The sequence below is a fragment of the Hyaena hyaena genome, unplaced genomic scaffold (assembly GCF_003009895.1).
Source record: "Hyaena hyaena isolate Hyena2069 unplaced genomic scaffold, ASM300989v1 scaffold_392, whole genome shotgun sequence".
NCBI classification, from domain to species: Eukaryota; Metazoa; Chordata; class Mammalia; order Carnivora; family Hyaenidae; genus Hyaena; species Hyaena hyaena.
Genome location: NW_024081017.1, coordinates 1,262,525 through 1,399,983, shown reverse-complemented (window position 1 = coordinate 1,399,983; position 137,459 = coordinate 1,262,525). Strand labels below are relative to the sequence as shown.

The 137,459-nt window shown below is 55.5% G+C and overlaps 5 protein-coding genes across 7 annotated transcripts in view; 3 read left to right on the top strand and 2 right to left on the bottom strand.

Moving 5' to 3' along the window:
- The first annotated feature begins 16,344 nt into the window (after positions 1-16,344).
- Positions 16,345-58,814, top strand: DOCK6 (dedicator of cytokinesis 6). Of its 2 annotated transcripts, XM_039250982.1 has the most exons (50): positions 16,345-16,408; positions 22,515-22,602; positions 23,165-23,340; positions 23,614-23,682; positions 23,899-24,028; positions 25,142-25,354; positions 27,806-27,891; positions 29,668-29,734; positions 29,836-29,985; positions 31,116-31,196; positions 31,307-31,460; positions 31,624-31,751; positions 31,867-31,960; positions 32,346-32,508; positions 35,568-35,685; positions 35,770-35,840; positions 36,035-36,173; positions 36,260-36,361; positions 37,022-37,108; positions 37,513-37,744; positions 38,014-38,175; positions 38,892-39,055; positions 39,566-39,670; positions 41,597-41,689; positions 41,917-42,012; positions 42,624-42,764; positions 45,924-46,037; positions 46,124-46,294; positions 46,649-46,788; positions 46,877-47,046; positions 49,000-49,160; positions 49,312-49,494; positions 49,830-49,956; positions 50,245-50,329; positions 50,429-50,525; positions 50,658-50,792; positions 51,083-51,235; positions 51,394-51,552; positions 51,692-51,792; positions 52,858-53,050; positions 53,140-53,283; positions 54,806-54,937; positions 55,031-55,045; positions 56,361-56,486; positions 56,584-56,673; positions 56,906-57,142; positions 57,528-57,671; positions 57,755-57,861; positions 58,122-58,283; positions 58,587-58,814. In XM_039250982.1, exons 1-50 carry the CDS (start codon positions 16,365-16,367, stop codon positions 58,627-58,629), a joined length of 6,342 nt encoding a protein of 2,113 aa, XP_039106913.1. In that variant the 5' UTR covers positions 16,345-16,364; the 3' UTR covers positions 58,630-58,814. The 2 variants fall into 2 exon arrangements, with proteins under 2 accessions (XP_039106913.1, XP_039106914.1); XM_039250983.1 differs by lacking the exon at positions 41,597-41,689.
- ANGPTL8 (angiopoietin like 8) lies at positions 32,614-34,305 on the bottom strand. Its single transcript, XM_039250984.1, has 4 exons — positions 33,999-34,305; positions 33,627-33,788; positions 32,988-33,097; positions 32,614-32,883 (listed from the first exon to the last, which is right to left on the bottom strand). The coding sequence occupies exons 1-4, from the start codon at positions 34,293-34,295 to the stop codon at positions 32,856-32,858; spliced, it is 597 nt and encodes a 198-aa protein (XP_039106915.1). The 5' UTR covers positions 34,296-34,305; the 3' UTR covers positions 32,614-32,855.
- A 2,185-nt stretch (positions 58,815-60,999) lies between the features above and the next one.
- On the top strand, positions 61,000-85,250 carry KANK2 (KN motif and ankyrin repeat domains 2). 2 transcript variants are annotated; one of them, XM_039251018.1, is made up of 12 exons: positions 61,000-61,213; positions 62,162-62,276; positions 62,720-63,934; positions 74,479-74,646; positions 74,746-74,848; positions 75,803-76,042; positions 76,513-76,600; positions 77,138-77,357; positions 78,247-78,389; positions 80,723-80,923; positions 81,010-81,099; positions 83,129-85,250. In XM_039251018.1, exons 2-12 carry the CDS (start codon positions 62,240-62,242, stop codon positions 83,180-83,182), a joined length of 2,559 nt encoding a protein of 852 aa, XP_039106949.1. In that variant the 5' UTR covers positions 61,000-61,213; positions 62,162-62,239; the 3' UTR covers positions 83,183-85,250. The 2 variants fall into 2 exon arrangements, with proteins under 2 accessions (XP_039106949.1, XP_039106947.1); XM_039251016.1 differs by having other exon boundaries at positions 80,636-80,923.
- Positions 85,251-93,034: 7,784 nt separating this feature from the next.
- On the top strand, positions 93,035-99,841 carry SPC24 (SPC24 component of NDC80 kinetochore complex). Its single transcript, XM_039251004.1, has 5 exons — positions 93,035-93,216; positions 97,391-97,535; positions 97,680-97,784; positions 97,910-97,986; positions 99,642-99,841. Exons 1-5 carry the CDS (start codon positions 93,057-93,059, stop codon positions 99,746-99,748), a joined length of 594 nt encoding a protein of 197 aa, XP_039106935.1. The 5' UTR covers positions 93,035-93,056; the 3' UTR covers positions 99,749-99,841.
- A 7,111-nt stretch (positions 99,842-106,952) lies between these two features.
- Positions 106,953-137,459, bottom strand: part of LDLR (low density lipoprotein receptor) — a 32,016-nt gene continuing 1,509 nt past the window's right edge. The window contains exons 2-18 of the mRNA XM_039251020.1: positions 132,168-132,290; positions 131,595-131,717; positions 129,929-130,315; positions 125,724-125,846; positions 124,170-124,292; positions 122,840-122,959; positions 122,314-122,439; positions 120,009-120,180; positions 119,675-119,899; positions 116,957-117,075; positions 116,610-116,749; positions 114,048-114,189; positions 113,790-113,942; positions 113,094-113,276; positions 110,357-110,434; positions 109,196-109,353; positions 106,953-108,640 (exon numbers count right to left, since the gene is read on the bottom strand). Coding sequence (XP_039106951.1) covers positions 108,605-108,640; positions 109,196-109,353; positions 110,357-110,434; positions 113,094-113,276; positions 113,790-113,942; positions 114,048-114,189; positions 116,610-116,749; positions 116,957-117,075; positions 119,675-119,899; positions 120,009-120,180; positions 122,314-122,439; positions 122,840-122,959; positions 124,170-124,292; positions 125,724-125,846; positions 129,929-130,315; positions 131,595-131,717; positions 132,168-132,290 — 2,531 coding nt within the window. The 3' untranslated portion in view covers positions 106,953-108,604. The remainder of the gene's footprint in view (positions 108,641-109,195; positions 109,354-110,356; positions 110,435-113,093; positions 113,277-113,789; positions 113,943-114,047; positions 114,190-116,609; positions 116,750-116,956; positions 117,076-119,674; positions 119,900-120,008; positions 120,181-122,313; positions 122,440-122,839; positions 122,960-124,169; positions 124,293-125,723; positions 125,847-129,928; positions 130,316-131,594; positions 131,718-132,167; positions 132,291-137,459) is intronic.

Below are 137,459 nucleotides of genomic sequence, written 5' to 3'. Positions count from 1 at the left end.
GCAGACATAGAGGCAACAAGAGTTGCCTTGAGCTCTTGTGCCCTTGATCGCTGGGCGTTTCTCAAGGATGAGAGACCCACGGCGGGCATTTCAGAGCAAAACTTATGCACTTGGGCATGGAGGGCTCCCCCCCCCTCCTGCAGCCCCTAGGCTACATTGTCTCCCTGCCCCCACCCTGTCCAGGTCCATGCTACTCCACCCGGTGTCCTCATTATCCGGCGCGGGCCCGGGCATGTGTGTGTGTGTGTGTGTGTGTGTGTGTGTGTGTGACCGGGTCCTGCAGGACTCAGGGCTTTCAGAATCTTCTGTGACCACCTCCCCCACCCCTCCAAAGGGCTCAGCTCAAAGGGAGAAAATACGTTACATCTGAATTAATTTAACAAAGGGTTGTCAAATTGTCTGCTTTTTGGAATATGTGGATCTAAAGACGTTCATGTAGGAGTGACTGCGTCCTCGCCGGACTCTAGATCACGTGCACGGACAGGAGTGGGTCCTTTCATGACTTTCGCTGAAAGGTCATTTGAAATATGGGGCCTAAGAGCCAGGGGCTGACGGCCTTAGAGCAGGGACGCAAAGGAGGGTGAGAAAATGGGGATGCAAGGGAGGGTAGCGGGGGGCGGGGGGGGATGTAGGCACGCACATGCGGGCGTGAAAATGTGGGCAAAAGCGGACAGGAAAGTGCTGGCGCAAAGGAGGAAGGGAGGGGTGTGGCACGGAGAACGGGAGATGAAAGACAAGTAAGGGCAGGGAGGATGGAGGCAGAGTGGAGGCAGGAGAGCGGCCCCGGCGGCGGCTGGAGGAAAGCAGGACCCAACGCCTGGGGAGTGAGGCACCTCCTCCGAGGCCCCGCCCCAGCGGCAGTCCCGCCCCCCCAATCCCCGCCCCCGCAGCAGCCCCGCCCCGGGGACCCCGCCGGGACCAGCCTCGGGTCTCGGCCTCTCGCGCCCCCTGGCGGTCGTCAGCGGAAGGACGGCCCTCCACGAGTCCCCGCCTCTAGTCGCCCAGCCGGCCACAGCCAAGGGTGCCTCGGTCCCCCAGAGCCGCCGCTCGGTCCGCCAGCGGGAGGAAACGGAGTGTGTGTGTGACACACCCTCCAAGTCCCCTCACCGACGCCCACTGAATTGATGCGAAGAGACAGAACTGTGCAGGCGTCCGGAGAATTACAAATGTCAGACATTTGGCCAAAAAAACCCCCCCAAACCCAAAAAAGCAAAAAACCGGGGAACTAGTACAATCTATTAGTAGTAGTTCAAAGGTTCTAGAAAACACTGAAAAGCCGCTCTTGAAGGGGAGCTACAGAGCCATTAGGAAGACATTTAAATATAACTGTAGAAATAGAGCAGCTACTCCAATTTTGGTTCATAACAGAGCTTAGGGTGTGTTAAGATAGTCATGGTTCATTTGTCTCCTGCTTTGTCTCTCTTTTTTTTTTTTTCTTAATGTTTGTTTTTGAGAGAGGGAGCAGACGTGAGGGGAAGAGAGAGGGAGACAGCGGATCCAAAGCCGGCCCCGAGCTGAGAGCAGAAAGCCCCATGTGGGTCTCGAACTCACAAACCGTGAGATCATGACCTGAGCCGAAGTCGGACGCTTAACCGACTGAGCCCCCCAGGGGCCCCGAAAATCTTTTTTTAAATGAGGAAATACAGGGGCAATTGGATGGTTCATTCGGTTAAGCGTCGGACTTTGGCTCAGGTCAGGATCTCACTGTTCTCTCTAGGCTGTCAGCTTGGGATCCTCTGTTCCCCTCTCTCCCTGCCCCTGCCCCGCCCCCTCCCTGCCCCTGCTCACGCTCATGTGCACTCCTGCGCGCGCGCACCCGTGCTCCTTCTCTATCAAAATTAAATAAACATTTTTGTAAATAAGAAAATAGGGGGGTGCCTGGGTGGTTCAGTCTGTTGGGCGTCAGACTTCGGCTCAGGTCATGATCTCACATTTTGTGGGTTCGAGCCCCTGTCCGGCTCTGTGCTGACAGCTAGCTCAGAGCCTGGAGCCTGTCTCAGATTCTGGGTCTCCCTCTCTCTCTGATCCTCCCCTGCTCATGCTGTCTCTCTCTCTCACTCAGGAAAAAAAAAAAATTAAAAAAAATTTAAATGAGAAAATAGTGGCGGCTGGGTGGCTCAGTCTGTTAAGCGTCCACTTCGGCTCAGGTCATGATCTCACGGTTCGTGGGTTCGAGCCCCGCGTCGGGCTATGTGCTGACAGCTCAGAGCCTGGAGCCTGTTTCAGATTCTGTGCCTCCCTCTCTCTCTGCCCCTCCCCCACTCACTTTCATGTGTGTACTCTCTCTCTCTCTCTCTCTCAAAAGTAAACAAACATTACAAAAAAGAACATGGAAATCTCTTCTCTGCTATTTATTCACGGGGGCGGGGGGAGGCAGGGTTGTTTTGAGATAAGTGAAATAATAAATCCCCATTTTACAGATGGATAAACTGAGGCACGAAAATTAAAACAGCTGGCTGATGTCACAGATAGAAAGTGATGAAAATCAGAATTTGACCCTGGGGTCACAGTCTTAATCACCACATAGATGTTCTGGTGATTTCAGGACACTCATCCTTCCCTTTGCCCCTGAGGACAGACATACAGTATTTTCTATGTTAAAATACGGAATCCATCACAGGGTTCAGTGGTGTGGAAAGATTATCTATCCCAGCAACATGGCAAAGAGGATACAGCAGATTCTAAAATTGTGTATTCAGAGGGGGCTCCTGGGTGTCTTATTCAGCATCCGACTTCAGCTCAGGTCACGATCTCATGATTCATGAGTTCAAGCCCCGCATCAGGTTCTGTGCCCGTGCTTTGTGTCTCTCAAAAATAAATACACATTAAAAAAAATTAAAGTCGTGTCTTCAGAAAAATCCCAACTTTTGAAAAAGCCTAGCAAATAAATACCTGTTCTGTAGAGAAAAATAACCAGAATGAAAGCCATAAAATCACCAGTGTCGGTGAGCTTTTGAGTGACTTTTTTTGTTCTTATGTCGTGTTTTCCTGGAAACGTTTTCAAACATTTATAATGTTTGAATTATAATGTCTTTTATAATGTTATAGAATTTATAATGTCTATAATGAGCATGTATTCCTTCGGCATGCGGGTGGGCAAATAGTTTCAAGAAAATGGAGGGAGGTTGCACTTGTAAAAGGGGGCCCCAAGGGACCCCAGGACAGGGGTCCAGGCTGAAGACAGGTCCCATCTCCCAGAAGGACCCCTGCCTTCTAGAACGGCTCTCTCGCCATCTCAGTGGACGTTGGTTGCTGAGTCTGGTGTTGACCTCATCTTTGCCCACGGGAGTGAGAGAGAATTTGCAGACACAAATCCAGCCCTGGCCCTAAACTTAGCCATGATCTCAGGGGTCACGGAGAACCATCCCACCCAGCACTGGAATTTCCTCTGCAAGTTGCATGCGGCTGTTTTCTGTTGTTCTCTTGTAGAAGATCTGAAAGCTTGGTGTATACTCTTGGAGCCCTTGCTCTGTGCCGGTGCTTAATAAATGGCCTGTGGAGTAGGTGCTGCTGTTCTGAGCATTGGACTTGACAATCCAGAGGCCCCGTTGGGGGAGCCGTGTGCTAAGATCTGAGGGCTGCCTTCTGAGTCCAAAGTCAGGCCTTCTCTCTGACCAGTGGCATGTGCCCACTTGCTAATTCATCCTCCTTTCGGAATGTGAGCATCCATTGAGCGCCTGGTGTATGCCAACGGCTGTACCAAACAAAACAGGCGTGGTCCCTGCCATCATGAACTTGGATACTTGAGGGACCCAGATGTATAAACAGGGAAGTACAATGCTGGAGCTGGCTTCTTTCAGAGAACATGAGTTAACAGGGATCTCACTACCTGACAGGGCAACCCAGTCCCGGGCTGGTGGATCTCCGCTTGAACCCCTTATTCCTTGCCTGCGGCCGCCCATTTGGAAGTCTAGCCTCGTATCTGCACTGCGGGCTCCTTCTCTGGGGCCCGGCTTCTGGAGTCTGTCGGGAGCAGGATCTGACCCTTCATCCTTGGCCCTTCCAGCACCCGAAAACCATCCGGGCATCACCTGACGCCTTTTAGAAGTTTGATGTGGGTGGAGGTAGCAGCACGCTTCTCCAGGAGAAACAAACTCAAGTCTGATCACAGTGCCTCACAAAAGTAGGCTGTGCTCTGCTTCGGATTCTGTGTCTTCCTCTCTCTCAAAAATAAATAAAATATTTAAAAAAAAAAAAAGTAGGCTGTGCTATGATTGCACCGATATGAAGTACCTAGAATAGGCAAGATTTTAGAGGCAGTTTATTGACTTAAAATTTTTTTAATGTTTTATTAATTTCTGAGAGAGAGAGAGAGACAGCGTGAGCAGGGGAGGGTCAGAGAGAGAGGGAGACACAGAATCGGAAACAGGCTCCAAGGCTCTGAGCTGTCAGCACAGAACCCAATGCGGGGCTCGAACCCACGAACCATGAGATCGTGACCTGAGCCAAAGTCAGATGTTTAACCGGCTGAGCCACCCAGGTGACCCAGTTTATTGGTTTTTTGAGAGAGAGAGAGACAGAGTGTGAGTGGGGAAGGGTCAGAGAGAGAGGGAGACACAGAATTCGAAACAGGCTCCAGGCTTTGAGCTGTCAGCACAGAGCCCGACACGGGGCTCGAACCCATGAGACATGACATCATGACCTGAGCTAAAGTCAGTCACTTAACCGACTGAGCCACCCAGGGGCCCCGAAAAGTTTTGGATATAGGGGTACGGTGGCACGGCATTGTGAATGTAATCGATGCTGCCAAATAGCACACTTAAAATTAGTTAAAATGGCCAATGTGAGGGGCATCTGGGTGGTTCAGCTGGTTGGGTGTCTGACTCTTGATTTTGGCTCTGGTCATGATCTCACAGTTCACGGGTTTGAGCCCCAAGTCAGGCTCTATGCTGACAGTGCAGAGCCTGCTTGGGATTCTCTCTCTCCCTCTCTCTGTCCTTCCTTCCACTCACACTCTCTGTCTCTCTTCTTCTTTCAAAAATAAATAAATAAACTTTTTAAAAAAGCCCAGTTTTATTATATATATTACTACAATTTTATTTTTCTTATTTTTTTATTTTTTATTTTTTTAAATGTTTTATTTATTTCTAGGAGAGAGAGAGAGAGAGAGAGACAGAGACAGAGCGAGCAGGGGAGGGCCAGAGAGAGAGGGAGTCACAGACTGAAACAGGCTCCAGGCTCTGAGCTGGCAGTCAGCACAGAGCCCGACGCGGGGCTCAAACCCACGAACCGCGAGATCATGACCTAAGCGAAAGTCGGACGCTTAACCGACTAAGCCACCCAGGCGCCCCTACAATTTTATTTTTTTAATGTTTGTTTATTTTTGAGAGAGAGTATGGGGAGGGGCAGAGAAAGAGGGAGACATAGAATTGAAAGCAGACTCTAGGCTCTGAGCTGTCAGCACAGAGCCTGACGCCAGCCAGAACCCAAACCGCAAGATCATGACCTGAGCCGAAGTCGGCCGACTAACCGACTGAGCTACCCAGGTGCCCCGATTTTACTACAATTTTAAAGGAGCATTTAAAAAAGTAACCAAAGGGCACCTGGGTGGCTCAGTCGTTAAGCATCCAACTTGGGCTCAGGTCATGATCTATGGTTTGTGAGTTTGCGTCCCACATTGGATGAGCATGAGCCCTGCTTGGGTGAGTCTGCTTCTTTCTCTCTCCCTCCCTCCCTCTCTCTCTTTCTCTGCCCCCTGCTCACTTGAGCCACCCCCCTCAAAAAAAAAAAAAAAAGTAACCCATGCTTAGAGTAAATCACACAAACATTGTAAAACTTGGTTGCAACCTAGAAAGAATCCCTGTTCATCACATATTCCTCTAGGTTTTCCTACCTCATATTAACCCTTTGTAACTTATTCTTTTAAACAGTCTGGTGCTCTCGATGCCCCATCCCACAAGTGCAAGCTTTCTTGTCTGCTTTGTTCAGTGCTCGGTACACGGTAGGAGCTCAAAAAAACCCCACTGACTCTTCACTCCCGGGTCCGCGAAGTGGGAAGATCCACTTGCAATCTGGAGATCTGGTTCTGCCCCTCACTGGCTGTGGGGCCCTGATCCACTGCTTGGCCTCGGGATACCTGAGCCTTATCTGCAAAATAGGCTCAAGGCGCGTCTCCACTGGAGGCTGTGGAGAGACTTCCTCCTTCCCTGCTGGCGGGAACACGGCTTGGGGAAGCCACTTGGGCAAGCAGTCAAAGAGCTCAGCACAGAATTACCATAGGAGCCCTCGGCACAGGCGTCTGGGGGGTGGGGGAGTGGAAACACACGTCTGCACAAGTACTTGTACTTGACTGTTCAAGGCAGCAATACCCACCATCGCCAAAAGACGGAAACAGCCCAAATGTCCTCCTCCATGGATAAAAGTACAGGTAACATTGCAGTAGACGAATAAACGGAACATTATTCAGCCGCGGTATGGAATGAGGCTCAGACACACGTGCAACGCAGATGAATCTAGAAAACATCACGCTAAGTGCAAGGACACAGGCAGGGAAGACCGTATGTTACACGGTTCTAGATGAACACGGGTCCAGAATAGTGGGCCAGCGGGTGCTTAGGGATCAGGGGGCTGGGGACCCAGGATGGGGGAATGGCAGCTGATGGGTGCAGGGTGTGTTTTTTAAGGTGATGACAATGTTTGATCACTGACTACAGGGAAGATTGCATGCATCTGTGAATATATGAAAAACCATTGAATTGTATACTGTATTATTTTTTAAAGTTATTTTATTTTTTTTTACTTATTTCTAGGAGAGAGAGAGAGAGACAGCGTGAGCAGGGGAGGGTCAGAGAGAGAGACACACACAGACTCTGAAACAGGCTCCAGGCTCTGAGCTGGCAGTCAGCACAGAGCCTGACGCGGGGCTCGAACCCACGAACCGTGAGATCATGACCTAAGCGAAAGTTGGACGCTTAACCGACTAAGCCACCCAGGCGCCCCAAAGTTATTTTACAGAGGTAGAGAGAATCTTAACTAGACTTAATGCTCAGCGCAGAGCCCGATGTGGGACTCGATCCCATGACCCTGGGATCACGACCCGAGCCGAAATCAAGAGCTGGATGCTCAACAGACTGAGCCACCCAGGCACCCCTTGAATTGTATGCTTTATTTATTCACTTATTTATGAGAGATGGGGGGTGGGGGGGCAAGTGAGTGAGGGGCAGAGAGGGAGAGGGAGAAGCAGGGCTCACCCGAAGTACGGCTCCTGTTTTTACCCGAAGTGGGCCTCATGTTCACCCAAAGTGGGGCTCAAACTCATCCGATGTGGGACTTGAACTCATGAACCATGAGATCATGACCTGAGCCGAAGTCAGATGCTTAACAACTAAGCCACCCAGGCGCCCCGAATTGTATACTTTAAATGGGCGTCGTATAGTATGTGAGTTATACCTCAATTATATCTCAACAGCTATTTTTATTTATTTTTACTTTTTTAAACGTTTATTTACTCGTTTTGAGAGAGAGAGAGATAATGAAAGTGTAAGAGAGGGAGAGAGAGAGAGAATCCCAAGCAGGCTCTTCAGACATCCCTCAATATCTATCTAAAAAAAATTTTTTTTTTTAATTTTTTTAATGTTTTATTTGTTTCTAGGAGAGAGAGAGAGACAGCGTGAACAGGGGAGGGTCAGAGAGAGAGAGACACACAGACTCTGAAACAGGCTCCAGGCTCTGAGCTGGCAGTCAGCACAGAGCCCGACGCGGGGCTCGAACCCACGAACCGCGAGATCATGACCTCTAAGCGAAAGTCGGACGCCCAACCGACTAAGCCACCCAGGCGCCCCTATTTAAAATTTTTTTTAATGTTTATTTATTTTTGAGAGAGAGAAAGAGCATGAGTGGGGGAGGGGGAGAGAGAGAGAGGGAGACAGAATCCAAAGCAGGCTCCAGGCTCTGAGCACAGAGCGGGGCTCGAACTCACGAACTGCGAGATCGTAACCTGAGCCGAAGTCGGACGCTTAACCGACTGAGCCACCTCAGTATCTATTTTTAAAAGATAATAATGGGGGCGCCTGGGTGGCTTAGTTGGTTAAGCGTCCGACTTTCGCTTAGGTCATGATCTCGCGGTTCATGGGTTCGAGCCCCGCGTCGGGCTCTGTGCTAACTGCCAACTCAGAGCCTGGAGTCTGTTTCAGTCTGTGACTCCCTCTCTCTCTGACCCTCCCCTGCTCACGCTGTCTTTCTCTCTCTCTCCTAGAAATAAATAAAACATTAAAAAAAAAATTTTAAAGATAATAATGGTATTTGCTCCAGAGCTGGGAGTGAGGAGGCTGAGGTGCGCTGTCCCCCCCCCTCCCGCGGAAATAAATCTCAAAGATCAATGAGGGAGGAGATTTCCCAAGGAGCCTGCAACTCAGCCCAGCCCTACACCAGTAACCACACCAGTAACCATTTCCTTTGTGGCCGCGAAGCAATGTGCTGCGACCTTACTTTGTGGCCTGAAACTGCAAAGGAGGTTCCTGTGGTCCCTCCCACAGCAGAAGCTTCTCCTGGGGGGGGGTGTCGGGGGGGGGCGGTTGGGGCAAACCCCGCGGCTTCTGTAGCGCTGTGGTCTGGCCCCGCCCACCTGCAGAGGACCCGCCCTCTCTCTGCATGGCTGGCGCCGCCCATTCATTCCAGTTGCTGGAGACTCCCGGCTCCCATGCCATCTTCTGTGCTCTGGGGCGCTTTTGTCTATATGACACCTTGTTTTAACTTAATGACCCCTTAATTTTTTTCAATGTTTTTTTATTCATTTTTGAGAGAGAAGAGAGAGACAGAGTATGAACGGGGGAGGGGCAGAGAGAGAGGGAGACACAGAGTTTGAAGCAGGCTCCAGGCTCTGAGCTCTCAGCACAGAGCCAGACACGGGACTCGAACTTGTGAACCGAGAGGTCATGACCTGAGCCACCCAGGTGCCCTTTAACTTAATTACCTCTTGAAAGACCCTATCTCCAAATACAACCCCATTCTGAGTTACTGGGGGGGGTGTTTCAACGTAGGAATTTGGGGCGACATAATTCAGTCTGTAAAGGGAAGTGAGACAGAAGGGAAGGCAGTCAGTAAGGGGGTTTAGGGTAGGCTAGCCCCACGGGGGGCTCAGTCCCACCAGGGATCCCCGGGAGATGGCATAGGACACGCCCCTCAGTCATCCCCTCTGCAGGTAAGGGAGCTGGGGTTCTTATCCCCCACTCCCACCGGCTGAGGGCTATTCCCAGGGGGTGTTCATTCTCAGACACTTCTCTCCTGTTCTGTGCAGCCTCCTGAGAAAACTCTGCGACGAAGGCATCTGGATGTTGGAGAAGCGCCTGCCAGAGTCTCAACGGCAAGGTCTACGTCAGCGGGGCCCCCTCCATCCCTCAACTGTCAATGTCACCTCCACAGGCAGGCTTTTTATGTACTCATCCAGCCCAGGCCCGTCTGATCCCTGAATCTGAGGGCTTGATCCTGTGCTAGAGCTGTCCTCAAGGTCACTGCGGGTGATAAAGGACTACTTCTCTAAGGCTCGCTTTCCTCGCCTGTAAAATGGGACCAGCGAGAGAATGACGCCGGGCTAGGTTCACAGCACAAGGGAGGACCAGGCCTGGAGCTGCAGGTGGGGGAGGGGGGTGGGGATGGGGGCGGATCCCAGGTTCACCCTGCCATTTGCTGCAGGGCTTATAGTCTACACCTCTTAAGTGGATAATCAAAATAAAGCACAAAGAGGGGCCCCTGGGTGGCTCGCTTGATTAAGCGTCTGACTTTGGCTCAGGTCATGATCTCATGGTTCGTGGGTTCGAGCCCCGCGTCGGGCTCTGTGCTGACAGCCAGCTCAGACGCTGGAGGCTATTTCGGAGTCTATGTCTCCCTCTCTCTCTGCCCCTCCCCTGCTCATCCTCTGTCTTTCTCTTCTCTCTCAAAAATAAATAAATGTTAAAAAAAATAAAAAAAAAACAAACAAAAAACACCCTCTGTACTCCCGTCAAATAAATGCCCCAGTTTCCTGAATGTCTTTCCTCTGGGCCGCTGCTAATGCTTTTCCCACTGCCTGGAAGGGTGTGCACCTGCCTGCCTGGAGCACAAGCCCTAAAGCCCCAGCGTAGAGGCCTGCTCCTCCCTGCCTGCTGGGTCAACCTCAGGGCTCCCTCAGTGCCTGGGAGTCCCCACGATGGCCTCGATTACTGGGTCGCCATCATCTTTCCTGCTGGCGGGCTCCAACACTCCCCAAGCCCCCGAAACTCCCTGGCTGCTGTCCCTTTGTGTCAGTCCCTCCCCCAGCCTCAGCCCCAGGCCAACACCAAAGGGATCCCGGTTCCCACACTCGAGTTATGTCTTTCTGAGAATGTTCTATAAATGGAATCATACAATATGTAGCCTTTTTGAGTCTGACCTCTTTCACTGCAGCATAAAGCATTTGAGCATTAAGCTTTGTGGCCTGTATCAATAGTTTGTTCCTTTCTGTTACTGAAGAATATTCCATTGTACTCATGGAAGCTAGTAGGTTTCCCATCACCCGCTGAAGGACAGTTGGGTTGTTTCCAGCTATTGGTGATTATGAATAAAGCTTTTACAAATAATAGGGCCGCCTGGGGGGCTCAGTGGGCTGGGCATCCAACTCAGCTCAGGTCATGATCTCACGGCTCATGAGTTCGAGCCCCTCATCGGGCTCTGTGCTGACAGCTCGGAGCCTGGAACCTGCTTCGGGCTCTGTGTCTGCCTCCCTCTCTACCCCTCCCTCGCTCGCACTCTGTCTCTCTCTCATGCTCAAAAATAAATAAGCATCAAAAATTTTTTAAAAAATTAAAAAAGGCTTTTAAGGCTTTTAAGAGAGACAAAGTGTAGGATTTGAACCCAAGTATGAGTGTCTAAACTCTTTTCCTTCACACAACTGCTTTCTTTTATTTAAACAAATTTTTAAAAATGTTTTATTTATTTCTGAGAGAGAGAGACAGCGTGAGCAGGGGAGGGTCAGAGAGAGAGGGAGACCCAGAATCCCAAGCAGGCTCCAGGCTCTGAGCTGTCAGCACACAGCCCAATGCGGGGCTCAAACCCACGAACCGTGAGATCCTGACCTGAGCCGAAGTGGGACACTTAACTGATGGAGCCACCCAGGCACTCCTGTCCTCTTCATTTTCTACATAAGGACTAGATTTTGCTGGAAATGATGGACTTGCTGAGTCCAAGCGTTCACAGGTTTGTACCTTTGAAACCTCCAGCCAATTTGTCCTCCACTAGATGTTGACCTAAAGACACCTCTGCCAGCGACGGATGTGAGAATTGGATCTTTCTGGAACAAACCATGGGGTGTCCCTGCAGTGCTCTGTGCCCCTCCATGGCTCCCCAGTACCTGAAGGGCTAGGCAGGGGCTCCCACTGGGAGGCCTTGAAATCCCGCCCCCTTCCCCCTTCCCCCCCACACAGGTGACCCTCTACTTCTTTCAATCTTTGCTTTGCTGGTCCCTTGGTCTGGGATTTCCTCCCTCCCTAACTTGGCCTGGTCAACACCTACTGGAACTTCAGGTCTCAGCATTGACATCACCTCTGTCCAGAAGTCCCCCATGCCTGGCATACAGCAGGCACTCAGTAAATGCTGCTGGAGTGAAAGAAGGAAGGAAGGAAGGAAGGAAGGAAGGAAGGAAGGAAGGAAGGAAGGGGGGGAAGGAAGGAGGGAAGGAAGAAGGGAAGGAAGGAGGGAAGGAAGGGAGGAAGGAAGGAAGGGGAAGGGAAGGGGGAGGGAAGGGGGAGGGAGGTGAAAAAGGGGAGGGGCAGGCTTTATGGAGCAGCAGGGGGTGGGGAGGGGGTTGTCTTTGGGCCACAGGGAGAATCATGGCTCCTTTCCGGGGGCGATGGGGAGCCAAAGCAGGCTCTGAGTCGGGGAAAGACATGCTGAAAAAAATCCTCTTATTTGCAGGGGTACCTTTTTGTGCCACGGGCCCTTATAAGTGGATGTTTGTAAGTTCATAAATCACACTTAGGATGGTGAAGGAAACCCATTACAAACCCACGACATGGGGATACAGGCATCAAAATCTATTTTAACTGCGACAGAATCTGGGCACCTTTCTTAACACATTGAAGAGCGAGGCCCGGGGCAGCTCTAATGAACATTAGCATTAGAAGCAGCGGGAGTGGGGCGCCTGGGGGGCTCAGTCGGTTAAGCATCTGACTTTGGCTCAGGTCACGATCTCACGGTTCATGGGTTTGAGTCCCATGTCAGGCTCTGTGCTGACAGCTCAGAGCCTGGAGCCTGTTTCAGATTCTGTGTCCCCCTCTCTCTCTGTGCCTTCTCGTTCATGCTCTCTCTCTCTTTCTCTAAAAAAAAAAGAAAGAAGCAGGGGGAGCATGGGTGAGGCAAGTTTCCCCCTCCCAGTTCACAGAGCTCCTGAATGCTATTTGCAAACCCCTTGGGTGTCTGGGGACCCTGGCGAAACTCCCCTGGATGTTGGGATGTAGTAAGAGCTCACAGAAAGGGAGCAAATGTGACAGGGGTGCCACTGAGAGGGACAGGAGTGATTTCTAGGGATGATGGACGAGCACCCAGACAGACCGGCATCGGCAGCGGGGCCATCTGTTCAAAGAAAAACAGGAAGACTGTACCCTGCCCCTCTGGCCTTTGTCTTTGTGACTTTAACTCCCAAAGGCAGGCCCGGAGCGCCTGAGTCGGCTTCCAACTTCCTTCCCCAGTTCCGGAAGCAGCGGGAAAAACAATCTGGCAAGGCGGCATCACCCCAGTTCCTGACAACACTTCAGGGGTCCTTGTCACACCCCGATAGGGTCAGCTCTGGGGGGTAACACCCCATTTCACAGATGAGGAAACTGAGGTCCAGAGAGGCCCCAGGTCATTCAGCCTGGGTGTGGCTAAGCTGGGCCTGGAATTCAGGTCTCTTTGGAGTCTAAGCCCTGCCTGTGGCCATTCCTACTCTGAGTTCACCACCTACCTCAGGACACCTATTCATTCATTCATTCATTCATTCATTCATCAAGTGATTCACCAAGTTGCCAAAACGCATCTGAAGAACCAGGGGAGAGATTTCCCTCAACATGACAGACCTGGGTTCAAGTTTTACAACTCAGACGTGTGCTTTTTGAGCTGGGTGGCTGCTCCTCTTGGCCTGGGTTTCCCGCACCTGGAGATGGATGACCTGCGTTGATGACACCCTCCCCCCCTTCCACCACCAGGAGTTAGCTGGAGCCTGCCCACAGCAGGCGCGTAGGAGATGCTTGTTGAACAGGGTCCTTTGCACCTCCTCCCAGCACCCGGCCTTACCTGCTTACAGCCCCCACTTCCCTCTCCTCGTGAAAAGAGCATTCCCTGCCTGGGGGCCATGGAGCCAGGGGCGGAGCAAGTGTCCTGAGCGCTGATCCTGCCATGGGCACCAGTGGGCAGTGGGTGCCCACTTCAACTTCCTTCTCCCTGCCCCCAGCACCCCTCACCCAGTTTGGGAAGCTGAGACATTGATCCCCGCCCCCCCGCCGTCCCCCACCATCAGGCTGGCTTCACCCACCACCCTGATGGCGAAAAGGGTAGGCCCTAGGGGACAGGGAGGCATCAGGGTCCTCTGGCCCCTGGACCCTTGCACCACTCTGCCTCATCCATTCCCTTATTGAACACCTACTATACGCACAGCCCTACGCTAGGCACTGGGGGACACAGCAATGAATAAAGCAGAGAAAAAATCATCCTCGTGAAGCTGACATGTGAGTGGGAGAGATGGCCGCCGTGGAATCAGGCAGCTACAACTGAGGGTGATCTGGGCTGTGATGGGGGACCCCGGGGGTTGGAGGCAGGGGGTCCCAGAGGACCCCCTGAGCCAGCTTGGGCAGGGAAAGGGGGTGGCCAAGGAAGGCTTCCAAGAAGCATGAGATCTAAGAATGAATAGAAGTGAGACGTTCGCTCGGGTGAAGAGCAGGGGACACTGTGTGCCAGGGAGGGGGTACACCCGTGCAGAGCCGCCTCCCACCCCACACAGAGAGAGAGGCAAGAACACTATGATGCCACACGGACTCAAACAGCGAGGTCCTGGAATAACCACTGAGCAGCACGTTAGGGGAAGGGAGGAGAAAGAGACTAGAAAGAGATATTCACAGCGTGCCAACGACGTGCCGGGTGGTGGGGACCTCTTGGAGACCGATGACCGGCCACTTAGACGCTGTGGGGAGGCACAAGCAGCTGTAGGTGGCAGAGAGGTCCAAGCTGAGATTGAAGGGATTAAGAAGGGGTGAGGCGGATGAGTGAGTGGAACAGTATTCTAGGTAGTGGGAACAGCAGGGGACACCGGATCTTCAGGACCTTCAGCTCCACTCCATCACTCTGGGGGTTCAGCCACTTGCACGCAGCCCAGCCGTCTCCCACCTGGACCAGGGCAGTCCCTCCTCCCAGGTACATGGGCGCCCCCCCTCCCCCATATCCTGCAGTCTGCAGCTCACTGCAGCCGGAGGAGGCCAAAGTCCCTGCCAAGCTTGGCCTCTGTTTGAGCAGCTGCCCGGGTCACCCTAGCCCCGCCTGGCTGAGTCAGGCCTGGCGTACCCTGGAAGGAACTGCCTGCCAATCAGGTCTGGTAGGCACCGGGCCGGCAGCAGGCTCCAGGCAGCCGGGGCAGGGCCTTTACCTGCAAGGGTCTTCGAAGCAGCCTTTCGACCCAGACAGGGCTTCGAATCACTGGGCTCACAGCCCCCACCGGCTTCCTTGCGACATCAATCACCTCCCGCAAGGGCCTGGGGCTCTGTGTGCTCCCCATGTCTGTGCCTGTGCTGAGCCTGGCCACAAGTTCTCATGGAGCAGATGAGGAAATGGAGATTCAGAGAGGTTGAGAGATTCACCCTGGGTCCCACAGCCTGGCCCGGGCTGGGGCTCTGTCGGTGTTTAGGAACAAACATTTCAGGGGCAGGCTCCCTGGGTAACAGATCTGGAATCACAGATCTGACGCTGACTCGCACCAGGTGAAACCGGGCAAGTGGCTCTGCCCCTCTGGGCCTCAGTTTTCTCATCTGTAAAAGGGTGGTGGGGACGGCACCCCTATGTGGGAAGGGGAATGGCAAGTGCAAAGTTGGAGCCACGCTCTAGTGTTCAGAGGCCATGGAGGAGGTGGGCAGCTGTCGTGGGGGAGCGGAGGGAGGTGCCAAGGGCGAATCATGCGCCGCCTCTCGTGGGCCTTGGGGAGGACTTTGACTTTGACCCTGAATGAGGTGGGAGCCATGGAGGATTCTAAGCAGAAGAGGGACCTGATCTGACTCTGGTGTTCCCAGGCTCCTCTGGACGCTGAAGGGAGAACTGACTGTAAGGGGTGAGGGCGGGAGCCGGAGACCAGGTATGAGGGGGTCTGGGCTGGAAAGGGGAGAAACCCGCCAATCTTTGCCCGCCTCCATGTTCCTTGTCCAGCCTGGCTCCCAGAAGCCCAAAGGCGAGGCCGGGACTTTAGCCCAGGAGGCTGCTGGTTGGGGTGAGGGTGACATGGGGTGGGGCCCGGCAGAGAGTGATGGGCGGGGTCACAACCGGCAGCTCCCAGGTCCAAGTGGCTGGACCACTCAGGCAAGTGTGTGGGCTGCTGACAGATACGCATGTCACATGCCAGGCTGGGAGCAGCCCTGCCGAGCCCTCATTAGCTGGGGGCTGAGTGGCAGGGAATGAGGGTCCCTCTCCAGTCCAAGCCTCCCTCCTCTGGGGGTCGGGGCGGGCTGGAGAATTCGCTAAGACGCTGCCCTAGGACTGGGAGAGGGACCTCTGGGGAGACGTTTGAGACCACAAGTAAACAAGACATCCCCACATCCTCCTTCCAGTAGAAGCAGCCGGGCCAGCCCAGCCACCTGGATCGGCTCACTCTGGCCCCAGTCACATCACCAAGCCCCTCAGAGCCCCGCCGGACCGCTCTGCTTCAATCACCCTGGACTGGAGCACATCCCACAGCGGCCTCGGAGACCCCTGCGATCACTCAGGCCTGGGCAAGCGTCTGAACACCTCCATGCCTCAGTTTACCCGTCTGTAAAATGGGGACACGATCGTCCCTTCTGAGCCTGTGAATTGCAGGGCTGTGCCCAGTAAATGCTTGAGACCATACTTATTCTGGATCATTGCGGCGATTGATCCGCGGGCAGAAGGAGCGTCCCCCGGACTCCGACACCCCCGGCCGCGGTCCCGGGGCCTCTCCTTCCCTGCGCCCTTGAGAGCCTCAGTTTCCCCAACTCAGCCCCCCTCCCCCCCACCCCCGGGCGCGGAGGCGCCTGGGGCCCCGGCGCCCCTCCGGCCGGCAGGGGCAGCACTGAGGCGCCGGGCACACCCGGAAGGGCCCCGCCTCCCGCCCCGGCCCCGCCCACAGCCCGGGCAGCCCAGAACCGGGAGGCGGCGGCGGCGGCGGCGGCGACCGCGGCCGGGACGGTGGCGGCGGTGGCGGCGGGGACGGTGCGCGCGGCGGCATGGCGGCCGCCGAGCGCCGCGCCTTCGCGCACAAGATCAACAGGTAGCGCGGCCGCCCGCACGTGTCCGAGCCCCGCCCCGGGGCGGCCCAGGTGCCCCCCATTCAAGCCCCTTCCGCCTTGGCCAGGTCCGGCCCAGCGCCGGGGGCGGCGGGAGGCGGGCAGGGCGGCGGGGGTCCCCCCTGGGGCGGCGGCGGGGCTGCGGGTGCGATGGCGGCTGTGCTGAGGTCCGCCCCGGGAGCCGGGTGGGACGCGTGGGGGCGTGGCCGGGGGGGCCTTCCTGGAGGAGGCGGCGGAGGGCAAGCGTGGGTCACCGGAGCCCTCCGAGTCTAGTCCTTCCCGGGTCTCCGAGCCCTAGGGCGTGGGAGAGGGAGGGGCCTTTGCGACCCACCCTCTTGCCTGGCGCCGGGTTGGGATGCTCCGGGCGCCGGGATTTGGGGACGGGGATGGTGCTCTCGGAGGCCTCTGAGGCCCCTCTGGAAGTTTCCCGTGCTCTTCCCCCACTGTCAGCGTCCCAGTGTCAGCGTCCCGTGCCCAGCTGTCTGGGGAGCAGGGGACAGCTGTGGATGCCCCCCCGCCCCCAGCCCTGCTTCAGGCTCTCCCAGCACCGGCTGGAAGCGCTGGAGATGGATGGGCGATTGAATGCAGGGAGTGGGGGCTGGGGACCGAACCAGCTGGTGGGCAGACGGGGGAGGGGACAGGCGCCAGGCGCTGGGGGATCCATTTCCGTGGCCACTGGAGATTGTGAGACAGTCTGCGAGGGGGGGAGGTCACACTAGGGCGCAACAGCTGCTCCCCCTCTTTGCCTCCATAGCCAGTCAGAGACTGCCCAGGGGTCCTCTCCACAGGGGACCTGTCTTGGCCACGCCCAAGTGAAAGGGCACCCTGTGGCTCCAGAGCTGGCCTGATGGAGACGCAAGAGAAGATCCCACCCTTGGGGACAGATACGGTGGGACAGATGGAGGAGTAGCTCAATAAAATAGATTATATGTTAATGATAAGTGCTGTGAGGACAAACCAGGCGGGAAAACGAGATGGAGAGGATGGGAGCCCTTTTAGATATGGGAGGCTGATCAGGAAGGCTGGGATGATAAGGGGACATTTGAGCAAAGATCTGAAGGTGAGGGAGGCATCCATGCCCAAACATGGAGGAGGAAATGCAATCCAAACACAGGGAAAGGCAAGTGCAAAGGCCCTGGGGCAGGAGCAGGCTTAGTGTATGTATATCATCTGAGGCTGGCAGCCAGTCTGGAGCTGAGTAAGGAAGGGGACAGCGGGAGCAGATCTTGCAGCGCTTTGTGGGTTGTGGCGAGGACTTTAACTTGTATGCCGAGTGAGATGGGGGTCATGAAGAGTTCTGAACACAGAGGTAACCAGGTGTCAGGAGCATAGTGGTCTGACAATTTTTATGTTCTGATATCTTTTTTTAAAAAAAAATTTTTTTTAATGTTTTATTTATTTTTAGGAGAGAGAGAGACAGCGTGAGCAGGGGAGGGTCAGAGAGAGAGGGAGTCACAGGCTGAAACAGGCTCCAGGCTCTGAGCTGGCAGTCAGCACAGAGCCCGACGCGGGGCTCGAACCCATGAACTGCGAGATCATGACCTAAGCGAAAGTTGGACGCTTAACCGACTAAGCCACCCAGGCGCCCCTGTTCTGATATCTTTATATCCCTGCATTGTCTTCTCTGTGCTGGCCTTTGGGATATCTGAACCCATTTCTTTGCCACTCAGTCTCTGTCCTTGGGTCCTGGCTTTTTCACTCAAATAAGTAAGAGAAGTCCTAGGTCCTGCCCTGGGGAACAGATACTGTAGAGCCCAGGGTAAGAAGAGCAGAGAATGATCCTGGGGCCCCAGTGAACCACAAGCAAATGACTCAAGTCTTCCAGGCATCCTCTGACAGGGTCTCTGTTGCAGCCCAGTGGACACCCAGGTCTAATGCTCAAGACCTGGACCTATATTCATCTATTCATGCATTCAGTCATTCATTCCACAATGCCATGTTAACCCAAATATTAAACAGTCCCCCAGTTTCCTAATGAATAGGTTCTAAGAAAAAAAGAAAAAAGAAAAGAAAAGAAAAGATTTTGGGGGAGATAACTTAAAACCACAAATTCTTTTTTTTCTTAATGTTTTATTTTTTTTTTTATTTTTAAAATATTTTTATTTATTTCTAGGAGAGAGAGAGAGAGACAATGTGAGCAGGGGAGGGTCAGGGAGAGGGAGACACAGACTCTGAAACAGGCTCCAGGCTCTGAGCTGGCAGTCAGCACAGAGCCCGACGCGGGGCTCGAACCCACGAACCGCGAGATCATGGCCTAAGCGAAAGTCGGACGCTTAACTGACTAAGCCACCCAGGCGCCCCTGTTTTATTTCTGACAGAGTGAGAGAGAGGGACAGTGTGAGCAGAGGAAGGTCAGAGAGGGAGGGAGACACAGAATCTGAAGCAGGCTCCAGGCTCTGAGCTGGCTGTCAGCACAGAGCCTGACGTGGGGCTCGAACCCATGAATCATGAGATCATGACTTGAGCTGAAGTTGGAGGCTTAACCAGCTAAGCCACCTAAGTGCCCCAGGCTCAGTGCAGAGCCCAACAGGGGGCTTGATCCCATGACCCTGAGCCGAAATCAAGAGTCGTACGCTTCACCCACCAGGCCAGCCGGGGACCCCGTAGGTCTAACTGTTGCAAGCGGGAATCACTGTCTTTACATCACTCTCGAGGGTCTCTCACAGGGACAGCTTGCAGCCCCCAAGTTCAGAAGAATCTCAGAAACCATACCTTTTCCTGCCCTCACCTCCCCACTTCTTCCAGACGTTTGGCAGGAGCACTTTCCTTCTGCCCCCAGCCTGTCTGACTTGGGACAGTTGGCATTTCTCACTTAAAGAAACAGTGACTTGTTAGAAGGCAACAGATAGGCATTGAAAATTCCACAGGCGTCTCTGGGATTTCACGGAAATGTCTCCCTCCCACTTGTGTCCCCAAACATATCTACAAACGTGAGCACATGCATCTATTGCTACTTTTTTTTTTACCTTTTCAAAAAATCACGATATTCGACATGCGTTGAGAAAAGTGCAAAATTTAAAAAGTAGTTATAAGTGGTGGGGGGTGGGGGTGAGGGCGCCTGTTGGGTGCAGTCACTGGAGCATGGGACTCTTGAGCTCAGAGCTGTGGGCTCAAGCCCCACGTTGGGGGTAGTTAACTTTAAAAAACAAAACAACAGCAAGAAAACAGTAAACGCCCAGGGAAGAAAGTCACTTGGGTTGAGGCAAGGTTGGCTTCCATCTCCTGGGCCACCCAGCCTCGCAGTCCCTCCTGATCTGCCCCAGTTCGGTCCCTCGGGGACCTCCCGTGCTGAGGGCAGCCCCTGTTCCTTCCTCATTTGCCTTACGGCACGGGTTGGCTTTGCCTGTTTAGTAGAATGTCCCAGAAACGGGATTGCGGGAGATGCCTAGTGCTGTGTGCCGCACGTCACCCGACACAGTGCCAAGCACCAGGGCTCATCTGTGCCGTTGTCCAGGATCGGGTCCCTCCTTTTCCGTTGCCGCATACTATTTCCCAGCCAGATCCTCTGTCGATGAACACGGGAGTCCGTCCTGACCGGGGCTGCCGTGGACGTTCTCCGCCGCTCGACTCCTCTGCGCCACCGAGAAACTGCTCGATTGGCAGATCTTCCGCTTTGCTTGATGATTACAGACAGTTTTCCAAAGGGGTTCCCCCAGCAGCAGATGAGAGTTCCTGTCGCTTCACATCCTTACTGGCAGGCAGATTCTGTGTCTTTAAAATGTTCTGGCCGCCCAGGAAGGCGAGGGGTGGGTATAAAGAGGAACACTGTGGTTTTATAAGGGATCCCTGTTCTTCCCTTGCCTTTTTTTTTTTTTAATTTGTAATGTGTATTTATTTATTTTTAATGTTTTATTTATTTCTGAGAGAGAGAGAGAGAAAGAGACAGCGTGAGCAGGGGAGGGTCAGAGAGAGAGGGAGACACAGAATCTGAAACAGGCTCCAGGCTCTGAGCTGTCAGCACAAAACCCGACGCGGGGCTCGAACCCACGAACCGTGAGATCATGACCTGAGCCGAAGTTGGACACTTAACCGACTGAGCCACCCAGGTGTCCCCCCTTGCTTTTTTTTAAATTGTTTTTTTCTTCTTTTTTAAGTTTTATTTATTTACTTTGAGAGGAAAGAGAGCCCAGAAAGAGAGGGAATTGGGGGTGACTCCCAGGCGTGAGTCCTGAGCACCCCACAGGGCGGGGCTGCCCTTAGTGAGACGGGAGGATGCTGGGAAGGTGGGTTATGGTCAAGCCGCCTGCACGACCCCCCGGTGGGCGTGCAAAGGAGCAGGCACAGAGTGGACTCAGGGGTCGGCATTGTTTGGATGGTGCCGAAAACTGGGGGCCGGAAGGGACCGCTGTGGGGGGTGAGTGTGGACACGGAAGGGGCAGGCTGAGCTCCCGTTCTTGGCCCTGCTCCCCAACACGGGCGGTGTGGAACGCCAGTGCTGGAGGGCACAGACTCTGGCCCATATCAGGGTTTGATTGTGGCCGTCTCCTGCGCTCCGCTCTGTGACGCCGAGTGCCTTACGACCCCTCTCGGAGCCTCACTCCCTTTTGGCCGAAAAAGCAGGGCCAGAAATTCCAGTTTCTCGGGCTCCTTTTGAGGCAACATGGTGACAGCAAGCCTTAAGTGAGCACTTACTGTGTGCCAAGCCCTTTGCTCAGAGCAGTTCAGTAAGGTATGGGTATTAGGGGGGCGCCTGGGTGGCTTAGTCGGTTAAGCGTCCGACTTTCGCTTAGGTCATGATCTCACAGTTCGTGGGTTCGAGCCCCGCGTCGGGCTCTGTGCTGATTGCAAGCTCAGAGCCTGGAGCCTGTTTCAGTCTGTGACTCCCTCTCTCTCTGACCCTCCCCTGCTCACGCTGTCTCTCTCTCTCTCTCTCTCTCTCTCTCTCTCCTAGAAATAAATAAAACATTAAAAAAAAAAAAGGTATGGGTATTAGGGCACCCAGGGGGGCTCAGTCGGTTGAGCGTCCAATTACAGCTCAGGTCAGGATCTTGCAGCTCACAAGTTCGAGCCCCACATCGGGCTCTGTGCTGACAGCTCGGAGCCTGGAGCCTGCTTCGGATTCTGTGTCTCCCTCTCTCTCTGTTCTTCCCCCGCTGTGCTCTCTCTCCGTCTCTCAAAAGTATATACGTAGATATTTGAAACATTTATTGAGTAGCTCCTCTGTGCGGGGCTATTGCTGGGACCTTTATGGGGACACATAGCCCTTCCCCTGGCTTCATAGAGACCCCGCAGAGACCTGGGTCTAGGAGCGCAGAGCCCAGCATTAGAGTCTTGCACCTGCTCTACGTTTTGCCTGGGATATTCTTCCCCAGGTAACTGTGTGGCTCTCTCTCCCTCCCCTCCCTCTAAGCTCAGTTGAAGGAATTGCGTGCCTGGGGGACCCCTCCCCCCCAGTCCCAGATTCCTGTGCTGGCCCCCTCCCCTGGGGGTCTTGCCTCTTCACCCTCATCCTCACTGACTGTGAAGGCCCGCACACATACAGGTGGCCCAGGAAGGCCCCTGCACGGACCTTGGTTACTGGGTGGGCCCTGCGAGTCCTGCTGGCCTCGTACACGTGCTGGGCCTGGTGTCCGACCCCCGAGAGTGAGGTGCGCGGTGCCCCCTGAATGCCACGCCCCCTGCTCGGCTCTGCACAGCAGCCCTGTGAGGTCACTTCAAGCACAGATGGATAAACTGAGGCTCAGAGGCAGGAGCATCTTGTCCAAAGCCCCATAGCAGGGGTGGGACGGGGCGCCCATTCTGGATGGGAGGCAGGGTGGGCGCTGGTCCCCCAGGTGAGGGAGCAGAGGCCGGGAACCAGGGGGCCAGCCAGCCAGGACCCCTGGTGGGTGCCAGGGATGAAGAAGGATCTGTGACCCTCCTGGCCTGTGCCCTGCGGGGAGCAATTCCATCCACGTGCTTAGTGGGGGTTGGGAGGGCCCCCACCCAGCTTGGGGGGAGCCTGGGACCCCTAGGCTGAGATCTGTGGATCCTGAGGTCTGTGGCCTGGGTTTTCTTCTTGGAGAAGGGATTTATTGGCCCAAAGTGGAGTTCTCCGGGCCTCACTGCCCAAGTGTTTGTGTCCCCAGCGGCCCCCTTCTGTCCCCGCAGGACGGTGGCTGCGGAGGTGCGGAAGCAGGTGTCCCGGGAGCGCAGTGGCTCTCCCCACTCCAGCAGACGCAGCAGCGGCTCCTTGGGGGTACGTGTTTGGGAGGGGACCTCCCTGCCAGGGCCCGCTCTCTGGCCGCCCGTGGGGGTCCTCTCTGCTGGGGCTTGGTCACACCCGGCCCTCCCACTAGTGCCCGGAAGGGCTGTCCCCACCCTCTTTCCCCGGGAGTGGGGAGGGCAGTCTCCTCGCTGCAGCCCCGTGGGTGGTCACCCTGATGTCGCCCCACGTCCTGCTGCCTGGACCACCCAGATGGGGACCGGGACTGGGAGGGGGTGGGGGATGGGAGGTACTTCCAGCTGCAGGGGAGAGGGAGGGAGCCTTAGGAATTGTCTGTCTTCGCGCAGCCCACATGCCTTTCCTTCCAGCAGAGCCCTGCCCCTCCAGGACCGGGTGTGACTTCCTGCTTGGAAAGAGGGGCGGGGCGGGGCCGTGCTGGGATGCGGGTAGAGTCTGAGGTCGCTGTCTCCCTAGGTCCTCATAGCTCCAACACTCTCCATGGCTCCCACTGCCCTCTTACCCGATCCCGAGCCCACACTCACCCCCAGTTCTCAGCCCCCAGGGCGGCGGCCACAGCTGCTTTGCTCCCACCCAGGTCCCACTGACTGAAGTCGTTGAGCCCCTGGACTTTGAGGATGTGCTCCTGAGCCGGCCCCCAGATGCTGAGCCTGGGCCCCTCCGGGACCTGGCCGAGTTCCCAGCGGATGACCTCGAGCTCCTGCTCCAGCCCCGCGAATGCCGGACCACGGAGCCTGGGATCCCCGAGGAAGGGTGTGTCCAGCCCCACAGCCTCCCCGTCTGGAACTCAGTTCTGCCTCCCTGGCCCCCCTCGGCACCCCCTTCCCACCAAGGTCCAGTGGCCCCAAGTTCAACTGCTTGAACTTGAACGCAGCTGGGCTGCGGGGCCTTGGCCAAGTTACCCTCCCTCTCTGAGCTTCCATGTCCACATCTCTGTAACAGGCAGAAGGGTAGGACCCACCTCAGGCCACTGGAAAGATGAACACCTTGTCCTGCCTCTGTTTACCCTGATTTTATTTTGTGCAGGAAGCTGGATGCCCAGGTGAGGGCGGCAGTGGAGATGTACACAGAGGATTGGATCATCGCCCATAGGAGGTGGGTCTGGCCCCGGGCAGGTGGGGTGGGGGCGGGGGTTGGGCAGCTCGGGGTAGAGGGGCAAGAAGCCAGGAGGTCGGAGCCCAGAAGAGCCCATTGGACCAGTCTTCCTGTTTATCCGCCCACTGTCCCTGTAAGGACAGCTGGACTTCTGGTGTATTGCAGGGTGGGTGTGCCCTTCCCCCCAGCTACCCACCCTGCCCTGCCTCCTCCCAGGTACCAGCACCTGAGCGCAGCCTACAGCCCTATCACCACGGAGACGCAGCGAGAGCGGCAAAAGGGCCTCACCCGCCAAGTCTTTGAGCAGGACACTTCTGGGGATGAGAAGTCCGGCCCAGAGGACTCGGTGAGGGAGCCCCGGGCAAGGGTCACCTCACGGGTATATGTTTGAGCTCCGGCCCCAGCTCTCAGTCACATGTGATGGAAAGTGATCCAAACAGCCTTGACTCCAAAAGGAAATGTATTAGGCCCGTGAAAGTTAAGGGTAATAATTATAAACATTTATTAAACGCCTAGTGTGTACCAAGTGCTTTATGCTGGTCCTCATCTTTCATCCTGTGAGGCAGGGCAACACCCGTTTTGCTGATAAGAAACCGAGGCCCAGGGCCCAGCTGGTTAAGCATCTGGCTTCGGCTCAGAGCGTGATCTCACGGTGTATGAGTTCGAGCCCCGCGTTGGGGCTCTGTGCTGACAGCCCAGAGCTGGGAGCCTGTTTCAGATTCTGTGTCTTCATCTCTCTCTCTGCCCCTTTCTCACTCACGCTCTGTTTCTCTCTCAAAAATAAATGTTTAAAAGAAAAAAAAGGCACAGCAACGTGATTAGGAGAACATCACCGGCCTCCTGGGTCTTGAAGCCTAAATTTTGTCAGCCAGCATTCACTGGCGCCTACTTTATCCCAACGAGAATCTTACCAAGAATTATTGTTATCATTCCCGTTGTTACTATTTTTAGATGTAGATGGGGAAACTGAGGGCCTTGGAGTTGGGTTCTGGGACACAGGGTCACAGAGCCGAGTGGGAATGTGAACCAGGGTAGCCTGGCTCTGGCCATAGCCAAGTGTAGGAGATGAGGGCAGGGCCCTGGGCCGGTGATCAAGGAAGACCCACTGGGAAGACCTCTCGCTCCCCTGACAACAGTGAGCAAAGCACCACGGAAAGCTCTCATTGGCCCAGCCCAGACACGGCCTTACTTTGCCACCAATCCCGGGACCCGCAGATACTGTGTTCTGATTGGCCTGATGAGTAGGTTTAGAAGTAGCGTTCCCCCAACAGCGGTAAAGGAGGGGCAGAAGGTTCTAGAAAGAGGCTTAGCAAAGCCTCAAAGTGACCCTTGTAGTGGTAACCCCACCCCTTGGCCCTCAGCTTTCCCATCCATAGATTGGGCATGAGGACAGTCTCCCTTGAGTGGGGTGAAGGTGCATCCAGCTGGCGCTCAGTGCTTGTGCATTCTCCACGGGCAGGATGACCCCCGGCACTCCTCAGGCTCCCCGGATGACACCCCTCGAAGCAGCGGGGCCTCCGGCATCTTCGACCTGAGGAATCTGGCTGCCGACTCACTGCTGCCCTCGCTGCTGGAGCGCACAGCCCCGGAAGACGTGGACCGACGGAACGAGGCCTTGCGGCGCCAGCACCGGCCCCGTGCCCTGCTGACCCTCTACCCGGCACCCGATGAGGTGGGTGCCCACAGGCCCTGAGGCCAACACCCATGAGACCGACCCTGTGTATTGTCCCACCAACACTCACTGGATGTCTATTGTATATTCTGTTTTTTAATTCAGTTCTTTTTATTGGATACCTACTACACGCCCTTATATTTATTCAGCCAGCACTTACTGGATACCTACCATGTACCACTATATTCATTCAACCAATACTTAACGTATGCCTCTCTATAGCCCTTTCTCTTTTTTTTAAAAAATTTTTTAAATGTTTTTATTTATTTCTAGGAGAGAGAGAGAGAGACAGCGTGAGCAGGGGAGGGTCAGAGAGAGAGGGAGTCATAGACTGAAACAGGCTCCAGGCTCTGAGCTGGCAGTCAGCACAGAGCCCGACGCGGGGCCCGAACCCACGAACCGCGAGATCATGACCTAAGCGAAAGTCGGACGCTTAACCGACTAAGCCACCCAGGCGCCCCATCTGTAGCCGTTTCTTTAATCAAACAATTGAATTGGGGCGCCTGGGGGCTCAGTCTGTTGAGTGTGCGACTCTTGGTTTTGGCTCAGGTCATGATCATGGGATGGAGCCTCATGTTTGGCTCTGTGCTGAGCATGGGGGCTGCATAAGATTCTGTCTCTCTCGTGGGCACTTGGCTCAGTCAAGTGTCCGACCTCTGCTCAGATCATGATCTCGTGGCCCATGCAGGGTTCAAGCCCTGCATCAGGCTCTGATGCTGACAGTTCAGAGCCTGGAGCCTGCTTTGGATTCTGTGCCTCCCCCTCTCTCTGCCCCTCCTCCAATCTCTCTCTCTCAAAAATAAAACATTAAAAGAATTTTTTTTTAATTTTTTTAATGTTTTATTTATTTCTAGGAGAGAGAGAGAGAGAAAGACAGCGTGAGCAGGGGAGGGTCAGAGAGAGAGGGAGTCACAGACTGAAACAGGCTCCAGGCTCTGAGCTGGCAGTCAGCACAGAGCCCGACGCGGGGCTCGAACCCATGAACTGCGAGATCATGACCTGAGTGAAAGTCGGACGCTTAACCGACTAAGCCACCCAGGCGCCCCTTAAAAGAATTTTTTTAAAGGCTCTCTCTCTTCCCCTATGCCATTCTCTCCTGCTCATGCTCTCTCTCAAGAATAATTAATATAAAAAACAATTTAATCAAACTGATATTTATTGAGCACCTACTATATATGACTATATTTATCCAACTAACATTTATCGGGCCCCTAGTGTGTACCATGTATTTTTATGCAGTGGCTTTTGTTTTATATATACTCTTATATTTATCCACCCAGCATTTATTGGGCACTTAATAAATATACTTCTCTGTTCAACTAATGTCAATTGTATACCTATTGTATAGTCCTTTATTTAAAAAAAAATTTGTTTAATGTTTACCCATTTTTGAGAGAGAGAGAGAGAGAGAGAGCCAGCAGATGGGGGTGCAGAAAGAGAGGGAGACACAGAATCTAAAATGGGCTCAAGGCTCTGAGCTGTTAGCACGGAGCCCGACGCAGGGCTCGAACTCATGAGCTGCAAGATCATGACCTGAGCCAAAGTCAGACACTCAACCGACTGAGCCACCCAGGCGCCTTTATAGTCCGTCCTTTATTTAATCAAAAAGCATTTAAGCAATTAATATGTCTCCATTACCCGTATTTATCCAATCAACTTTTTTTGTTTTTTTTTATTAAGTAATCTCTCTGCTCAACTCAGGGCTCGAACTCACCACCCTGAGACCAAGAGTTGCATCTCCACTGACCGAGCCAGCCAGTCGCCCCTGCCCAATCAACTTTTATTGGGAACCTAGTGTATACACCTATGTTTTCATTCAGCCACGTACCGAGTGCTTACTGTATACTCCTATGTTTATTCAACAGTATTTATTGGGAGCCTAGTATCTATCCGACGTGTGTCTAGTCAGTATTAATCTAGTGTTTCCTGTGTATGTTTGTGTTTATCCTACTAACTTTGAGTAGGTACCTACTGTATACTTCTGTATTTGCTTGACCCACATGTATGGCAAGTGCTGGAGGAATAGCCATGACTAGGTTAGACTCCGTCCCTGCCTTCAGAGGTCACAGGTGATGGAGGAGAGACCCTCCTGCCACGAAACTGCAATCCAGGTGCAGGGATGTCATGCTGAGTGGCCGGTAATTGGCCCTCACCCGATGCCCTGTGTCCCAGCCACGTGGCCCTTTGCAGTAAATAGGGCGTCGTGAGCACCCGGACCAGGTGCTTGCTCCGGCCTCAGGGGGTCAGGAAGTGGCAGCCAAGCCGTGGCCTGGACGATGCCAAGGAGGGGAGAGGAAGGGTATTCCGGCCTGGGGACGCGGGAGGTGTCCGCGCACAGAGACAGGAACTGAAAGGAAGTTAAGTCGGGCGGGGGGCAGAGCCGGCCGCGGGCCCCGCGTTGCCGGCGCTTCCTAACGGCCGGGCCCGGCTGCCCTCCCCGGTTCTTTGCAGGATGAGGCCGTGGAGCGCTGCAGCCGCCCCGAGCCGCCCCGCGAGCACTTTGGACAGAGGATCCTGGTCAAATGTCTGTCGCTGAAGTAAGTGTGCTGACCCAGGCGTCCCTCCAGACCCGCGAGGCCCCACGTGGGTTGTGGGGTGGGCGCACCCTTGGGGCCCCGCTCCTCAAGCCCCACATGCGGCCCCGCGACCCACGAGGTCGTCCGTGCGCTTTGACGTGGCAAACAAGACTTCCGTTTCTCGTTATTCAAAGCCACCTGGTCCTTTTTTTGTTTTTAATTTTTTTTAATGTTTTTTTATTTATTTCTGAGAGAGAGAGAGAGAGAGAGAGAGACAGCTGAGCAGGGGAGGGTCAGAGAGAGAGGGAGACACAGAATCTGAAACAGGCTCCAGGCTCTGAGCTGTCAGCACAGAGCCCGACGCGGGGCTCGAACCCACGAACCGTGAGATCATGACCTGAGCGAAAGTCGGACGCTTGACCGACTGAGCCACCCAGGTGCTCCAAAAGCCACTCAGTCCTTAAGCGCCAGCTCTGTGCCAGGCTGTGTTCTCAGCCCTGCACGTATATGACCCCTTGTCTTCACTACAACCTTGTGAGGTAGGTGCAGGCGGGGAAACTGAGGCACAGAGCGGGAGTCCCTGGACCTGAAGTCACGTGACTTAGGAGGCCCGAATCGGGTCCTCGCTCTGCCAGGACCCCGGCCGGAGGGGGCGCCGGGGACCCTGGACCTGGCCTCCAGCTGACCGAGGCCCCCTCCACATCAGCCCCCCGGGAAGCGGCCAGAAGTGCGTGGGAATGGAGCTGAACAGGATGTGGCCTTGGACCCGAGCCCAGCCCTGCCCCTCCCCACCCCGAGTTCCTGCCTGGATGGGGGCAGGAAAAGGAGGCCCGGGTCTGGCCTGAGGCCCGGGTGGGCCGCCCGTCCCAAGCATGAGGGCTGGGAATATCCAGTCATTCGACAATCACTACCGACTATGTCCCCGACCTGTGACCGTGGATGAGCACACAGGGCCCTCTAGGTGGGAGGACAGGGCGCACCCAAAGGCCGGGAGACGTTGGGGAATGAGGCCAAGAGGTGGGCGGGGCTGGGCCCTATAGGATTTTGTTTTCCCTGCATGCGGGAGCCTCACATTTTAAGTTGTTTTTTTATTTAATGTTTATTTTATTTTTAGAGAGAGAGAGAGAGACAGAGAGTGAGCAGGGAAGGGGCAGAGAGAGAGGGAGATACAGATTCTGAAACAGGCTCCAGGCTCCGAGCTGTCAGCACAGAGCCCAACGCGGGGCTCGAACCCATGAACCGTGAGATCATGACCTGAGCTGAAGTCGGACGCTTAACCGACTGAGCCCCCCAGGCACCCCTATAATTTTAAGTTTTAAGATACTTCCTTAGGACCCGCATGGTGAGTGGGGGCCAGAGGAGCAGAGTAAGATGGGCAGGTGGTTACAGGGACTGTGCAGGCGAGCAAAGATGGGTGCTCATCCCTGGGTGGCAGAGGGCACCCCAGAGGGTGGGGCACAGGGAGGTCCAGGAGTTGAGAATTTCTCGAGGCGGGGCACTCTGGTGGCAAAAGCTTCCTCCATCCCATCTGCGGAAGGGCCATATTTTCGGGGGAAAGGCTCTGTGTGAGTTATGGGTTGGGGGGGGCTTCATGCCTCAGTTTCCCCATTTGCAACATGGGACAGGCCTTTCCTCCAAGCCTGTAAGCAGCAATTCTTTGTGGCCCAATGGAAATTAGATGCCTCCCCCCCCCACGATGCACCAAGGCCGGACCGGATCTCAAGAGGGAGCGGGGTGTATGGATGGTGGGGGTATTAGGGCCCACAGACTCTGCCAGAGAGTCCCCGTTCACTGTAGGTTTGAAATCGAAATTGAGCCCATCTTTGGCATCTTGGCCCTGTATGATGTGCGGGAGAAAAAGAAGGTAGGAGCCCGTTTCTTCCCTTTCTTACCTCGACCCTCCTCCTTGGTGCATGGCAGTGGGCTTCCTGGAGGTGGTGGCCCAACTGCCGTTTGTGTCTGCAGATCTCAGAAAACTTCTACTTTGACCTGAACTCAGACTCCATGAAGGGGCTACTGCGGGCTCATGGCACCCATCCTGCCATCTCCACCCTGGCCCGCTCTGCTATCTTCTCCGTGACCTACCCCTCGCCCGATATCTTCCTGGTCATCAAGGTGCTCGCGGGGGCTGGGCCAGGGGGAGATAACGGTAAACGCAGTGTGGGTGCTGCTCTCATGGAGGAAGATGGACATGTCATCAAGAAGGGCGATGAGGGTGTTGTGGGGGAACACGGGCAGCTGGGCAAGGCCAGAAGAGCCTCCTCATACAACCCAAATGGGGAGAAATCACAGAGGGCTTCCGTGGAGAGGTGACTGCCAGGCCGAGACCCACGAGTGGGGCGGCCTGGGGAGAAACAGCATCCAGGCACATGCAGATGAACATTTGAAACTTTTTTTTTTTTTAATTTTTTTTTTAATGTTTTATTTATTTCTAGGAGAGAGAGAGAGAGAGAGACAGCGTGAGCAGGGGAGGGTCAGAGAGAGAGGGAGTCACAGACTGAAGCAGGCTCCAGGCTCTGAGCTGGCAGTCAGCACAGAGCCCGACGCGGGGCTTGAACCCACGAACTGCGAGATCATGATCTAAGCGAAAGTCGGACGCTTAACCGACTAAGCCACCCAGGCGCCCCTTGAAACTTTTTTTAAGTTGGGAGTTTGTTCAGTTTGTTAGGGGAAGAAAGACCTAGTTGGCACATTTGTGTGAGATTTTCTGTTGCTAGGAGCGATCTCAAATTTCCTTCCCCAAAACGTTCTCTTAGGTTACGCTAATGGGAATAACTGAGCACGTACAGGCAGGCACTGCTCATGGTCAGTCAGGGTTCCCAGGGGTTCACACCTTGAATCCTCACAGTCCCAGGAAGTGGGGGTTGCCAGGGTCCCCATTTTACAGATGGGGAAACTGAAGCACACAGTGGGTTAGGGACCTGCTCAGGCTCCCATAACCTCCAGGTGGTCCCAATTGGAGTCCAGCCATGCTTGGAGTGGCCTCTGTTTATACTAACAAAAGTATAAAAGTAGGGAAAATATGGAGACTTGGGTTTGGAGTGGGTTCAAAGGATGGGGAGGGGCGGCCGGCTGGGCAGGCCAGCTTCTATTGCTCAATCCCGAGGACAGTGGGAACCATGGGAGGTGTTGGAGCGCGAGCCCTAGCTGGATGGAGGGCCCAGGAGGGGTCCAGGTGATTGGGTGGGAATGGGGTGGGAGGCTGGGGTCCCGGCAGCACCTCACGGGCCCCGCTTGCCCCCCAGCTGGAGAAGGTGTTGCAGCAGGGGGACGTCAGCGAGTGCTGCGAGCCGTACATGGTGATGAAGGAGGCCGACACGGCCAAGGTAGGTGCGCGGAGGCTGAGCATGCCCGGGAAAGGTTTTCCGGGCAGGGGCACATCCTGGGTTCAGGGGCACTGAGCATGTGGGCGGTGTGTGTGGGGGTCTCCCCACAGAACAAAGAGAAGCTGGAGAAGCTGCGCCTGGCGGCCGAGCAGTTCTGCACCCGCCTGGGCCGCTACCGCATGCCCTTCGCCTGGACCGCCGTGCACTTGGCCAACATCGTGAGCAGCGCTGGGCAGACGGACCGCGACTCGGACTCCGAGGGCGGTGAGGAGGCGGGGCTGGCAGGCCAGGGGCGGGGCTACTGGGGAGCGGGAGGTGCGCCCTCTGCTGGCTCGACTTGGTACAACGTTGAGCCTCCGTGTCTCCCGGGGCCACCCCTCCTGTCTTTCATCTCGGCCGCCTCCATCACTGTCACCACTTCCCCTAGAGCGCCGACCCGCCTGGACTGACCGCCGCCGTCGGGGGCCCCAGGATCGTACGAGTAGTGGGGATGACACCTGCAGCTTCTCCGGATTCCGCCCAGCCACGCTAACCGTCACCAATTTCTTTAAGCAGGCAGGTGTCCTGGCCGTGGGGCCCGAGGGAGGAGTGCCCAGGCACAAACCCCTGTTACCCCGCTGTGGGCGCACAGGCCCCGGGGACCCAGTTTACGTGCGCCTGTCCTGTGCAGGAAGCCGAGCGGCTCAGTGACGAGGACCTCTTCAAGTTCCTGGCTGACATGCGACGCCCATCTTCTCTACTGCGGCGCCTGCGGCCCGTGACTGGTGCGTGGTCCACCTTCTGAGTGAGAGGTGTCACATTCACGCAGTCACTCAACAACCCCAAACTGAGGACCTGCTGTGCCAGACCCTGGGGACCTAGTGGTGACCATGATGATGGGAGTCATTGACAAGAAACATAATAAGACAGTGGGGCAAATGGGGGACATGGTGGCGGTGGGGACATGGGTCCCCAGGGCAGAGGTGATCAAATGTGGGGGCAAGATACAGCAATTGAGGGTGACCGATGGCCGTTGCACCTAAAGGACAGCCACTAGAGGGCATCATGGAGAAGTCAGAGCTCTGATCCTGAAGCCTGGTGAGGGTGGGGTGGGGCAGGGCGGGGCTGGGAGGCTCCCAGGCAGGTGCAGACCCCCCACTCCCTCCCCAGCCCAACTCAAGATCGACATCTCTCCGGCCCCTGAGAACCCACACTTCTGCCTCTCCCCGGAGCTGCTTCATGTCAAGCCCTACCCCGACCCCAGGGGCCGGCCCACCAAGGAGATCCTGGAGTTCCCGGCCCGGGAGGTCTATGCCCCACACACCAGCTACAGGTACGGCCTCCAGGGCCCAGCTGGGCACCTGAACGGGGGGCGGGGGGGACTCTTGCATCCTGCAAGGCAAGGTACCCTTTCTCCCAGATGCACAGACACGCAGAATGAGATACCACTACTCTGCTTTAATGGGGGGAGGGTACGCGTAACGGGTCACGTGTCCTGCCTCCACGGCTCTACGATGGGGCCGCGTCCTCTGCCTGTGTCCCCGCCCGTTCCGTCTCTGCTCCCTGGCCAGAAGCCCCCTGGCTGACTGTGGCGGACAGGCGGCTCCTTGTGCATGGTCCGCACGGGGCACGGAAGGGTCCCTCGGTGTGTGACTGGTCCTCAGTTGCACCCAGGCAGGCTCAGGCTGGAAGCGCCGCCGTGTGGAGTCTGGGAGGGCGATCCGGCTCAACCGAGGCCCAGGGGCCCCCACCCAGCTGCCCTGCGCCCCCGCTCTCGAGCTGTCCTGGGCGTCCCGCCCCCGCCAGGCTCACCTCTCCTGGATCTGGCGCAGCCGGTGCTGCTGTGCTGCTAACTCCTGCTGCTGTCGCTGCACGTGGCCTGTGAGGGCCCACATGACGTGGCTCTGCTCGTCAGCGTGGGCCTGTGCAGTCAGGACCGAAACCTCAGCTGGGGCCGCCTCACCCCCGTCCCCTGACCCCACCTGGCACTGTCCGCCCCTCGGCTGTCTCTGTGGGACGTAACCATTCACTGCTACTCTTTGACCTCCACTTCCCCGTCTGTTAAAGGGGGATGAGATAGGACTCGCTTCGTGGGATCGTTAAGAATATACTACGGATTATTCAAGGGCAGGGCTGGGTAGTTCCTGGGCGCTGCAGAAATAGAACCCAGTAACTCCAATCGTACACAGTCGTTGAGTAACTTCGTACCCACTGCTGAGTCTTTTATCTGTACGGAGTCCCTGGCTCCGCTTTGAAACATCAGCCGTCATGCTTGTTTGCAAATGGGGAAACGGAGGCATGGGAGGGGGCAGGAGTTTGGCCCAAGGTCAGATAGGTTGGAGGCGGTGGCAGTGGGAGACAGACCTGGGGATGACCCGGGGACTCAAGGTTCAGAAGCAAGTTCTGCCTGGGAAATCAGCCTCAACTCCACCGGGGCTGGGAGCCTCTTACCTTTAAGGCCTCAAATTCTTGTTGGGCATGACTCAGCCAGGCTCCCCTCAGCTGGACTTCTAGCCGCTGCATGCTCTCCCAGAGCGCCTGCTGTCCCCGGGCCGCCTCCCCTAGAGCCTGCGCTGTGGCCTCTGCTTGAAGCTTTAGGGCGTCTTCTTCCACCTGATCAATAAATAGGGGATGTTCGTAGAATGACCAGCTTATCTTCGTTTGCCTGGGATTTGCCTCATTTTAAGGAAGGGGTCCCTGTATTCCAGCGGGGCCTTGAGCAAAGGCTCTTGGACTCTTGGGCAAACCCAGACCGTCGGTTACTTTAGACAAGTCTGCCGCACACTCCTATCCACCCCGCAGTGCCCCACGTGCAGTGCCCACCTGCATCTCCAGTAGGCTTGTGCGGAGCTCCTGGGCTGCATCCCGGCCCCGGCTGACCTCCTGCCCCAGAAGCCCCAGTGCGTGGCCATAGAGGCCCACGCTGTGCCCAGCCTTTGTCAGCCGTGCCTCTGTGGCCCTGTATACGCTGTTGAGGGCCTGACCCAGCTGCAGGGTCCCGTGGAAGAGTAGGGTCAGCTCCTCATGTTGCGCTGGCTCCAGGCTCCCCACGGGGGCTGCAGAGGTGGGTCGGAGCCCGGTTGCCAGGACGCAGAGGAGGAACAGCGCGAGCATGGGCATGGCTGAGGCTCTGAGGGTGTGGCCACGGCGCCACCGCCACCACCTTTTATGCCCTGACAGCCCCTTAACCCGCGGTCAATCGTTAACCGGCCAGCTGTGCGCCCCGTGTTGCGCAAGGGGCTGGCGGTGGTGTGACCATTGCATCAGGCGAACGTCTGGCTAGGCCACGCTGAGATCACGCCGGCTGGGGCTTGGGGCCAGGTGTGGGCTGCGGGCACCGGGAGAGCACCAGCCCGGGCCCTGCTGGGGGAACTGTGGCTCTGAGCCTCAGTTTCTCCGCCTGTGGAAGGGATGACAATGTCCAGTGATAGGACAGCAGCAGCAGATCGCTGATGGTTTGCCCAGACGGGTTTTCAGCTGCCATTATGGTAGCTGGCTCCTCACTCCCCGCCCGTGGGCCTGTGGTGCTGGGGTCTGGGTTGGCCTGGTTGAAAGCTGGGGGTGGGGGGGGAGCGTAGGGTACAGGTGGTGGAGACTCTCCCAAGGCCACACAGCCTGGCTCCAGGACCCACGTGTGCCCCGGACCAATGCTAAGTGCCATTTTGCTCCCTGGTTGAATGTGGGCACGCGCCTCTTTTTCCTGCCTGTAAATGGGAGTGACGTTCATCCCCAGCTCTTCGGCTGCTTAGAGAAGTAAATGTGTTGTTTCACACTGAGCGCTTGGAACAGAGCTGGGCATGCGGCAGGCTCCACGTTAACGTCTGGCACGATCATTGTCACTGTCACGGTTTTATCACTGCTGGTATTTAAGCTGGGAGGCTCAGGGCCCCCATTATACAGACAGGGAATCAGAGGCCCAGAGGGAGGGTGGGGCTCGCACAGAGTTTTCCCTGGGGGAGAGAGAGGCAGAACTCTGCTGTTAGCCCAGCCCCACTTCTGATTCTGGCCTGTTTCTCCACCTGAGAGACAAGCCTCATAACCCCAGTGGCTTCTCCCGGGGGAAGGGCGGTCAGGCCTCTGAGCCCAGGGAGGGCCGGGTCGCCCAGGTGGCCACCTGGGCCACTTTTTGGAACTCTGAGCCTGAGCACCCAGCTGTCCCTGCTTGGCCCCTCCCCATGCCTCATAGTGCCCCCGAAGTCCCTCTGTGTTCTCGCCATCTGCACTGTCCCCCCATCTGTGCTCTGAGGGTGTCCGTCTGTCCCCCATGCTCTGCCAGTCGCATCTCCCGCCTGGTGCCCCAGCTGCATGGCCGCTGTCCCCCCGGGTCCCCGGCTGGGCTTGTGCCAGCAGCCCAGCATCTCCTGTCCCCCTGATGCCCCCCTGTCCCCACAGGAACCTGCTGTACGTGTACCCGCACAGCCTCAACTTCAGCAGCCGCCAGGGCTCCGTGCGCAACCTCACCGTGCGCGTGCAGTATATGGCGGGCGAGGACCCCGGCCAGGCCCTGCCGGTCAGTGGCCGGGCCTGGGGGAGGATGGCGGGGCATCGTGGGCAGGACGTCCCCGGTGGGCCCCTCATGTACACCCTCCCCCAGGTCATCTTTGGCAAGTCCAGCTGCAGCGAATTCACCCGGGAGGCCTTCACGCCGGTGGTCTACCACAACAAGTACGCGGGGGCGGGGGGCAGGGCAGAGGAGGGATGGGGGCCGAGGAGGGATGGGGCAGAGGAGGGGGGAAGCCACTTCCGGGAGAGCTAATGAGGGAACTGGAGGCGGGGGGCCAGGCGGCACGGGGATCGCACGCCCGGGAGGGGTGGGCAGGGCGAGGGGCTCGCAGTCCCCAGCGGAACCCCCCTGCCAGGTCCCCAGAGTTCTACGAGGAGTTCAAGCTGCGCCTTCCGGCCTGCGTGACCGAGAACCACCACCTGCTGTTCACCTTCTACCATGTCAGCTGCCAGCCCCGGCCGGGCACGGCCCTGGAGACGCCTGTGGGCTTTACGGTGAATTTCCCGGCCGCCCTCACCCCCGCGCCCCCACCCTGCTCGCCCCTGCGCGGCCCCGGAGCTGACCCCCGGCCTCCCCCCAGTGGATCCCGCTGCTGCAGCACGGCCGCCTGAGGACCGGCCCCTTCTGCCTCCCCGTGTCCGTGGACCAGCTCCCGCCCAGCTACTCCGTGCTCACTCCAGACGTACGTGCCCTGGTCCCTGCCCCACCGCCCCGAGCCTTGTCCCCCGATGACACTCCTGGGCTCCCCTCCCGTCTCGTGCCCTGCCTTCCTTCCCATCAGGCCCCTGGGGACACTTGTTGTCCTCTGTTACAACCTCCAGGGCCCCTCGTCACCCCCATTACTGCTCCATGTGTCCCTCTCTGTCCCCCACTTGCCTCTCACCGCCCCCCACCCCCTGGCCTTTGCACTCACTGTTCCCCATTGCCTTTCTGGCCTGGTTCCCCTTTAGCAATCCTGCGTCCCCTCTTGACCACGATCGCCCCAGTAGTGCTCCCAGGGCCCATCACCCCATTAATGCTGTCACCTTCCCACGTACCCTTGAGCCGTCATTAATGCTCTGCGGGCCTTAAGTCCTCTCGAGTGCCCTTTTCCCGATTCATTCCCTTCGATAACATTCCCCCCGGGCCTCCTTTCTCTGTTCCTCCGTTAGTGTCCTGGGCTTGCAGCCTCCCCAGGGAACCCCTACAGTGCCCCCTCCCATCTGCACCCCCCTGGGCTGGGCAGGGGGCCCAGCCGCTCCCCCAGGTGGGGCAGTGCTCCAGCCACAGTGTTGCAAAGGCTGCTCAGTGCGCTCAGTGTGGGAGGGCGGGCCGGTCCCCACCTGGCGCGTTCCTCCTGCAGGTGGCGCTGCCGGGCATGCGCTGGGTGGACGGTCACAAGGGCGTGTTCAGCGTGGAGCTCACTGCTGTGTCCTCTGTGCACCCCCAGGTAGGGGTTGGGGGGGACCCAGGAGCCCGGCCCTGGGGTTGAGCAACAGCTGCCGCTGACCAGGGAGGCCTGGCCTCGGGCCACGGATGGACGTGACTTCGGTCAACTAGGCCAGGCTCCCCAGGAAGCTGCTGACTCAGCCATGCTGGTGACCATCCCAGCTGGGGCCTTGGCCCTTCACGGGGTCTCTCTTCCCCACGTTTGTCCCGTCCTGCTTCTGCCGTCACCCTTCTTCTCTCCTCCCTCGAGCCAGTGCTCATCCCTTTCCTCCTTCATAGTCAGTCCATTGATCCCCAGCCTTGGTTTCCGGCCCGAGGAGCGCCCCCACCCCCGCCACCCCCAGGCCCTTCCCCAGCATGGAGCCCCGGCCCCTCCCTGCTCATCCCGGGCCCTCCCACCCCCAGGACCCTCACCTGGACAAGTTCTTCACGCTGGTGCATGTCCTGGAGGAGGGGGCCTTCCCGTTCCGCCTCAAGGACACGGTGCTGAGCGAGGGGACGGTGGAGCAGGAGCTGCGGGCCAGCCTCGCCGCGCTGCGCCTCGCCAGCCCCGAGCCGCTTGTTGCCTTCTCCCACCACGTGCTAGACAAGCTCGTGCGTCTGGTTGTGCGGCCTCCGATCATCGGCGGCCAGATCGGTGAGCGGCCGCAGCCTCAGCCCTCAGTTTCCCCATCTGGAAAAGGGCCCCTTGGTCCCCTGGTACTGGGTGACCCCCTATAGCTCACTTTCCTTTCTGGCCTCAGTGTTCCTCTCTGAAAAATGGCTCCCAACCCACCGGGCTCAGAGCAGGTCCGCTGTGACCCTTTGATGGCCTCACAACCCCTTGGAAAGGTGGGAGGTGAGAGGTTCCTTCTGGGAGGCGGGAGGCCCAGGGCTCTGGAACTTGACCTGTGCTCTGCCCGGCAGTGAACCTAGGGCGTGGGGCCTTCGAAGCAATGGCCCACGTGGTCAGCCTTGTGCACCGGAGCCTAGAGGCTGCCCAGGATGCCCGTGGCCACTGCCCGCTGCTGGCCGCCTATGTCCACTATGCCTTCCGCCTGCCGGGCACTGAGCCCAGCCTCCCAAGTGGTGAGTGCTGGTGGGAGGCCCTGGGGGGGTGGGAGCAGGAGACATCCAGGAGGAGAGCATCCCAGTCCCAGAGGGAACAGCATGTGCAAAGGCCCAGGGGCTGTGCAGGCCTTGGCAGGTTTGGGCAACTTGCAAAAGACGAGAGTTTTTGTTCACTCTTCCCCATACCCCCAGGGTCGTGGTCTCTATTGCTTGACCAGTGGTGGGTCATTCAGCCAGTCAACAAGCACCTTCAGTTGCTCAAAGCAGAGACTCAGATAGGCTGCCCGAGTTTGAATCCCAGCTCTGCCTCCTATAAACCCTGTGATCTTGGGCAAGTGACTTCACTTCTCCAGGGCTGTTTTCTATTTGTAAAACAAAGATAATAAGGGTAACCCCATCATGGGGCTGCCGGTAGTATTAAATGATACAGTGATCCATACAGTGTGCCCAGCACAGCACTCAGTAAAGTTGGGTTCTTTTCTGTTTGTGAAGTAATTAGTAATAACCACGAGCCCCTCTGGGCACTTACTACGCGCAGGCGCTGTTCTCAGGGTTTTTCAGTCTCCTTTAAATCACTACGAGGCAGCAGCCATTCTCATCCCCGTTTTACAGGGGAGGATCCTAGAGGCTCAGAGAAAGAAAGCGATGCCACCGAGGACAAGCTGATTGGGGAGGGGCACAGGGTCCTCCGGGCATCAGGGGCAGGGGGCTGACCACATTCCCTCCATCCTCAGGGGCCCCTCCCATGGCGGTACAGCCCGCCACGCTGGCCCGTGGCCCTGGCCGCCCCGCGAGCCTCTACCTGGCTCGCTCTAAGAGCATCAGCAGCAGCAACCCCGACCTGGCCGTGGCCCCTGGCTCTGTGGACGACGAGGTCTCCCGCATCCTGGCCAGCAAGGTAGGGTGCGGGGACCCCGGGATCTCTAGCCTCAGAGGCCACGGCTGCAAGGTGGGCGGGCGAGGGGTCTCAGTTTTGACAGAGGATGGAAAACACCAGGCCACAGCCTGGACGAACACTTGAGTCTGGAGCTGTGACTCAGGCTTTGCCCTGGGCCCCGAGGGTGACCTGAGGGTGACCCGAGGCTGGGCAGCTGGAGGTTGGCCTGGCTGAGAAAAGCAGCGTGTGCTTAGGGGAGCAGGTGCGTATGTGCGCGAACCCCGCGTGTGTGTATATGCCAGCGCGTATACTCACGTACCCCACGCACGCATGGGCACGGGGAGTGCATATATGCACACTGCACGCACGTATGTGCACAGGGAGCGTATGCGCGTGGCCCCCACACACGGACGTGCACACACATCTTCCGGGGTTGCGTGTATGGTCCGGGGCAGTGTTCGCGCTTGGTGTTTCATGCTGCTCTCTCGACCTTCTGCCCGTCGATTCCACCACCTACCCATGTATCTCCAGGGTATCGACCGCTCACACTCCTGGGTGAATTCTGCTTATGCTCCAGGAGGCAGCAAGGCTGTGCTGCGACGGGCACCCCCTTATTGCGGGGCCGACCCCAGACAGGTGCCCTCCCCATCTGCCCCTGCACGTGTGTGACCCCATCTCAGCATGAGCTCCTCCCACCTTCCTGGCTGTGGCCCACTAACCCAGGGGGGCTGCCCAAAAGAGGCGGCAGACCCCTCCTGCCTTTGCTTAGGGGCTGTAGAGTCAGTGTTGTGGGCGTCAAGGTTATCTGTATCTGAACCAGACGTTTGCTGCCATACCGACTACAGCCTCGGGCAGAGACAGAAGGGAAAGGGTGGTATGCAGATAGCATGCAAATGATATGCAAATCAAGCCACTATAACCTCACTGCCTTGCATGGCCTGTTTCTGTCCTTAATCCACTCTGTTCAGGAGGCTCCACTGTCCCCTTGGTGTGGCAGCCTGGATGATGCCAGAGGGCTGGGGCTGACCCTCTGGGCTCTCCCATCCTGTCCCCTCCCTGGGATCTGGTGTGGGGAGGGGCTGTGCCTCCAGGCAGACCTGGGTCCTCAGTACAGGCCTGCTCTGTCCCTGAGGCTCTGAGTTTGCAGACGCACATGTGGTAAAGACCCCAGGGAGTGTGCTGAGCTCAGTGGTTTTGAGCCTGGGAATAGTTGGGGCAGCACAGGCAGGATCTTCCTGGGCCAGCCTGGCCCCTGGGCCTTGGAGACAGACATCGATTGAACACAAACATGAGTCTCTAAGTCAGGGGTGAAAATGTAAAAAGAAACGAACAGAAACAGAGCCACCGGCTTCCTCTTTATGGTTGGGGGTGAGGGGGGGACCTCTCCAGGGAGGTGACATTTTTGCCGGGACCTGAAGGGTGAGACAGAGCCAGTCAGTGAAGGGGGGGTGTTCCCGGTGGAGGAAGAGGCACATGCAGACGTTGGGACCAATCCACCAGAGCCCCCTGGGCACTGAGAGGGGGCCACACAGGGACAGCTTCCTGCACACTTGACCCCAGACCTGGTTCCAGCTCCGTGCCCATCACCCAGGCAACCTGCACTGAAAGCAGGCGGGGGGCCGCTGTCAGCAGGGGACCTTGTGGACAGTCGTCTCCTGGGACTGCTGGAAATCTGGGTTCATGGGCCCTGCCAGACCCCCCAGCGTCTTTAACAGGGCCTCCCCCAGTGCCCTCAGTTCTCTGGGGCGTCACCTGGGCCTTGGAGACCATCTAGGAGGGGACAGGTGGTAGGAGGGTGCGCCCTCCAGGCAGGAGGTGACACTGAGGCTGGCCTTAGCAGGGGGTGGCCCATTTCGTGTGTTCTGAGGAGCCAGGGCCTTGCTGGGACTGTGGGAGTGGGGGGGTCGCTCGAGCGCCGAGGCCTGTGCAGGCTCCAGGGGTGAGGCCGGCTCCATCTCATTGCCAGCAGCCTCCCCTCCTGACCAGCGAAGGAGGAGGGGACAGTGGAGCATGGGTCCCCATCCCCGTTTCACAGATGGGGGCACTGAGGCCACGCAAGGCTGCAAGCAAGGCTCGAACAGGGCCAGGCCTGGAAGCCAGGGCTCTCGGCTGCTCTCGCTGCACCAGCCAGCACCTTCTCTCATCTCTGTCCTGTCTCTTTTCCTCTTCCGCCTCCTCTGTCCTCGCTTTGACCCCATGTCTATACTCCACTCCCCCGTCTACACCCTCTCCTGCACCGCGGTGCCCTTCTCTATCCACCCCCACCTCCCCGATTCCCTCCCATCCTCACCCGCCCTCCAATGACCGCACCCTCCCTCTTCCCCGTGTGCACCCACACCCCATTCCTCCGCCGCCTTCGTCCCTGCTGGGCGCGCCCTTCTCTGTCTTCATTATGCGTCTCTTCCCGTCCATCACCCACCATCATCGGTATTACCTCCGCTCTCCCATCCGTGCGCCCCCTCGGCCCGTCCACACGGACTCGCTGTCCCCGTCCATCCCGCCCACCGTCCCCCGTCCCTCGCCCCCCGGCCATCCCATCCTCTTCACCCCATCCCATCCTAGGCCATCGACTGCAGCTCTAGCCGAACTTCTTTCTACCTCGAGGGCTTCTCCTTGGCCCCACCAGCCGGCCAGCCGAGACCCACTGTGCAGAAGGTAGTGGGGGGGAGGGGACAGCGCTGGCCCCAGGGCTCCTGTCTGCCCCGAAGCCCAGCAGGGTCTAGAAGGCCCCGGGAACCGGCCTGTGCTCACGCCTTCTGCTCCCTGCCCTCCCGCGCAGTCTCTGGCTTCGCTAACCCCAAGCCCTCCGGCTGCATCCCCCCCCCCGTCACGCCCCCCCCCCGGGCCCCTCAGCTCTCTGTGACCCTTGCCCCTGCCCCCAGCTGCTCCACGAGGAGCTGGCCCTGCAGTGGGTGGTCAGCGGCAGCGCCGTGCGAGAGGCCGTCCTACAGCACGCCTGGTTCTTCTTCCAGCTCATGGTGAGACGCCCCCCCTCCCGCCGATGGACACCAGGGGCCGCCCTCTCCTCGGGGAGAGAAGCTCCCTGAGATTGCCCCTACGACCCCTGGGAGACGGTCCCAGAGACTCCCCCCCCCCCCAATGCAGAGAGATCAGAGACACTCAAGGGGATCTCTTCCTGGAGAGAGGCCCCCTGAAGCCCCTTGGGCAGAGAGAAGACTCCCCCCCCACCTTCCCTGTGAGACTGTAGAGCACTGAGAGACCCCTGCTTGTGATCAGAATTGAGACTCTGCCCCCAAACTCTTCCGAAGGCGCCTGGTGGGCCATCCAGCCCCACCCAGGTGGGCTCCCTCAAGCCCCACTCCCCAGGTCTTACCTTCTGGCCCGCCCACATGCTTCACCCCAGGAGACCAGCTTCAGCCCCTCCCTGCTCCCTCAGCCTCCCCAGCCCTGCCTGGGACCCACTCAAGCCCCGCCCACTGCGGCTCAAGCCCCGCCCAGGACCCCTTACGCCCACCTCTACCCCCCCTGCCTTGCTGCGAAAGCACCACTCACAGTCCCCCGAGCCCTACCCCCTTCTAGTGAGCCCCCCAGTCCCTCAAGCCCCTGCTCACTCTCGCACTGCCCCAAGGTGAAAAGCATGGCGCTGCACCTGCTTCTGGGCCAGCGGCTGGACATGCCCCGGAAGCTTCGCTTCCCTGGGCGCTTCCTGGACGACATCGCAGCCCTCGTGGGCTCTGTGGGCCTGGAAGTCATCACCCGGGTGTACAAGGTATGATGGAAAGGGCCTCAGTGGGAGGAGTCTGAGAGAGGACACCGAGCTGGCTGGGCGGGGAACCATGAACCCGTTTGCCAGATCAGTCTGTTTACTCAGCATCTATTTGTGCACACTAACTGTACAGCCCCGTGCTGGGTGCTAGAGACACAGCAGTGCACAAAACACACTCAAATTCATGTGGTCATGGAGCTGACATTTCGAGGAGACTTGAAGGAGGGGAAGGAGCGCTCTATGCCATGTCAGGGGAAAGGGGCCTTCCAGGCGGTAGAAACGGCAAGTGCAAGGGCCCTGAGGCCGGACCATGCCTGGGCTGTTAGAGGAGCAGTTAGGAGGTAAGTGTGGCTGGAGTAGAGTGAACAGCGCTGGGAATGGGGAATTGATGAGGGTGGGGAGACGATAGAACAGATCCATTAGCCCTTACCATAGGGCTGGGATACAGTAAGTGCTCAATAAATGGACATTGGTGTTCTCAGACCTTGATGATTGTCCAGGTCCTGGATCACTAATTCCAGTGTTCACAGGAGTTAGGCGGGCAATAATAACAATGATAATGTAGTAATATTGGGCATTTATTGTTTACTGTGTATCTTTTATTAAAAATTTTTTTAGTGTTTATTTTTGAGAGAGAGAGAGACAGCGTGAGAGAGGGAGGGGCAGAGAGAGAGAGAGAGAGAGACACAGCATCTGAAGCAGGCTCCAGGCTCCGAGCTGTCAGCACAGAGCCCGACATGGGGCTCGAACCAAAGAACCGTGAGATCATGACTTGAGCCCAAGTCAGATGCTTAACCGACTGAGCCCCCCAGGCGCCCCAGTGCTTACCATGTATCTTAAACACGTTAGATGGATCATATTAAATTCTCCCAGCCACCCCCAAGAAGTATTATCGCTATCTCTCCATTTTACTGATGGGGAAACTGAGGCAGAGAATGACTGGGTCACGACCCGATACCACACAACTGAGAAAGGGCAGAATGGGGATTTGAACCCAAGCCGCCATCTCCAGAGCCCACGCCCTCACCACCTGGGGAGAGTGAGGCTTATGGTGGACTAGAGGGCACGTACCCATTAGCTGTGGCCAGGACGCCTGATTTTTGAGGAGAGATGGGACTTCTGGATTTGAAAAGGAACTTTCCAGATTTTTGAAATGCTGGCCGAACCCAAGCCAGCCCTTGTGCAATCTCCCGCGACCTCTGGGCCGGTCTCAAAGTTCTCGACTTTGTTCCACTGGAGCCTTCCCAGGGGCTGATGCTCCCAGGGGCTGACTCAGGTTGTGAGGAAACATCCCTCGGAAAGGGCTGCAGGAAGAAGTACCCCGAGACGCAGCATTGTCACAGCTGCTGGTGAGGCATCTGCGATGGGCCCCAGTGGCTTCATGGCTTCCCTTGACGTTTTCTCAAGCACTGACTGTGTCAGGCTCAGCAGACAAGGAAGATACAGTTTCTGCCCACCTGTGGACTCAGAGATAAGGCAGGTTTCGTGTTTTGTTTCTCTGGGTTTCAGGGAACTGAGGGCCACTGAGGCTACCTTGTGAAGCCATGGAGTGGCCCATGAGCACGTGAGGGCAGAACAAGCATTAGCCAGGCCTCAAATCTATAGTAGCTTTCTTGGCTGTGCCTCACATCTGCCAGGCACACATCCTGCCACAGGGCCTTTGCACTTACTATGCCCTGGGCTCAGGATGCCTTTCTCCTCTTGGCTTTTTCTGGTCTTTGGGGCTTTCTCTCAAAACAGCACCCTGTTACATTTCCTTGAAAACACACGGGAGTATCTCCAAGTTTTTTCTTTATTGTCTACCTGCCAAACCCCCCCAAGACTGTGAGTCGGACAACCAGCAAGGACCATGTCTGTCTGGGTCACAGGACTTGGCACGTAGTAGATGCTCCCTGGATGCTTGTGATTGCTGGGAGTGTATCAGTTGGAGCAGAAGTTAATTTGCCCAGACATCATCACGAGCAGTTTCCATGTGACCAAAGCTGATTTCTGAGCAGGGGTGGCTTGCAGGGGGTTGCGCAGGGTGGGCGTGGCTGGCCGTTGTGTTTCAGCGCTGCGCCTGCCACATGAGGCGTGACTGGGAGTGGGAACAGGAGGAACAGAACTGCTTCCCAAACCCCTTTGGCCAGGATGTGGTCACATGGTCATTCCCAGCTACAAGGGAGGCTGGGAAATGTAGTCTTTACCCAGCCTTGAACTCTGGAGGACTCCAATACTCTGAGACGGGAGAGGATGTGGGGGGACGGAGCAGCCAGTTTCTGGCATCGATATGGTGTCATTGAAATCGACTGAAAGGAAAAATAACAGCGTTCTTTAAAACAAAAAATTTTTTTTAACATTTATATATTTTTGAGAGTGGGGGGTGTGGAGGGGCAGAGAGAGGGAGATGGGATCCCACGCAGGCTTCACCCTGTGATGTGTGGCTCAAACCCATGACAACTGTGGGATCATGACCTGAACGGAGATCGAGAGTCGGCCGCTTAAGTGACGGAGCCACCCAGGCGCCCCTCTTTCTTTAAGATGACTTTATTTTATATAGTTTATTATTTTTTTTTAACATTTATTCATTTTTGAGAGACAGGGCATGAGCCAGGGAGGGGCAGAGAGAGGAGGAGACACAGAATCTGAAGCAGGATCCAGGCTCTGAGCCATCAGCACAGAGCCCGACGCGGGGCTCGAACCCACAGACTTTGAGATTGTGACCTGAGCCGAAGTCAGAAGTTTAGCTGACTGAGCCACCTAGGTGCCCCTTTTCTATCTTATTTTTTAAAGTTTATTTACTTTTGAGGGAGAGAAGGGGGTAGAGAGAATCGACGTGGGGGGTTGAACTCACAAACTGTGAGATCAGGACCTGAGCTGACATCAAGAGTCAGACGCTTAACCAACGGAGCCACCCAGGCGTTCTGAAAACAGTGCTCTGAACAGAGCCCCGAGGCGTGTAGACACATAACCGTGGGGCTCGGAGGGAAGGGACAGCCAGAGAAGGACAACCAGGAGCCCGGGCGTATCTGGAGCCCAGAAACGTGCCAAGAAGCCCCAAGGCTGTGGGGCAGTGAGGCGGGTCCTGGAGGTCCCTGGTGGCCTCAGCGAGAGCCAGGCCCAGTGCGGAGCCTGAGGCTCAGTGGGACAGCGGGCGCGGGCTGACACACCCTATGCCCCCAGGACGCGGAGCTGGCCGAGCGCCTCAACGCCAGCCTGGCCTTCTTCCTCAGCGATCTGCTGTCCCTGGTGGACCGCGGCTTCGTCTTCAGCCTAGTCCGAGCCCACTACAAGCAGGTAGGGGGTGGGCCCAGTGGGGACACCACGGGGGGTGGGGGGTGGGCAGAGCAATGGAAAGGTCACGCCCCACCCTCTCCCTGCAGGTGGCCACGCGACTGCAGTCGGCCCCCAACCCAGCGTTGCTGCTGACCCTGCGCATGGACTTCACCCGCATCCTGTGCAGCCATGAGCACTACGTGACCCTCAACCTGCCCTGCTGCCCCTTGTCGCCCCCAGCCTCACCCTCGCCCTCCGTATCCTCCACTACCTCCCAGGTGCGCTGGCCTCTCTTCTGGCTCCTCCCCTTGACCTGTGACCCCTTGCCTGAACCCATCCCCTGTGGGTCCCTCCGACGTCCGCTTCACAGTGGGCCGCTGCCCGGGGAGTCTGACCCCTTGCCTCCGACCCTTCACCTCCGACCCCTCATTCTCGGCAATTCCCCCCAGAGGACCAGCCTCTCCTTTCTCACCCCTGAATCCTAATTCCCAGCCGGGGTTCCATGTGGTGTTTCCCAGCCCTCCGACTGCAAGTCACCTCACATGTGGGTAACTCTAGGCGCTCGCCTCTGACCCTTGATCCCTGGCCTCCTTCCTGCCGTCCCCGCTTTCTCCTCCTCCTTCCCTCTGCAGAGCTCCACCTTCTCCAGCCAGGCCCCCGACCCGAAGGTGACCAGCATGTTCGAGCTGAGTGGGCCATTCCGGCAGCAGCACTTTCTGGCTGGACTCCTGCTGACGGAGCTGGCACTGGCCCTGGACCCTGAGGCCGAGGGGTGAGCACGGGCCCCCTCTGGCCCCAGGGCTGGTGGAAGGGTCCAGGGGCCACGCCCACTCCATCCTGAGCTCCTCCCTCGCCAACAGGGCATCCCTGTTGCACAAGAAGGCCATCAGCGCCGTCCACAGCCTGCTCTGTGGCCATGACGCTGATCCCCGCTACACTGAGGCTACCGTGAAGGCCCGTGTGGCCGAGCTGTACCTACCGCTGCTGTCACTGGCACGGGACACGCTGCCACGGCTGCATGATTTTGCTGGTCAGTGGGCCGGGGCAGGATGGGGTTACCCGACCCCGGGGCTGGATGATCACACGAGCTCAGGTCAGGAAAGGCGGGGGCGCAGGGTTAGGGATAAACGCACGGGTGGAGGGGTCAGGAGACAGGGTTGAAGGGTGCTGTTGTGGGGCCCCAGGAAAGCCATCAGCCTCTCTGAGCCTGCTAAATGGGGACAGTGGTGGCATCAGACACTTCCTAGGGGTATGTGGAGCTTTGGGCAGCAGCATACTGGGACAGTCACCCCACTGTAAATGGGAGTAGTCTACCATGATATTCTAGAAAGAGAATACGAGGAGAGGAAGGTGGGGAGCCTCGGGAGGCTATTCCACGTTCACTGGAGGACCGTTACAGTTAGAAGCACAGACTTGGGATTTCTGGGTTGATCCCCCTTCCCATTTGGGGGAAATTCTCAGTCTTTATCTCTTGAATTTTTTTTTCCTGCCTCCTTTTCTCGCCTCTCTCCTTCTGGGACTCCAATTACACGTACGTTCGACCTTTTGATCGCATCACATGTGTCCACTGTGCTCTGTTCTGTTTTCCAATCTGTTTGCAGTTGGCAGACTTTTCTGCTCTCTTGTATTCGGGTTCACTGCTGATCTCTCCTCTGGCTGCGTCCAGTCTTCTGAGTTTTCAGATGTTATCATTTTCGGCTGTAAAATGTCCATTCGATTTTTTTTTTAATTCAATTCTCTATTGAAGTTTCTCAGCTTTGTAGCCACGTTTGTCTGTCTTTTCTGCCTCTTTATGGTTTAAAGTCTTCATTTGCTAACATTTGGGAGTTTGTGTGCCTCCTTCTGTTGTCGTTTTCTTTCTTATCAATCATATTTCCCAGCCTCTTCCTTTGTCTTGTAATTTGCTATTGTGTTATGGGCATTGTATGGAACGAAGCATCGTGATTGAGGCAATGTCATCTTTTCCCAGTGAGGGGCTCCTCTCCCCCTCTCTTACACAGATGGGGTAATGGGCTGATCACCTCCATTGGTCGGGAACCAAGCTAGATTAAGCTGGCCTGGAGTTTTAATTAAGCTCAGTTGATGTTCTAAGACTCTCCTGGGTGAGACCAGTTCTGTATTTATCGGCAGCTCCTGTCTGATAAAACTTTTTTTGAGGGGGATATGAGGGCTACTCTCTGAAGATCATAGAGTTTGGAACCAGACTATTTAGGTTAAGACCTAATTTACCTGCTGCGTGACCCCAGGCAGGTGACATAATCTCTCTGTGCCTGTTTCCTCATCCATAAAGTGGGGATGATAAGAGTATTTATGCTGTAGGGTTGTTTTGAAGATTAAAAGCTAATTTTTTTTTTAACATTTATTTTTGAGAGACAGCGCAAGCATGAGCGGGGGAGAGGCAGAGAGAAAGGGAGGCACAGAATATGAAGCAGGCTCCAGGCTCTGAGCTGTCAGCACAGAGCCTGATGCAGGGCTCAAACTCATGGGCCACAAGATCACGACCTGAGCTGAAGTCGGACGCTTAACTGACTGAGCCACCAAGCGCCCCAAGAGCTAATGTTTTCAAAGTACTTCACGATAGCATCTGGCACATAAGGGACTCTAAGTGCCAACTGATTCTGTAATAACAATGGCGGCATTTATTATTATTAATTCTTCTTCTTACTGCCATTGTTGCCATCATTGTCACCATCCTTGTAGTGAACATCCTTGTTTGTTATGTCTGTGGGCCAGGCCATATTCTACGTGTTAAGCATATAGGAGCAGCCAGAGCAGAGGGGGTTCAGGCCTCTGTGGATCTTACTAAGCAGTTGTACAAGCACAAAAAGTGAGCTCTGAGAATAGATGACGGGAGACCTCAGCCTGGTCTGGGGGCAGGGTATCAGGATGGCTTCCCTGAGGAGGTGAACTTTGAGCTAGACTATGAGACAGAGAGAGTACTTATCAAGGGCTCTTTCTTCTGTCCTCCTGCCCCTCCCCCCAGAGGGCCCAGGTCAACGGTCAAGACTGGCCTCGATGCTTGACTCGGACACGGATGGGGAAGGGGACATCGGAGGCACCATCAACCCCTCAGTGGCCATGGCCATCGCGGGTGGCCCCCTGGCCCCTGGCTCCCGGGCTAGCATCTCCCAGGGCCCAGTGGCAGTGAGTATGGCGCTGGTCCCCAGAGACACAATCCAACGTGGTCACAGAAGTTATGTAATGATATACTGACGGGATGGTCTTCATCTTAATTTGGAGGAAATGAAAATCAGCTCCGTCCCTTCTGAACACCCTCTCCCCTGCTTGGCCCCAGGCTTCTCGCTCAGGCTGTCCCCTCTCTGCCGAGTCCAGCCGGACCTTACTGGTGTGTGTCCTGTGGGTCCTGAAGAATGCTGAGCCGGCCCTCCTGCAGCGCTGGGCTGCTGACCTTGCCCTCCCTCAGCTGGGTCGTTTCTTGGACTTGCTATACCTTTGTCTGGCTGCCTTTGAGTACAAGGTATGGGAGTGAGGGTGGGGCTGGGGCCGGGCTCTATGAGGCAGCCTGAGTGGGATGTTGCAGGCGGGAGCGAAGGGGTGGACTGTCATGCACAGCTTCCTGCGGATTTGAGGATAAAGGGGTGGACTGTTTCTGGGCTGAGCCAAAGAGAAAGAGGGGAATTGCCTTTGTGAATAGACTTTGGAAGGTGCCAAGAACTTTCAGGAAAGGGGGGAACTGTGTCTCCAAGCACAGGATCCTGGAGGTCAGAAAGGACCCACTGAGTGGGACCAAGCAGCCCTGGTCCCACAGAAAAGGGCAGAGTCGGCCTTTGAATCCATCCTCTGTCCCCACAGGGGAAAAAGGCCTTTGAGCGCATCAACAGCCTCACATTCAAGAAGTCACTGGACATGAAGGCTCGTCTGGAGGAAGCCATCTTGGGCACCATCGGAGCCCGACAGGAGATGGTCCGACGGAGTCGTGGTGAGAGGGAAGCGAACCCGGGTGCACGTCCCCACCAGCTGCTCCCAGCCTTTGTCTGAGGGACGCCAGGAAGGGGCCTCAGTTTTCCCAGAAACACGCGCGTGCGTCATCCCCGGGCCCACGGGGGTCTGTGTTCCCTGTCTGCCCTCACGTGTCCTTCACGGCTGACTGTGTGTGCCCTTCACACGCGTGTGCGTCACGGCTTATCCCACGTGTGTAACTTAATGCCCAAGCGCGGCTCCTCACGGTCACGTGTCTTTGTTTCCGCACGTCTGCGAACGTGCACAGAGAGGAGCCCCTTTGGGACCCAGGAGAACGTCCGCTGGCGGAAGAGCGTCACACACTGGAGACAGACCTCGGACCGTGTGGACAAGTGGGTGTGGGCAGGAAGTAGTTTGCTGGGGTCACACCGGCTTCCGGGGAAACTGGTGTCCCTGGAGCTCAGCGCGCACCCCCGTCCCGTCCCCTCCAGGACCAAGGAAGAAATGGAACACGAGGCCTTGGTGGACGGGAACCTGGCGACCGAGGCCAGCCTGGTGGTCCTGGACACACTGGAGATCGTCGTGCAGGTGGGGCTTGAGCCAGCCTCTCCCTGGCCTCTGACCCCATCACCCTGCCTCGTGATCTCTGGCTCTAGAAGCCCTCTTTCCCCGACGCTGCAAGCTGCTCAGTCCCTAACGGCCGCATTTCTGACCCCTCAGACGGTCATGCTGTCAGAGGCCCGGGAGAGCATCTTAGGCGCAGTGCTCAAGGTGGTGCTGTACAGTCTGGGCAGTGCCCAGAGCGCCCTCTTCTTGCAGCATGGCCTGGCCACACAGCGAGCCCTGGTGTCCAAGGTAAGCCCCGCTCGACAGTCACGGTCGTCAGAGTCCTAGCCGCCGCCCGTTGAGCACCTACTATGCGCTCAGCAGCCCCGTGAGACAGACGCTCCTTAGCCATAGCTTACAGATGACGGAACTGAGGATCAGAGTGGCAAAGTCACTCACCCGGGGCCACACAGCAAGGGCTTCGCCCCAGGTCTGATTCCAGAGCCCACTGTGCTTGGCCACGGATGCCCCTGGGACTTTCCGTGCCACGACGGGGAGGGGCCAACCAGTGTCTGTCTTGCCTGGGGCGGGGGGGACAGTTCCCAGAGCTGCTGTTTGAAGAGGACACGGAGCTGTGCGCCGATCTCTGCCTGAGGCTCCTGCGGCACTGCGGCAGCCGCGTCAGCACCATCCGCACGCACGCCAGCGCCTCGCTCTACCTCCTCATGCGCCAGAACTTCGAGATCGGCAACGTGAGTGGGAGCGGCGGCCAGGGGGTTGTCAGCACAGTAGACACAGAGCAGGAGGGGAGACGGGTGATGTGGTCAGGTCACGCGGGCCTTGGGGGTGCGGGTCCGAGGCCTCACGGCTGTGCTCTTCCCCCCCATCCCCCCTCCCCGGCTCCCCGCAGAACTTTGCCCGCGTGAAGATGCAGGTGACCATGTCGCTGTCGTCCCTGGTGGGGACGACGCAGAGTTTCAGTGAAGAGCACCTGAGACGGTCGCTCAAGACCATCCTCACCTACGCTGAGGAGGACGTGGGGCTGCGGGACAGCACCTTCGCCGAGCAGGTGACCCCGCCGGCCCGCCACGCCCTCCTCAGCCTGTGCCTCCACCCCGCCTGCGTGCCCCCCCCCCCCCGCCCCGGCCCCACCAGCCTCGGTGATTTCTCCACGCCCTCACTGGCCCCTGGCCCCTCCCCGGCTGCAGGTCCAGGACCTGATGTTCAACCTGCACATGATCCTGACGGACACGGTGAAGATGAAAGAGCATCAGGAGGACCCGGAGATGCTCATTGATCTCATGTACAGGTGAGGCGGGCCGGGCGGGGCCTTCGGCCACTCTCAGGCATAGACAGCTGATGGGGGATAGGTGGTAACAGGGACAGGTGAGCGGGCAGGTAAGGCGAGGGCAGGTACGTGAATGCCACAAAGGGTGCCAGGTGAACACGCACTGGATGGCGACAGATGAGAATAAGGAGAAGTGAGGTGGCAGTTGGGAGAGACAGTGAGGGGGCAGCCGGTGATGACTGGTCAGGGAACCAGTGATTTGGCGGGGAGGGGTTTGGTTAGAAATTGGGGAGTGGGTGGGGTGCCTGGGCGGCTCAGTCGGTTAAGTGTCCAACTTCGGCTCAGGTCATGATATCGCGGTTTGCGGGTTTAAGCCCCACGTCGGGCTCTGTGCTGACAGCTCAGAGCCTGGAGCCTGCTTTGGATTCTTTGTCTTCTTCTCTCTCTGCCCCTCCCCCGCTTGCACTATGTCTCTGTCTGTCTCTCAAAAATGAATAAATAAGCCACCTGGGTGGCTTAGTCCGTTAAGCATTTGACTTTGGCTCGGGTCATGATCTCACAGTCCCTGGGTTCAGGCCCTGCGTTGGGCTCTGTGCTGAGAGCTCGGAGCCTGGAGCCTGCTTCAGATTCTGCGTCTCCCTCTCTCTCTCTGCTCCTCCCCCGCTCACTCTCTGTCTCTCTCTCAAAAATAAACATTAAAAAAATTTTTTTTAATTAAAAAAAAAGAAACTGGGGAGTGGGAGACGGGAAACGGGATGGAGACCGGGAAGGTGGGGGGCGGACAGGAGGGCTGTGACATGGGGCACAAGTAAGGGGAATGGGGGAGCAGGGGGCGTGGCTTCGGATCCCAGGTGAGGACATGGTCTGGTCAGTGGGATTCAAGAAGGACGCATGAGAAAAGAGATGAGCAGGTCGGTAGGTGAGGAGGCCCCACATTCACGAGGGTCCGGCCGAGGAGCTTGGCTGGTGAGAGGTGCAGATGGCTGGGGTAACAAGCAAAGTCGGGGCAGACAAGCGAGGGGCAGGCAGCGGGGAGAAGCCGAGTCCCGCCCCATCTCCTTACCCTGCCTCCCCCCTGCATGCTAGGATCGCCCGCGGCTACCAGGGCTCCCCCGACCTGCGCCTCACGTGGTTGCAGAACATGGCGGGGAAGCACGCGGAGCTGGGCAACCACGCGGAGGCCGCCCAGTGCATGGTGCACGCGGCCGCCCTGGTGGCCGAGTACCTGGCCCTCCTGGAGGACAGCCGCTACCTGCCCGTGGGCTGCGTCTCGTTCCAGGTGCGCTGCCCGGGGGACAGGTGGCGGGATGGAGGGGGGGCGGTGGCACCGTCGGGCGGCGCCGGGGCCTGACGCCGCCTCCACCGCAGAACATCTCGTCCAATGTGCTGGAGGAGTCGGCCATCTCCGACGACATCCTGTCGCCTGACGAGGAGGGCTTCTGTTCCGGGAAGCACTTCACGGAGCTGGGGCTGGTCGGGCTGCTGGAGCAGGCGGCGGCCTACTTCACCATGGTGAGGCCCGCGGGGGACCCCGCTGCTGGACACTCAGGGCGAAGCTGCTGCCCGGTCCCTCTCTGGGCAGAGGGGACAACCGGGCGCTTCACAAGCTCGTGTTACCTGCCACTCTTCCTGTAAGACCCTTAACATGAGGCCTGGGCGTCCTGAGCCTTCAGTACATTCAGCCGCTGTTATGTGTGTTATTACAGAAAATTTCAAGCACACCCAAAAGACAATTGGACCATCGCACCCGTACCCAGCACTCAAATCCAGCAACCACCCAGCATTTACTCTCGTTTCATCTCTTTGCCTCTAGTTTTTTTGTTTTGTTCTTTGTTTTTGTTGGAGTATTTTTTAAATTTTTTTTTTAATGTTTACTTTTTTTTTTTAATTTTTAATGTTTTATTTATTTCTGAGAGAGAGAGAGAGACAGCATGAGCAGGGGAGGGTCAGAGGGAGACACAGAATCTGAAACAGGCTCCAGGCTCTGAGCTGTCAGCACAGTGCCCGACGTGGGGCTCGAACCCACAAACTGTGAGATCATGACCTGAGCTGAAGTCAGACGCCCAACCGAGCCACCCAGGCGCCCCTAATGTTTACTTATTTTTGAGAAAGAGATTGCAAACAAGGGAGGGGCAGAGAGAGAGAAAGAGACAGAGACATAGAATCTGAAGCAGGCTCCAGGCTCTGAGCTGTCAGCACAGAGCCCGATGCAGGGCTCGAACCCACGGACCATGAGATCTTGCCCTGAGAGAATGTCTGATGCTTAACCCACCGAACCGCACAGGCACCCCTGTTCCAGGGGGTTTTCTGGCCTCTACAGGGCCGGCCGTGTCCCAGTGGCGATGTTAACCTGTTCCCCTGTCCCCCACGTTTCTGGGAACCGGTGATTAGGTCTGGAGCCCAGCTCAGATTCAGAGTTAGGTTTTCCGGTGAGATTTTTTTTTTTCCAGTGCTGCCAGACCCCCTGTGGGGCTTTCATCATTTTGTGAAAGGCTCAAACAAAAGCCTCCCCGGGAATAAACCAGACCTCTCACAGTTGGGCAGGAAACATCGCAGGGTGCCCGCTAGCTTCTTGCTGGCCCAGGCTCTGGGGGAGGGGCACTCAGGAGTGGCCATGACCACGTGTCAAGAGGTAGTTGGGTGTGAAGGTCTTGGGCAGGCCAGAAGGGCTGGTGTTCAGGTCCTGGCCCTGGGGAGCCATGTCTCTGAGTTTTAGTTTTCTCTTTGAGGAATTTAAGAAAAACAAAACAAAACAAAAAAACGGCTCCTCCCACCAATGAAGGAACATGGGTAAAGTGCAGATGTACACAGCACTCATAGTAAGCATGGCAGAGTGCACAGGGAAGGGTCTGTGGGGGCCAGGTGGAAAGACTGGTGTCCCACCTGGGGTGGGGTGGTCAGGGTGGCCTTCCAGGAGGAGGTGATCAAAGATGGAGCCCTGGAGGATGGGCAGTAGCACAGAGGGGGGGCTTTTCCGGGCAGGAGAGAAAACCAGGGAGGGTGCTGGGAATCCTGATGTGTCCCCACCCCCTAGGGCGGGCTCTATGAGGCAGTAAACGAGGTCTACAAGACCCTCATCCCCATCCTGGAAGCCCACCGAGACTACAAGAAGCTGGCTGCTGTGCATGGCAAACTGCAGGAGGCCTTCACCAAGATCATGCACCAGGTGGGTCAAGAAGCCCTCCCAGACCCTGCCCTTGGCCCCAGCTCCCACCCCCACCGCAGCTCAGCTAACTCTGACCCTTCTCTCTCCCCACAGAGCTCTGGCTGGGAGGTGAGTCAGCCCAGTGGCTGCCTGCCTCTGGGGCCCCCCATACAGGCTGGTCAGCAGTGGTCAGGGACCACCAGGGGGCGCTGGAGGAACATGGCCGCCTGGCCGCAGGGACTGGTGCTTGGTTGGGCGATGACGCACCCTCCACTTCTTCCCCCCTCCCCCCCCCCCGCTCCCCCTTTCCGTCCCCCAAGTCCCCCCCCCCGCCCTAGATCCCGAGGGCAGCCTGTGACTCACCCAGCTGGGACCTCTCCAGAGACACCCCTCCCTCGGGCAGGGCCAGCTTGGTCACTGCCTGTTAAGGGGGGGCCTCTGACTCCCTCCTTGTCTGTCTCTGTATTTCTCTTTGTCTCTGTCTCTTGGTCCCTTTCCCTGTCTCTCTGTCTCTTCCTGTCTTGATCAACACCCTTCTCTCAGTCTCTCCAGGTCTCTGTCTGTCTCCCCAGCCTTCCCCAGGATCTCTGCTCCCCGTTGCCATTTAGTGCTCCCCTTCTCCCGCCTCTCCCCCACTTGGGTCTATTTTTAGGCATCTCTTAGTTTGGGGAGAATTTTCTGGCCAAAGAAGGCAGGATCCCAGAGCCAAGATGGGAGGGCTGGGTGGGGGCCGGGCATGTCCCTTCCCTCCCCAGATCTCTGGTGTCTGCCCAAAGAATGGTACTCATGGGGCAGCATAAACTGGGACCCTGGAGCTTGGGGCCTCTTGCCTCTGACCTCTCCCATGACTTTGTCTCTCCCTTCCCTACCATTACCCTGTGCCCACCCCACCCTGCTCGGATCGGCCTTGGTGAGTGAACACGGAGTTACCCCCTTTCTTTCTGGTGGAGGGTAGTATATCTGGTGGTGGGAGGGCGCCCTGGAACAAGGAAGCCAGAGCCTCTGTCCCAGAGAGCTATGCATTCCCTTAGCCACTCAAGCATTTATTGAGCACCTGCTGTATACCCAGCCCTGTAGGCATTGAGGACACAGCTGTGCTCAACAGAGCCCTAGCAACAGAGCCCTAATCCTAATTTCATATTGAGATCCAGACTCGGAAAAAATGCTTGGGCGAGAGGGATAATCAGAAACTAGGGGCTTGTGTCACATGAGAACAAAGATTTGGGGGAGGCAGGAGATAAAGGCTGGGGGGAAAGAGTGAGGGTGTGGGCTGCTGGTGGTCATCTGGGACCATGCCCCAGGATTCTCAGGGTCCCCCCCCCAACTGTGCCTGTGACTTCATGTTCTTGGGGTCCCCCTGCCCATGCCCACCTCTTCTGCACGTGGGGCAAGGGAACCTCCAGAGGGGCCTCCCAGGCCACAGCTCCCCTTCTTACAGATGCAGCGTGTGTTCGGGACCTACTTCCGCGTGGGTTTCTATGGGGCGCGATTCGGCGACCTGGATGAGCAGGAGTTTGTGTATAAGGAGCCATCCATCACGAAGCTGGCTGAGATTTCACACCGGCTGGAGGCACGTCCCAGCGGTAGGGGGTAGATGGGCATGGGGCTGCCCTGGGGCGGAGTGGGGGCTGCCCCTCTGTGGCCCCGAGTCAGCCCCGTGTCCCCAGGAGTTCTACACGGAGAGGTTTGGGGAGGACGTGGTCGAGATTGTCAAAGATTCGAACCCCGTGGACAAGACCAAGCTTGACCCACAGAAGGTGAGGGCTCCTGACCATCCTAGGGTCTCCCGTGTTCAGGGAGACTCAAAGTACTATTTCCCGGGGACCCTCAAACCCTATTTCTCTGGCCGACTTCAGAGCTGCTCTCCCTTGGGGACCCCAAATCCTTTTCCTTGGGAGATCCCAGGGCTGGGCCCTGCAAGGAGGAAGGCAAGCCCCCAGGGCGTGTACTGGGGCTCTGGGAGCCTCATTCCGGAGCCCCGCGCCCCAGGCTTACATCCAGATCACTTACGTGGAGCCGCACTTCGACACCTACGAGCTCAAGGACCGCGTGACCTACTTCGACCGCAACTACGGGCTGCGCACCTTCCTGTTCTGCACGCCCTTCACGCCTGACGGGCGCGCGCACGGCGACCTTCCAGAGCAGCACAAGCGCAAGACGGTGCTCAGCACAGACCACGCCTTCCCCTACATCAAGACCCGAATCCGCGTGTGCCACCGGGAGGAGGTGGGTGGGTCCCCAGGGGGAAGGGAGATGCGGAGATCCAAGGTCAAGGGAAGCCCGGGGGACCCCCAGGCCCAGGCGGTGAGAGGACCCTAAGCTCCCACGGCGGAACACCAGTCTTCAGACTCCGACCTCTACTTCCAGCCCCAGGCAGCCTGAGGCCAGACCACCACCACACCAGTCCCCAGGGCCAGACACAGGCAGCTGAGACCAGAGCCCCCACCCTGTCACATGCAGGCCTGCAGAAGACCCCACACGCTGTTCCTTACACAGCCTCTCGGAACGCCCCTCCCCCCCGCCACCAGCAGGGGTCCAGGCTGCCCTGGGCGAGCTTGGGGCAGGACATCTTCAGGCCCCAGCCAGCGCCTGCCAATCCGCTTCCCCACAGACAGTGCTGACACCCGTGGAGGTGGCCATCGAGGACATGCAGAAGAAGACACGGGAGCTGGCCTTCGCCACCGAGCAGGACCCGCCCGACGCCAAGATGCTGCAGATGGTGCTGCAGGGCTCTGTGGGGCCCACTGTGAACCAGGTACTGGCCAGTGGGGCCTGCAGGCTGCCTGAGGCGCCCCAGGGGCCGTGCAGACACCCTCACGAGCCCTGCCCCCCCTGCAGGGTCCCCTGGAGGTGGCCCAGGTGTTTTTGGCAGAGATCCCGGAAGACCCCAAACTGTTTCGGCATCATAACAAGTTGCGGCTCTGTTTCAAAGACTTCTGCAAGAAGTAGGCCTGCCCCCCCCGCCCCCCTCCGTCCCCCCACCCCCCTCCGTCCCCCCTCCCCCCTCCGTCCCCCCTCCCATCACGGCTCTGCCTTCCTGACCCCCATACAGCCTCTGTGTATCATTGTCTGTCATGGAGCCCCGCCTCCCTAAGTTCCCTCCACCTATCAGACTCCACTGTAGCTCCTGACCCCACCCAGGGACCGCCCCCCACCCCCAGGCTGGCTTGCTCCTGAGCACCTGCCGCCCTGCCCTGTCTCTCAGGTGTGAGGACGCCCTGCGGAAGAACAAGGCGCTGATAGGGCCAGACCAGAAGGAGTACCACCGCGAGCTGGAGCGGAACTACTGTCGCCTGCGGGAGGCTCTGCAGCCCCTCCTCACCCAGCGCCTGCCCCAGCCGCTGGCACCTACGGCCGCAGGCCTCAGGTGCCTGACCCCGGCCCCCGACCACAGATGGGCATGTCAACACACGCACGCGTCTACGCGCACGCTCACCGCTTTGCACACACCTGCAACTCTGTGGACGTGCATGCACACGGGGCAGGCTCTAGGTCCTGGGCGCGTCGTTTCCCAGACGTGTGACTTCACCTTTCTGAGCCTCCATTTCCACGTCTGTAAAATGGGCACAATTCCAAGAGAGACTCTGATTTTAGAGGAGAGGAGAGGCTGATGAGCACTAGGGAGTCGGGAGCCCTCTGGCCCTGTTGACCCACCTCATTCTTCCCCCAGGAACTCCTTGAACAGAGCAAGTTTCCGGAAGGCGGACCTCTGAGCCTGCGCGGCCCGAAGCCACGCCCAGAAGAACCCGCACCCAGGCCCCCGCCGCCTGTGCCTTTCCCCACACAGCGCACTGACTGGGCTGTGGGGCGATCCTGCTGCACACGGGGCTGGGCCCTCCGTTCCCATCTTCGTGCACTGATGCGTCTTACCTTTTCTAATTTAAAATGGTTTTCATAAGCAGTCTGTTTGCTGTGGATCCTGGGAGCTGGGTCATGTGAGCACGGTCTGTCCACACGCCCTGATCTTTGACAGACTCAGAACTCACGGGGTGCCTGGAACACAGCAGTCACAACAGAGGCAAATCCCTGCCCTTGTGGAGCTGACATTCTAGTAGAGGGGTCAACACACAGATAACAGTGCCACGTGCCCATGGGGAATAATAGTAACATGAATGAAACTCTTGACACTGCCCCAATTTATGGGCCTTTTTGCCTGAGAGCCGCCATCAGGCCCCTACCTTCTGCTTAGTGAATGTTCTCAATGCCATTGTCACGTAGGAAGCGTTTTTAACCCTGTTTTACAGGTGGGGAAACTGAGGCACCAAGCAGCGAAAGGCTGCTTAGCCTTTAGTTAAAGGCTGCCAAGCCAGGCCCGTCTTAGCCGCTGGCTGTGCCGCCTCGCGCTGACCCAGCCCCACTCCCCACCGCGCGGCGGTCACGCCACCCTGTACCAGGCCTGTGCTGGGCCGCTTCCAGCCCTGGGCCGGCTGGGGGAGGGGTGACCTCCCGCCGCCACCGCCGCCGCCCGCGCCCTCCCGGAGCTGGGCCCCGGCCAGCCCCGCCCCCGCCCGCCCCCCGCGGCGCCCAGCTGCGGCGGCGGGGTGGGCCCTGCTCTGGGGGAGAGGGGAGGAGCGGCGAGACGACACCGGGCCGCTCGGGCGCGCACCCACACACCTGCGGTCCAGGTGCGGTCGCGTTTTCCCGGCGCCGCACCCCCCCCCCGCCCCGTCACCCACCCCGCGGTCCAGGCGGCTGGGGGCGGGGCCGGCCCGGAGGGGGCAGGGCGGGGGCGGAGCTACCGCCGAGGGCCGGGCGGCCGGGCGGTGGCGCGCGGAGGACGCACGGGCGGCGGGACGCTGGGACGGCGGCGGCCGGAGCGCGCGAGGCGAGTAGGACCTGAGGCTGGGTCGGGGTTCGAGTCCGGTTCGGGGTTCGAGCGTGGTCCGCACCCACCCCCAACCCCGGGGCGCGACCTCGCCGTTCTCTACGAGCCGCTGCGTCCACCTCCACCATCTAGGTCTAAACTTTCCGGACTCTGAGTGTCTCCTTCCCCGCGTCTCTGTCCCCTCCGCGTCTTTGACCCCCGTCCCCGCTTCTCTTCCCCAGCCCCATCCTCCAGGTGTCCTGCCCCTCTCCCCCGTCACTGTCTTCCCTCTGCCCGTCTCCCCCATCTCGATCCTCCTCTCTACCTCTTTACCCCCACTCTGTCCCCCCTCGCCCTTCTCCGTGGCGGAGCCGAGCCAGGCCCCAGACGGCGGGAAGGCGTCCGGGCGTCCGGCCGGGCTGGGCCTCGGCCTGGCTGCTGGGCCGGTGTGGGGAGCGGCAGCTGTTTGCCATTAGCCCGGGACCCCGCAGGCCCCGCCCCCTCCCTGCACGGGGCGGGGTCACCCCTGCCGGGGTCTTTGGGTTGGAAAGACCCCAGAGACTTCCGGGTTTGGCCGGGAGTGAGGCTTCAGGGAGACTCCGCAGGACGTTCGGGCCCGCCCCGGACCCCGCACCCCCTTACCTGTCCCCTCTCGGAGTGCCCCGCCTCCCCTTCTCTGCATCTCTCTCCTCTCCTGCTTCTCTTTCCCTATATCCCAGGGATTCCATAGAGGGAGGGGGGCTTCAGCCACAGGCACCCTCCCCCACCACACTGCCCATCACCAGCTGCTTATTGACCTGTGGTCATCCGCGCAGGTAGAGGGCGGTCTGATGGCTCGGAGACCCTCGGACGCAGAGGGATGTGGCTTTGGGGGTGAGGCTGGTGGGGCCGGCAGTGGGGAATCTGCCAGGCTTAGGTTCAAGTCCAGACCCAGCAACTTCCCCTTCCAGTGACCCTGGGCAAGTCACTGTACATCCCGCCCGCTCCCTCCCCCCCATTCCCTATTTGCAGAACAGAGCAATCAATAACTGTGTGCCCGATGGGGACGTTTTGTGATCAAATGAGCTGGGGGGGCGATTATTACACTTATTACCATTATTTGCCCCACCGCTTTTCGCCTCCAGGGGCCCCCACAGGCTAATCCAGTCCTGGTTCTGGCCACCAGTGTCTCAGGTGTCCAGAAGAAGAGGTTTTGGTCTCCTCCTCGGAGTGTAGGGGGTGAGCCTCCAAGCAGGTGGAATCCCAGATCTCATACAATCGGTGACTGTGTTCCAGGCGTTGAAGGACAAAGACGTGGAGAAAGAGGGAGAGGGAAGTGGAGCGAGGCACAGAGAGACAGAACGTGTGGAGAGACGCAGAGGAGCGTGGAGAGACTAAGCAAGACACTAAGCAAGAGACGAGCAGGGTGGAAGACAAGGACAAGCCTGGCCTGCCCCGGAGCCCCAGCCCCGCCTTCATGCCCGGCCAGTGCCCCGCCTGGCCCACCCTCCCAGGTACCCACTGCCCTGGCCCCACAGGCCGGAAAGGGTCCTGCCTGGTGGTGGGCAGGGCTGGGGCCTCTGCAGCGGGGTGGCTAGAGGTCAGACAGCAGAAAGGACTGGCCAGGCTCAGGCTGAGTGCGGGGGACCAGAGGGCCCTGGCTGGCCTCCAGGGCTGAGGGGGAGTTAGTGAGAGGCTCTGATTGTCCCTCCCTTCTGCAGCCTCCAGGCGCCCTCTCTTACTTCCTCCCCTCCACCCCCATGACTTCCCTGGCCACCCCCGGGCCCTCTATCCCTGCTGCGCCCCTGAGCCGGACACATCCTGGGGGGGCAGGAAGTTCTCGTGCAGCCCGGCAGCTAAACTGTTTATTTTTAGAGAAAATTGTTTCCATAAAGAGGAAAGGCTTTGCTCCTCACTGCCCCCCCCCAACTTTCCCCACCCCCCTACCCTGGCTGGCCTGACCCCGCTCTGCTTTGGGGTCCCTTGCCCTCAGCTCCGTCTCTCCTGGTTCCGGGTCAGTGTGTCCTTGGCTCCTAGCAGGGGGCTCTCCTGTACTTAGGAAGGCTGGCCCCCACCCCCGGCCCATCTCAGCCCGTCTGTCCCTGTAGTCAGCTTCTGGCTGGGGCTGAGAGGAGGGGTGCAGGAAGGGTGGGGCCTGTCGGGCTCGGGGGGCCCCCGGCCCAGGGCCTTGTGGAGGCGGGGCTGTGGGAACAGCTGGAGCCTGTCCAGGGGCTGGACAGATGTGCAGGCGGGCTGTGAGGTTTGGTTTCTTTGTTCCAGGCCGCGGGGGCCCCCCACCCCTTTCCACAGCCAGGCCGGGTGTGTTCCTAGGAGAGGGTCCCGGACTTGGGGAAGAGGGGGTGTTGGGAGGGGGACAGCCGTGGAGGAGGGCTGGCCCCCCATACACACACCTTCCCCTGCAGACTCCTCTTGACTCCAAGCTCCAATACCCCTCCTCCCAGGTAAGCCTCAGCCCAAGCTGCAGGTGATCTGAGTCACAGACCCCAAGTGACCCTTGAGGAGCTTCTGCAGACCGGAGGATGGCCCAAGTCCTGCACGTGCCAGCTCCCTTCCCAGGTCAGAGGTCTCGGGAAGACAGGGCCCAGCCCTGGGGTGTAGGAGATGATCACGTCCAACCTTGGGTGGGGGAGGGGGATGGTTAAGGGTTAAAAACACAGCCCTGCCCTGAGGGCCGGAATAAGGACCATTTGGCTCTACCCTGGAGGGTCTGATGGGGAGGGGACAGACTTTAAAAGGAGGGGGGCTGGTCTAAGAAGGGAGATGGGTCCCTGTCCTGGGGAGGGGGGGAAGGGGGGAGGGTATAGGCACAGCCCTGCCCTGCAGGTTTCGGAGGGAGTGACAGGGCCTGCCCGGAGACCGGAGTCGCAGTTAAACACCCAGTAGGCTCTTGTCCTTAGGAGCCTAGGGCATATGAACCTGGACTCTCCCAGGGACATAAGCCTTCACCCTGAGGAGGGGACAGCAGTGTTCAGAGTCCCTGGTCTTTCTTCGTGCCCCAGGGACCCCTGGTCCAGCCTCCCCACCCGCCTTCCCTGCCCGGGAGCCTGACCCACCGTACTCCGTGGAGACGCCCTACGGCTACCGCCTCGACCTGGACTTTCTCAAGTATGTGGATGACATCGAGAAAGGCCACACGCTTCGGCGCGTGGCCGTGCAGCGCCGGCCCCGCCTCAGCTCACTGCCCCGAGGTCCTGGCTCCTGGTGGACATCCACCGAGTCTCTGTGCTCCAATGCCAGCGGGGACAGCCGCCACTCGGCCTATTCCTACTGCGGCCGCGGCTTCTACCCGCAGTACGGTGCCCTAGAGACCCGCGCCGGCTTCAACCCGCGTGTCGAGCGCACGCTGCTGGATGCCCGTCGCCGCCTGGAGGACCAGGCTGCTACGCCCGCGGGCCTGGGCTCCCTGACCCCCAGCGCCGCAGGCTCCACAAGCTCTCTGGTGGGCGTGGGGCTGCCACCCCCGACGCCACGAAGCTCAGGACTGTCCACACCCGTGCCTCCCAGCGCCGGGCACCTGGCCCACGTGCGGGAGCAGATGGCGGGTGCCCTGCGGAAGCTGCGGCAGCTGGAGGAGCAGGTGAAGCTGATCCCCGTGCTCCAGGTGAAGCTCTCGGTGCTGCAGGAGGAGAAACGGCAGCTCACGGTACAGCTCAAGAGCCAGAAGTTTCTGGGCCATCCCGCGGGGGCCCGGGGCCGCAGCGAGCTCTGCCTGGACCTCCCAGAGCCCTTCGAGGGTCCCGGGTCTCTCGAGACCAGGAGCGTGGGCACCTGGGTCCGGGAGCGGGACTTGGGGGTGCCTGACGGGGAGGCGGCCCTTGCCGCGAAGGTCACCGTGCTGGAGACCCAGCTCAAGAAAGCGCTGCAGGAGCTGCAGGCAGCTCAGGCCCGGCACGCTGAGCCCCAGCCCCAGGCCCGGCCACCGCCAGACAGCCCGATCCGAGTGGACACTGTCCGCGTGGTAGAGGGGCCGCGGGAGGTGGAGGTGGCAGCCAGCACGGCCGCTGGGGCCCCTGCACAGCGGGCCCAGAGCCTGGAGCCCTATGGAACAGGGCTGCGGTCCCTGGCAGCGGCGGGAGGGGTCGAGAGCCCCCCCGCTGTGTTCTGTAGCCGTGAGGTCGTAGAGACCCTGTTCCCTACGTCCTCTGGGGCCCCCGGCAACGTTCACCTGGTGAAGAAGATCAGCATCACGGAGCGAAGCTGCGATGGGACAGCAGGTGAGCCATTGTTGGGGAGAGGGGGGCGCGGAGAGGGCCTCTTTGTTCCTGTGAAGGCCAGGGTCCAACCCCGACCCCATCAGACCGACCGCTCGGCTCTCAGAGCCTCTGTCTCTGCATCTGGAAAAGGGGGACAGTTGGGCTGCTCACTCTGTGCTGTAGGAACCATGCGGAGAAATTGGGTGTCTGTTAAGTGTGTGTTTCCATGTCTACTACATTGTAAGTGTCCAGACCACAGAAGGTACTTGAGGGAGGGTCCCTAAGGCTATTGGTTTGCGGGGCAAAAAACCCTCCCAATTTATTCAGCAAATGGCAGAAGCCAATTTCAGACCCGTTTAAGCAATGGAAAGGAAATGTATTGTTCGTGTCACTTAGGGACAGCTTCAGGCATAGCTGGATCTAGGCGCTCAGATATATCAGCAAGAATCTCTAACTCTCTTCTTCTGGGCACTTTGGGGTCTTCTCTCATAGCTAAATGAAGGTGGCCCGCCACTCTAGGCATCTGTTCTTTCATCTCCATAGAAGGGCAACGTCTCAGTCTGAATAGTGCTAAGAAACAAATCCCAGGGGTGTCTCCCATGGGCTGGGGGCAGTCACGTGCCAATCACTGTGTCCTTCACTGCCTGGCCCTGCATTACCCTGGGGGGAGAGGAGCCCCACCCAAGTCCTGTGGCCCCTGAGGAAGCAAAAGGGATGTCCCCTGGAGAAAGTGCTGAGTCCACATGCCAGGAATGGGGATGTGGGATGTGCAAGATGGCAGCTGTCCCTTCGCTGCCACCCTTAGGCTTCTGGCAGAAGCTGCCGGAATGATTCATAATCGCAACAGCTGTTCTTTATCAAGCACCAGCCTAATGCCAGGTGCTATGGTAAGGGTTTTACTCGTGGAATGTGGACTTTCATAGTCCAGCAACCTGGATTCAAATTCTACCTCTCGATGTAGCCCCAGGTGAGGGGCTTCACCTCTGTGGGCCTCAGCTTCCTCATCTGTAAAGTGACCTAACGCCAGCCCCCTACCCCAATCCCGCGAATTGACACGCGCAGTGAGCGCTCGCTCCATCAATGCCTGTCGCTGTTTCTGTTGATAATTTTCGGGCCAATTCTGTTCCTAGCTGGGGAAACTGAGGCTTGGGAAAAAGCTGTACTTGCCCGGTATCACAAGGCCAGGAAGTGGCCGAGCCAGGATCTAAACCAAGGTCAGGCTGAAGCTACAGCAGGGGCTCAGAGGTGCGGCTCAGGTCCCCAAGCCAGTCTCAAGTGTCAGAGCCCCACAGAGGGACCCGAGGGCGCAAGCTGCAGGGTGGGGACCCAGCTGTGTTTTCTTGCTTTTGCATGTTGTTCCTGGCCAGTCCCGGACACCACTTCTCTGTTCTGTGTCCATCACAAACGCCCAGCCCTTGGACTCTGGCCCCCGGCCAAGGGCCCCGCCCAGCTCAGCCTTAGGATTTCCAAGAGGCGACCTCCATTCCAGACGTGCTACCTTGGGCAGCCGTGGGGGCAGCCGTGGGGCTTCGAGCCTGCATGACGCGCAGGCATAGTGATGTTCCCACTCTGTGCAGGCGGCTGCCCCCAAAAGTCCTTCCTCATGTCTCACTTAACTCCTGCTTGCTGCGGCCAGCCCCGTCTCTGCTTTGCCTGGGCAGAACTGGAGTGTGCTGGTTCATTGCAACGTCTTCTCACGTAGCAGACTTTTATTGAACGCTTGCTTTGTGCCAGACTCTTCCAGGCATCGGGCTTGCGTCAGTGAACCAGACAGAGCCCCCCCAATAAATGAGTGAAGCCCCGTGATTTAAAAAAAAAAAAAAAAGTGAAGAGATACCAATTCAGGGCACACGTGTCAGAAGCAAATAAAACGGGCCTGGGATAGGCAGTAGTTACATGGGGTGGTGATCTCTGTTCCGGTTCCAATTTCCCTGCTCCCTAACTCTGTGCCCTTGAGCAAGTTATTAGACCTGTGCCTCATTTGCAAATCAGGGGTCCTGACAACCCAGTGTCACCAGATCACTGTGAGGTTCATATGTGTGAGTTCCTATCAAGTGTTCTGTGTGGCAGCAGGCACGTAGTAGGTGCTCAAGGGTTAGCTGTGGGCTGTTTGAACCAAGATGGGAAAGAGAAGGAGCAGCCAGTGGCACCGGGGTGGAAGAACAGTGTTCCCAGCAGGGGCTAAGGTCCTGAGGCGAGGAAGGGGCTTGAGAACATCAAGATACCTAATGAGCTAGAATAGGGATGAGGAGGGGCGCCTGGGTGGCTTAGTCGGTTAGGCGTCCGACTTTCGCTTAGGTCATGATCTCGCGGTTCGTGGGTTCGAGCCCCACGTCGGGCTCTGTGCTGACTGCCAGCTCAGAGCCTGGAGCCTGTTTCAGTCTGTGACTCCCTCTCTCTCTGACCCTCCCCTGCTCACGCTGTCTCTCTCTCTCCTAGAAATAAGTAAAACATTAAAAAAAAAAAAAAAATAGGGATGAGGAGATGCAAGGTGCCTGAGCCTCAGAGGTGGGTCCTGTAGACCCACTGGGGAGGAGCAATATGAAAAATGCAATTAGATAGTACAGGACTTGACAAGTGTTTGGACCACATGTTTAGGTCGCCAACTTGATGGGTAGGTCCGGGAGGACTCCCTGGGGGAGGAGGCAGGGAGGAGCCCAGGTTCTCTGCCATGTAGAATTCCCTCACTGGGGGGCAAGGGAGGGGAGGGTGAGAAGCTGGCTTCCCCTCAGGCTGGCAAGAGTGGGTGTGGCCGGCAGAGGCCCCAACACCTCACAAAGGCCCATCCCCCCACCTTCCAGAGAGATCCGGGAAGAGAAGGGGCGGGCAGGCGTATCCGTGGGGTCTCTGAGGCCGTGAAATTTCCTTTGCTCTTGGAAACCTCTCCCTATGACAGCAGTTCATATTCTTTGTGGAAAGTTTGGAAAGTACAGAAAAATCTGGAACACGAAACAAAACCCCCGTAAACCCACCACCGCCCAGGCCCAGCTGTTGTCAGCCCTTCTGATTCTTTCCTTCCGAATTTTTTAATGCAGACAATAATATGCATTTTTTTTTTAAGTCTGACAACAGGGAGCTGATAGAATTTGTTGTCTTGCATTATTTTATGTTTTATTTTTGAAAGAGAGAGCAGGGGAGAGGCAGAGAGAAGGCGGAGAGAGAATCCCAAGCAGGATCTGTGCAGAGCCTGACACAGGGCTCAAACCCACAAACCAGGAGATCATGACCTGAGCCAAAGTTGGACGCTCAACCGACTGAGCCACCCAGATGCCCTGCATTATTTTATTTTTAAGAGTTTTTAGGGTAGCCTTCCTATGGGCCAGGGTGCTTTTTGACACTCTTCATATTTTAATTCATTTATAGCTCCAGCACACCCGTATGAGGTGGGTGACGTTTTTAACCCCCATTTTACAGATGGGGAAACTGAGGCACAGGGTGGTTGCCCACTGTTCAGGAAGCCAGGGTTTAAACTCCGCCCTGGGTTTCTTTGATTTAACATTATCCTGGGGCATTCTTCCTGTCATTAAAAAATTCCTGGGCTGGGGCACCGGGGTGGCTCAGTCAGTTAAGTGTCCAACTTCAGCTCAGGTCATGATGTTGCCGTTCGGGAGTTCGAGCCCTGCATCAGCTCTGTGCTGACAGCTCAGAGCCTGGAGCCTGCTTCGGATTCTGTGTCTCCCTCTCTCACTGCCCCTCCCTGCTGGCACTCTGTCTCTCTCTCTCTCTCAAAAATAAACAAACAAAAACAAAAGTCCTGGGATGCAGTATTTATTTAACAGCCACATCAGTCTCTACTGTCATTAATGCCACGACGACGTCCTTTGGCGGAAATCCCTTGCGTCTTCTGTTTTCTCAGGACAGGTTTCCAGAAGAGCATTTTTGAGGACCATGATGTCGGTGCCAAATTGCTTTTTTCCCCTGTGGCCTCACTCCCTTCCCACACTGGGCGGGTGAACGATTTAAAATTTTTTAAATGTCCTGTGGCCTTAAGAAGATCCAAACTGAGTCAATGTAACTCTTCCTCTCGCAGCGACCATCTCCGATGTCAGCTGGTCTGTGCACCCCAGCTCCCTTGTGTTACTTGATGTTTTCTCCACATTCCCCTTCCACCCTCAGTGCTGAGGGTCGACAAATAGTTTAGGCTCTGTGGGCTTGATCTTTGTTGCAATGATTCAATTCCACTTAGTTCTTTTTCTTTTTTTTTTTAAGCCTTACAAAAAAAATGTTGCATATTTAACATATACATTTTGATGAGCTTAGTGCCTCAGTTCTGCCTTTGTAACCTTGTGAGCATGGACAATATATAAAGGAACAAGCATGGCCGTAGGATATTCAATTTCATGTAATTTTCACATGTCCCGAATAGCATTCTTCTTTGTTTTTCCAACCATTTAAAAATGCAAAAATCGTGCCCACAGTCTGTAGTTCGCCAACCCCTGCTCTCTGACACACACACACACACACACACACACACACACACACCAGCCCATTTAGTATCATTCCTTGCAAGCCACTTTCCAGAAGCTTATTTAGACATTTCAGTGTCCTTGAAAAATATGCTCTGGGCATGTTTAATTTCCTAAAATGGTATTGTGATTTCAGAAGAAACAATCTCACTGTTTCTTTCTTTCTTTTTTTTTTTTTCTGTCTGTACACTATTTTTGAACTCTCCCCCCACCACCCGATGTTTATAAACCTGGTTTGTCACTTGTAATGACTGCATAGTCATCTGCCCGAGGTGCAGGCGACATTCTTCTTACCCCATACCCCCGCGGTGGGCACCTGAGGTTGCTGGATCACAGGGAATTCACAACTTCACTCCGACGTTTGTCTGATCCTTTCTGGAAAAGCTCTCCCTGTCCACGTTCTCACCAGCCACGCTTGGATCTGAGGAGCCATTTCCCCACATGCCCACCAACATGGAATTTTCTCTAATTTTGGCCCATCGGTGCTGGTGCAGAGTGGGATTTCCTTGTTTTAATGTGCATTTCCTTGGTTTTTGGTGAGGTTGGACATCACCATACATGTTTAATATAAGATTGCTCTGTGAGTCACTTTTTTGTAGCCTTTGTCCACTTTTCCTTGGGCAGTTTTGAGAAGGTCCTGGCATATTCCAGAATAGGGGTTGACAAACTATGGCCTTTGGGCCAAATCCAGCCCGCTGCCTGTTTTTATAGGCCCACAAGCTGAGAATGGCTTTTATGTTGTTTTATGTTTTGTTATTTATTTATTTTTAATGTTTATTTTTTTATTTTGAGAGAGAGCACATGCTTGTGCCTGCATGCACACAGTGGGGGAGGGGCAGAGAGGGAGGAACGGGAGAGAACCCCAGGCAGGCTCCCCCCTCCCTGTGAGGAACTCGAACTCATGAACCCAGAAATCATGACCTGAGCCGAAATCAAAAGTCGATGCTTAACCGACTGAGCCCCCCAGGCGCCCCAAGTTTTTGTGTTTTTAAATAGCTGAACAATATGAAAAGAAGAGTGACATTTTGGGGCGCCTGGGGGGCTCAGTCAGTTAAGCATCCGACTTCGGCCCAGGTCATGATCTCGCAGTTCGTGACTTCAAGCCCCGTGTCGGGCTCTGTGCTGACAGCTCGGAGCCTGGAGTCTCCTTCTGATTCTGTGTCTCCTTCTCTCTCTGCACCTCCCCTGCTCACACTCTGTCTCTCTGTCTCTCAAAAATAAATAAACGTTAAAAAAATTTTTAAAAAGTGACATTTTGTGACCAGCAAAATTCTATTTAATTCAAATGTATCAGAACACAGCCACACCCATTCATTTGCATACTGTCCCCTGGCTGCTTTTGCCATTGAGAACCCAGGGAACTGAGAATGTTTATTGTCTGGTCCCTCCTAGAAGAAGTTTATTGATTCTTGTTCGACCCTTTGGTCATTTGTGGCAATGAATTTCTTCCCACAGTATGTACTTTTCTGTCATTTAAATTTGTCTTTGATTTTTTTTTTTTTAATCTGATAGAAATCTTCATGTCGGATTAAACCCATCATATTTTTCTTTTCTTTTGTTAATTTTTAAAAATGTTTTAATGTTTCTTTTGTTTTTGAGAGGGAGAGAGAGAGACAGAGCATGAGCAGGAGAGGGGCAGACACAGAATCCGAAGCAGCCTCCAGGCTCCGAGCTGTCAGCACAGAGCCCGACGCGGGGCTCGAACTCACGAATCGTGAGATTGTGACCTGAGCCAAAGTCAGACGCTTAACCGACTGAGCCACCTTAACCGACTGAGCCACCCAGGCGCTCCTTCTTTTATTAATTTTTAATATTTTTCATGTTCTGTTGAGATATGATTGGCATGGAGCATTGTCTCCAAGTATGCAAAGAACAATTTGATATTTGTGCATATTGCAAAATGGTGTCTAGTTAACATCTGTCAGCTCAGAGTTAAAGACTTTTTCTTGTGATGAGAACTTTCAAGATCTACTCTCTTACCAACTTTCAAACGTACAATAAGGTATTCTTAGCTACAGTCCCCGTGTTGGACATGACATCCCCAGGGTTTATCTGTCTCATAACTGGAAATTTGTATGCACTTCCTCACCCCTGCCCCTTCCTCACCCCTGCCCCTGGAAACCACCAGTCTGTTCTCCGCATCTAGTTGTTGTTTTTTCCTGATTCTGTATGTAAATGAGATCATTTTGTATTTTTCACATGTAGTTTGTGCTTTGAGGAGTTTTTAAAGGAATCTTTCTCCTTTTAAAAAAAAATTTTTTTTAATGTTTTATTTATTTCTGAGAGAGAGAGAGAGAGAGAAGTCGGATGCTTAACCGACTGAGCCCCCCAGGTGCCCCTGGGCCAGTTTTATTACTGTTATTGCTGTTTTAGCATCGCAGTGTCTGACTTTGAACTCCTCAAGCGAGAAGGAGCCCAGCAAACTTTTGAAGCAGGGCCTGCTTTTCCCTTGGGGCAAAATGGGCTATGATGCCACTCTGTTTCTGTTTTCCTTACCTCCCCCCCCCCCCCCGCTTTAAAAGAAAAATTGTGGTTAAATGCATTTAACATGAAACTTACTGTCTTACCCATATTTGAGCGTCCAGTACAGTGGCATTAGGTACATTCCCACCTTCACGCAGCACCCCCCAATCCGTCTCCAGAATTTTTCCATCTGAGACTCTGTCCCCCTGAACCACTAACTCCCCCCAGCTTCTGCCCCCCCCCCCCATCTACTTCCTGTCTCTGCGAACGTGACTCCTCTAAGGACCTCACATAAGTGGAATCATACAGTATTTGCGCTCTGGTGGCTGGTTCATTTCACTGAGTAGAATGTTGTTTCACCTGGTCTTTGACCCCTCCCAGGTATTTAAATGAGGAGCTTGGGGCTGACCTTGACCTTGTGAACTGGCCCCTCCTCACAGACCTGTTCAGATTGGTCCTGAGGCATTCAGATTGGCCCAGCTGTGTGCTTAGTGGTTTTGTTTGTGTGTTAGGTGTGAATTTGGTGACAGAGTTTAAAAAAAGAAATCAGGAGATTCACATGAAAACCCAGGAGTGGTCTTTGGTTCCCGCAGGCGTTCAGGCCCCCAGCCACACCCTGGACTTGGTGGTGCGGTCAGACACATTTGTGGCTGAGTGTGTCATCGGGTCTTCGTGTTGCTTGTGGGGACTATTTACTCTCTGTTCTGAACTCCAGCGGAGCACCAGCGCCGGGGACTTGAGGAAGTAGTTACTGTCCAAAAAGTTTTAGCTGTGGAAGGGAAAGAAGGAATCAGAGCCCATGGCCAGTGGTAGAAAGAAGTCCCGGGGGAAGTGGTGACACGAAAGCCACAACTGGCCTGGGGGGACCTGAGCTGGTTGCGAGATGGGGATGCTTGCGGTGGCACTTTTTAAAAAAATTTAATGTAATTTAATTTTTTTAAATTATTTTTTCTATTTGATGGAGAGAGAGAGAGCTCACGCACATGCTGGGGAGGAGACAGAGGGAGAGAGACAAAAGACAGAAAAGGAGAAGGGGGGGCGCCGGGGTGGCTTAGTTGGTTAAGCGTCCGACTTTCGCTTAGGTCATGATCTCGCAGTTCGTGGGTTCGGGCCCCGCGTCGGGCTCTGTGCTGACTGCCAGCTCAGAGCCTGGAGCCTGTTTCAGTCTGTGACTCCCTCTCTCTCTGACCCTCCCCTGCTCACGCTGTCTCTCTCTCTCTCCTAGAAATAAATAAAACATTAAAAAAAAATTTAAAAAAAAAAAGGAGAAGGGGAGGAAGGGAAGGGGGGAGGGAGAGAGAGAGCGAGCGAGCATGAGCGAACCCCAAGCAGGCCTCATGCTCAGCGAGGAGCTCAATTCAGGGCTTGATCCCACGACCTTTGGATCATGACCTAAGTAGAAATCAGGAGTCGGGCACTCAACTGAGCCACCTACACACGCCAAAGGTGGCACATTTATTCCTACTTGGCTCTAGGCTGGTGATCTAGGCCTGGACTTCTCTGCCACCCCCACTCCCAGATGGGCAGTGGGCACCCTTGGGACTGACGGCCCACAGAGCCACCTTTGTCCTCTGGCCAACCTGGGTGGTTTTTTAAAATTGTGATAACATAGGGGCACCTCGGTGGCTCAGTCGGTTAAGCTTTGGACTTCAGCTCAGGTCGTGATCTCACAGTTCATGGGTTCAAGCTCTGCATGGGGCTCTGTGCTGACAGCTTAGAGCCTGGAGCCTGCTTCCAATTCTGTGTTTCCCAATCTCTGCCCCTCCTCTGCTCATGCTCTCTCTCGCTCTCAAAAATAAACATAAAAAAATTTAAATTGTTAAAACATGTGCGTAATATAAAACTTACCGTCTTACCCATTTTAAAGTGTCCCGTTCCAGGGCACCTGGGTGGCTCAGTCAGTTAAGGGTCAGACTCTTGATTTTGGTTCAGGTCACGATCTCATGGTCATAAGATTGGCTGCTTGGGATTCTTTCTCTGCCCCTCCCGTGCTCGCTCGTGCTCTCCCTGTCTCCCTCCCTCTCAAAATAAATAAATACACATTTAAATAAATAAATAAATACACTGTCAGCAGCACTGAGCACACTCACATTGGTGTATAACCATGCCTACCACTCATTTCCAGAATATTTTCATCTTCCCAAATTGAAAATCTGCCTGGGGGTACCTGTGTGGCTTAGTCGGTTAAGCGTCTGACTTTTGCTTAGGTCATGATCTCTCGGTTCGTGGGTTCGAGCCCCGCGTCGGGCTCTGTGCTGACTGCCAGCTCAGGGCCTGGAGCCTGTTTCAGAGTCTGTGTCTCCCTCTCTCTCTGACCCTTCCCTGCTCACGCTGTCTCTCTCTTGCGCCTAGAAATAAATAAAACATTAAAAAAAATTAAAAAAAAAAATCTGCCTGGATGGGGTTTTAATTTTTATTTTCTAATAATCCTTATTGTTTCTTTTTCCTGACCGTTAAAGTGTTTGTTCCCTGCTTAAAGTTCAGAAGAAGGGAGCTGTGATATCCATAGACACAACCTTGCTTTTGTTAAAATAGTAATAAATTGGGGCGCCTGGGTGGCTCAGTCGGTTGAGCGTCTGACTTCTACTCAGGTCATGATCTCACAGTTTGTGGGTTCAATCCCCGCATTGGGCTCTGTGCTGACAGCTCAGAACCTGGAGCCTGTTTTGGATTCTGTGTCTCCCTCTCTCTGCCCCTCTGCCGCTTTCTTCAAAAATAAACATTAAAAAAATTTTTTTAAATAGGTAACAAATCTTGGGGTGCCTGGGTGGCCCTGTCAGTTAAGCGTCTGACTCTTGGTTTCAGCTTAGGTCATGATCTTAGTTTCGTGAGTTCAAGCCCCACATGGGGTTCTTTGCTGACCATGCAGAGCCTACTTGAGATTCTCCCTCTCTCTCTGTCCCTCTTCTGCTCGCACTCTCTCGCTCTTTCTAAAAAATAAATAATAAATAAAAAACATAAGAGGCGGCTGGGTGGCTCAGTCCGTTAAGCACTTACTTGACTTCAGCTCAGATCATGATCTCATGGTTTGTGGGTTTGAACCCCGAATACTGACAGTTCAGAGCCTGGAACCTGCTTGGGATTCTGTGTCTCCCTGTCTCTGCCCCTCCCCCACTAACACTCTGTCTCTCAACGATAAATGAACATTAAAACTTCTTTAACCTTAATAATAACAATAAATCTTACCAAAATAGTCGTTGCAATTCTCTTGAATTAACAAATGATCCTTGAGCACTGTTGATATTTAGGCTTGTTCTAAACCCCTTCCCTACCCTCACCCCCTGCATTACGGTCTTCAGTCTGCACAGCAATGCCACGATGGAGGAAATGTCATTCCCCCGAGGCACAGAGAGGTTAAGTGACTTACCTGAGGTCACAGAGCTTGTTCCTGGGAGATTGGCGTTCCTACCATGACCGCGACTCTTGGCTGTGATCAAACCCTGTTTCCAGACAACCCTCAGTGTGGTGGTGGAGGGTGGAGGGTGTCACAAGCCAGGATTGCAGAGTGACACCTTTTTTGTGTCCCTGACCAGCTGCCAGAGGCAGTCAGATTCTACCGCTCATTCCCTGGGTGGCCTCAGGCAGCCCTCTGTGCCTCAGTTTCCTGACGCCTCTTTTCCTGCCTCTGCCCCCCAGGTCTCCCACAGGCTCCTGCAGAATCATCTTCGTCACACCCAGAGTTGGCGGCCACCTCCCCGGCACAGCCTGAGAAGAAGGCAGGTGGAGTGCCCGCCTGTGAGGCTGCTAACACGGAGCCCACCGGGCAGGCGGCCTCATGCGAGGCCGCAGAGGCGGGGGGCACAGGTGAGTGAGGGCGGCCTCGTTGGGACCGGGGCACTAGAGGACCCAAGGCATGGGGTCTGGCTTCGTGAGATCCATTAAGGGCACCACCTGTCCCCCCAGGCGAGCCCCCGGCAGGCGTGCGGTCCATCATGAAGCGCAGAGAGGAGTCCGCAGACCCCCCAAACCCCCAGAGAAGCCTGCAGTTTGTGGGGGTCAATGGCGGGTAAGAGGAGCGCCCGCCCCCGCCCTTTCCTCATCTTCTCCCCTCCTGTTTGTCCCTGTCCAAGGTCGCACTCTGGTCCAGGCCCCTCACACGCCTTTAACCAAGGCACAGTAGACGGATGGGGCACAGTAGACGGATGAGGCACCGCGAGGCCTAATGCCTTGGGGGAGCTCACAAGCCACCAGGTGCTGCCCCAGTCACCGCGGATGTCACCCAAGGAGGGGACAAGCAGGAGCTAGCAACGCGGAGAGTGGGGGCTGGGAGACTCCTGCCCGAGGGCACCGCCTGGATAAAGGCTCAGAGGTGGGAGGGGGCTCCTGGGGGGCTCAGGCAGCTCAGTGTCCGACTCTCGACTTGGGCTCAGGTCATGATCTCACGGTTCGTGAGCCTGAGCCCCACATCAGGCTCTGGATAGCACAGAGCCTGCTTAGGATTCTGTCTCCATCTCTCTCAGCCCCTCCCCTGCTTGCTCTCTATTTCTCTTTTAAAATAAATAAAAATAAACTTTGAAAAACACACAAAGAAGCAAGAGGCATAGGAAGGAGTAGACAGGAATGGTTTGGGGACTCAAATGCCAAGGCCACAAGCGCTGACTTTGTCCAGGGGCAGCAAGTAACACAGGACGGTCCTGTTTGCAGGGGTGAGGGTCTGAAGCAGTGAGGGTCACAAGGGGCAAAAGGGGAAGAGGTACTGAGGAGTAGAAGGTGAAAAGCAGTGTTTCTCCCTGACCCACCCCAAGCACGATCACAGGCATAACTAGTGTTTATTGAGCACCTACTATGTGCAGAGTGCCGTAGAGCACATCCCTGCAGGTCTGAGAGGCTGATACTGCCGTTGTTCCCGTTTAACAGATGGGGAAACCAAGGCCCAGAGAGGTCCAGTAGTCAGAGCCCTGCGCCCCTCCCCTGTTCAGTCCTGCGATGCCTCCCCCACGCCCCCATCCTTCCTTCCCAGATATGAGTCCTCATCTGAGGACTCCAGCACAGCAGAGAACTTCTCAGACAACGAGAGCACAGAGAACGAGGCCCCAGGGCCAGAGGAGAGGGTTCCGAGTGTGGCTGAAGCCCCCCAGCTCAAGCCCCCGGGTTTGGCAGTGGCCAAGACCCACCAGGAGGAGTGCCAGCCGTCTCGGGAGCCTCAGCACGTGCCGGCGGAGGAGGGGGCGTCAGGAGCAAATGCAGAGGAAGACATCCGGTCAGTTTTCTGTGTGTGCGGGGACTTGACACGGTGGGTGACCTCTGCCTCAGATCTCACCATTCGTGCCCTCTGAGCAGACCTCCTGTCAGTCATGCACACCTTAGTCTGAACTAGCGAAGAAGCACTTTCTCCTGGTCATCTGAAGGTCTGCAAGCTTTGTTAAAGGGCCTGATTGGGACAATTTGGCCTGTTGGGGGTTAGAATTTAAGGGGCAGGCAGTTTGTCCTTAAGCAGCTTACATTCTTTGGGACAGATGCCCCACCTGCCTATCCTGCTTGTGTCTTTCTTCCCCTGGGGAAAATCTGCCCCTGGGAGAAGATTTTCTATCCACCACTGCCCACTGGGCATAAACTTTAGCCTATGTGTCCACTTCCTCTTGGGATCTGTGTGCTCCCCATGTCTGGGGTCACCTAGGAGGCCAAAGTGAGTGCTCCCAAGTAAACTCCCCTCTTTTCGGCCCCTGGCAGGATGGAGCTAAGCCCCGACCTCATCTCAGCCTGCCTGGCCCTGGAAAAGTACCTGGACAACCCCAATGCCCTCAGTGAGCGGGAGCTGGTACGACGGGGTCCTGCGCCTGGGGCCCCTCCATCCCCACCGCCACCCCAGCTTCGCCCCATGTGCATGGTCTCCCCATACCTGCTTCGAGGGGACGCCGGGATCCAAGCTGGGAGCTTGGGGTGGGGGGGTTGGTACTTGAGTCCTGGGCCTTGGAGAGGGGTCAGGGTCGGGGGAGGGGCCGAGGGTGGTCCCCTGCTAGCAGCCTGGCCTCTGGTTCCTGTTCTTCGGGGGGCTTGAGGGCAGGCGCTGCCACATGTCTCTTGATGGGCGTCCCTTTGTGGCCGGGCCGGAGACGCGCACGCCCCCTCGGGGGCGCATCCGGGCCTGCAGCCTCTGTACTTCCCGTGAGAGCCCTTGTCCCCGCTGGGGATGCACACTTTCTAGGCCAGGGGCTCACCTGGGGAGGGTGTCCCCACTTGTCCTTCAGGCTCCGGTTCAGGGTGCGGGTGTCCCGATGCGCACTCCCGCCCCGGGGCTCCGTCCAGGGGCTGCCGCCGCCCTCAGACGCCTCTCCTCCCCCCGCCCCGTGTCCAGAAGGTGGCCTACACCACGGTGCTCCAGGAGTGGCTGCGGCTGGCCTGCCGCAGCGACGCCCACCCCGAGCTTGTGCGGCGCCACCTGGTCACCTTCCGGGCCATGTCGGCGCGGCTGCTGGACTACGTGGTCAACATCGCCGACGGCAACGGCAACACGGCCCTGCACTACTCCGTGTCCCACGCCAACTTCCCCGTTGTGCGACAGCTGCTCGACAGTGGTGAGCCGCGCGGCTGGCCGAGGGGGACCCGGCAAGCGGCTGGCTGCTAACCCCGTATGATGGTCTGATGGGGGAGACACGGCCCTCCCTGTCTGGTGGAAGAGACACCCACCCTGCACATCTGATGGGGGAGACACTATCGTCCTAGTCTCTTGGGGCACCTTCCCAGTCTGTTGGGGGAGACACCGATCCTGCGTGTCTGATGGAGGAGACGCTGCCCTCCCAGTCTTATGGGGGAGACACCACCATGCCAGTCTGGTGGGGGAGGCTCAAGCCCTACCCATAGCCCTAGCATACTGGAAAAGGCAGACGTGCTCTTACGGACAACGTGTAGACTTTCTGCCCCCCACCCACCCCCAGAGCCCCTTGTGTAAGGAAGCTGACCCCTCCGGAGCCCTAGTCTGAGAGAAGGACATAGCCTCCACTCTGGGACTTAAAAGATGTGGTCCTTGAAGAGGCAGGAAGAAATTGTCCTTTCCTGGTCTGATAGGAAAGGCAGCCTCCCAGACTGTCGAAGGAGGCAGAGCCCACAGTCTGATGGAGAAGATCTAGGCCAGTCTGAAGGGGGCCAGCTCTTCCAGACGCATCCCCAGTTCCAAGCGCTCAGCCTGGGTGCCAGCGTCAGAGGTCTTCCCGGCTGATGGAGGAGACAGTCTCGCCCTTAGAATCCCCTCGTCTCATGGGGCGGCATAATGGAGGCGGGGGCCCTGGGGTGGAATGGGGCTCTCAGCCTGAGAAAGGGGAGGAACTGGGGCGCAGCCACACTGCCGGGGGGAGATGTGGGTTGTTGCTCACGGACCCTCCCCCGGGTCTGAGGCAGAGGCCTGGCCAGGAGCAGCGGGGTCTGAGGACTCATGTCCTCCTTGCCACCCCCCCCCCCCCCCCGCAGGTGTCTGCCAGGTGGACAGGCAGAACCGGGCCGGCTACAGCCCGCTCATGCTCACCGCTCTGGCCGCCCTGCACACCCAGGACGACCTGGAGACCGTCTTGCAGCTCTTCCGGCTCGGAGATGTCAACGCCAAAGCCAGCCAGGTACAGGCCCCTCCGCGCCGCAGGCCCAGGCGGCCCTTCGCGCTTACAATACGAGGTCCTGGCTGTGCGCCAGGCCCCCACGTGATCTCATTCCCTGCCCAGGGGGAGAATCCCCACTCCACGGGCGAGGAAACTGAGGCTCAGAGAAGCGCTCATTTCCTCAAGGGCAGACTAGAGGAGGTGGGATTTGAACCCAGACAGTCTGGGTCTAGAACCCCATCCTTAATGACCTGCCTGCCAGGCTGCCTCTGAGACAGGGCCTTCGGGGGGAGACGGGGCCGGTGTGTGGGAGGGACCTTTACCTTTCTTAATGCGACGCCCTCCACCATCTGGGCAGCTGCTGGGCGCTGGGGCTCACGCAGTGGACAGGCAGGCACAGCACCCGCTGTCCTGCAGCTCCCGAGCCAGCCTGGAGCTCTGGAAGCCGAGCGCCCCTCGGGCAGCACAGAGGCCTGGAGCGGGTTGGGACTTGGGGGCTGCAGAAAGCCGCGGGGCGGGGCGCCTGGGTGGCTTAGTCAGTTAAACGTCCGACTTTCGCTTAGGTCATGATCTCGCGGTTCGTGGGTTCGAGCCCCGCGTCGGGCTCTGTGCTGACAGCCAGCTCAGAGTCTGGAGCCTGTTTCAGAGTCTGTGTCTCCCTCTCTCTCTGACCCTCCCCTGCTCATGCTGTCTCTCTCAGAAAAAAATAAAACATTAAAATAAAATAAAATCTCCCTCTAGCTGCATGTGGGGGAGCAGAAGCCGGGAGAGCATGGAGGGGACTGGGGTGAAGACGTGTCTGGGCAGAGGGCTCCATGGGGACAGCAAGAAAGGGAGGGATTTGCAACAGCCTCAGTAGGATGAAGGAGACGGACAGGGCGCGGTCCTGGGGCGGAATGAGAGCAGACCCCACTTGCTTTTTTATGGGTTTAGTTTGTCTTTAAAAACGATATTTCAGTGGCTTCCTTATTTTACCTGCGGTGAAGTTCAAACAGGCTTGTCCCTCTTAGGGGCGCCTGGCTGACTCAAGGGGCAGAGCATGTGATTTTTGATCTTGGAGTCATGAGTTCGAGCCCTATGTTGGGGGTAGGGTTTACTTAAAAAAAAAAAAAAAGACTATCCTTTTTAAAGTACACGATTTCAATCGCATTTAGTGCATTCGCAATGTTGTACAATCATCACCTCTATCTACTTCCAGAACATTCTTATCACCGCCCCCCAAAGGAAACATGGCACCATTAGCAGTCACTTCCCCTCCTAGCCACCCTCCTGGAAACCACCGGTCTACTTTCTATCTTTACTGATTTACCAGTTCTGGATATTTTACAGAAATAGAATCGCGTAGTATGTGTTCTTTTGGGGCTGACCCCTTTCACCAAGCATAGTATTTCCAGGGTTCGTCCACAAGGCCGTGTGCATCAGTGCTCTGTTTCTTCCTAAGACTAATATTCTTTAGTGCGGGTAAACCACGGGCTCTTTTTCTACTCCTCTGCTAATGAACATTGATTTGATTTTTTTAAAAATATTAAAAAAAAATTTTTTTTTTAATGTTTTATTTATTTCTAGGAGAGAGAGAGAGAGAGACAGCGTGAGCAGGAGAGGGTCAGAGAGAGGAGTCACAGACTCCGAAACAGGCTCCAGGCTCTGAGCTGGCAGTCAGCACAGAGCCCGACGTGGGGCCCGAACCCACGAACTGCAAGATCATGACCTCAGCGAAAGTCGGACACGTAACCGACTAAGCCACCCAGGCGCCCCATTAAAAATATTTTAATGTTTATTTGTTTTTGAGAGAGACAAAGCATGAGCAAGGGAGGAGCAGAGAGAGAGGGAGACACAGAATCCGAAGCAGGCTCCAGGCTCCGAGCTGTCGGCACAGAGCCCCACGCAGGGCTCGAACCCACAGACCGTGAGATCGTGACCTGAGCCAAAGTCAGATGCTTAACTGACTGAGCCACCCACCCAGGCCCCCCAACATTGATTTGATTTTCATTGAGGCTTAGCTGACTTACAGAAAAGCATAGAAATCTCAGCTCGATAAATGTTTACGTATATTTATACCCGGGAGCTAGGAACCTGCTTTAGTTGGGGGTGGGAGCAGGTAATCAAGTAGCATCTCCCGGAAGAGGAAACATTTAAGCCGAGATGTGAGGGATGAGAAGGAGACAGCAGGAGGAGCAGGGGATCAGCAAGTGCAAAGGCCCAGTGGTGGGAGGGCTCGTTCGAGATCTGGAAGGAGGCCCTGAGTGGAGATGCTGTTGCCGCCACAGGACTCGGGAACCATGGAGGGTTCCGGAGCAAGGCCGTCACACCTTGGGGTCTGCGTGGTCCATAAGCCTGTCCCTTGCCCCACCCAGGCGGGGCAGACGGCCCTGATGCTCGCGGTCAGCCACGGCCGCGTGGACATTGTCAAAGCCCTGCTGGCGTGTGAGGCGGACGTCAACGTGCAGGATGACGACGGCTCCACGGCCCTCATGTGTGCCTGCGAGCACGGCCACAAGGAGATCACGGGGCTCTTGCTGGCGGTGCCCAACTGCAACATCTCCCTCACCGACCGCGTGAGTCCCCCCTCCCCGGCCCGGGGGCACCCCAGGGAGGGCGGGAGCACAGCTCAGGGCCTCCTCACAGCAGGGGATCTTCACAGGACGGGAGCACAGCACTGATGGTGGCTTTGGACACGGGGCACAGTGAAATTGCGTCCATGCTGTACTCCCGCATGAACATCAAGTGCTCGGTGAGTGCCGGGCCCCCGGGCCACTGTGGGCGGCAGGGGGGGCTTCGGGAAGGCGCGGAAGACACACCCTGGTAGCCGTGGCCCTGAACCAAACAGGAAACCGTTTCTGCCCTCACAGAGCAGGTGTCTGGTAAGGTACACGATACGCAATATGGGGTATCAGAGCCAGGCGGGGTAACTGCCAGAAAGAAATCCAAAACAAGGCTAGAGGGGCAGCAAGCGATGGGGAGCTATTGAGGCAATGAAGGGGTGAGTTGTGTAGCTGTCCGTGCAGATGAAGCAGCCAGTGCAAAGGCCCTGAGGCAGGAGCGTGCCTGGTGTGTTTGAGGAGCATCGAGGGCCCCCCTTTGGGAGGAGGGAAGGGTAGGGAGGTGACACACTAGATCATGCAGGACCTTGTGGGCCACGGTGAGGACTTTGGCTTTCGTTCGAAGCGTGTCAGTGTATTAAAGGCCTTGAGATGTCTTATTGTAAAGATTATCTCTTTTAAGAAATCATGCCTGTTAGCAAAACACTCTCTGAAAGCGTCACAGGAGGATAATTTTTTTTAATGTTTTATTTATTTCTAGGAGAGAGAGAGAGACAACGTGAGCAGGGGAGGGTCAGAGAGAGAGGGAGTCACAGACTGAAACAGGCTCCAGGCTCTGAGCTGGCAGTCAGCACAGAGCCCGACGCGGGGCTCGAACCCACGAACCGAGAGATCATGACCTAAGCGAAAGTCGGAAGCTTAACCGACTAAGCCACCCAGGCGCCCCACAGGAGGATAATTTTGATACTTAATGTAGCATAAGTGTCTGATGGAGGAGAAAGCTTTTCCAGTCTGAAGGGGGAGACGAGCACTCCTCATAGGCCTCTTTAGAGATGAAGCAATACCTTTATCTGATGGAGGAGACAATCCCTTTTGGTCTGATGGAGGAGGCAAGCTCTTCCAGTCTGATGGACTGTCCGCTGAGTGCCTCTCGGGCCTGATTTCTCGAGCCCTCCGCAGTGGCTTGATTGTGCTGCATAAAGTACTGGTATTATTTCCATTTTTCAGGTGGGGAAACTGAGGCTTAATGGTCACATCCCTGGCCCAAGGTCTCACAGATCGGAAGGAGTGGAGGCCCCGGGGTCCATGTGACTCCAGACCTTGGGAAGGAAACTCCCCGCTCCCTCCTCCTCACTCCTGCCTTGCGTTGGCCTCCCCGAGGGATGCCGGGGGCCCGGTCCGAGGGTGGCACGGTGGCTGTTAACAGCAGTGATTCCCCCAAACAGCCATCTGTCTCGCACGTGGCTTCCAGATTCTCGTTGAGGCTCTGGGTTTTTTCAGCTTCGTTCCCCAGGGTGTTGGGGCCCCCGGGGCTCAGTTGTGGTGCTCGGGGCATCACCTGGGGAAGAGCTCTGGGCCTCAGTTTCCTCAGCTGGAAGATGGGGCTGATGGGAGCCGGTGATGTCCTGTTGGGTGATGTGTGGTCTTGCCCCCAGGAGCCCCTGGGGGACAAGCCCTAATCATCCACCACCGTCTACCTGGCCCCCTCCCGTTGCCTCCCCGCCTCACTGCCGCCTCTGGCCTGTTCTCCCCCCAGGGGAGAGGTCACCGTGAACACCCTAGTGAGGGTACAGCCCCCTGTGGCTGTCCGCCTACTTAGAGAAAAAGCCAAAGTCCTCCCCAGAGCCCACCTGCACGACTACCCTCACTGCCCCCTACTCTCCTTCCTCTCCCCCTTTGCTCAGTCTGCTTGGCCAGTAGCCACTGCCCCTGCCTCAGGACCTTTGCACTTGCGGCTTTCTATGTCAGAGCGCTCCACATCGCTCTGAAAGTCCCCATCCCTGACTACCTGCTCTCCACTTTCATTCCCCCCCACCCTGTATCCGTGATGAAAACCCTCCTTGGCATTCATTTGCTTCTCTGAACATCACCTCCCTGAGGCCAAGGGAGTCCAAGTCCCTCTTGCCCACTCACCCCAGCCGCAGGGCCGGCCAGCCAAGTTGGCACCTCGTAGGCATCGGCAAGGATGCCAAACAAAAGGAATTCTGCTTCTTGTTTCAGTTTGCTCCGATGTCAGATGACGAAAGTCCTGCGTCATCCTCTGCCGAAGAATAGCCGGGAGGGAGGCCTGGGGGGGGCCGGCCAGCCCACCCCAGCGCGACCCGTCCCTCCTCCCGCGTCTCCTCCCCCCCTTCCCTCGCCAGCACCCCCGGCTCATACCCACCAGGGCCCGCGTCACAAAGGCAAGTGGGCTTTCCTGCTGCTTCCCAGGGGAGCCCCCGGCAGCCCAGGCCTCCAGCTTTGCAGCGGGGTTTTCCTGCTCCACCAGTTCAAAGCGGCCGCGGTGCAGACTGGAGCGAAATTCTTACATAAATCGGCGCCAGTGGCTGAGGCTGGGGCGTGGGTTTATGAAGAACGCCGAGAACAATCGACTGGCAATTACAGATGGAGGAGGGCTAAAGGGAAAAATACTGTATTTTTTTTATCATTATGGGGGGGCCGCAGAAATCGTATGCCTTCTTGCCAAATTTGAAAGTCACTGGAATCGCATAGTTTCATTTTAATCCTGAATGTCGTCATCCCGCACGGGTCATGTCTGCAGTGGCTTCACGCCCCCCTCGCCCGCCCCACATTTAATTGTCTGGTTATATAATGGTGTTTTGTCCACTCCCCCCCGTCTCCCCACCAGACAGCTTTCTCAGGAGAACTGTGTTCTGGTCTCTTCACAAAACAGATTTCTGTCCTTGTCACCCGGGGCAGGGAGCTCAGTCCTTTTTTTCTGCTTTCTCACTGCCATGGCCTAAGTCACCCCCATTCAGGGGCGGTGGGACGGGGGGGGGGGGGTGGCGCTCAGGACCCAGCAGCCGAGACATCGAGAGATCACCCAGAAATCCGTCCCCTCCCTGCCTGGAGGCCCTGGGCAATATTAATTTTCCTAGAAAATCCTTCAGACCTGGGGACTCAGGAAATGAATCCGGTTCCCAGAGCAGCGGCTGGAGTCCCCGGGCTGAGAATCCGGGGAACGGGGCTGTCTTCATCCTCCCCCGGTTCCAGAATTTTTCCCCACAAAGGGGGGAAAAACACAAAAACCAGGGTCTGTGCATGTTGGCAAAGCACAGGGCAAGCTCCAGAAACTCCATGTGCGCACAATTAAAAGTTGGCTGCCCCCCTGAGGGCTCCCAGTGCAAACTTAAAGGGCCAGGGCTTTGGCGAAAACCAAACAAGGGCCAGCTGGTTTTGTTTTGTTGTGTTGTGTGTGTGTGTTTTTTTTAAACACAACCTATAGGCCTTCCGGAGCTGCTTGGAACAGAGCCTGCTGGAAATCGGGCTCGTCACACACACACGCTTTCCTCCATGGCCTGTTTTGTCCTCCAGTGTCCACATAGGTTTCTTTCCAGTTCCTTCCTTTTGTGAGCCAAAAAAAAAAAAAACAAAAAACGGGGGGAAGGGGTTCTGAGCCTTGAGGAGTTAAGTGCCTTCTGACAGGCAGTGAAGGTCCCTAAGGGAATAGGTGTCCTGTCTTCTCTCCGGCCGGTTCTGTCCACTTGGCCCTGAATGCTCACTGCTGTTCATTCAGGAAAGCGCAGCGCTGGCTTCTCTCCTACAAAAGTAGGTTTCTTGGCTTGATGGAGCCTGGCTTGCTTTGATTTTGGCTGACAGAGGAGGTACCCGAGACAAAAGAGCTCGGATGGTCGAAGGAGACATCCTAGATTGTGTGTGTGTGTGTGTGTGTGTGTGTGTGTGTGTGTGTGTAAACTGGAGAGAAAACAAAACCAAAGCCTACTGGGGACAATTGGTATGTGACAGAAGGCCACAACTTTGGGCAGCTTTGAGAAGCGGGACAGAAGTCGTGTGCCCGCACGTCTGGCCCTGGAGCCAGCGGTCATGGTCAAGTTAAGCTCCTCAAAGCAGCTCCTCGACACCCCTCCCCAGATAACTCCGCATTTATCCCTGCTTTCCCTTCGCCCGCTCCCCCCACCCCCATCGGGCTTGGCGCGCTAGGCTACAGGGATGTCCCGCCTCTGTCCCCTGTTCTCCTGCCACGTGTATTCATGCCCTTGAAGTTCACTTCCCGACCACGGTACGTCCATAAAGACAGTATTACACTTTTAAATGAAGTATTCCTTTTTGTAATCGTTTTTTAGAAGGTAAAGGAATTTAATAAAACTACTTTATGATAATGTGCACGCGTCACTGTCTGGTCTTTGTCTCCTCACTGTACTCCTCTTTAAGTTTTAAAATAGATTGCTTTTGGGGCGCCTGGGGGGCTCAGTTGAGTGTCCGACTTTGGCTCAGGTCATGATCTCACGGTTCAAGGGTTCAAGCCTCGCGTGGGGCTCTGTGCTGACAGCTCAGAGCCTGGAGCCTGCTTCAGAGTCTGTGTCTCCCTCTCTCTCTAACCCTCTCCTGCTCACGCTGTCTCTATCTCTCTCTCAAAAAGAAATAAAACATTTTTTTAAAAAAGAATAAAATAGATCGCTTTTTTTTTTTAATGTTTTATTTATTTCTAGAAGAGAGAGAGAGACAGTGTGAGCAGGGGAGGGTCAGAGAGAAAGGGAGTCACAGGCTGAAACAGGCTCCAGGCTCTGAGCTGGCAGTCAGCACAGAGCCCGACGCGGGGCTCGAACCCACGAACCGCGAGATCATGACCTAAGCGAAAGTCAGGCGCTTAACCGACTAAGCCACCCAGGCACCCCTAGATCGCTTTTTTAGAGGCGCCTGGGTGGCTCAGTCGGTTGAGTGTCCAACTTCAACTCAGGTCGTGATCTCACGGTTCGTGGGTTCGAACCCTGTGTCGGGTTCTGTGCTGACAGCTCAGAGCCAGGAGCCTGCTTCAGAGTCTGTGTCTCCCTCTCTCTCTCTGACCCTCCCTGCTCATGCTGTCTCTATTTTCTCTCAAAAATAAATAAAACATTTTTTAAAAAAAGAATAAAATAGATCGCTTTTTTAGGGGCGCCTGGGTGGCTCAGTTGGTTGAGCATCTGACTCTTGATTTCGGCTCAGGTCACGATCCCTGGGTCGTGGGATCGAGCCCTGTGTCAGGCTCAGTGTTAAGCATGGCGCCTACTTAAGATTCTCTCCCTCTGGGGTGCCTGGGTGGCTTAGTCGGTTAAGCGTCCGACTTTTGCTTAGGTCATGATCTCGCGGTTCGTGGGTTTGAGCCCCGCGTCGGGCTCTGTGCTGACTGCCAGCTCAGAGCCTGGAGCCTATTTCAGAGTCTGTATCTCCCTCTCTCTCTCTGACCCTCCCCTGCTCACGCTGTCTCTCTCTCCCCTAGAAATAAATAAAACATTAAAAAAAAAAAAAAGATTCTCTCCCTCTGCCCTTCTCCCCAGCTTGTGTGCTCTCTCTCAAATAAGTAAAAGGGGCGCCTGGGTGGCTCAGTCGGTTAAGTGTCCAACTTCAGCTCAGGTCATGATCTCAAGGTCGGCGACATCGAGCCCCACATTGGGCTCTCTGCTGTCAGTACAGAACCTGCTTGAGACCCTGTCTCCCTCCCTCTCTGCCCCTGCCCCAGTCGTGCTTTCTCTCTCTCAAAAATAAACATTTAAAAATAAAATGGCAAATAAATATAAGGGCTCATTGTAAGCAATGTTCAAAGCAACAGAAAAGTCACAGTAAACTCCTTTTGCTCTCCACAACACCGGCACTGTCCCAAGTGGCTATTTCCACTTATTTATTTAAAGTTTTTATTTTGAGAGACGGCGCGAGCAGAGGAGGGGCAGAGAGAGGATGAATCCCAAGCAAGGCTCCCCATTGTCAGTGCAGGGCCTGACGTGGGGCTCAAACCCACGAACTGTGAGATCATGAACTGAACTGAAACCAAGAGTCAGACCCTTAACCAACTGAGCCACCCAGGCGTCCAAACCCACGAACTGTGAGATCATGAACTGAACTGAAACCGAGAGTCAGACCCTTAACCAACTGAGCCACCCAGGCGTCCCTCTTTCCATTTAAACATAAATGTGTCTGCATGTGGCTGTTTCCATTTAAATATAAATGAATTATAGTTAATTTGTGTGCAACAGCCACATGCGTCTGGTGGCTGCTGTTTTGAGCTACTGAGATCCAGCACGTTGCCACTGTTGCAAAAAGTTTTAATAGACACCCACCATGAACACCTCAGAAAAAATTCTTTACTCATTTTTTTCCCTGTGACAAAACAATTCATAGTAATTATAAAAGGCAAATTTTTTTTTTTAATTTACTTTTGAGAGAGAGACAGAGCGAGTAGTGGAGGGGCAGAGAGAGGGAGACATACAGAATCAGAAGCAGGCTCCAGGCTCTGAGCTGTCACCACAGAGCCCGATGCGGGACTGGAACTCATGAGCTGTGGGATCATGACCTGAGTCGAAGTCGGACACTTAAGCGTCCCAGCTCAGGATCTTGGGTTGTGAGTTGGAGCCTCATGTTGGGCTAGGTGCTGGCAGTGTGGAGCCTGGTCTCGATTCTCGCTCCCTCTCTCTCTGCTCCTCCCCAGCTCGTGTTCTCTCAAAAATAAATGAACAAGTTTAAAATCAACAAAATCCCCCTTGAAAAATGAAATCAGGGCGCCAGGGTGGCTTAGTCAGTTGAGTGTCTTGACTCTTGGCTTCCGCTCACGTCATGATCTCACTTTTGTGAGTTCGAGCCCTGCATCTGGCTCTGCACTGACAGCACAGAGCCTGCTTGGGATTCTCTCTCTCTCTCCCTCTCTCTCAGCCCCTCTCCTGCCAGGAGATCATGGGTGGCTTTCAGGAGGTTTTGGAAGTCCCAGAAACTTATGCAAAGTTGTATGCTTCTCAGCTAAAGGTCTATTACTTGTCAGTTCTCCAGAGGGATCTCTGAGCCCAGAGGCCTCCGAGAAATACAAAATATTGTTGCTCACAAACCAATTGCCCGGGGCCATTTTATCGTCTTTGTTATCTTGTTCAACTCACGCTTAAGACCCTGTTCCCCAACCTCACCCATTTTCTTGCTTTGCTTTTTTTTTTTAAATGTTTTATTTTTTTCTAGGAGAGAGAGAGAGAGAGAGAGACAGCGTGAGCAGGGGAGGGTCAGAGAGAGAGGGAGATACAGACTCTGAAATAGACTCCAGGCTCTGAGTTGGCAGTCAGCACAGAGCCTGACACGGGGCTCGAACCCACGAACCGCGAGATCATGACCTAAGCGAAAGTCGGACGCTTAACCGACTAAGCCACCCAGGCGCCCCTGCTTTTTTCTAATACGTGTATTTTTTAGTTCTAAAATATTCATGACACCATCTAAGCCACTTTTTCGAGATTTTAGTGTTGCTTTTTTCTCAAGTAATCTCTACACCCAACATGGAGCTTGAATTCCCAACCCTGAGGTCACGTGTCACGTGCTCTACCGACTAAGCCAGCAGGTGCCCCTCCCCCCACCATCTAAGCCATTTGTAAATGTCCAGTTCAGTGGTATTAAGTACGTTTTCACACTTGTGTAGCCGTCAGCACCCTCCATCTCCGGGATAGTTTCCTCTTCCTAGACGGAAACTGTTCCCATTAACTATTAACTCTTCACCGCCCCCCACCCCTACCCAATGGGCTACCGCCACCGCGCTTCTTGTCTCTATGAATGTGACTACCATAGGGACTTCAAATAAGTGGGACCATGCAGTGGATGTCATTTTGTGACTAGCCCAGGTCCCTTAGCATAAGGTCCTCAAGTTTCCTCCGGTAGCAGGGGTCAGAATTTCGTTTTGAAGACTGAACAGTCTTTGTGCTGTGGATACACCGCACTTTGCTTAACCATCTCCCCCATCAGCGGATGCTCAGATCGCTTCCCTCTTTCCGGCTATTGTAAACAGTATTGGGTGTACAAATACCTCCAAGATCTCGCTTTCAATTTTGGGGGCGGTATTTACCCAGAAGTGAAATGGCTGGGGTATTCTATGTTTAATTTGGTGAGGAAACTGCCACGTTTTCCGTAAGCTGCTGCACCCATAGGACATTCCTACCCACGGTGCCCGAGAATTCCAACTTCTCCACATCCTTCCCCATACTTTTTTTTTTTTTTTTAATAACACCCATTCTGGTGGCTGGAAGGTCATTCTGGGTTTGGAAGGGAGGTGAGTGACCTTTTTTTGACAAGAGCATTTATATCCATCAGGCTAGGGTTGTGCAATCCCGAGAATGGCTTATCTCCTGAACATCCCACCCGGCTGATAAGAAAGAGCTATCCTTAGCCCGGGGTTTTGGAAAGGGTAAGAGCTTGCCAAGGTCATGGGTAATCTACGGAACCAGAAACCAAAGCCCTGACGTCTTCTTTTTATTTCACTCTGCCTGCCACCTGTAAGCTTGGAGAACTTGAACACCGGCCACCAGTCTTTGCAATCTTTGCACAAAATGCTCAGCCAAGGGAAGGGCGAGCATTGCTCGCCACAATGCCCTGGGGACCCAGCTCCGTGCCCACACACTGGCATTTCTGCAAGAGGCTCATCCTTTCTACATCTGCTAGTGACTCCATGAGATGGGCTGGGCAGACTCTTCACCTAAAAATCCGGGGATGGCCTTCCGGAGTCCTAAACCCCAAATATGCGCAGAATCCCAAAGTGCCAAAGTGCGTGGATGTTCGGTGTGCTTTTCTCAAGGAAGGGCTCATCTCATTGTTTTTGTCAGAGTTCAAAGGGATCTGTGACCTGGGTAAGATTACATAAATATATTAGTCCTCGGGGCGGCCCCAGCTATAGGACCAGTGTAAAAATATAAAAACAGCCCTTGGCAGGGGGGGAGGTCTTTGCAAAAACTCTCTGTTGAAAGTAAGCTCTAAGGAGGGAGGTGGCCCCAGGCCTGTGGTCAGGGACCTGACTGCTCTGTGGTAGCTTCTCTCCTTCGCCCCCCAGCCCCAGCTGCACTTTCTTGGTTTCGCTGGCTTCCCCCTCTTTTCTGTAATTTCCACAGTTGGAGGGTCTCAGAGCTTGGTCCTTGGACCCCCCTCCTCATTATTCTGTTGCAGGGCGGTGTCATCTGGTCTCAGCTGCATCCTGACAACTGGCTTTTACTCCCAGCCTTCACATCTCTGCAGACTCACAGCCAAGCACCCATCTTCTCGATGGTTCCACGTGGCCATTGCCCAGCTACAGAGATCTCCCCTACACCTTTCGCTTCATGGAGCCCCTCACCTCCGTGCCTGTTCCTCCCTCTCTTGGTCACTAGCACTGATGTGGGAAACAAGGGACAGAAGGAAATGGCAGATAAAGTCCTCATAACCTGCAGCCCATTGACAGATAGTTGAGGCTGGGAGAGTCACTCGTTTCTCCAGGAACTCCTTACTGTCTTCATGCTAATGCTTTGCTAGAGGGAAAAACAGCCTCAGCTTGACAACAGCTAGGCCTCCAGTATCCTGGGAGTCTTCTTTAGCATATGGAAATCTCACTAGAAACTTCCCCTGGACTTTACCCACACAACCCGGTAGTGTATAACCAGTCTCTCCTCACGGTCCCGGGCCAGCTCAGCTCCTTTCCCCTGTGCTTTAATAACATCACCTTTTTGCATCAAAGACGTCTTCAAGAATTCTTTCTTGCTCGTTGGCTCTGGACCCCACGAACCCCATTATCACCCCAAAACACCATCAAGCACCACCACCCAACTAGGTATTTGGGCCAAACACCCAGGCAACATCCGCTTCCTCTTCCTCCTCCTGCATATCCAGCCTGCCCCTGAGTTCTCTGGACTCCAGTCCGCTCCATAGCTCTCCCTACTTCCTGCCTTCTAGTGCTCTCTGTTACACCTGAATAGAGTTTCAGGGCCCCTGGAAGCCCTCTTCCCATGCTTCTCCAGCCACTTGGACCTCCCCACTCTTCCTTAAACACACTGAAATTTCCCCCACTGCCTTGTCCTTTGCGAATTCTCTTTCTTCGCAAGAAACCAGCCTGACGCTGGTTTCCCAACAGCTTTTCATCACTCAGATCCTGGTTCATGGTTCATCTGGCCCCTGCCCAGGGAGTCCGTCCCTGACCACCTGGCCTGAAGTCACTTCCTTCCCTGCCACAAACGCAAGTGACGCTATCCTAGACCCTGTTTGAGGGACTTCAAAGCACCTGTTCCTATCTAAAGGGACCTTGTTCATTCATTTCCTTGCTTATGGTGCGGTCTCGCTATTAGATTAGTGGCCTCTGACGTTTTTGGTGTGACCTACATAAAGATAGAAATTTCATATGTGACCCAGTGATCCAGGTGTTTTGGCTGCATAACATGTAATTCCCAAATTTGCTGCCTTTAAACAATGACATTGATCTTTTATTATTAACTATTTATTCACTCAGAGAGAGAGAGCGCGCATGCAAGTAGGGGAGGGTCAAAGAGAGAGAGGTAGAGAGAATCCCAAGCAAGCTCTGCACTGTCAGCGCAAAGCCTGATGTGGGGCTTGAACTCATGAGCCACCCAGGTGCCCCAACAGTGAAATTGATCTTGCTCACAGATCTTCAGTTTCCGCAGGACTTGGTAAGGACAGCGCACCTCTGCCCCTCTCGGTGTCAGATGGGGCAGCTGGAAGGCTGGGGGCTGGAATTATTTCAATGCTCACTCACTCACCCGTCTGGGGGTTGTTTCTGTCTTCCGCCGCGACTTTATCAGTGAGACTCACCTCGGCTTCCTCACAACATGGAAGCTGGGCTCTGAGAAAGAGCATCTCAAAATCAAGAGAGAGCAAGACAGAGTACAAGCTAGCACCAGGCAGAAGCTGTATCCTAGTTTCTGGCCCAGGCTTGTAGTAATTCACACAGTGTCCTTCTTGCCACATTTTATTTGTTGCACCAAAGTCCTGCTGAGATTCCAAAGGAGGAGAATGAGAGTCTGCCTCTTGACAGGGAGTGGCAAGGTTGGAACTATTTTTGTAGCCATTTTTTGCAAATATAATCTGCCACACCCAATACACAAATGCGCATTTTGGTTTCCCAAAACAATAGTTAACTTTCGGTACACAATGCACTGAATTTTCCCCCCATTGTATTTTGTGTTTTTTTTTTTTTAATTTTTTTTTTAATGTTTTATTTATTTCTAGGAGAGAGAGAGAGACAGCGTGAGCAGGGGAGGGTCAGAGAGAGAGGGAGTCACAGACTGAAACAGCTCCAGGCTCCGAGCTGGCAGTCAGCACAGGGCCCGACGCGGGGCTCGAACCCACGAACCGCGAGATCATGACCTAAGCGAAAGTCGGACGCTTAACCGACTAAGCCACCCAGGTGCCCCCCCCCATTGTATTTTGTACAAAATGCTGGTCATGACCAGTTGAGTTGATTTCTTTACCTCATTTTAAGAAACTTGTCACATAAATGTGGAGCTTATCTTTTCTCTACAATAGCCCTTCACCCAGTGTGGTATTTGGTCCCAGTCAGGCTAGGTGCCTTACCTGCTAGTGTTCTATGTATGTTTTATTTAATGCCTTAATATAGTGCTTACTGAATACCAGGCACTGTCTTTACTTATTCCTCGCGCCAACTCTTAATTAAGTAGGCACTATCGTGACTCATTTTACTGAGCAGGAAACTGAGGCATAAAGGGGTGAAGTTATTTGCCCAAGGTAACAAGCCCGTAAGTGGGATTCGAACCCTATACATCTGGTTGCAGACTCCATTTTGCTATGTAGCCTCTTAGGGGATTTGCTTATTTATTACGTTTATCGTGAGTGTCCCACGCACACACTATAGAATGAAATGCAGTTCAACGCTTTGCCCCTAGAGCCCCGCCCTGGATGCAGCAGGATCTCGGCAGCTAAGGGCTCATAAACAGCTTCAATTTCTGCCAGGCACTTTCTGACCTGCGCAGGCGCAGCACGCGGAACTCCCGCAGTCGCACACCCCCTCCCTGCGGCCGATTGGCCATTGAGGGAGACCGGAGGAGCCGACGCAGGCGCACTAGGCCAGACCTGACGCTAACTCCCACCCATTCCCTGATGACTGACGTACGATCCAGCTAATGGGAGCAGGCTCCTTCGGGGAGGGGGCGGGCCGCGAGGGCGGTTAAATTTGCGCGGGATTGGTCCGCGCGTAGTCATGGCGGCCTTCCGCGACATGGAAGAGGTGAGCCAGGGGCTGCTGAGCCTCCTGGGCGCCAACCGCGCGGAGGCTCAGCAACGGCGGCTGCTGGGGCGCCACGAGCAGGTGGTGGAGAGGCTGCTGGAGACGCAAGACAGCGTCGAACAACGGCTGCAAGGTCAGGGCTGGGGCCGGGGGCGGCCGGGACCCGGGCGCCTGTGTGATGGGAGGTAGCGGCCGGTCCGCCTCGACGAAACCCTCCCTCCTAGGCGCCCCCATCCCTGCCCTGTTCTCCCTTGGGCGCTGCCCCCTCTGGGCCTCAGTTTTCCCCACCCGTGAAATGGGCTTCAGAATGGGAGCCACCTCCCAGAGAGGTAGTGGTGAATATAGCAGCTCGAGGAACTGGCCAATTCTGAGCGTACCGCGAGCAGGAAGGAGCTGGGGGACTCAAGGTTCGAATCGGGGCTCAGGAGTCAAAGCGCTGGGTTTTAATCCCAGCGTCCTCACTTACTGAGGTTCATCTGTTTTACGGAGCACCTGCTGTGCGCCAGGTATAGTGCCAGCCCTGGGTTGGAAGCAGAGAACAGAACGGACACAATCCCTTAACGGCTTGGTATGCTAGTGGTGCGGCGGGCAGACGATAAAGAAGAAAAACGGAGAGGCACCTGGGTGGTTCAGTCGGTTGGGCATTCGACTTCGGCTCAGTTCTCCCCGGTCATGAGTTCGAGTCCCCCATCGGACTCTGCTGTTAGCGCAGAGCCCATTTGCATCCTCCGGCCTCCTGTCTCTGCCCCACCCCTACCTCTCAAAAATAAATAAACATTTAAAAAAAAAAAAAAGGAAGAAAGAAAATGGATATGTCCGGAGATGATGGGCTAAGAAACACTAGGCTATATAGGAGGGAGTGGTGATGTTTTAGGACATTACTTTTTTTTAAAGTAAGACTTGAAGAGGGGCGCCTGGGTGGCTTTCTCGGTTAAGCGTCCGACTTTCGCTTAGGTCATGATCTCGCGGTTCGTGGGTTCGAGCCCCGCGTCGGGCTCTGTGCTGACTGTCAGCTCAGAGCCTGGAGCCTGTTTCAGAGTCTGTGACTCCCTCTCTCTCTGACCCTCCCCTGCTCACGCTGTCTCTCTCTCTCTCTCTCTCTCCTAGAAATAAATAAAACATTAAAAAAAAATAAAGACTTGAAGGTAAAGGGCAAAATCTCTATTAATAAATATCTGAACAAGCTATAGAGAGAGGGCTAGCTAGGTCACCCCACAGGTGAGAGGGGCTCGCCCAGCCTGTGACGGGATTTCAGCTAACTCCTGATCCGGGTAATCCAGTCCAATGGCTTCTCTCTCAAGCCTCGATGTCCTCATCTGTGAAATGGGACTGCTGATAGCACTCACTGTCATTGTTGCTGCTCTTCTCAGTGCCGGGTTTTTATTGCTTTTAAGTCTCCACATTTGTTGTTGTTGTAAAACTGATAGAAGATTTACCACCTGAGCCGTTTGTAAGCATCCAGTTCAGTGACATTAAGTACATTCACTTCATTGTGTGACGGTCACCCCCATCATCTCCAGAATGGTTTCGTTATCTGAAACTGAAACTCTTTTCCTATTAAACACTAACTCCCTATTCCCCTCTGCCAGCCTCTGGCACCCATCATTCTATGTCTCTATGAACTTGACTATTCTAGGGACCTTCTATAAATAGAATCATGAAATTTTGTGCCTCGCTTATTTTCTTTTTATCATTATTTTTTATATTATTTTATCTTTTGTGTCTGGCTTACGTCACTTAGCACAGTGTTTTGTTTTGTTTTGTTTTGTTTTTTAATTTTTTTGTTTTATTTCTGAGAGAGCTCAGAGAGAGATAGAGAGGCAGTGGGAGCAGGGGAGAGTCAGAGAGAGAGGGAGACACAGAATCTGAAACAGGCTCCAGGCTCTGAGCTGGCTGTCAGCACAGAGCCCAACGCGGGGCTCGAACTCACAAACTGTGAGATCATGACCTGAGCCGAAGTCGGATGCTTAACCGACTGAGCCACCCAGGTGCCCCAGCACAGTGTTTTAAAGATGCATCCGTGTTGTAAATTTCCTTTTAAAATATTTATTTTTTTATTTAAAAATTTTTTTATGTTTGTTTATTATTGAAACAGAGAGAAACAGAGCATGAGTGAGGGAGGGGCAGAGAGAGAGGGAGACAGAATCCGAAGCAGGCTCCAGGCTCTGAGCTGTCAGCACCGAGCCCCATGCGGGGCTCGAACTCATGAACGGTGATGTCATGACCTGAGCCGAAGTCGGATGCTCAACGACTAAGCCACCCAGGCGCCCCACATTTCCTTCCTTTTCAAGGCTGAATAACATTCCATAGTCCGGACGTACCTCTTCTTGTTTGTCCATTCTTCCACTGATGGACACGTGTTGCTTCCAGACCCTGGCTGTTGTAAATAATGCTGCCATGAACACATGAACATGGGTGTGCAAATATCTCTTGGGGCCCCTGTTTTCGTTTCTTTTTTTTGTATTTTCCCAGAGGTGGAATTGCCAGATCACTTGGCAATTTGAGATTTCGTTTTTTGAGAGACTGTCATCCAGTTTTCCATAGTGGTGTCGGTGCCAGGTTTTTTTTTTTTTTTTTTTTAAGCCATTTTATAGTTATGTTTTATGTGGCCATGCTGTCTGGCTTGGGACTAAAATGACCTAGGAGCTAAGCAGGGGATGGCTGGGGCTGGGGGTGGGGAAGAGTGTTCCTGGCAGAGGCCACTGCAAAGGCAGGTCGCCAGGTGAGAGTGGACTTGGAGACCCAGGAGAAGGTGGTGGAAGGTCAGCTGTAGCCAGACCCTGCAGGCAGTGAGCCCTCCCCTCCCCCAGGAGTTTGGGGGTAGTTCTAAGGTGGTAGTTCCCCCGCCCAGAGTCTTCCCCTTCCCTCCTCTCTCTCTCTCCCCCGACTCCTTTCACTTCCTCTCCACTGATGGTTTGGGAGAAGATCAGCGGTATCAGCCTGTGTGGGTTTCAGCAGGATGGATGGATTTGGGGCCCAGGAGACTAGAGTCAGTTCCGGGGAGCAGGGGCTTTGAGTTCCTGGGCTCCAGTTCAGACCTGGGCTTCAGAGCTAAGTGCCCGTGGCCCAGTCACTCAACAGCTTTGGGCTTCGATCCTTCCATCCTTCGTCCCTCCACGGGGCAGGGGTTGAGCCACCTCCCTCAGAGGGTTGTGAGAACCGGGCTCCGGGGCTATCCAGCAGCACTCAGCACACGCGCGGGTAATGGCACTTTGTGACAGTGTCCCAGGGAAGAGGGCACTCCCCGGGAAGAATCTGAGCGATTGTCTGGGGAAACGGGGAGGGGAGAAAGGCCAGGAAGGCTCCAGAAGAAAGCCAGACCCGCGGCTCTCCTAACAGGAAATCAGCAGGCGCTGCTTAAAACAGACAAATCAAGAAATAGCAGCATAAGCAAATTATTTAGAAATATGAAGGTCAATGCCAGAGAAAACAGTGATGAGTTGAAAGGGGCTGCTTCAGAGGCGTGGTGAGGCTGGGGGGGCCCCTGTGTGTGTTTAAGCTTTCACAGCCATATACATGTAATACTTGGAGTAAAAATTAACCCAACATAAGTTTGTAAACACTTAAATGCCTGCCCCTCGGGAAGCGTGTCCATCTGTGCCTTCTCCGAGTTGGCCGGTTCCTCTGCTCTGTGGGAACACGGTAACCTTGCTAGGGGGCTTTTGATCCTTCTGGATGTTTTGACAAAGCATGTTTATTCAGAGTAGGTGCTGGTGATATACGCGTCATATAAGACACAGTCCCCGATTCGAGGGAGGAGGAGGAGGAACGAACAGTTCTGTGCAGGAGGGGCAGTGGTGGAAGTGTGGCCGCGGCCCAGGGGGGAGCAGAGTGTCCAGCTGCCCATGTTGTGCACTACCCGGGAGGTCTCAAAGGCTGAGTCTCCGAGTGCCCGAGGGGCGGGAGCACAGGGGCGCCTCAGAGAGGACAGGCGGGTGGAGGCCGGGAAATGGGGTGCGTTTGCAGATTGGGGAGGTGTCTTGTGGCCAGAGCAGAGAGAAAAGTACACAGTGGGGTGAAAGGCAGGGAGAAGGGAGGCTGTCAAGGAAGACAAAGATGCTTTCATTCATTCATTCATTCATTCATGGGGGGATTTGGAGGATTCAAATGTGTTTTGAAGTGGGTGCACTTTGGCAGGGTCTTGGTGGAACCGAGAGGTGGGCTTTTGGAAATAGGACCAGTGGGTTGGGGAGTGGTAGACGGGGAAGTGAGGACGTTCATGGTCAAGGCCTCACACTCTTCTGGGGCAAGACCAGACTCTGGAGAAGCTGCGTTGAAGGGCCTCAGCCTTCTTTCCCGCCCTGCAGAGATCCTCGCCGCGGAGAAAGAAGTGGCCCAGAGCCTTCTGGATGCGAAGGAGCAGGCGCACCAGGGAGGTGCCGAGTTGCAGCAGCTCGAAGCTGAGCTTCAGAAGGCCGGCGAGGAGGACACCCGTCTGAAGACCAGCCTCCTATATCCTTCCCCGAGTGTGCGCATGGCCGGGCCCCGGGGGTGCCGCTTTGTTCACGCTGGGACCCGAGCTCAAGCCCCGGGCCCACGGGCTTAGCGCGGGCAGCCCCCCTTCCGGAGCGAGGTGACCTTAACTGCCTGCTTCACTCAGCTCACCAGGGAGCTGGAGGAGCTCAAGGAGACCGAGGCCAGCCTCGAGAGGCAGGAGAGGGAAGTGGATGAAGACACGACTGTCACCATCCCTTCGGCCGTGTAGGTCCCGGTGTGGTGGTGTGCGCGCACGGGAGTCCTGCAGGCCTGAGCTGGAGTCTGCGCTGGGCTGGGCTAACTTGATCTCTCTCTCTCTCTCTCTCTCTCTCTCTCGTGTTCTCCTACAGGTATGTGGCCCAGCTTTATCGCCAAATTAGCAAAATTGAGTGGGACTATGAGTGCGAGCCAGGGATGGTCAAGGGCAGTATCCTTTTGCAGAGAAAGTGGTGCCCGGTGCGCTGCCCGTGGCCTTGTGGAGTGCTGGGCTGCCGTGGGAAAGTCTGGCGGGTCCTCAGAAATGAAACACAGGGTCACGTATGACCCAGCAGTCCCCCTTCTGGGTTGTACACCTGCGTTCGTGACTACAGTGGTGACAGTGGCCGAAAGGCGGAAACAAACCAATTCTCTATCACCAAATTGCTGGAGTAGCAACATGTGGTGTGTCTCTGCAATGAGCTAGTAGTCAGCCTTGAAAAGGAAGCAGGGGCACCTGGGGGATTCGGTCTGTTGAGCATCTCTTTTTTTTTTTTTTTTTTTTTAATTTTTAGCATTTAATTTATTTCTGAGAGAGAGAGACACACACACACACAGCGACAGCATGAGCAGGAGAGGGACAGAATCTGAAACAGGCTCCAGGCTCTGAGCCAGCCGTCAGCACAGAGCCCAATGCGGGGCTTGAACCCACGAACTGTGAGATCGTGACCTGAGTCGAAGTTGGACGCTCAACCGACTGAGCCACCCAGGTGCCCCGAGCATCTGACTCTTGATTTCAGCACAGGTCATGATCCCAGGATCGTGGGATCGAGTCCCACGTCGGGCTCTGCATTGGGCGTGAAGCCCGCTTAAGATTCTCTCCCTCCGCCCCTCTCTCCTGCTCCTACTCTCTTTCACTGTCTCTAAAATTAAAAAAAAAAAAAAAAAAAAGCGGGGGGATGGGGAGCCTGGGTGGCTCAGACAGTTAAACATCCGACTTTGGCTCAGGTCATGATCTCACGGTTCGTGGGTTCGAGCCCCGCGTTGGGCTCTGTGCTGACAGCTCGGAGCCTGGAGCCTGTTTCGGATTCTGTGTCTCCCTCTCTCTCTGCCCCTCTCCAGCTTACACTCAAAGATAAATAAATATTAAAAAACAACAACAACAACTTTTTAATAAAAAATAAATTAGTTTAATTTAAAAAACAAGGTAAGGAAATCCTGGCACATGCTATAACATGGATGTGTCTGGAAGACAGGATGTTCAGTGAAATAAGCCAGACACAAAAAGCAAACTACTGTCTGATTCCACTCAAGAGGGGTCCCTAGAGGCGTCAAATCCACAGAGACAGGAGGGGGATGGCAGGCACCAGGGGCATGGGGACAGGAGGGGAGTCGGTGTTTAACGGGGACAGAGTCTGAGTTGGGGAAGACAGGGACATTCTGGAGATGGAGGGGAGGGCAGCACGACATTGTGTGTGTACCTAACACCACTGAGCTGCACACCTAAAAACTGGCCAAAATGATATATTTTATGTTCTGTGTATTTCACCATAATTTTTTTAAAATGTAGTACATTATCAGAATTTAACTTTAATATTTTTTAAGTGTATTTATTTTTGAGAGAGAGCTAGCATGACAGTGAGTTGGGGAGGGCCAGAGAGAGGGAGACACAGAATCCGAAACAGGCTCTAGGCTCCAAGCTGTCAGTACAGGGCCCGACGCGGGGCTCGAACCCACAGACCGTGGGATCGTGACTTGAGCCAAAGTCGGCCGCTTAAACGACTGAGCCCCCTAGGTGTCCCTCAGTCTCTAAATATCTTAGTACAATTTTTCATGGGGTCCCAGGGAGGGGTATGCCGCCAGGTCTCCTTACATCTGCACCCTCAGTTCATCACGGCCCCAGTGTCGCCCAGCCTGTCCACCTGGACGGCACTCAGCTCTCCAAGAAGTTCATCAGCGACTATCTCTGGAACTTGGTGGACACGGACTGGTAGCCGGGAGCCTCGGGTCCGCATCTGCACACGGGACGAGTCAGCTGTGCCTCAGCGCTGAGAGGGGCTGAAAATTAAATGTTTATACATACGTGAGCTTTGGGCCAGATTTCTTTTTGCCCATGACCTTGCCCTCAGTGGCTGGACTGGCCCTGGCTAGGTGACCACAGAGAACCAACCGGACTTGCAGGCCACAGCTTCACGTCTGTTAAGACACTGCACAGATGGCGCCGTGGGTTACGAGGACAGATCCTGGACCTTTATCACTTGTCATTCGTTCAGGGCACATCCTCGAGTGCTACCATGTGCCCGGAGCTGTGCTAGGTTTTCCAGGCACGGGGACAGGGAATGCCTTCGGCCGACGAAGGAGTCAAGTCAGAGCAGACGCCACCCTTGAGCTAGAGAGGGTCAAGCGTGCTGTGGGACCCTGGCCAGGGAGGGGACAGAGACGGGTGACTTCTGTGCTGGGACCAGAAAGGACAAGGAGTCGATGAGGAAGAGATTCAGGGAGGGGGGTGGGTTGTGTATTGGAGACCGCCGGCTGCATCCCTGATACTGGGCCCCCCTCCCTGCTAAGTGAGGGGTCCCTTTTAGCTTCCTGATCAAAACATTTCCCAGCCTCCCTTGCAGCTAAGTGCTGGCCAATGAAATATAAGTGGAAATGTGTGAGACTTCTAGAAGGATCGCTAAAAGGCAAGGGACGATGCCCTTTCTTTCCCCTCCCCTCTCTGTTGGAATCCGGAAGTGCTGGCTGGAGCCCTGGCAGTTGTGGTGACACGTGTAAGGAGGGATGCGTCCTCTAGGGCTGGTGGGAGCCTGGTTCCCTGATGATGGGGGCTGGGTATCAGCACTGGACTTTCTGTGTGGGGGGGGATGCCCAGAACACGCCAAGGGTTTGGCTGTACGTGTTCACGTAAGCCCTCCTGAGGGTCTTCATGTTCAAGATCGGCAGGGTCTTTTCTGGTATGAGATGGGCGCAGAGCCTCCTGTTTGTACCTTCGGCCCCCCAAGGGCCGGAGACTTGAACTCAACCAGAGTTTTCCCACCGACCTTAGGGCCAGTCATTCTGTGTGGTGCAGGCTGCCCGGGACATCACCGGGCGTCGAGCAGCATTCCGGCCCCCTCCCTCTGGATGCCAGGAGGAAGTCCCCCTCCATCACCACAAACGTGGGGCACACCCGAGGCAGCCCCCCCGCCCTTGCCAGGCATCCACACTGGGTGCTCTGAGTAGCTGCTGTCACCTCAGTGGCATTCCTGCTGACAGTTGTCCTCGGGCTGCTCACCTGTGTGGGGTGGGAGGGTGGTCAGGAGCGCCCCCGAGAGCATGCTAGAATAGACCCAGAGAACATGCTAGAATGGATCCAGCCCAGCTGAGAGCCGTGGGGCAGTTAATCAGACAAACCTGCAGGCTATCAAAGCTTGGCGGCCCAGGAGAGGAAGCAGGTGCTGCGGAAGGGTGGGTTATTCCCCCCCCCCCCCCCGCCCGGGCCTCCCCCCGCCCCTGGGCCAGGCCCTAAAGCCCTCCCAGTGCCTCCTCTCCCTCTGGTTTGTTTGGGGAGGGGGCTGAGGAGGCGTTGGCTGCTTGGAGCTCCGTTTTTCTGAGAGGAAGAAAGTCCCTTCCAGGAGGCCACACGGACCCAGGCTCCGGGTGGCTGGGTACCTCTGTCTCCCCAGGCAGCCCCAGGGACCGGCCGAAGGAGTGAGCGAGTGGGTAAGGAACGCGGCCTGGCGGGCGGGTTCAGGGAGGTGCCGGAGCTCACAGGGGCCTGGAGAGGCCCTGGCCCTCCGCGTGCCTGGGCTCTGACTCACTGCCCAGCGCTGGCTGGATGCCTGCGACAGCCAGCAGGACAGCCCCAGGGCCACAGCCTCCGGTCGGTCGGCACCCCCACCCTCGCCTCCGCCTGTCCTCTCTCTGCAAGCCGCCTGGGCGGCGGGGGTCACCAGCTTGCGGATTCTGGAAGCTGGCGGCGGGCTTGCTGCGTGCTCGGCCCAGCCCAGTCGGTCCTGGGTCCCCAGGACCAGGAAGTGGGGGGGCCAGATCACTGGCCTTGCACCTTTGGAGCTGATGCTTGCCCCCCTTCCTTCTCCTGCACCCCTACCCCCAGGGCCTGCAGGGCCGCTGCAGCACAAACCAGTAAGGAGTATTTATAGTCATTTGCCCCAGGTCACCCCTGGAGCCTGGACCCCCCACCCCACCCCCTCAGTGGGGTTGTAGGGTCCTGGGGGGAGCAGCTTGGCTTTCCAGATGAGAAGCAGCCTCTGCGGTGGTTGCCCCTATTCAAGGTCGAAAGAGGCCAAGCAGGGACTGGAACCCACATCTATGTTGATGGAGCCGTAAGGCTGAGGTTCTGAACTCAATATTGACAGGTGGCTGTGTGTCAAATAGCCGGATGCCCAGCTGACCTGGCTTGTCATCGTGATTCTGGGGAGGGTCCCCAGGGAGATGTCGAGTGAGAGCTAAGGCTGTGAAGTCCCAAGGCTGGCTGCCCCCGAGGGTCCCCACCCGGCATCTTCCTCCAAACCGCCCGGCCAGCCTTGGTCGCCACGGGTGGGTCGTTTCCCCCGGGGCCCCCCACGCCCCATACTGGTGTGAACTGTGGTCAGAGCCGTTCCTAGTTGTAGATGAACGGGGCAGGCGGGCGCATGTGCCCGGGGAGCAGGTGTCTGAGGCCATGGTTGGACCTCAGTTGTCGGGTGTGAAGCTGTGATCTAATCTCCCTGGACTGGCTGGGGACAATTTGGGAAGACCGGCTGCAGGACATCATCATGGTCATGCTTGGGATCTTGGGGACGCTCTGTGTGTGGCCCTCATTGGGCCAGGGTGGTCCCAGGAGCTCCTGGGAGCCTGCCCCACTGACTCAGAAATGTGGACTAGGCATCTGTGACTCACTGGGGCCCCTGTCAGGGACCCACGCTCCAGGGAAAGCCACTGAAGACTTACTGTGTTGTGGATGAGGAAACTGAGGCACAGAGAGGACAAGTTATTTGAATACTTTTTCACAGCCAGCGAATGGCAGATCCAGGGTCTGTGTGCTGAGCTCCAACTTTCAGTTCGTGATAAGCGCTGTTGCTGTTGAGGGAGGCTCTAGAAGGCCCTGGCAAGGGGGGTGGCATTGGAGCCCAGGCTGGAGCCCCCAGGAGGACAAAAGTATGGAGACCGTGATCCAGGCAGAGGGAACAGCAAGTGCGAAAAGGCCTACAAGAACTGGGAGGCCTGAACCTTGAGGCGGGGGGCGAGATCGCAAGGGGCTGGGAGTAGGGAGTGGTTGCTTGATCACGCCGGGCCTGCAGTCCACGGTAAGATCTGGGGACACTTTTCAGATCCAGGCAGGACCCCAGAACTGGTGCTCAGGGAGAGGGAGCCTGACGACAGCCTCTCAACACAGGCCATCTTGCAGTAGCCTTGCGTCTCTAGGGGGCTAGTCTTACTGTGATCCCCAAGCTCCCCCCTCCCTCCCGGGCGCATTGTGGGAGCAGCGGAGGGGGAGGAGGGGAGTAAGCAGAGCAGCTGGGCCATGGGAGGGTGGGGCTCGGGAAGGAGGGAGCCCCTCCACCAAAGGCAGGAAGCAGAGCTGAAACCTGAACTGCCTGGAGGGGCGGCTGGATTGGAGCCAGGAGTCCCCGGGGCCGCCCCGCCCCGGCCCCCACCCCCTCCCCACTCGGCTGCCCTGCGCAGCGGGCGGACGATGATGTGACCGGGCTCGCCCACAGTCTGAGCCCTCAGCCTCTCCTTCATCCGGGAATCCGCTTCCTGGGGGAAGGGACGGGCCGTGACTCCCACAGTGTGTTAGGGGCTGGCAGGGGACGCTGCAGGGGGAGGGCTGTCTGCCCGTCTCCCTCTCCCCTCTCCCTTCTCCCCTCTCCCCCATGGACCTGGGCTCAGCCCCGGAGGCTCCAGCCTGACTCACCACAGGCAGCTGTGGTTTGGGCTGCCAGAGGTGGGGGCGGGGGGCAGCGGAGGACACGGACATGAATCGGGGTATCAAGCTTAGTCCAGCAGCTTCCTCCCCCCCACCACCCCCGTCCTGGCCAGAGCTACTGAGCCCTTAGAGTGAGGGACTGCTGCCCCCCTACCCTGTGCTCGGGGTTGACGAGGCTCTCGCCCCTGCAGAACGCACATGCCCGGGGCGCTGTGGTACCGAGCCTGCAGACCAAGGTGCTGGCAACAGTGCAGTCTTACTTGGGGCCTTCCAATAGGGGACCCCGCTCCGAGCACAGGGAACTCACTCCCTCTACTTGCAGCCCAGTCGGGAAAGGCAAGGGTGGCATTTGGTTCCCCCCACACCCTGCCAGAGCCCTGTGAGCCAAGCCCGGTGACCGGAGCCTCCCCTTTCCCATCTGTAAAATGGGTGCTTGATACTGTCCTCTCCGAGGAGCAGACGAATTAATCCCTAAGAAGGATATGCTCTGATTTGTCATGAGACCCCGGGTCCCACGGGTCTGTATCACATTCAGCGCTGCGGTGGGGACGCCCAGGAAGGATTTTAGTCACTGGTCCTGTTTTAACAGAAAACAAAACAAAAAAAACGGCTGGCCAAAGTCAGATACCAGAAATTTCCATCACCTCTGGCCACTCCCATGTGTGCCCTTGGCCCAGGGGACCCCCTGCCCCAGTGCTGCCACCCCTCCCCCTCGCTGCATCCTCCGGCCACCTCCTGGCCCCTTCCGTTTGCCAAGCCATTTACGCTCATTTGTCCCATTTGCCACGCGGCTGAGCATAGAGTCAGTCAATCAACCAATTATCGAGCGCCCGTGTGCGGGCCCGGACGCTTCCTGTGCGGTCCGTTCAGTTTTCGCCCCCAGAGGCATTTTGGAACCTTCCCAAGACAAAAGGCGGAAGGAAGGAAGGAAGTGCCACCCTGTGGACACAGAAAAGATAACAGTCTGCACCGCTCCCGGTGTTCTTCGGGCATGCGCAGAGCCCCCTGCACGCCGCCGTGAGCATGGGACGTGGGGGATGCGCATTGATTCTAGATTCAGCTGGAGAAACTGAGGCTCTAATGGGTCTAAGGTCACCCATCTCAACCTAGGTGGCCTGACCTTCATCTGGGTCGCCTGCTCCCAGCCTGTTCTCAAGCTCCTCCCCTTTGCCCTCTAAGACTGGGGACCCCATTCGCAAGGTCCTGCTGAGTTCCGCCCAGTGGGGGGCGCTGGTGGTGGGGGGGTGCCCGGTGGAGGGGAGACGCTGACTTTCCCTTTTTTCTGCCTCCTGTGAGGCTCCCACCAGCTTCCCTCCTGGGTTCCAGTAACCCCAGCCCCACCTTGCACTGTTATTTGTGGCTACCTCATTGTTCTGTTTGGTCTTTTATTATTATTTTTTAATTTTTACAATTTATTTATTTTTGAGACAGACACGAAGCATGAGTGGGGAAGGGTCAGAGAGAGAGGGAGACACAGAATCAGAAACAGGCTCCAGGCTCTGAGCTGCCAGCAAAGAACCTGACGCGGGGCTTGAACCCATGAGCTGTGAGATCATGACTTGAGCGGAAGTCGGATGCTTAACTGACTGAGCCACCTATGCGCCCCTGGTCTTTATTTTTAAATTTTAGAGAGAGCCCAAGAGCGCTAGTGGGGTAGGGGGGCAGAGGGAGAGAGAAAAGGAGAGGGGGGGGGGAGAGAGAGAGAGAGAGAGAGAGAGAGAGAGAGAGAGAGAGAGAATCTTAAGCAGGCTCCATGCTCAGCATGGAGCCTGACATGGGACTTGACCTCACCACCCTGGGATCATGACCTGAGTCGAAATCAAGAGTCAGAGGCTCAAAGGACCGAGCCATCCCGGCGCCCTTCTAACTGGTCTTTTAAAAAATTGTCATTTAGTATTATTTAAAATTGTGTTCCAATACACAGAGCATCAAATTTACCATCTTAACCATGTTGACGTGGCCAGTTCAAGTATGTTAACATGGCTGTGCGACCATCCCCACCACGCGTCTCCAGAACTTTCCGCCCTTCTCAAGCTCTGTCCCCATGAGATAACTGCCCAGCCCCTGGCTCCGCCCATCTACTTCCTGTCTCTGTGGATGCGACTCCTCTAGGGATCTGGAATGGAACCCTAATGAGTGTGACATGGCCTCTACTTATGGTTTGGCCCCATTTGATCTGTGATACTTGGTGCCCGGGCTTAAGTTCCATCCATTGACCTGCTGTGTTCCAGACTGTACCCCAGCCGGTCAGTCTTGATTGTGGTCTGACTTGCCATGTTCAGGGACAGGGGCCCTAACTGCCTCCAGGTCCAGACTCTGGTAAAGCCTGGGTGCACAAGAGAATGGGGGTACAGGTGCCTAGACACCCACAACTCTGGCCAAATGTTGCCACAATGGAATTTGAGGGCAGAAGCATCGGAACTCACAATTATCTGGGTTTGTGTTGTGAAATCTGTTGTTTTACGTGTTTTTAAATTTTTATTATTTTTTAATGTTTATTTCTGTGAGAGAGCGCGCGTGAGCATGAGTGGGGGAGGGGCAGAGAGAGGGAAACAGAATTGAAGCAGGTTCCAGGCTCTGAGCTGTGAGCACAGAGCCTGATGCAGGGCTTGAACTCACAGACCGGGAAATCATGATCTGAGCCCAAGTGGGACCTTTAACAGACTGAGCCATCCAGGCGCCCCCCCTCCTGTCTTGTATCTTAGCAACTAACTACATGGGTGTTTAGCCTTTGTCTCCTCTGGTAAGAAAACCTCACACCAAACCTGCCCAGGAGCCCCTGGGTTTGAAGGGAAGCTTCCTTCACAAATCACTGATGTGTTGATTGAGCGAAGTGGGAAGGTTTCAAGCCCCTGACACTCCCCCACCTCGTTTATGCTTCTAGTTTCAGCTCAAATGTCACCTCCTTAGAGAATCCTTCCTGCAACCTCCCTAAAGGAGTCTTCTCCCCGCCAGCCATGTCTCTGCCCCTGTTACCCCGTTTAACGTTCTTCCAGAATATAGTCATTGTTAGTCTCCATGTCCCCTTGAAAGATGTCAGCTCTTTACTGCAGTGGACAAAAAGGACCTAGCTGGTGTCCCAGACGCCCAGTAGATGTAGTTCAATGAAACAAGCACGCAGATTTAGCAAAATCCCAATTCAGGGAAGTGCCCCAGAGCCCGCAGCCTGTCCTGAGCCCTAGGGAATGTTCCCTTTCCAGAACGGCCTCCTGGGAAAGCCCAGCCCCTGTCCCGATGGAAAGGCCCAGACAAGGAGGGGAAGAAGCATTCCACGTTGAGCCAAGTGGTTCATTTAAGAAATTTAATCGACCCCAGGAAGACATCCAGGCTATAAAAACGTTCTATACAGTGGTTGTAAAAAGCACTACCCCCCCCTCCCAAAGCAACATCTATACAACACAGACCCATTTCTCCGGAAGAGCTTCGTGCAAAGCCCACATGAATCATCTTTGTACAAAAATTAGAGGCGTCTCAGAGACAACTCCCCCCCCCCCCACAATGCGGAGCCCCCAGAGGGGCCACAGAGGCAGCAACCAGGGTTTGCAAAAATAAATAGATCTGGTTCATATATATAAGTGACAAATGTCTAACGAATGTACAAAGTGCAAACAGAACAAAAAGCATCCCCCCCCATCTGTACAGCGGCTTATTTACAGGCTTGAGGAGGAGAAAAGGCTTTCACAGTTTCCTACGGAGTAGGGCACAGTGTTGAGTGGTCATGCAGTGGCCCGTGGACATTCCCTGGGCGATGGGAGGCAGGAATCCACAAGAGGCTGGCACTTCTTTCTTTGGTCATGAGTGTGAGGTGTGTGAGCAGCTCAGAAAGTTTGGTTTTGGAAGGTAAAAACAACCAGGCCCAGGGGACGCCTCCCGGGGCTACAAGGAACCACCGTCTTGCGGGAAATCAATGGCTTGGGGGGCGCCTGCGTGGGAACGGACACGAGGTTGATGGTCATGATTGTGACTTTGAAGGGAAGGTCTGGGCTGGGGGGTGGGGATGCCACCGAGATCGCACACTCACCCCCACGGGCCCTCTCCCAGCCAGGACCGAAACCAGTGCAAAATCATAAGAACGTCGCCTTGACACAAGGTATAGCCCTGAACTCAAAAAGTGCAAGGGGTCCTGGATCTGGGGTCCAGACGGCCGCCCTCAGACTGACGGCTGCCCTTGGGCGTTGGCGGCCGCTGCCTTCACGCACCGGGTAATGGGGCCGTGCAGGCACTTAATAAATATTAAGGGCAACGGGGGGTGGGGGGGTGGGCTCAGGCTCTCCCTGGGAGCTGTCTGGTTTCAGGGAATGAGGGGGGGGGCATCGGGAAGGGGCTCAGTGCCCCCCCAGCCCCGGGAGGGCATGAAGCCCACTGGGTAACCCCTAGTTTGATCCAGATCTGGGGGTGGGAGCAGAGCAAAAGCTAACTCCGGCCGTCCGGCAAGGCAGCGGTGAACACATTTACTCCTGAGTTTGGGGGCTTGGGCAGCTACCCAGGAGCCTGTGGGTAGTGCCTGCTCTCGCGGGTTCAAAGCCACGGGCCTCTCTTCCCCCGACCCCCCCCCCCCATCAGTGCCTCAGGAGGGGAGAAGGGAGCAGTCCCTGGGGAGGGGAAAATGTCCCCCCAGCTCATTCGGCCTTCTCTTCTCCCCGCTTCAGCGAGAAAGGAATGGGGGGGGGGACCCCGACGCAAACGTGCTGCGTGCACGCCGTTGGAAGCCCGCTCTGCCTCCCAGAGGAATAAATATATAAAACAGAGCTCTGGCAGGCAGGCCAAGTGGCTGCTGGCGCGCAGGCTGTGCCGCCGGCAGTGCTTTCGGTCACTTCTTTCCGTGCAGGGAACGGGGGGAAGGGTGCGGGGCAGGTCAAGGGTCCCGGGAGAAAGTGTTCTTCCTGCCCGCGACGCGCGGCAGGTTCCGGGGAAGCACAGGACCAGGGGCGGCGGCGGCTCAGGCCACATCGTCCTCCAGGCTGACCATCTGTCTCTGTCAACAGTGAGAAATGGCGGAAGCGATCAGTCCACCGTTCGGTAAACATGGCAAGAGGCCACCTTCGCCTCGCACCCCCCCCCCCAGCCCCCCGCCGCCCCCCAAGCCTGAACCAGCGCTCAGGGTTTCCACCTGGTCTCTGGGCTCCCGGACCTTGGGCTCGGTCTTTCCTCCCACAGCCACGGGAGGGCGCCCGTGAGCAGGGCCCGCCTGTGCTCAGAACCCTCCCTGGCCCCCACCTTCTAAGAGCAAAGCCAGAATCTGCCCTTTGGCCCACAAGGCCTTGCGCCATCTGCCTGCCGTGGTCCCTACCCGTCACTTGGGTCCCTCCTCCACGCCCCTGCCACCCCAGCCTCAGCTCCAGCCACACCAGCCACCTGTGTCCGCAGGCACACAGCCCTCCGGGCCGGCACTCCCTCCCTCCCTCCCAGCCCCCGCTGGCTTTCTTGGGGTCTTTCCTCTGCTGATCCCTGTCGGTCCCCCACCACCAGGGCGACCCGTCCTGAGGACCTCAGCCCCCTGGGCGGGGCCCAGGCAGCGCAGGCCACTCACCGAGGGGTAGGTGTAGCCGTCCTGGCCGCAGCACATGTGCACCTCGTCCTCCGTGGTCTTCTGGTACACGGGGTTGTCAAAGTTGATGCTGTTGATGCTTTTAAGCCGCCAGTTCTTCCAGAGCAGGAAGGTCCCGAAGCCCAGGAGGATGAGCAGCACTGCAGGGGGAGGTGCGGCCGGGTCAGCAGGTGGCCCCGGAGCCCACCACCCAGCTCTGCATCCCCGAGTGAGGCGCCTGCGGACTCCAGGCCTTTAGATTTCTATAGGAGGCTTAAAGCCACCCTTGTTCCCGGGGGGTGGGGGTGTGGGGGGCACATGTCCATATGCAAAACCAACCTCTAGGTCAACACCTGCTGTGCCTGGCTCACCCTGGAAATACCCAGCCGTGGTCGACCCTTCCAGGTGCTTCTGAGTCACCACACGTGGGGCTCTTTCAGAAACGGAATTGTTCTCTATGGATGCGGCCGAACCTCACTCTCTTCTCCCGGCTGGGTGCATTCTGCCTCATTTATGGGGGACCCTGGGGTGGCATGCCCTGCCCCTCCCCGATCCCGGGGACAGCCAAGGGCTCACCCAGCCCAGGTTTGTAAAAGAAAACAAAAACAAAAACAACCCTGGCCAGGGGCCAGGCCAGGCTGAGGCTCTGTTGGGACGCACGGTGGGGGCCTCATTTGGGAGGCGAGGGTCCCGTTATCAACTCAGAGCCAGATGGCCACTGGGCACTAAACTGCAGGTCGCTGTGAGTGGGCTGGGCATGGAAGGGACCCCTCGGAAGGATTTCGAGTGTGACGTTAACAGAGTTATGATGCACGGGGGGGGGGGTGCAGAACACCCCAAACTCCCCCTGCGAGAGCACCGTTCACCAGGAGGTGCCCCTGTGGCAGTGGGAGGCCTTCCCTGCAGCCCCCTATCCCGCAGCTGCCCCAGCGGCAGGCTCGATGTTCGGGAAGTTTCCTTCTGGCACAGCTGTGGCCCCAGGGCCCTGAAGCGGGCACGCGACAGGTTGTGAATGAATGAAGCCAGAAAGGGGGCCGCAGTGATGAACAGGGCATGTGTGTGGGGGGCACCCCAACCCTCGGATACAGGGGGACCGGACCCGCGCGCTGGGCAGGGCGACCCCTGCGTGGAGCCGGCAGGTGGGGCCAGGCCCGAGGGACTTACCAACGGGGAGGATGATGGACAGGGCCCCCGGGCCCCTCGGCTTCTCCTCGTCTCCTCTGCTGGCCGCGTCGCCCAGGGCTGCACAGGACGGAGAGGGGGAGAGAGTGAGGCTTGGATCCGCGGGGAGGGCCACAGAAAACACGGCGGGCGTGCAACACCCGCACCGAAAACGCCTGATGCTTCTCACAGGAACTCGGGACGACTCCTGGGTTGGTGGCACCACGCCGGGGCCTTATTAGCAGACACGGTTTGGGGACCCGGGGAGGATTTAAGGGGCCCATTAGCCAAGCGTTACGAGGCTCTGGGAAAGGCGACAATGGTCTTGGAGACAAAAGCCCGCAGGTACAACCCCAGTAGTTGGTGAGGGCACCGGTGGAATTTTTCACCCAGGGGCTGCGTTGGACGGAAAGGAGACGGTCCTGGGCAGGCTGGCGGCCACCTTGTGGCTCCGTACCTGTCAGCACCCCCAGGGCCCAGCTGGATGGCGCCAAAGCACCTGAGTCCCGTCTCCACTGTCCCCACTTAATATTGGGAGAGACCTCGTCACACAACCAGGTATGTGGACCCGAGCCCTGTAAGGGCCCCGTGCAGATCAAAGTTTAAAGTCCTCCGAACAGGCTGGGACGGCTGAAAAGCCACACCTAGGCCACCTGGGGGTCAGTTATCAGTTCAAGTCAAGCCCACCTGAGTGCCTGGAGTTTCTACTTCTTTGACATTTGCTCACAGTTAAGAAAACTTGTACCACAAATAATTTAAGGCGGGTGCCCAGATGGCTCAGTGGGTTAAGCGTCTTACTCTTTTATTATTTTTTTTAATGTATTTTGAGAGACAGAGTGAGCAGGGGAAGGGCAGAGAGAGAGGGAGACACAGAATCTGAAGCAGGCTCCAGGCTCTGAGATAACGCGGGGCTCAAACCCACAAACCGTGAGATCATGGACCTGAGCTGAAGTCGGACACTTAACCGACTGAGCCACCCAGGCGCCCCTAAGCGTCTTACTCTTGATCTTGGCTCTGAGGGTCATGATCTCATGGTTCATGAGAAGGAGCACAGAGCCTGCCTGGGATTCTCTCTCTCTCTCTCTTTCTCTGCTCCTCCCCCTCCCTCAAAGTGGGGAAAAAAAAAAAAAAAAAAAAGGCAGCAGCAAGGTCTTTGAGAAGTTTTTCCCTTAAAAGGACTCATTCACCAGAATCGAGAAGCCATGGATGGGCTTGTCTATGAGATTGTTTATTATTTTTTTATGTTTATTTTTGAGAGAGAGAGAGTGAGCAGAGGGAGGGGCCGGGGGGAGAGGGGAGACACAATACAAAGCAGGCTCCAGGCTCTGAGACCGATGTGGGGCTCGAACTCACAAGAACTGTGAACCCACGACGTAGGCCAAAGAGCCACCCAGGCACCCCCGTGAAATGGGTTTTCAAGCAGTGGGAACCCCAGGTAGAAAGGTTTCCTGGCCTCCCTTGAGCACAGCAGTCCCCACTTTACCTTGTTTAATATCGAACACAGGCTTTAGCTACTCTGAGTTGGGGGGTAAAACGCCTGAACCCTGCTGATGCGTCCCTTTTCTATGAGCTCCATTTTCTAGCTGATCAAACTCTGGGACAGGTGCCCTCTGGTGGCCAAAGGATGAATGGCGAGTCTTCCATTAGTTCACTGAGAGCCCAGCTCTGACCTTGAGAAAGGGCGAGGGTGAGGAGAGGGAGGCACTAGCCACAAGCAAAAACGTGGAGCCTCCCCCCTACCTCCCGCCAAAAAGACTTTAGTAATCCAGTAATATCATAATGTGTTTTTCAATAAAAATTAAGGCCAAGACGCCATGACAAAGTTTCACAACTTTAGGAAGATAGGATCTGAATCTACATTTGCCTCTTTGAGACCCTGGCTCTGACCAAACTATTGTTACAAGACCAGGTGTTTGGCCCATGGCCCATAGTTTGGGGATTTTATTATTTTTTTAATAATGCAGTTGGGCGCCTGGGTGGCTCAGTCGGTTAAGTGTCTGACTGTGGATCAGGTCATGATCTCACGGTTCGTAGGTTCGAGCTTTGCATTGGGCTCTCTGTTGTGAGCTCAGAACCTGCTTTGGATCCTCGGTCTCTCCCTCTTTCTGCCCCTCCCCTACTTATTCTCAAAAATAAACATTAGGAAAAAAAAAAAGAAAAAGGTGCCTGGGTGGCCCAGTCAGTTAAGTGTCCAACTTCGGCTCAGGTCATGATCTCACAGTTCGCAGGTTCGAGCCCCGAGTCGGGCTCTGTGCTCACAGCTCAGGGCCTGGAGCCTGCTTCAGATTCTGTGTCTCCCCCTCTCTCTGACCGTCCCCTGCTCATGCTCCACTGTGCACGCTCTCTCTCCCAAAAATAAACAAAAAAATAATATAGTAAAATATTATTTATGTCCTGGGTTTTTGGTACCTGCCCTCAGATGGTACCCTTAGGAGTGCCTCATGGCCTCGCCCTGGCCCTGCTGGGCAGGGGCTTGAAAACATGTCATCACATGGACCTTGATAACATTTCAGGTCCCTGGGTCGCTGCGCCCGGAGGACTCTGCGATAAGCCACCACCACGCACCCAAAGCCTCCACATGCCTTAGGCCATTGAATCCCCATGGGCCGTGTCAGAAAGCCCAGGGGTGCAGGCGAGGCCCACTCCATCCCTTCACCAAGACTCCCTCGGCCTCGGAAGGGGCCCATCGGGGTTTTCGAGCTGTAAACCAGGGCCCGGGGCAGTCCCGACAGACATCTACCTGGGTGGGACATGGTCACCGTCTCCGCCGTGGTGAACTCGGGGCTGGCCACGGACCACGGGCTGGCTGTGCGCTTTGGCTCCACGGCGGGAGAGCGCGCAGTCGTCCTCACGGCTGGGGAGCGCGCCGTTGGCCTGACCGTGACCCTGGAGGTGCCCCGGGGGGTCGCTGCAGCTTCCGTCTCTGAAAGAAGAAACCTCTCCTGAGTGCCCCGCTGTTAACGGTGCCACTCGTGACAACGGAGAGGAAGCACGGGCCGGCGGCCACCAAGAACCGACTAAAGATAAATGCAGTGAAGACTGAAACCCACTACGCACTATGTTGTTATTACGTCATTTGTTGTGCTTCAAAAGGGAGATTCACGGGGGTTACGGACATACTGGCCCCAAACTGAGGTTTCCCCGGAGGATGAGAAAAATCGAAAAAGGGGTCGTCTCCCCACTCGATGTCTGTGTCTGATATCAGTCACCTCCCAAGGGGCCCAGGAAAGCGGGAACTAGATGTCTAAGGTGAAGGGCATCTGTCTATACGCACGACACAGGGCCCAGGCGCCCAGCATTTGACAAAAAGCAAACTCTGGCTACCCCTCGCCAGGGCCTCCTGGAGCCTCCCTCTCCCATTTGACAGACAAGCAGAGGACGAGGAAGGTAATTAGCAGGACCAAGCCGCAAGGGTGGCGGGAGCCGGCGGCCCTACCTACGAGGCAGCTCTTCATGTCCGTGGCCAGCACCACGTGGTCCGGGCAGGCGCAGGTGAACTTGGGCGAGTGTGGGTTGATCTGTGGCGCCGGGAGACACAGGTACTGGCAGCCACCATTGCGGAGGGCGGTCCTCTCACACCAGTTCACCCCTGGGGCAGGGAGTTCGGGTGAGAACAAGGTTAGAAGGTTCTAGAAAATTTCAGAAATACCGGCGGGGAAGAGGAGGGGGGAGGTGGCAGCCATCCTGTCTTTACCTCTTGGCTGCGTGAGGTTGTGGAAAAGGACAATGTCCTCCGGGGACAACAGGTTTTCAGCCACCAGATTAATGTCGGAGCCCGTGAGGCGGTTCGCACTGAAAATGGCTTCATTGATGATGTCCGTCCAAAATACTTTATCCTGTGAGGGCATGAAGCGAGAGGGCAAGTCCCATTACCACGGGCAGAGGACACCCGAATCCAAGTTTTGGGCGCCTGGCTGGCTCAGGTCATGATCCCAGTTTATGGGTTCAAGCTCCGCATCGGGCTCCGTGCTGACAGCCCAGAGCCTGGAGCCTGCTTCAGATTCTGTGTCTCCTCTCTCTGCCCCTCCACTGCTCTGTCTCTTTCTCAAAAATAAAAAAATTTTTAACTAAAAACAAAAAAGGTTTAAGTGTGTAAAATACACAGAACATAAAATTGACCATCTTAACCCGTTTCAGTTGTGTTGAGTGGCATTAAGCACATTCACATGGTCGTGCAGCCCTTCCCCCCATCCATGCCCAGAACCTTCTCGTCTTCCCGAACTGAGACTCTGTCCCCATGAAACACTGACTCCCCATGCCCTCCCCCAGCCCCTGACCCCCACCACCTACTTCCTGTCTCTATGGATGGGACTCCTCTATGGACCTCATATAAGTGGAATCCTACAGAGGCGCCTGGGTGGCTCAGTCAGTTAAGCGTCCAACTTCAGCTCAGGTCATGATCTCATGGTTTGTGGGTTCAAGCCCCGCGTCAGGCTCTGTGCTGACAGCTAGCTCAGAGCCTGGAGCCTGCTTCAGATTCTGTGTTTCCCCCTCTCTCTGACCCTCCCCTGCTCATGTTCTCTCTCTCTCAGAAATAAAAACATAAAAATTTTTTTAGGGGCGCCTGGGTGGCTCAGCCGGTTGAGCGTCCGACTTCGGCTCAGGTCATGATCTCACAGTTCATGGGTTTGAGCCCCACATCAGGCTCTGTGCTGACAGCTCAGAGCCTGGAGCCTGTTTCGGATTCTGTGTATCCCTCTCTCTCTGACCCTCCCCTGCTCATGCTGTCTGTCTGTCTCTCTCTCAGAAATAAAACACTTAAAAATTTAAAAAAAAATTTTTTTAAAAGCGTCTGACTCCTGATATCAGTTCAGGTCGTGATCTCACGGTTCATGAGTTCCAGCCCCACATCAGAGAGAGGCCCGAGGCTGCCTCGGATTCTGTCTCCCTCTCGCTCTGCCCCTCCTTCGCTCGCTCACATGCACAGCACGCTCCCTCTCAAAATAAACAAACTTAAAAAGAATGTTAAAAAAAAAAAAAAAAAAGGTGGAATTCTACACTATCTGTCCTTTTGTGTCTGGCTCAGTTCCCCCAAGGCTCGTCCGTGTTGGAGAACTTGTTAGAATTTCCTTCCTTTTTCAGGCTGAACCACATTCCAGCGTGTAGATACACATCTCATTTAGCCGATCCCCCCCCCCCCCCCCAGGATGGACACTCAGGTCACGCCACCTCTGGGCTGTTGTGAATCCTGCTGCCTTAACACGGGTGTACGGACAGAGCAACATTCCCTCAGAGCCGATCTGTGCTGAGGCGCCACTTGGGCCAGGGAACCCACTGCCGCTGGCCCCCTCTTCTCTTGGCAGGGAGCTTGTCAGCTTCTCCCCACCGGGAACTAGTAACCCCCCCTTTGAGCGCCACAACCAAAAAGTTTCCAGAAAGTGCCAAATGTCCCCTGGGCAGCAAGATGGCCTCCAAGTGGTAACTCCTACTTTAAGGCTCTTTTGGTGAGGACGTGCCCAGCGGGCTCAGTTGGGAGAGTGTGCGACTCTTGATCTCAGAGTTGTGATTTCGAGCCCCACACTGGGGAAAGTTTACTTAAAAAATTTAAAAAAAAAGGGAGGGGGCGTCTGGGTGGCTCTAGTCGGTTATGTGGCCGACTTCGGCGTAGGTCACGATCTTGTGGTTTGTGAGTTTGAACCCTGCGTCGGGCTCTGGATTGGCAGCTCAGAGCCTGGAGCCTGCTTCAGATTCTGTGTCTCCCTCTCTCTCTGCCCTCCTCTGCTCATGCTCTGTCTCTCAAAAATAAATAAATGTTAAAAATTTTTTTTTTAAAAAGAGAAGAAGAAGAAAAAACAAAAACATCCTGGAGCCCCTGGTTGGCTCAGTTGGTTAAGCGTCTGACTGTTGATTTCAGCTCAGGTCATGATCTCACAGTTTACGGGATCGAGCCCTGCGTCAGGCTCTGTCCTGACAGCTCGGAGCCTGCTTGAGATTCTCTCTCAACTGCTCTTTCTGTGCATCATCCACTTGTGACCTCTTCAGTCTCGAAGTAAAAATTAACATTAAAAAAACTTAAAAAACCAACAACTCTTGGGCTCTTTTGATGAGAAGGAACTGCAAATAATTCCAGCTCTAAGACCTTTTACAGCCACAGACGGTTTGCTAAGCTGGCCCTGGCTTGAGTGAACTTGATGACGTGGGCTGACCCATTAGCATGAGCGCTTATGTCGCCTCCTTAAGTCGTGCTCGGTAACCAGGACTCGGCTGTGAGGTCCCTGGAGCCCCGGGGGAGCGACCACCTGCTCCCAACCCCCACCTCAAAGATGGCCAAGGAGAAGGGGTGTGCCAGCTTCTTCTCATCCTCCAAAATGGTCTTCCGGTTTCCCCCGTTGACATCAATGCTGGAGATGGAGTGGAGCTTGGAGTCAACCCAGTAGAGGCGGCCACCAGAAAGATCTAGAACCCACAGTGGACAAGAAGAGGTCACATGCCGAGGCCCATGGGGCCAGGGCCTGGCCACTCCACTACCGGCAGGAAGGAGCCCCCAGGAACCCGGCAGAGATGTGCCCAGAAAAGCAGCCCCAACAGCCCCGCTCCATGTAGAAGCTGAAACCCCATGCTGGGGCGGTGTAGACCCCAGAGACCACGGTCCCAAGGACATACCCAGGGTGATGCCATTGGGCCACTGGATGTCCTCTGTCACTAGCGAGTGCACGTCGACACCATTTAGACCTCCCTTCTTGATCTCGGCGGGGGTTCCCCAATCTGTCCAGTACATGAAGCTGGTGAGAGATCAGCAAGAATGGGAGGTAGTCAGTGGGGGGTGGGGGGCTCCCAGCGTGCCCCAAAGGGCGGCCTTCAGCTGGAGCAGCAGGCCAGGAGCTGAGAAGCCCCTCCAGAGACCTCTCAGGCTGGCTTTTTAAAAAAAATTTTTTTTAATGTTTTATTTATTTCTAGGAGAGAGAAAGAGAAAGCGAGACAGCGTGAGCAGGGGAGGGTCAAAGAGAGGGAGTCACAGACTCTGAAACAGGCTCCAGGCTCTGAGCTGGCAGTCAGCACAGAGCCCGACGCGGGGCTCGAACCCACAAACCGCGAGATCATGACCTAAGCGAAAGTCAGCCGCCTAACTGACTTAGCCACCCAGGCGCCCCATCTCAGGCTGGCTTCTTCCGCCACCCTGGCACCTGCCATGTGGGGAGAACTGGCAGGAGTTTAGAGAGAAACAGAACAGAGAGATTTTGATTCCAACGTCAGGACCACGACCCTTAATGTGCACCCTAAACAGTGCTTTCTGAAGGCTTTGCTTTATTTTTAATTTTGTAATTGTTTTTTGCTTTAAAACGATGTTTTTAATTGTGACAAAACATGCATGACAAACCACCGTGACCATTTTTAAGTATCCAGATCAATGGTGTTAAGTACACGTAAACTGTCAGGCATCCATCCCCACCACCCAGCTCCGGAACTTTCTCATCTTCCTGAACTGAAACTCTGATCCCCTTAAAACACAGACTCTTCCTTCACCTCCCCCAGCCCCTGGCGCCCCCCCCCCCCCGCCACTGGGCATTCCTGCTCTGTGAATGAGACTCCTCTAGGGACCCCCTAGAAGTGGAATCTCACAGAATGTGTTCTTTTGTGTCTGGCTTCTTGCACTGAGCAGAACACCCCAAAAGTTTGTTCGTGGTGTAGAACCTCCTTTGTTTTTGAGACTAAGATGCCATTGTGGGCACGGACATTTAGGTTCTCCTTCATCCACCCAGGGACCCTGGGGGGGGGGGTCCTGGGGGGGGGGCTCCTGTACCCTGGCGGCTGTGAACGCGGGGCTACAAATCCCTGTTCACACGGCTGCATTCGCCGCTTTTCCAGCTACACCCAGAAGCGGATCTCTGATGGCTTTCGAGCTCTGAAGAGGCTCAAACTAGCTCCCAAGTGGCCAAACGTACCAGCAGCCCCCTCCCATCATGACGGGCAAGCGTGAAACGCTGCTGGCACCAGCGAGGGAAAGAAGCCCTCAGGTGCGCCTCTGGACGGAGGGTCAGTTTCACAATCCACGTGCGGAATGACAATTTGCTGCTGCGCTATCTGTGCCTGGACCCCCGGCCCTAGTCATCCAGCTTCCGGAATGAGGAATCTAGAATCTACAGTCCCGTGGGTGAACTGCAGTGACTCACATTCAAAGGTATCTGCAGCCTCCTCGTGGGAGGTAAGGGGGGAAATAAGTCGATTTCCATGCTCTGGGTACAAGGAAATCACGGCTCATCGAGTCAACAGGGAATGAATCCCAGACGCCAAACCAAAGGGCCAGGTGAATGTCGTGTGATCGTGTACTATGGGGGGGGGGGGCAAGGGGGGGAAGAACATGAGAGCAGACCGCACGCCCACACCCACACCCCAGGACTTGTGCCTAAGGGGTTTCTTCTGGGACTTTCCCTCTTTCCTGAAGGCTGCGGGAATAAGGTCGCTCAGCAGAATGGCCCTCCACCAAGTGAGAACATAGGTTTTGTTCAACTGGGACCCAGGCCCACCTGCACCCCAGGGTCTGTCCTGTCGGATTTGTGCTTTTCTCCAAAGTTCCCCTTTCCCTTGGTTATTGCAACCGGGGCAGGGCTACCCTTCCAGAATTGTGCAATTCCCCAGGCAGCGCGTGTGGTGCAAGAGCGCCCGGGGCGGGGACACGGGTCTCCCAGAGGGGCCCCGGAGCTGCTGAGTCAGCCGTGGGGCCTGCAAACACCCACCGTCCTGGGGTGCCCAGGCGTGGTGACCTTCACTCCCTGTGACGTCCTCCCCCACACTACCATTGGACCGGAGTGTTCTGACCTTTCTTATCCGGGCACAGGATACGTGGCCATAAAATACCAAATCAGGATTTAAAGATGTATTCATTGCGAATACTATTTTCAAAAAATCCATGTGTTGGGGCGCCTGGGTGGCTCAGTCAGTTAAGCATCCGACTCTTGGTTTTGGCTCAGGTCCTGATCTCAGGAGTTCAAGCCCCCGCATCGGGCTCTCTCTGCCCCTCTCTGCTCACAGTCTGTCTCCCTCAAAATAAGTAAATAAGAAAAAAATCCACATTTGAACTTCCGGTTCAGGGGTTCTCGTCCTGAGGACACAGCTTTCCAGAGTCCACAAGGGCCACGGCAGGACCTCAAGAGGGATCGACCCCTGAATCCCAAAAGGTGGGTGGGGAAGGGTGACCATTCAAAGTCCTGCTGTTCTCCGAGAGCGGGAGCCACCGTGGCTGGGGACAGCCCCCAGACCGCGGAGGCCAGCCCAGCTCAGGCACACGCCTCTAACCCCCCTCGCCCCCCATCAGAAGCCAGTTCTTGAACCCCGCTTGTGCCCTCCGTTCCCTCGGTGCCCCTTGGCTTTGGGAATACCCACCCGTGAGCGGGGTCCACCACAATGGCACGGGGCTTGGAGCCTTTCTCCTTGAAGAGCGTCTTCCTCTTCGCTCCCTTGGTGTCGGCCACGGAGACGGTGCCCAGGACCGAGTCTGTCCAGTAGATGTTGCTGTGGATCCAGTCCACCGCCAGCCCGTCGGGGGCCTGCAGGTCCTCGCCGATGACGGTGTCGTAGGAGAGGCCGGGGGCTCTGTCGATCTGAGTGCTAAGAGTGAGGGGCAGGGGGAGGGGAGCATCAGTGTGCGCCCCAACCCCACCCCACCCCCGGACTGTGTCAGCTGGAGTCGGGTGCTGAGTGCGGCTCCAAGGCTCACCTGTAGATCTTCCTTTGGGACAGGTCGGACCAGTAGATTCTGTTGCTGGCCACCTCGGTGTCCAGGGCGACCACGTTCTTCAAGTTCGGGATGAGGCTGGTGTATTCGCTGCGGTCCAAGGTCATCTTCCTCACCTCGTGGCGGTTGGTGAAGAAGAGGTAGGCAATGGTGCCTAGGAACACAGGAGGGACGCTCAGGGGAGCAGAAGGGACCCCCTGAGTCCCGCCTGTCACGCCCTTTGGGGTGTGGCTGAACCAGAGCAAGACACCCCATATGGGGTGGAAAAGGCCCCCCCCCCCCACCAAGGGTATTAACCACGTGCTTCCAATGCCCTGACGTCCTGGGCCTTGCAGAGCAGAAGGGGCGGCCCCTCTCAGGGCCAGCTGGCTCCTAGGGACGGTCCACAACTCGCCTCAAGTGCAAAGGAGCCAGCTCGTAGCCGCCACCCCCTCTATGGGGCTCTTACACTCTGAGCCACTGTCCACCCGCCTGCCGGGATTACCCTGGGGCAGACCCCACGAGCAGCGCCGAGGCCCCGGAGTCTGCTGGGACTGTCTAGCCAGTCGTGGGCCGGCTCACCCGGCCTCACCTCATTCCCGAGGAGACCACAATAGAGGCTCGAGACCACACACGCCACATGTGGCCCCCGTGGCTGCCATGCCCCCTCCTCTGGGTAACTGAGTGACAATCCATCTTGTCAGTGGGGGGCACCTCCTGATCTGCTGGCCTCATCGTGCTTGAGCGATGATAAAACCTACATCTGAAAACACTGGGTCCCGTGCCTGGGTGACGCAGTCAGATAAGCATCTTACTCTGGCTCAGGTCACGATCTCACAGTGCGTGAGTTCAAGCCCGGCATCGGGCTCCGTGGGGACAGTGCAGAGACTAGAGCCTGCTTGGGATCAGCTCACTCTCTCTCTCTGCCCCTCCCCGGCTCATGCTCTTTCAAAATAAACAAAAAAAATAAAACAAAACACTGGGTCCTCCACATTTTACATTTTGGAACATAAATACAAAGAAATGGTAACCGCTAATGTGTACCCAGGGACCCCTTAGGGCAGGAAATTCTCAGTGTTGTTCGGACCGCGTTCTCCATCATTGGTCCTCACACTCCTAGGAGGCCAGGGTGTCATTGAACTCCCTTTATACAGAAGGGGATCGGAGCTCAGAGAGGGGAAGCGACTAGCCCAAGGTCACACCAGCTAGTAAATGGCAGAGCTGGGGCTCGAATCCAGGTCGCTCCGACTCTGGGGGCTGTGCTATAACCATGACACTGACATTCACCAATGAGCTGACCATGTGCATGACAGACCTCACTCAGGATACCCCTCCCCCAACACCACGCGTACACCTGCGTAGGATCCGTCTACACACTCGCCCCTACAGGCTGGAATGAAAGGAATATCTCAAATCCTAGAGGGTTTTACGATCTGTCCCCAGTTTTCCCCAGAACCGGGAAATGCACGGGGGCGTGACAAAGGGAGGCCAAGGAACCGTCACAAAGGGGAGGACAGTGGGAGAAAAACTTCGAGGCAAAAACAGATCCTTGAGGAAACAGAAGATGATCGAAAATGTTTCTGCAAAGGGTGCCTGGGGGGCTCAGTCAGTTGAGTGTCCGACTCTGGATTTTGACTCAGGTCATGATCCCAGGCTTATGGGATCGAGCCCCGTTGTCGGGCTCTACACTGAGTGTGGAGCCCGCTTAAGATTCTCTCTCTCCAGGGGCGCCAGGGTGGCTGGGATCAGTTAAGCGTCTGACTTCGGCTCAGGTCATGACCTCACGGTTTGTGGGTTCGAGCCCCGCGTCGGGCTCTGTGCTGACAGCCAGCTCAGAGCCTGGAGCCTGCTTCAGATTCCGTGCCTCCCTCTCTCTCGGACCCTCCCCTGCTCACGCTGTCTCTCTCTCTCTCTCTCTCTCTCTCTCCCCCTCTCCCTCTCTCAGAAATAAATAAAACATTAAAAAAATTTTTTTAAACATTAAAAAATTAAAAAATAAATAAAAATAAAAACTAAAAGAACAGCTAGAGAGGGTGCAGGCCCTTCACAGGACCATGGCTTTTCACCTCTTGCCCCGCGAAGCCAGCCAGCCCCACCAACCATTCCCTCGGCAATTGACCCGCGTCCCCAGAGAAGCCGGACCTGTGTGGGCAGCCTCCCAGTAAGTTCCTAACTGGGCTGCTTGTCCCTCTGCCAGTCCCTCGAGCACACAGCCTGCCCCCAGGGTCTTTGGGGCACAAGCAAAGGTTGCATGATGAAACCCGCGCCCCCACCATCGGCTCCCTCGCCGGCCCCGCCCCCGGCTCACCCACAGCCTTGCAGGCCTTGGTGAGGGGGTCCAGCCGGAATCCCTTCTCACACTCGCACTTGTAGCTGCCCTCGAGGTTTATGCAGAGCTGGCTGCACGCGTCGGGATCCTGACACTCATCGATATCTGCAAGCCGGGACACAGAAAAGGGCTTGGGGTGCTGATGGAGGGAGGGGCTCCCACCGAAAGCCATCCCTCCCAGGGGCGTCCTGGCAACCATTGGGTGCAGAAAAGAACACATCAAAATAGCCAGGTGTCATCTCCAGCAGTGACCCTGACCTCCCCGTTCGCCTCAGGGGTGCAGCCAACAGGGTGAAGGCTCAGTCAACCGAGGTTTCTTTTTTAATTATTAATCCCCGAAGGCAAGGACAGAGTGTGCCTCAGGGGCCAAGCCCGTGCTAGACGGCCCCTCATCAAATCCTCCCAGCAGGCCCGTGAGGTCAGGCCTGCTTCTGTGCCCACTTAACGGATGGGGAAACCGAGGCACAGAGGGTTTGGCCACCCCGAGGGGCGGCTCGGGAATCACCTTCGCATCTCCGCTGGTCCACCAGCCGGAAGCCCTCGGGGCACAAGCACTCATAGCCGATCTTGAGGTCGTTGCAGATGTGGGAGCAGCCGCCTCTGTCTTCCAGGCACTCGTTGGTCTCTGCGACAGGAGGGACAGACGGGTCACGCTCAGGGCGTCACCCTCCCTGCGCGGGGTCATCGGCCTTATCGTGGTCCCCACAGTGATGTGGAGGCCAGTGAACTACCAAGTCTCTTAAGAGGACTTAAAATAAGCACTGTCACGTCCAAAGCCACGGATGAGCCTGGAAGATGTTCCACTGAGTGAAATACACCAGGAGCAAATGGACAAATCTTGGAGGATTCACTCCTAGGAGGCCCTTAGTGGAGTCAAACTCAGAGACAGGACGTAGACGGTGAGGGCTGGGGGGTGGGGGAGGGGGCCGGGGAGTCAGTGCTTCACAGGCACAGAGGCTCACTTTAGGAAGATGAGAAAGTTCTGGAGACGGATGGTGGGGATGGCTGCAGCTGCATGCGAATGTACTTAACACTGCTGACCTTTATGCAGACACCAGTTAAGGAGGTAAATCTTATGCTATTTTTTTGGTAACCCACATTTCAAAACGTTCTTGATTCTGAAAAATGAAAACTGCGATCCACAGTCGTGTACGTGAACTCCTGACAGCCCGATAGGTAGCTCAGCGACAGCTGTGGACGCTGAGGCACGGCCAGGCTAATGACGTGCCCGAGATCACAGTGCTGGACCGGACTCAGGGTGCTTAAGCGCCAGCAGCCAACCCGGGAGCTCCTTACAGGGCTTCGGTCAAACCTGACCCACCACATCTGTTCTTGCCCGAATGCTGTGGATGGTTTTTACGCTTTTGAATGGTTGAAAAGAAAAAGAAGAATCCAAAGAAAACCCGTGTTTGTGCCACATCAAAGGTCTATGAAATTCAAGCATCGGTGTCCATAAGATTTTCCTACAGCACAGCCACATGCATCCCCATGCGCATGCGTACACGGTTTTCCTGCCCCATTGAAGAGCTGCCACAGACCTTACAGCCGGTAAAGTCCAAAATATTTCCGTAGCTCTCGTTCGCAGAGCACTGCGAAACGTGACAAGCGGCCCCTCAGCCGCCCCCTAGCAAGGGATGTGAACTGTTTCTGTCCCGTCCCACGGATGTGAACACAGGCTCGTGAGCAAAGCCACTCAACCCCAGGGATTTTCATGTGCACGCTGCCCCGGGGGCTGAAGTGCTCACGGGCACCAGCTGGCAGGAACCTCGGAGCCGTCTGGGCCCCGCCCCCGGCCGCCCACAAGTTCAAGAGCCGCCCTACACCCCGGGGCTCACCACACTCCTTCAGAGGCTCGTCAGACCAGTCTCGACAGTCCCGGGCCGAGTTGCACACTTTGTCCAGGGTGATGCATTCGCCGCTGTGGCACTTGAACTTGTTGGGCCCCTCGCACAGCGTCACTACGAGACAGAGGAAGTGGGGGAGGAGTCAGGTGCTTCTGAGCAGCCAGAGCCCGCTCACTCCTCTTTAAAAACATGATGGTTCATTTATACAGACTGTATGAACATGTATTTATAAATAAGACACAATGTGATTAGCATCACAGAAATAAACCCTTTAAACAGGGTGAAGATGGCAAAATTTGTTATATGTAGATGACCACAATTTTTGTTATTTACTTGAGAGAAAGAGCATGCGTGCACGTGAGTGGGGGAAGAGGGAGAAGGAGACAGAAAATCCGAAGCAGGCTCCAAACTGGTAGTGGGGAGCTCAATGTGAGGTTTGAACTCCCGAACCGTGAGATCATGACCTGAAGTCATATGCTTAACCCACGTGAGCCACCCAGGCGCCACTACCACAGTTTTTAAAAAATGCATTATCAGAATTTAACTTCTTGTTCACAAAAGTTTGTTTCAGTCTCTCAGTATTGTAACTTAAAATATTTATGTTTTTATTTTTTTGATCAAGACTTAAGATCAAGAATCGGACCCTTAACTGACTGCGCCAAGAAGGTGCCCGGATAAAAAATGTTTTAAAAAGAACATTCTTGCGGGGTGTCCGGGTGGTAGAGTCGATTAAGCCTTCCACCCTTGGTTTCAGCTCATGTTTGTGAATTCAATCCCTGCATTAGGCTCTGTGCTGATGGTGTAAACCTGCTTGGGATTCGGTCTCTCCTTCTGTCTGCCCCTCCCCTGCTTGTGCGTGCACACGCACTCTCCTTCTCTCAAGACAAATACACAGGGGTGCCTGAGTGGCTCAGTTGGTTAAGTGTCCGACTTCGGCTCAGGTCATGATCTCGTGGTTCATGGGTTCGAGCCCCGCATCCGGTTCTGTGCTGACAGCTCAGCGCCTGGAGCCTGTCTTCGGATTCTGTGTCTCCCTCTCTCTCTGACCCTCCCCTGCTCACAGTCTCTCTGACTCTCAAAAATAAACATTTAAATTTTTTTTTTTAAATAAACACACTTAAAAAAAAACCCCACTAGCATCCTTGTGTTACATGTATTTTACCACAATTAAAATAATTTTTTAAATTAATTCCGCTGACGAACACCTGGGTTGCTTCTACCGTTTCGCCGTCAGGCCAGTGGTGCTCTTGGTGATCCTGAGCCCATCGCCGATTACGGGGGCAAGTTTCTCCTGGGGTCATTCGCAGGAGAGGGACCCCCCCACTGTGAGCTCAGGAAAGTACTTGACCTAGAACTGGACCATGTTACCCCTGCGCTCAGAGACAGGAGCTCTGCCCACTTCAACCTCGTTAAGTCTCACAGTCCTGAGGTTGGTGATTTCATAACATACATTTTTTGGGGTTAAATGGAAGCGAGGTTCAGGGAGGTCGAGTAACTTGCCCGAGGATGCACAGCACGCATGGGGCTGACACGAGAGGAGCTCACCATTGATGCAGCCAAGCTCATCGCTCATGTCCTTACAGTCATACTCCCGGTCGCACTGCCGGCTGCCATGGATACAGGTCCCGTCCGAGCACTGGAACTCGTCAGGCCGGCATGTGGCCACAGCTGGGAAAGACAGGGCGCGCGTTGGTTTTTCTCAAGGGAACAGCGGAGACAAACTACCACCTTTATTTTTATTTATTTTATTATTTTTTTAAATGTTTATTTAAAAAAAAATTTTTTTTTTTAATGTTTTATTTATTTCTAGGAGAGAGAGAGAGAGAGAGACAGTGCGAGCAGGGGAGGGTCAGAGAGAGAGGGAGTCACAGACTGAAACAGGCTCCAGGCTCCGAGCTGGCAGTCAGCACAGAGCCCGACGCGGGGCTCGAACCCACGAACCGCGAGATCATGACCTAAGCGAAAGTCGCACGCTTAACTGACTAAGCCACCCAGGCGCCCCATAAATGTTTGTTTATCTGTGAAGGAGAGAGAGACAGAGCACGAACAGGGGAAGAGCAGAGAGAGAGGGAGACACAGAATCCGAAGCAGCCTCCAGGCTCTGAGCTGTCAGCACAGAGCCCAACATGGGGCTCGAACCCACAAACTGTGAGATCATGACCTGAGCTGAAGTCGGATGCATAATCGACTGAGCCCCCCAGGCACCCCCTAACTACCACCTTTAAAACAGTGATTTCCTGGCTGCCTCAGGCATCAGAGACAGGCTGTAACGGGAAAGATATCAGGTGAAAAAAACACACTCTACCACCTCCCTGGCCAGAGACAACAGTGCCTCATCTGTTTTACCTGCTTCTTACCCCAGATACAACCTGTCTGCATCTTCAAAATTTTAGCCAACGTAGATTTATTTCTTTGTTTAAAAAATTTCAATAACTGTTTATAAAGTTTATTTATCTTAAGAAAGAGCGAGCAAGCAGGGTAAGGGAAGAGAGAGAGGAAGAGAAAGAATCCTTAACAGAGACTCCATGCTGTTACCATGGAGCCCGACGCAAGGCTCGAACTCACAAACCCGTGAGTGTGACCTGAGCCAAGATCAAGAGTCAGACGCTTAACCAGCTGAGCCCCCAGGTGCTCTGCCAACGTAGTTTTATTTATTTTTGTATTTTTTAAATGTTTTTATTTATTTCTGAGAGAGAGAGACAAGCGTGAGCAGGGGAGGGTCAGAGAGAGAAGGAGACACAAAATCTGAAGCAGACTCCAGGCTCTGAGCTGTCAGCACAGAGCTCGATGCGGGACTCGAACCCACAAACTGTGAGATCATGACCTGAGCCAAAGTCGGACGCTCAACCGACTGAGCCACCCAGACACCCCTCTGCCAACAATGTTTAAGAATTTCTTTCATGGCAGCAAATACTCTTTTCCTCAACAAAGAAGAATCCTCGAAAATTATTACTGAAGTCATAGAGCAACGTTTGGAAAAGAGGTGCTCAGCTGGTGGGTTTTCTGGGAGATCTCTCTATGCTTTCCATCTACACATTTTTTCAGAACACAGAATTGTTTTTTTACACTTTTATCTTTAAGTCATCTCAACACCCAACGTGGGGCTCGAACTCACAACCTGAGATCAAGAGGCTCACACTGCCAGCTGAACCAGCCAGGCGCCCCGAGAACACGTGATCTGTGACATAGCTGGCAAGGCCAACCAGCCGCTCTCAGAAAAGCAACGGCCTGATCCCAGTCCAGACAGAGGCGGGGCCGAATTATGCGACCAGCACCACCTAGTGCAATACCGTCTATCACTGTGAAACAGCACAAACGTTTACAAGAAGCCATGCGGGGAGAAAAGACGAATTTTTTGTACTCACAAAGGAGTAACACACCGGTGACTCCGCCTTTGTGGGCCTCAGTTTCCCCATCTGTCAAGAGTGGGGGAAGCCTGCTCACAAGTGATGAGAATTCAGTAAGCCTGTGTTAAGTTTGAGCACAGGGGCGCCTGGGTGGCTCAGGGAGTTGGGCGTCCAACTTCGGCTCAGGTCATATCACGGTTTGTGGGTTCAAGCCCCGCATCGGGCTCTGTGCTGACAGCTCAGAGCCTGGAGCCTGTTTCAGATTCTGTGTCTCCCTCTCTCTCTGACCCTCCCCTGCTCACGCTGTCTCTGTCTGTCTCTTTCTCAGAAATAAAAAAATTAAAAAAAAGAACAAACATTTGTACAAAGTCATCCATTATTTAAAAAATGTGACTTTTAGGGGCACCAAAGTGGCACAGTCGGTTAAGTGTCCAACTCTTGATTTCAGCTCAGGTCATGATTTCGCAGTTCATGAGATCAAGCCCTGTGCTGGGCTCTGCACGGTCAGCATGGAGTCTGCTTGGGATTCATTCTCATTCTCTCTCTCTCTCTCTCTCTCTCTCTCTGCCCCTCCTCTGATGGTGCTCCAGCTCTCTCTCAAAAATAAACATTAAAAAATAAATAAATAAATAAAAATGTGACATTTAGGGGCACCTGGAGAGCTCAGTCAGAATAGCATGTGACTCTTGAACTTGGGGTCACAAGTTTGAACTCTCCGTTGGGGGCAGAGGTTACTTAAAAAAAATAAACAGAAGGGGAGCTTGGGTGGCTCCGTTGGTTAAGCATCCTGCTCTTGGTTTCTGCTCAGGTCATGATTTCATGGTATGTGAGATCGAGCCCCGAGTCAGGTTCTGTGCTGACAGTGAGGAACCTGCTCGGGATTCTCTTTTTCACTCTCACCCTGCCCCTCCCTCCCTCAAAATAAATAAATAAAATTTAAAATACTTAAAATTATTTTAATATTTATTTTGAGGGAGAGAGAGAGAGAGACAGAGCGTGAACAGGGGAGGGGCAGAGAGAGGGAGACACAGAATCGTAGCAGGCTCCCTGCTCTGAACTGTCAGCAGAGCTTGATGCGGGACTCGAACTCATGAACTGCAAGATCATGACCTGAGCCGAAGTCAGATGCTTAACCGACTAAGCCACCCAGGCGCCCCTTAAAATAATTTAAAAATGTTAAAGCAACTTTTTAAAAGCCTAATTACACCTCCCCAGAGATGACCAGTGGGGAGAGCACACCTGAGCAAAGATACGCAAGACATCGGCACAGGAAAGCCTGTTCTGGACCCGCAGTGGCGCTACCTCGTGAGCTTTGGGACGCCGTCCACCCCACCCCCCGTTCAGGAAGCACGGACGCAGGGCCCGGGCCACACGCCCTTCATCTACAAGGTCTGTGACACAGGAGCCGCTCACCACGTGTGGCTACTGAACTCTCAATTCTTTAAAGTAAAGTAAAACATAAAAACTCCACCCTGGTCACATAGGCTCCACTGGGAGGCAGGGGGTTCTGTGGGCGGTGTAGACCCGGACGGCCCGCCATCACAGAAAGTTCTATCGGGTGGCGCTGGACTCCCACCGAAGCCTGCCAAGTCCAGTGCCCTTGCCCCAATCTACGGGCGGGGGGGAAACACAGCGCAGGGAGGCTGAGTCCCTGGCCAAGGGTCACACAGCTCGTGGGCCACCAGCCAGGCCTGGAGCCCAGGATCCTTTCGGGACCAAAATAATACTGCAACACGCAACCTGCTCCCCTTGTAGGAAAAAGAGCTTAACGATACAGGTGTTAAAGACAAAGTCTCCTGGGCACCTGGGGGGGCTCAGTCGGTTAGGCGTCCAACCTTGGCTCAGGTCATGATCTCACGGTTCGTGGGTTCGAACCCCGCATTAGGCTCTGTGCTGACTGCCAGCTCAGAGCCTGGAGCCTGCTTCAGATTCTGTGTCTCCCTCTCTCTCTGCCCCTCCCCTACTTGCGCTCGGTCTCTCTCCCTCAAACAAACATTAAAAATTAAAAAAAAAAAAAAAGTCCCCTGGGGTGCCTGGGTGGCTCCGTCAGTTAAGCATCCGACCCTTGATCTCTGCTTTGGCCACAACCTAGAGGTTTCTGAGTTCGAACCCTGTGCAGCCTGTTCGGGATTCTCTCTCCTGCTTTCTCTCTGCCCCTCCCCCACCCCTTGCAAAATGAATAAACTTAAAAAATTAAAAAGACAAGAGTCTCCTTTTAGGGGCGCTCTCTCCTCCATGTGATCAGTAACACTGGAAAAAACATGAAACGAGATGGACTTTCTTGCTGTGTGATTCGAAATTGCATAACCACCGAACGGCCCGCCCGTCCCACGGCGGGGGGGGGGGGGGGAAGGGGGGACACAGGGACAGGTCAGAGGACCCCCGCCGCGACAGCGCCCCTACCGCAATTCTCCTCATCGGACTTGTCCTTGCAGTCAGGGCCGCCGTCACAGCGCCAGCTCGAGTGGATGCACTCGCCGCTGCGGCAGTGAAACTCCAGCGCCGCGCAAGGGTTGTCGTCCCCTTGGGTGGCTGTCGCGGTGCGGTCCCCGCAGCGCTGCGGCCACTCGTCGGAGCCATCCTTGCAGTCCGGGTCGCTGTCACACGCCCACAGCTGGGGGATGCAGGCCGAGTCGTTGCACTGGAAGTTGGCGGGGCCGCAGGTGGGCGTGGGGCAGGCCGCCTCGTCGGAGCCGTCTAAGCAGTCGCGGTCCGAATCACAGACAAACTCGAGCGAGATGCATTTCCCGTCCTGGCAGCGGAACTCATCCTCGGCACACGTCTTGGGCGCTGCAGGGGAGGGGGAGACAACCGGGTCACCTGAGAGCCTCACCTCCCCATCAGCAGCAAGCAGCCCATTCCACAGAGGAGGACACTGAGGCCTGCAGGGGCCACGCCCCTGTCTCATCCAGGCGGCCACTGATAAGGGTCAGACCTTCATTTCCAAAGTAAATGTATGTGCTGGCTCAGTCGGTGGAGCGTGGGACTCTGGATCTCAGGGTTTTAAGTCTGAACCCCATGCTGGGGGCTAGAGATTATTTAAGAAATTTTTTTTAATGTTTATTTTTTGAGAGAGAGACAGAGCACAAGTGGGGGAGAGGCAGAACGAGAGAGGGAGACACAGAACCTGAAACAGGCTCCAGGCTCTGAGGTGTCAGCACAGAGCCCGATGCGGGGCTCGAACCCACGAACCGCGAGATCACGACCTAAGCCGAAATTGGACACTCAACCCACTGAGCCATCCAGGCGCCCTAAAAAATAAAATCTTTAATAAGAAGTACATGTATGTGAACACTCACATATTGCCTTTTTAAAAAAAATATCATGGATGTTGATATTTTCTCAACTTGGAGATCTGACACTATCTTCGTTATTCACATTTTTCCCAGTTATTTTCCTCACAGCCTTACTCGATTAAAAAATAACAACAAAGGGCACCTGGGTGACTCCATCCGTTAGACCTCTCTGACTCTTGATTTCGGCTGAGGTCGTGATCGTAGGCCGAGCCACCCAGGAGCCCCAAAATGATACAGTTTAGTCACTAACCCCCTAACATGAAAGAGGCAGGACAGGGGCGCCTGGGTGGCTTAGTCGGTTAAGCGTCCGACTTTCGCTTAGGTCATGATCTCGCGGTTCGTGGGTTCGAGCCCCGCGTCGGGCTCTGTGCTGACTGCCCGCTCAGATCCTGGAGCCTGTTTCAGTCTGTGACTCCCTCTCTCTCTGACCCTCCCCTGCTCACACTGTCTCTCTCTCTCTCTCTCCTAGAAATAAATAAAAAAAAAAAAGAAGAAAAAAGAAAGAGGTAGGACAGACACCCAGCTCTCTGAAGTGCGCACCCCCCCCACCCCGTTTCCTGGCAGACCCTCAACTTGGTGAAGCTTTTTTCCTCATGGTCAGCGGTCAGCGGGGTGATCCCGTCTCCGCCAGGGGGGCTTACTGTGCGCTCCGCCCCCCAGGGTAGCTGGCAGGGGTCACCGGCTGGGGGAGACACCTTACAAGTACAGCCTCACCGAGTGTGCAGAGGACCCTACGGCGCGGAGGGGGCGGCCAGGGGAGGGAGCACACTTACGACAGCCTTGCTCGTCGGAGCCATTCTCGCAGTCCACCTGGCCGTCGCATCTCCAGAACTGAGGGATGCAGCGGTTGACACGGCCCCCGCAGCTGAAGTCCCCTGACTTGCAGGTGACAGACACTGCGGGACGAACGGGATTCAGCCTTCACTCTAAGGGAAGCCCGATCTGCCTCACCAGCCCCCGCTTTGCAGAGGAAAAAAAGCGCAAGGTTTCACAAAGAGGGTGCCGCGCCCACCTTTCTGGGTCAAAATGAAGGGCACGGTTAAAAAAAACCTCAGACGTGGAGTGATGGACAGGTTTGGAAGGAGACAGAGGTGGTGGCTGTACAGGGTTGTGACTGTATCACTACTACTGAACTGGTCAGTTTCAAAATGGTTAATTTTATCTTATGTAAATTTCACCTCCTTTTTTTTTTTTTTTTTTTTTTTAAGTTGTTAAAGTTTAAGTTCCAGAAATATCTCTTCTTCCAAGTCCCAATTCATGGTTGAACACATCCATCTGCGGACTGATTTCCACATCCTCTGTCACCAAATAAGGCAGGAAGCGTGTCACTAGCAAAGGGGACTCACTACAGGTCTCTTCAGACTCGTCGGAGGCATCCAGGCACTCAGCTCTCCCGTCACAGACCCACTTGTAGGAAATGCACTTCCCATCTTGGCATTGGAACTCGTTTCTGCCACATGTGTCCCCCACTGAGAGAGAAGGGGAGAGAAAGGATCATTCGGTGCCAGAACCAGAAACTGACAGCCACCTGTTTGTGTCTATTTCCTGCCGGTTGAAGAATGAACCAGAAATAGCATCCAATCCTTCCCAGGAAACAGAACACACAACAAACCTCACAAACCAAAAGTGTAGCAGGGGATGCAAAGAAGAGATCTAGAAGGGCGACCTGCCAACAATGTGTAACACTTGACATAATGACGGATCCAGGAAGGTTGGGGGAAAAGTCCTTCCCCGCCCATGAATAAAGAAAATAATTTAGCATATTACAAACCTGTGTTGGAAACAGTAATGAGAAAAATTGACACTGTGAAATCATTAAGCTGAAGGAAAAATGAGGGGCCTTCACTTGTAGGTAGGGAGGAAATAAATTTTAAAAAAACATTAAAAATTTTTTAAAAAGTATTGGGGTACCTGGGTGGCTTAGTCGGTTGAACACCTGACTCTATTGCAGCTTAGGTTATGATCCCAGGTTTGGGGGACAGGGCTCCACACTGAGTATGGAGCCTGCTTGATGCCCCCCAACCCCCCTCACATGCTCTCTAAATGAATAATAGAGGGGGCGCCTCGGTGGCTCGGTTAAGCATCTGACTTCAGCTCAGGTCATGATCTCACAGTCCATGGGTTCGAGCCCCGCGCTGGGCTCTGTGTTGACAGCTCAGAGCCTGGAGCCTGCTTCAGATTCTGTGTTGCCTTCTTTCTCTGCCCCTCCCCCGCTCACACTCTCTCAAAAATAACTATTTTTAAAAAATTAAAATAAATCTTATTCATGATGGTTTCCTACTTAGATTTAAAGTCTCAAGTCACGTGGCACAGTTAGGGCAGGTTTTTTTGTTTTAAAGACTTTTAAGTAATCTCTACACCCAACGTGGGGCTCAAACCCACAACCCCGAGATCAAGAGTCACATGCTCTACTTACTCAGTCAGCCAAGCACCCCACCCCAACGCTGGGTTAATCATTAGCAGTCAGGCACATGAAGCCACATCTCAAATAGTGTTCTTGGGAACTTATTTGTATTTACTTTGCCTGACTTTCCATCATATCTGATTAGAAAGTGTATTTTTTTTTTAATGTTTATTTTTGAGAGAGACAGAGACAGAGGGTGAGTGGGGGAGGGGCAGAGAGAGAGAGGGAGACGCAGAATCCGAAGTAGGCTCCAGGCTCTGAGCTAGCTGTCAGCACAGAGCCCGGCGTGGGGCTCGAACCCATGGACTGTGAGATCATGACCTTAGTTGAAGTTGGACACTTAAGACTGAGCCACCCAGGCGCCTTGTATTTTGTTAACTTCGGGGTGGGGGGGGGGAACAAGGTCTAGAATAGCTTGTAATAGTTCAATATAGTCCTTTCTTTTTTTTTTTGAGAAACAGAATCTTATCTGTGCTTCTGCATAGGGAATAGTGGCCAGTTCACTTGAGTCATTTTTCTTCAAGGAATGCTTTATTTTGTAGATTTTTTTTTAAAGGTAAGAAAAATTATTAAGCAAAATAATCGCAATGCCAGTCACTCTATACGCCTGGCTTTAGTGCTAGTTACTCCAGGTCTCTAGCTTTCCCGAGTGCCTTCTGTTGGCTTTGGTCATTTCAATGGAAGTAGACAAGCCCAGAGATCTCCAGGCCCCCCTTGAACATTTTGGCCAGGCTTGAACCCAATCTTGAACCTGGCCTGAGGGCTCTGGGGGTCAGGGACTTTGGGACCCAGTTTAAAAAGCCACCTTCCGGGGCACCTGGGTGGCTTAGTCGGTTGAGCGTCCGACTTTCGCTTAGGTCATGATCTCACGGTTCGTGGGTTCGAGCCCCGCATCGGGCTCTGTGCTGACTGCCAGCTCAGAGCCTGGAGCCTGTTTCAGAATCTGTATCTCCCTCTCTCTCTGACCCTCCCCTGCTCACGCTGTCTCTCTCTCTCTCTCTCCTAGAAATAAAAATATTAAAAAAAAAAAAAGCCACCTTCTGGGGCACGTAGGTGGCTCATTTGGCTAACCATCAGGCTTCGGCTCAGGTCACGATCCCACAGTTTGTGAGTTCGAGCCCCGTGCCAGGCTCTGTGCAGACAGTGTGGAGCCTGCTTGGGATTCTCTCTCCCTTTCCCCGTTTGTTCTCTCTCTCTCTTAAAATAAGTAAACATTAAAAAAAACCCAAGTAAATAAAATTTGGGGGGCACCTGGTGCCTTAGTCAGTTAAGCGTCGGACCTTGGCTTAGACCATGATCTAACAGTTCAGGAGTTTGAGCCCCACGTCACGCTCTGTGCTGACAGCTCAGAGCCTGGCGCCTGCTTTGGATTCTGTGTCTCCCTCTCTCTCTGCCCCTCCACGGTCTCTCTCTTTCCCTCCCTCTCTGCCTCTCAAAACTAAACATTAAAAAAAATTTTTTTTAATAATAAATAAAATTTGGGACGCCTGGGGGACTCAGTCGGTTAAGCGTCTGACTTCGGATCAGGTCATGATCCCACGGTTCGTGGGTTCGAACCCCGCATCGGGCTGTATGCTGACAGCTAGCTCAGAGCCTGGAGCCTGCTTCGGATCTTGTGTCTCCCTCTCTCTCTGACCCTCCCCTGCGTGCGCTGTCTCTCTCAGAAATAAATAAAAACATTAAAAATTTTTTAAAAATAAATCAATAAAATTTTACAAATAAATAAACAACAAGCCACCAAACTCTGGGTCTTCAAAGTTCAAGTTCAGTGCTCCTACCAGAGGTTAGGAAACCAGTCAGGTGATACCAGGAGAGCATTGAGGGTGGCGTGGAAAGGAGAATACAGGTGATGGCAATAGAGAAATAGAAGAAGCGCTTAGAAGAGTCAAAGAACCTGGTCACTGAATTATAAGGAGGTCAGGGGCCATGTGGAGAGCCCCCACGTGCCAAGGAGAACGAGTAGAAGAGAGAAAGTGAAAGAGAAGGGAATGCCTTGAGCTTTGGAATCTGCTGTGGTCCCACATTCTGAGCATCGAATTGCTCTCTCGGACCAGCCTCTGCAGGACGCCCTACACAGCACTGACTCACAGCCGAATCGCAGCTGTGCTGAAAACGGGATATGACTCACTTCTCGAGAGGCTGCTGGCACACGGGGTGGGGAAAAGAGTCATTGGAATTCCAGGACTCAGAAAAAAATTCACAAGGAAGTTCAGGCCAAGGGCACTCACAATAAGGATCCTGGAGGAGAAGTTTCTGTCACTCCCCTCCTCCCCTAGGGGCTCACAACTTCCATTACCGCTAATCCCCTGCTCTGGCCTCCAACCTTTGCACAAAGCCCTATTTTACCCACAGAAGGTGCCACTGGAAATAGTAAGAGCATTGCTAGTGGGGACAGGGATTAGGAGCAGTGGGCACCGAGTGACGGCCCATCCGAGGGGTGTCCCCACAGCAGACAACACCATCCTGAGCAAGGGGACGGAACGGTCCGATTTAAAGCGCCATCACCCCCAAGAAACCACAGTGCCTTATGGTTGCACAATGAAAGTTTGGTTTTCCTGATCGGTTTCATCTGATTTCAGTAAAAGCAAACTGGAACACCCCACCCAGATCTCCTCTCTGCTGGGGTTACACAAGAGCCACCCACACCCACACCCCTGCCGGACCCCCCCCCTCCATCCCCCACGCTCAAGTCTCCAAATAGCCTTTAAATCTGCCCTGTCACCAGTGACAAGCCAGATGCAAGGTTATCGAAACAGAAAAGGAGAATACACATTTCTGCTTTTTCGCCAGCACACAAATGAGGTGGTCAAATGCTTTCGATGTTTTCTTTCCCAGGCTACAGAAGATGGTTGTTCGGGGAAACTAAACATACAAACAGAACCATTTCCTTGAAATAAACAAACAAATAAATGGCCGGAGCTAACAGGCTCAGCTGAAAATGAACAAGAAATCAATTTCTCAGGGCTCTTTTCCCAACTAGACATTTTCCTCGGGGCAGGGGTGATCCTGATGCAAGGTTTTGCTGTCAGCAACTCCGGGGACTGGGTTCCATGATCGTTCACTGCTGGGAAGTTCCACAGTGTCTTAGCAACAAATGTCACCTGCTCGACAGCCCGGTAAAGTGTGGAGTCTATTAATGTACTTAACACGGACTGTGAAGGGCTATCAAAGCACTGAACAACACAGGTGTCTGGAATGGGATCTTATCAGGGAAGGAACCCCACAGGTAAGAGCAGGGATATCCTGGAAAGACAGAATGAGCCACCTAATTCCCCTTGAAGCTTTGCAGTCTCAAAAAAGCTCTTTTTTGGGGCACCTGGGTGGCTCAGTCGGTTAAGCGTCCGACTTCGGCTTAGGTCATGATCTCATGGTTCGTGGGTTCGAGCCCCGCGTCGGGTTCTGTGCTGACAGCTAGCTCAGACCCTGGAGCCTGCTTCGGATTCTGTCTCCCTCTCTCTCTGATCCTCACCTGCTCACTCAGTCTCTCTCTCTCTCTCTCAGAAATAAACATTAAAAAAACCCCTCTTTTTGCCAGTGGTGGCCAGGAAGAAAAGCATGCCAGAGAGTGACCAAGGAATCCCATCCCCACCCCCAGGCATGCTGCTAAAGCAGAGACAACTCTTAGGACGCTCTATTTCTCTGAATCTCTATTTCTCTGAATTGGGGTGTGCCCTGGGCATACTTGATCCTCTGCAGACAGCTGCTAACTGCTTTTGACCCAGCTACGGGAAGACATGTGGTTTGGATGCCAGCACCTTCCATCTCCAGGGGAACGGGTCAAGAAATTCCATCCCCTTCCACCTCCCCACAAATGCTTTAAATTTAAAGGCAGCTAGGGAGCAAGCTGGGACAAAACAGGGCTGCCGCAACTACACACCAGAGGACAGAAGGAGCTGCTGGCCCTCGGGAGTCTACGCATCGGGACTCAGAGCCTCCTGGAGAACACAGGCTACATCAGATCCTCGGACCACGCGTCACAGAGAAAAATAAATAAGCAACCCTCTTGCTCAAGACTTCAGTGCCACCATTTCCTCTTAGGGATGAGGTCCATCAAGCATTTGGAACAGCTCACACCAAGCGCCTCTTGACGAGCCAGTCCCTCCTCTTCACCCAGCTGGGTGGCAGAGTGATCTCAATACTCCCCAGCTATATGGCAGCACCCTCCCTTCCTGGCCTCTCAGCGAAAACTTCTGTGTCAAGGGTTGGAATCCCAGGAGTTCAAGGCGCCCCAACG

Coding starts and splice junctions, on each gene's coding strand:
- SPC24 (XM_039251004.1), top strand. CDS start 93,057: ATGGCGGCCTTCCGCGACATGGAAGAGGTGAGCCAGGGGCTGCTGAGC. Junction 97,536..97,679: donor CGTCTGAAGACCAGCCTCCT/ATATCCTTCCCC, acceptor TGCCTGCTTCAC/TCAGCTCACCAGGGAGCTGG. Junction 97,785..97,909: donor GTCACCATCCCTTCGGCCGT/GTAGGTCCCGGT, acceptor GTTCTCCTACAG/GTATGTGGCCCAGCTTTATC.
- KANK2 (XM_039251016.1), top strand. CDS start 62,240: ATGGCCCAAGTCCTGCACGTGCCAGCTCCCTTCCCAG. Junction 74,647..74,745: donor CGCAGAGGCGGGGGGCACAG/GTGAGTGAGGGC, acceptor CTGTCCCCCCAG/GCGAGCCCCCGGCAGGCGTG. Junction 76,601..77,137: donor CCCTCAGTGAGCGGGAGCTG/GTACGACGGGGT, acceptor CCCCGTGTCCAG/AAGGTGGCCTACACCACGGT.
- DOCK6 (XM_039250982.1), top strand. CDS start 16,365: ATGGCGGCCGCCGAGCGCCGCGCCTTCGCGCACAAGATCAACAG. Junction 46,295..46,648: donor TATCCTCCACTACCTCCCAG/GTGCGCTGGCCT, acceptor TTCCCTCTGCAG/AGCTCCACCTTCTCCAGCCA. Junction 57,862..58,121: donor TTCAAAGACTTCTGCAAGAA/GTAGGCCTGCCC, acceptor CCTGTCTCTCAG/GTGTGAGGACGCCCTGCGGA.
- ANGPTL8 (XM_039250984.1), bottom strand. CDS start 34,295: ATGCCCATGCTCGCGCTGTTCCTCCTCTGCGTCCTGGCAACCGGGCTC. Junction 33,789..33,998: donor CAAGCCTACTGGAGATGCAG/GTGGGCACTGCA, acceptor TTTATTGATCAG/GTGGAAGAAGACGCCCTAAA. Junction 32,884..32,987: donor CTGCGCCAGATCCAGGAGAG/GTGAGCCTGGCG, acceptor TCGCCCTCCCAG/ACTCCACACGGCGGCGCTTC.